Source organism: Aristolochia californica, unplaced genomic scaffold, assembly GCF_029961685.1.
Source record: "Aristolochia californica isolate CCGP_79_NKW_82.1479 unplaced genomic scaffold, dmAriCali1.0.hap1 SCAF_7, whole genome shotgun sequence".
Classification (NCBI taxonomy): Eukaryota; Viridiplantae; Streptophyta; class Magnoliopsida; order Piperales; family Aristolochiaceae; genus Aristolochia; species Aristolochia californica.
In genome coordinates, this window is record NW_027182268.1 from 7,833,625 (window position 1) to 7,963,300 (window position 129,676).

The 129,676-nt window shown below is 38.1% G+C and overlaps 17 protein-coding genes and 1 non-coding gene across 26 annotated transcripts; 8 read left to right on the forward strand and 10 right to left on the reverse strand.

Annotated features, from left to right (window-relative positions):
- Positions 1–6,380: 6,380 nt before the first annotated feature.
- LOC137937686 (uncharacterized) lies at positions 6,381–9,311 on the reverse strand. 2 transcript variants are annotated; one of them, XM_068782805.1, is made up of 8 exons: positions 9,250–9,311; positions 8,003–8,262; positions 7,752–7,889; positions 7,574–7,652; positions 7,193–7,261; positions 7,003–7,075; positions 6,752–6,820; positions 6,381–6,654 (listed from the first exon to the last, which is right to left on the reverse strand). In XM_068782805.1, exons 2-8 carry the CDS (start codon positions 8,174–8,176, stop codon positions 6,603–6,605), a joined length of 654 nt encoding a protein of 217 aa, XP_068638906.1. In that variant the 5' UTR covers positions 8,177–8,262; positions 9,250–9,311; the 3' UTR covers positions 6,381–6,602. The 2 variants fall into 2 exon arrangements, with proteins under 2 accessions (XP_068638906.1, XP_068638905.1); XM_068782804.1 differs by lacking the exon at positions 9,250–9,311 and adding an exon at positions 9,072–9,174.
- Positions 9,312–10,175: 864 nt separating this feature from the next.
- LOC137936444 (glutamyl-tRNA(Gln) amidotransferase subunit A, chloroplastic/mitochondrial) lies at positions 10,176–14,485 on the reverse strand. Its single transcript, XM_068781116.1, has 10 exons — positions 13,830–14,485; positions 12,597–12,908; positions 12,123–12,302; positions 11,868–11,962; positions 11,664–11,739; positions 11,441–11,518; positions 11,165–11,258; positions 11,015–11,064; positions 10,700–10,813; positions 10,176–10,539 (listed from the first exon to the last, which is right to left on the reverse strand). The coding sequence occupies exons 1-10, from the start codon at positions 14,397–14,399 to the stop codon at positions 10,462–10,464; spliced, it is 1,647 nt and encodes a 548-aa protein (XP_068637217.1). The 5' UTR covers positions 14,400–14,485; the 3' UTR covers positions 10,176–10,461.
- Positions 14,486–17,442: 2,957 nt separating this feature from the next.
- Positions 17,443–17,516, reverse strand: TRNAE-UUC (transfer RNA glutamic acid (anticodon UUC)). Its single transcript has one exon. It is a non-coding gene; the product is annotated as a tRNA-Glu (tRNA).
- Positions 17,517–17,606: 90 nt separating this feature from the next.
- Positions 17,607–24,529, forward strand: LOC137936445 (uncharacterized). Its single transcript, XM_068781118.1, has 9 exons — positions 17,607–17,680; positions 18,188–18,310; positions 20,741–20,935; positions 21,214–21,292; positions 21,384–21,529; positions 22,061–22,174; positions 23,275–23,406; positions 23,592–23,705; positions 24,223–24,529. The coding sequence occupies exons 1-9, from the start codon at positions 17,627–17,629 to the stop codon at positions 24,277–24,279; spliced, it is 1,014 nt and encodes a 337-aa protein (XP_068637219.1). The 5' UTR covers positions 17,607–17,626; the 3' UTR covers positions 24,280–24,529.
- A 2,024-nt stretch (positions 24,530–26,553) lies between these two features.
- LOC137937564 (flavonol synthase/flavanone 3-hydroxylase-like) lies at positions 26,554–28,478 on the reverse strand. Its single transcript, XM_068782642.1, has 3 exons — positions 28,100–28,478; positions 27,385–27,706; positions 26,554–27,102 (listed from the first exon to the last, which is right to left on the reverse strand). The coding sequence occupies exons 1-3, from the start codon at positions 28,468–28,470 to the stop codon at positions 26,833–26,835; spliced, it is 963 nt and encodes a 320-aa protein (XP_068638743.1). The 5' UTR covers positions 28,471–28,478; the 3' UTR covers positions 26,554–26,832.
- Positions 28,479–31,340: 2,862 nt separating this feature from the next.
- LOC137936282 (NAP1-related protein 1-like) lies at positions 31,341–37,036 on the reverse strand. The gene is made up of 10 exons (XM_068780866.1): positions 36,763–37,036; positions 35,650–35,772; positions 35,460–35,510; positions 35,228–35,299; positions 34,935–35,048; positions 34,779–34,843; positions 33,913–33,973; positions 33,715–33,771; positions 33,573–33,614; positions 31,341–31,761 (listed from the first exon to the last, which is right to left on the reverse strand). The coding sequence occupies exons 1-10, from the start codon at positions 36,889–36,891 to the stop codon at positions 31,684–31,686; spliced, it is 792 nt and encodes a 263-aa protein (XP_068636967.1). The 5' UTR covers positions 36,892–37,036; the 3' UTR covers positions 31,341–31,683.
- A 764-nt stretch (positions 37,037–37,800) lies between these two features.
- On the forward strand, positions 37,801–40,205 carry LOC137937141 (origin of replication complex subunit 6-like). Its single transcript, XM_068782219.1, has 10 exons — positions 37,801–37,928; positions 38,007–38,053; positions 38,209–38,313; positions 38,430–38,510; positions 38,644–38,755; positions 38,845–38,907; positions 38,991–39,078; positions 39,161–39,252; positions 39,552–39,648; positions 39,734–40,205. Exons 1-10 carry the CDS (start codon positions 37,809–37,811, stop codon positions 39,811–39,813), a joined length of 885 nt encoding a protein of 294 aa, XP_068638320.1. The 5' UTR covers positions 37,801–37,808; the 3' UTR covers positions 39,814–40,205.
- A 978-nt stretch (positions 40,206–41,183) lies between these two features.
- LOC137936602 (sphinganine C4-monooxygenase 2) lies at positions 41,184–43,709 on the forward strand. Its single transcript, XM_068781381.1, has 3 exons — positions 41,184–41,203; positions 41,296–41,563; positions 42,611–43,709. The coding sequence occupies exons 2-3, from the start codon at positions 41,342–41,344 to the stop codon at positions 43,154–43,156; spliced, it is 768 nt and encodes a 255-aa protein (XP_068637482.1). The 5' UTR covers positions 41,184–41,203; positions 41,296–41,341; the 3' UTR covers positions 43,157–43,709.
- A 3,529-nt stretch (positions 43,710–47,238) lies between these two features.
- Positions 47,239–49,002, reverse strand: LOC137937667 (protein PHYTOCHROME KINASE SUBSTRATE 1). Its single transcript, XM_068782777.1, has one exon. It carries the CDS (start codon positions 48,955–48,957, stop codon positions 47,662–47,664), a length of 1,296 nt encoding a protein of 431 aa, XP_068638878.1. The 5' UTR covers positions 48,958–49,002; the 3' UTR covers positions 47,239–47,661.
- A 1,072-nt stretch (positions 49,003–50,074) lies between these two features.
- Positions 50,075–56,662, forward strand: LOC137936029 (ATP-dependent 6-phosphofructokinase 5, chloroplastic-like). Of its 4 annotated transcripts, XM_068780523.1 has the most exons (15): positions 50,075–50,309; positions 50,381–50,447; positions 51,378–51,717; positions 52,009–52,078; positions 52,358–52,431; positions 52,913–53,024; positions 53,120–53,215; positions 53,308–53,409; positions 53,497–53,571; positions 54,074–54,214; positions 54,351–54,467; positions 54,560–54,664; positions 55,540–55,620; positions 55,858–55,986; positions 56,062–56,662. In XM_068780523.1, exons 3-15 carry the CDS (start codon positions 51,410–51,412, stop codon positions 56,227–56,229), a joined length of 1,578 nt encoding a protein of 525 aa, XP_068636624.1. In that variant the 5' UTR covers positions 50,075–50,309; positions 50,381–50,447; positions 51,378–51,409; the 3' UTR covers positions 56,230–56,662. The 4 variants fall into 4 exon arrangements, with proteins under 4 accessions (XP_068636624.1, XP_068636623.1, XP_068636625.1 ...); XM_068780522.1 differs by lacking the exon at positions 50,381–50,447; XM_068780524.1 differs by lacking the exon at positions 50,075–50,309 and having other exon boundaries at positions 50,318–50,388.
- On the reverse strand, positions 56,631–67,108 carry LOC137936028 (DExH-box ATP-dependent RNA helicase DExH18, mitochondrial-like). Its single transcript, XM_068780521.1, has 2 exons — positions 64,410–67,108; positions 56,631–56,988 (listed from the first exon to the last, which is right to left on the reverse strand). Exons 1-2 carry the CDS (start codon positions 66,656–66,658, stop codon positions 56,937–56,939), a joined length of 2,301 nt encoding a protein of 766 aa, XP_068636622.1. The 5' UTR covers positions 66,659–67,108; the 3' UTR covers positions 56,631–56,936.
- Positions 67,109–68,006: 898 nt separating this feature from the next.
- LOC137935945 (probable methyltransferase PMT2) lies at positions 68,007–72,946 on the reverse strand. Its single transcript, XM_068780383.1, has 7 exons — positions 72,657–72,946; positions 70,974–71,639; positions 70,315–70,525; positions 69,902–70,193; positions 69,423–69,812; positions 68,752–68,829; positions 68,007–68,628 (listed from the first exon to the last, which is right to left on the reverse strand). Exons 2-7 carry the CDS (start codon positions 71,616–71,618, stop codon positions 68,397–68,399), a joined length of 1,848 nt encoding a protein of 615 aa, XP_068636484.1. The 5' UTR covers positions 71,619–71,639; positions 72,657–72,946; the 3' UTR covers positions 68,007–68,396.
- Positions 72,947–77,090: 4,144 nt separating this feature from the next.
- Positions 77,091–83,282, forward strand: LOC137936839 (uncharacterized). Of its 2 annotated transcripts, none has more exons than XM_068781748.1 (9): positions 77,091–77,237; positions 78,682–79,146; positions 79,239–79,340; positions 79,483–79,564; positions 79,689–79,708; positions 79,818–79,878; positions 82,536–82,624; positions 82,875–82,982; positions 83,067–83,282. In XM_068781748.1, exons 2-9 carry the CDS (start codon positions 78,727–78,729, stop codon positions 83,127–83,129), a joined length of 945 nt encoding a protein of 314 aa, XP_068637849.1. In that variant the 5' UTR covers positions 77,091–77,237; positions 78,682–78,726; the 3' UTR covers positions 83,130–83,282. The 2 variants fall into 2 exon arrangements, with proteins under 2 accessions (XP_068637849.1, XP_068637850.1); XM_068781749.1 differs by having other exon boundaries at positions 78,720–79,146.
- Positions 83,283–84,186: 904 nt separating this feature from the next.
- On the forward strand, positions 84,187–93,720 carry LOC137937571 (probable hexosyltransferase MUCI70). The gene is made up of 9 exons (XM_068782656.1): positions 84,187–84,549; positions 84,739–84,965; positions 85,342–85,404; positions 85,938–86,293; positions 91,997–92,208; positions 92,584–92,840; positions 92,972–93,150; positions 93,317–93,436; positions 93,526–93,720. Exons 2-8 carry the CDS (start codon positions 84,740–84,742, stop codon positions 93,395–93,397), a joined length of 1,374 nt encoding a protein of 457 aa, XP_068638757.1. The 5' UTR covers positions 84,187–84,549; position 84,739; the 3' UTR covers positions 93,398–93,436; positions 93,526–93,720.
- Positions 93,721–94,675: 955 nt separating this feature from the next.
- Positions 94,676–99,694, forward strand: LOC137937574 (uncharacterized). 2 transcript variants are annotated; one of them, XM_068782658.1, is made up of 10 exons: positions 94,676–94,980; positions 95,445–95,558; positions 96,154–96,236; positions 96,957–97,040; positions 97,715–97,790; positions 97,880–97,952; positions 98,095–98,168; positions 98,808–98,901; positions 99,177–99,255; positions 99,424–99,694. In XM_068782658.1, the coding sequence occupies exons 1-9, from the start codon at positions 94,869–94,871 to the stop codon at positions 99,250–99,252; spliced, it is 786 nt and encodes a 261-aa protein (XP_068638759.1). In that variant the 5' UTR covers positions 94,676–94,868; the 3' UTR covers positions 99,253–99,255; positions 99,424–99,694. The 2 variants fall into 2 exon arrangements, with proteins under 2 accessions (XP_068638759.1, XP_068638760.1); XM_068782659.1 differs by lacking the exons at positions 96,957–97,040; positions 99,424–99,694 and having other exon boundaries at positions 99,177–99,265.
- LOC137937570 (protease Do-like 8, chloroplastic) lies at positions 99,429–104,634 on the forward strand. Of its 3 annotated transcripts, none has more exons than XM_068782655.1 (13): positions 99,429–99,495; positions 101,045–101,169; positions 101,255–101,337; positions 101,431–101,529; positions 101,749–101,815; positions 101,998–102,073; positions 102,206–102,272; positions 102,406–102,623; positions 102,888–102,955; positions 103,061–103,140; positions 103,562–103,648; positions 103,794–103,901; positions 104,333–104,634. In XM_068782655.1, exons 2-13 carry the CDS (start codon positions 101,118–101,120, stop codon positions 104,459–104,461), a joined length of 1,134 nt encoding a protein of 377 aa, XP_068638756.1. In that variant the 5' UTR covers positions 99,429–99,495; positions 101,045–101,117; the 3' UTR covers positions 104,462–104,634. The 3 variants fall into 3 exon arrangements, with proteins under 3 accessions (XP_068638756.1, XP_068638754.1, XP_068638755.1); XM_068782653.1 differs by lacking the exon at positions 99,429–99,495 and adding an exon at positions 100,258–100,530; XM_068782654.1 differs by lacking the exon at positions 99,429–99,495 and adding an exon at positions 100,258–100,530 and having other exon boundaries at positions 103,794–103,935; positions 104,333–104,452.
- On the reverse strand, positions 104,631–114,618 carry LOC137937572 (uncharacterized). The gene is made up of 4 exons (XM_068782657.1): positions 114,422–114,618; positions 113,090–113,737; positions 105,532–105,630; positions 104,631–105,116 (listed from the first exon to the last, which is right to left on the reverse strand). The coding sequence occupies exons 1-4, from the start codon at positions 114,575–114,577 to the stop codon at positions 104,820–104,822; spliced, it is 1,200 nt and encodes a 399-aa protein (XP_068638758.1). The 5' UTR covers positions 114,578–114,618; the 3' UTR covers positions 104,631–104,819.
- A 493-nt stretch (positions 114,619–115,111) lies between these two features.
- On the reverse strand, positions 115,112–115,543 carry LOC137937220 (pectinesterase/pectinesterase inhibitor 3-like). The gene has a single exon (XM_068782309.1). The coding sequence runs from the start codon at positions 115,541–115,543 to the stop codon at positions 115,112–115,114; it is 432 nt and encodes a 143-aa protein (XP_068638410.1).
- Between the last annotated feature and the right edge of the window lie 14,133 nt (positions 115,544–129,676).

The window sequence follows — 129,676 nt, forward strand, 5'->3', positions numbered from 1 at the left end:
GTTTGCATCATTTGGTTTGCATAATACATCCAGGAGGTAATTTCATATATACTTCTTCTTGGAGATCTCCGTGCAAAAATGCATTTTTAACATCAAACTGATATAAGGGTTAGTCAAGATTCACAACCAGAGATAGTAGAATCCGAACAATGTTGATTTTGGCCACTGGTGCAAATGTTTCTATGTAATTGATCCTGTAGGTTTGAGTATATCCTTTGGTGACAAGCCTTGCTTTGAAACTTTCAATGGTGCCATCGGCTTTATATTTGATGGTAAATACCCACCTGCATCCAACTGGTTTCTTTCCTATAGGTAGGTCAACCACTTCCCATGTTGAATTCTTTTGGAGGGACATCATTTCTTCATTCATAGCTTATTTCCACTTAGGATTTTTCAAGACTTCCTGCACACTGGTAGGAATAGATATAGCAAATAATTGATTTAAAAATAAATCATTTGCCTTTGACAATCTATGATAAGACACAAAATTATGCATGAGATACTGAAATTTAGAGGTGAGAAGGGGTTCATAATTGACTCTAGGTTTTCCTCTTGTGGTTCGATGAGGTAGCACTCTTAGTTGAGTTTTGGAACTTACCTGAGGCTTAGACATGGACTCAGAAAGCAATTGATCCACTGGTACACTATGAAGGCGGGAAGATGTCGACTGAGACTCTGGTTGCATCACTTCCATTTGGTCTTGTCTATCTCCATCCTGTGAATCATACTCATTTGTATCATTTTGATGTTCATTGTTGTAATCTGAATACTCACTACTTGTAGTATCCAAGGTGTCCAAATGAAGATTAAGGGTCTTCAATTCAATCTTGTTCTCCCCCTGTATTGAAGACTCGGGAGTAGAATAATACATGTTAACTTTGTAAAATACCACATCAAGAGTGACATACAATTTGCGAAAGGGAGGATGATAATAATGATAACTTTTTTTATGTTGAGCATAACCAACAAAAACACACTTGAGAGCTCGGGGTTCCAATTTATTTCTCAATGGCTTATGGAAGTGAACAAAGGCTACACACCCAAAAACTCTAGGTGGTAGATTCGGTACAGACAGTGAACTTATGGTTTTATGAAGAACACTCAAGGGAGTCTGAAATTGTAACACACTCGAGGGCATTTGGTTGATAAGATAAGTTGCAGTTGTGATGACCCCCCCCCCCCCCCCCCCCCCCCCTGTAACTAGCTGACATATGAGCTTAAAACGAGGAAGCATGAACAACCTCAAGAAGGTGGTGGTTTTTTGACTCTACAACCCCATTTTGCTGAGGAGTGTACGAACAAGTAGTTTGATGAGTAATAACATGATAATCTAGATATTCTTTCAAACTTTGATTTACAAATTCTCTACCATTGTCACTTCGGAGAGTTTGTATTGCAAAATGATACTGAGTGACTATCATTATCTGAAATTGTTTGAACATCGAACTAACTTCACTTTTTGACTTCATTAACCAAATCCAAGTCATATGGGTGTGATCATCAATAAAAGAAACAAACCACCGTTTATCACTAAGAGAGGCTATATTTGTTGGACCCCATACATCAGAGTGGATAATCATAAAGGGTGTTTGACTCCTATTCATGCTTATTTGAAATGGAACACGATGGTTTTTCGCCAATTCACATACATCACACTTAAAATCTGAAACAGATAATTTTGAAAAGAGTTTTGGAAACAATTTCTTTAAATAACCGAAGGATGAGTGACCCAACCGTTTATGCCATAACCAAATTTCAAAATCTGCAGATTTATCCTTCTTGGAGAATATTTGGGCTAACTGATGAGTATTCTCTGGCTTCATATCAAGGTAATAAAGTTTCCCTCTTCTAGTACCATAACCAATTGTCTTTTGAGTCCGAATGTCCTTAAAAATACAAAAGTTAGGCAAAAAAATCACAATACAATGTAGAGTACGAATTATTTGAGTAATTGATAATAAATTATGCTTAAGGGTTGGAACAACTAATACAAAATCAAAACTTAGATTTTCAGTGAGGGTAATGGAACCTTCTCCAATAACGTGAGAGGGAGTACCATTTTTTGTAGATACGATATGTTGTTCAGATGGTTGCATACTTTTAACATGATGATTGTCAAAGGTCATATGATCAGTAGCACCAGAATCAATTATCCATTCATTATTTCTATTAAAAGAGGAAGTATTAAGAACCTTACCAGATGTAGCAATTAAAATTGATGCATCGTCAGTTGTGTGAGAGGTGGAAGGTTCTGCTACTGCAACGGAAGCATGATTATTTGGTTTAGAGTTCCGTTTGTGAGGCGTTTTGGTAGGATCTCACCATTCTGGATACTCGCTAAGTTCATAACATCGTGACTTTGTGTGCCCAGTCTCACCACAGAGAATACAAATGCGCTCTAGTTTTGCTGTTCCAACTTCATAACTACGATTCTAAGATCCTGATGTTCGATTTTGATCATTGGTAGGACCTGTTGGTCGAGTTGTTTTAGGTTTAACTCGACGTGTCACCATTGCAAATGACTCAACACAATCAACTTCACTATTTAAAATGGTTCTGCGAATAGAGTCACGACGTACGTAAGCATAGGCTTCTTTAAGATCCAATATTGGGTCCTTTCTGAGAATTTTGCCACGGATTTGTTCGAATTCTTCAAAATCTTTCATTATAATCCTGTCACGATGATCAAGTTCTTAAAAAAATTCCACAAGATCACCATAGTACATTGACAAAAAGCGACCAGTCCATTTGGTGGAGAAAGCTCTCTGATTCAATGAAAATAATTGCGATTCATCTGACTCATCATAGATAACTTTTGCTAGAGGATTCCATATTTCGCATGTGGTGCGCAGTCGAATATAGCGCTTCATAATATCTGGTGACATAGAGGTTAACAACCACCCCTTGACCTTTTGATTTTCAGCATACCACTTTGCATAGGAGGCATCAGTTTCTTATGGGAGTGGTGTTTTCCCATAATATATTCGAGTTTCTCGTGTCCTGCAATTTGCATCTCCATGATCTGGAACCATACAACGTAGTTTACTTCTGTAAGAATGACGCTGGTTATAAAACCAAAGTTTTCGGATTGAACCTAAATAATCGACGTTGATTCTTTCGACATGATGAAAGAAGATCGACGGTTATTAGAATAAAAATCACCCAAAAATATTAGTCCGGTCCGATGCCTGCCACTGGGTTGACTTGGTTTGGGTCTCTGATTTCAGTCAGGTCCGAGAACTGGCCTAGTCCGTTTTCTGTTCACTGAGTTGACTCGGTTTGGGCCTCTAATTCCGATCCAGTTCTCTTTCTCTCGCTGAGTTAATCGTGGTCCGGTCGGAGACCGGGGTCGCTCGAAAAAAATAAAAAAAAACGTACCCAAGTTTAAGCTGAATTTTTGTTCCTGTACCTTCGTTTTCTTCGTCAAGATGGTGCGGCTCCGTCTTCGCCGGCGACGATGGCGGTTTGCTGGAAGGCTGAGGGGTGGCTAGGCTGCAGTCGTCGGCGATGTCCAAAGATCTGGCGGAGTAGGGACGACGGTTCGTCTTCGTCGGCTCTTCGTCGTCGGCTACATAATGCTTGGTGCTGTCTGATGGAAGGCCGAGCGGTGGCTCGGCTGCCGTTATCGGGGTTGTTCGAAAGTTCCGCCAGAGTGGGATGGCGACGGAGATGAATCAGCGACAACGGGAAGCTACGGGAAAGAGCTCCTGCTCTGTTCTTAGTGTTATTTTTAGTAGGTGGGGTCCAGCCCATGAGTGGGCCCCACCACTAATCTCTTTCGTGTGAAAGAGATAAAGAAAAAGAAACAGAAAGGGTTTTTTTTGCTGTGCGATAGAAACAGAGCGAAAAAGAGAACCAGCGCAAGAGAGAAACAGAGGATTTTTCGCCGTGAGCGAAAAACAGTGCCGTTAGCGAGAAGAAAAAGGGGTTCGACCGAGAGGAGAAAGAGAAGAGAAAGAAGAAGAGAGGAGAAAAGAAAGGAAGGAAAGAAAGAAAGTTTTTCCGAAGCTTCTCCAAAGTCGTTTTTCCTTACATCCTCATTTTGGTGAAATCTCCATATCCGGTGATCTCTAACCTCTATTTATTTGGTTATCTCTCAATTAGTATGAATGAGTTTGAATTAGAAACTTGTTTTCTCTCATGATATTTGTAAACCTCAAGTTTGGGCAAATTTGAGAGAAATTGATATTGTAAGCCCATATTTAATAGTGGAAGATTATTCGGATTTGCCCCGTGGTTTTTTTCCTTCACACTAAAGGGTTTTTCCACGTAAATCTCGTGTTGTGGTTGTATGATTGAGCTTGGTTGTTAGAGCTTCCATTAAGAGCATTTGGTAGTTTGTGAATTTGCTTTGTGGTGCTTCCCATAACAAGTGGTATCAGAGCTTTTTGGTTATTTGGGGTTTTTTTTATCCAATGGAGAGTTCAAATGCAGCTAATAGAATGGTTGGTTTGAATGGAGAAAATTGGATAATATGGAAAGCAAAAATGGAAGACTATTTGTATTGCAAAGACTTGTATGCACCCATTGAAGGGGAAAAACCTGAAAATATTTCAGATAAAGAATGGAAGAAACTTGATAGAAAAGCAGTTGGACATATCCGACAGTGGGTGGATGATAGTATTTTTCACCATGTCTCAAATAAAACTTCAGCCAAATCATTATGGAAAAAATTAGAGGATTTATATGAGAGAAAGATAGCTGGAAATAAAGCTTTCCTCATAAGGAAGCTTGTGAATTTGAAGTACAATGACAATAGTTCTATTGCACAACATCTCAATGAGATAAAGAGCATTGTAAATCAATTGACAGCCATGAAGATGGTTCTTGATGATGAGCTCCAAGCCCTTCTATTATTGAGTTCTCTACCAGATAGTTGGGAAACCTTAGTGGTGTCTTTGAGCAACTTGACTCCGGATGGAATTGTAAGTATGAGTCTTGTCACTAGCAGCTTGTTGAATGAAGAGACAAGAAGAAAATCACTAGGTTATTCCCACTCTCAAGTATTGGTGTTTGAAAAGAGAGGTAGAAGCAAAAGTAGAAAACCTCAAGAGAGAGGAAAATCTAGAGGAAAGTCAAAGTCAAGAAGGGATCTTGAGTGCTACTATTGCCATAAGAAGGGACATATCAAGAGTGAGTGTCGGTTTCTCAAGAAAGCACAAAATGAAGGAAAATATAGTGCCAAAGAAAAAGAGAATGAAAAAGATGAAAACACAATAGTGTTGGATAATGAAGTTGCCATTATGACTTATGATGTAGATTCTCTTTTAGCAAGTGATTTTGAAACAAGTTGTTTGATAGTGGTGCTTCCTTCCATGCTACTCCTCATGCAGAGTATGTTTCTATGTTTCAGTCAGGTGATTATGGAACAGTGAAAATGAGAAACACAGGTTTTTCGAAAGTTAAAGGAAAGGGGAACATAGTCATCAAAACTAACCTCGGGTGCAAGATGATTCTTCGAGATGTAAGGTATGTCCCAGATCTTCGCTTTAACATAATCTCTGCAGGCATATTAGATGAAGAGGGATTTGAGAGTCGTTTTGTTAATGGCAAGTGGAAGCTTTGCAAGGGATCACTTATACTAGCAAAAGGAATCAAGTTATGTACTCTTTACAAAACTGAAGTAGAAGTCATTAATGAAGGCTTGACTGCAACCCTAGAAGCAAACTCATCAAATTTATGGCATAAGAGACTTGGACATATGAGTGAGAAAGGGTTAGAGATTCTAGCAAAGAAGGACCTTTTACCTAAAGGTATGAAAATTTCTCCTTGTGATGATTGTTTATTTGGTAAACAACATAGACTTACCTTTGCTAGAAATGCTCACAAGAAAGATACAAAGATTTTTGATCTTGTCTATTCTGATGTATGCTCCATGGATGTTAAGTCTCTTGGTGGTGCAGAGTATTTTGTTACTTTTATAGATGATGCTTCCAGGAAGGTTTGGGTCTACACTATGAAATTCAAATGGGAAGTTTTTGATATATTTCAAAGGTTTCATGTCATGGTTGAAAGGGAGACAGGTAAACAACTTAAATGCTTACGTAGTGATAATGGAGGTGAATATACTTCTAGAGCATTTAAAGATTATTGTTCAAAACTTGGAATTAGGCATGAGTTGGAATTAGGCGACGAGAAGGAGAAGAACTCCTGCTCTGATACGAAGTCTAAAATAATACTCCACTTCAATCATATTTTCTCATTCGCATCATCGGCTTAAATTTCCGTTTTACATAATACGAAGAATTATGAGTAAGGGATTTCACAATTACCGGATTTATAGAATATTTACAGAATATTTACATAATTTCTTTTTAAGGAAAGAAATCTCATAGTAAATCTTAAAAATTCAGGATCGTTTTGTTTGTAGAACACCAAAGTGAGATAAACAAGAAATTTGTATTGTGTATAGGAAAAACTTACAAAATAATACGTGCACATCCTCTCCTCTGAGCAGAGGTACATATCAATATTAACAACCTCCTCGACAAAGTGAAAAATAAGAAAGGAAACGACCCCAAAGGGCTCATGGATTTGCTTTTCAGATGTCTGAACCCCTTGGTTCTGATATTCTATCCTTTTGATTCCAGGCTGCTATCGTCTTATGGTTGTCTGGATAGACCTGAAGCACTAGGCTTGACTGACCTCAAAACACTGTATAGGACAAAACAGCAAGTCAGAAACCAAAAGCCATACAAATACAAGTGTAGAAATGCCTGGACAATCATATGGATCTGTAAAAAAACAATACCTGGATGATGGCAGAGGTTTTGTTTGAAAGGTTTTTCTCCTCATGGATTGATGTACTTTAACCTCATGGCTGCAGACCAAAAAATCAGGATACAACATGTTAGTTGCTCCAGAACTACTTATATTTAAGTGAATGTTTTTGTTCTCAGAACTGCTTATATTTAAGTGAATGTTTTTGTTTTGGGACAGGAAAACTGGAATTTTAGAGAAAATGTTTAATGAACAAAATATTTGAGTATTCATGTAAACTACCTCTTAAGAAATTCAGTCCTTGCCTTCTTCATCAGGTTGCCCTTTGTGGAGCAACCACCGGTAGGTCCACTACCTGGTGACAAATTTCACAGATACAATACTAAAAGCAGAATTAAACAAGAGACCGAAGCATCAACTATGTGACTTGTAGGTGCAAAGTTACAAGAACCAAAATAGGTAAAAGCATTACCTCCCCAGAAGCCTCTCTTGTTGCTTGGAGGTACCTTGGAACAAATCTGGATCTGCCGACTTTGTTTCTCTACAAGGAAATAATCTCATCAAAATTCCGATGCCAGGTTCAAGAACCCCATTTAATGTTTATGAGGTCAACAAGAGCATGCTCCAATTTTAAAGAAGTAATTCATACAGAACTAAAGGAATCCAATAACTATCCTACAAAATTAGTAGTCATACTTCAAAAACTATTCACAGTGTCATGGGTTGATGAACAAGAAATCATAATGCATGAAAGAGAGTAACACTAATTTTTTTGGCAAAAAAAAGTTATATCTGAGAATTTCAAAACAGGGCATATATTGTTGGGAACTGACTGAGAGGCAAAGTAACTTACTAACTCCCTCTTCCGCATATAATTTTCTCAATCGCTCAACCGATCTCTGCTGCGCTTCATCCCTCTCTTTCAGCTTCGCCTGTAAAGCAAAGATTCATGTATTCAGTGGTTAAAAACATATTCTTTTATTAAATATATAAATATACAAATCAGTAGATCACGTATTAATGAGACATACTTCATATAATTGTCTCCATTTAAAAACAACTTGTTTTTGCTTCATCCTCTTGAGAACAAGGTTCTGGCTTTCCTCACCAAGATGCTGCTGATAAAATTTCTTCCAAAGACTATCAGTCACAAAACTGAGATCTCTGCCCTGCAATATGCAAGGAAAATTGGTATTGCAAGTCACAATTATAAACTCTGCATTTCAATAGCAGATAGAAATGTCAAGGTTTAAAAAGCAGTAGAGAAGATTTTGCAACTTACTTGTGAAGATTTCTCAATCTGCATTAATTGATCAGCTGTACAGTGAGGTAGTATCTCCTTCAGCAGGTGTATATCTGTTTCTCCAACATCTCCCAGATACCTAATATTATCTATTGCTGTCTGAATGCAGAGTTGCAACAAGGAAGGAGCCTTCTTTTCCTCTGCTTGCACCATATTTCTCCCAAGAAGATAAACTAACCTAGTCCCATGTTGAGCTCCAGGGGCTAGAACAAAATGCTAGATAGATGGTTACTAGATAGCTGCATATTAACAAAAAAAAAAAAAAAACACTTCTTTAGTGATGCATTTAAAGATAATATGTGTTCCAAAAAGTAAATTCAGAAGCAAGCTGTCCACACATCTAACTGGAACAGATATGATGCTAAGTTGAGGATTCTGTGCAAATGATGAGGGTTGACAACATTTATATATAACTACTTTGAATTGTCATGTGCTTAAAAGAGAGAAGAAAAATATTTCAGAATCACCAAGCAATCCACTGGAATGAGTATCAGTTAAGGATTAGCACGTCTTTCTACGTATAAAGCCACATCAAAGAAAAACCTCAACTCTTTATGGAGACTAAATTCCCAATGCTTCTAGTTCAAAATTAAACGATTGTGACATCGTCCTAGCATTAATCTCGTTGATTATTTGTTAATTCAGGTGAATTCCCTGAGAATATTCCAAGAAAAACAAAGCAGTATACTCAAAAAAATTATATGGGAGTGCCGAGTGTCCAACGAATCAAATCACGATGAACAAGAACTAGTTGCAGTTCAGCTTTACTAAAGGTATCCATATCTCTTCCCAGTAGGCATACGAAACAAAAGCCTCATCCAAAAAAACGATCCAATCCACAATCAAGTTCACCCAAACTAAAAAATGATATCAAATGATTAAATTTCAGTACAGCTCGATAACGACTCGTCCATAATTCACTTCGATCATAACATTAGCTCCAGATCGTGCCACATCAAACTGAAAACGCAATGGAAATCCGAGAGCGAGGGAAATAGTGAGTGAAACGACAAATACAATCATGCAAAGACAACTGCGAGAAACTTACCGAATTCCTCGCGATTGAAAGAAATAAAACAGAAAACCTTCAAAGGTAGAACAAGATTTATAAATTCCGAGGGCTATCTTGCACCGGAGGGCCTGGGATACTCATTTTCTAAGCGTACGCGTCGGAATCCCAAATTACGTTGGGAGTATCCTAAGCTTCGTAATTATGCAATACTAACCGTTCATCTGGTGGGCCCGAGGTTTCGCGTAAGATGCTCAGGTTTACGGGAGAATAGGCCCCCCTTTAATGTTCTGACGCTCGTTCACGTTTTCATCCGCAGCAGGTCCAATTTGAATTTGCCCTATATTAAAAATTACTGTTACATTATTAATAGTAAAAAAAGTGACAATTTTAACGTTATTTTTATAAGTAAAATTAAAATTTTAAAAATTAAATGGGACAGAATTGAAAATCTAACCTGTTAATTATTACCAAATTATATATATAATTTTAAAAATAAGTCCGGATTGCTTATCAGCTTGATGTAGTCGGAAATGAAATTTCGGTTTTAAAGAATTCATAAAAAAACCTCGATTGATCGAAATTACAAGACAGTATTATCGTGATTGTCAAATTTTACAACAAATGAATGTCAGCAATTATAGCTATGTAATATTTTTAAAATGCCAAATCTATAGTAATAACTTAACAAATAACAGTTATTTATGAATAATCTTGTTATAGAAAATAAGGTAGATAAAATGATGCCAAATCTAGCTAAGGGAGAGAAAGTAAATTCACTTTGGCTCAATTTTCATAAGAACAAGCAAGCATGAATTCACTAGGTAATTCACTTTCCACCCTAACATTCAATTCACACTAACGAACTTTTGTCACTTTCACTAGTGAACCATCAACATTCCCTATGCACCAATAGGACCTCGGTGTTATAGACCTAGACTTGCACCAATGGGCACAATCACGTTCAACCGAACCCCCAACCCCCCACCTGTCACATGTCACTAATCTGCAAGACTTAGAATCAGGTTCAAAACTCAGAGTAGGTTGGATCCAACCCCTTTTAATTGCCAGGAAATAGAAAAATTTTCTCTACATACAACAGCTGAAGTGAGAGGACCCTCACTTTGATCACTGGCCGAGGAAGAAAAAGCAATGTCATTGAATTATGAAGTGTCTGGTGAGGTTTATTCTGAGATCCAAGTCTCAATTTCCTTGATGGACATGGTGTACAGAGAGCCGACGGAAGAAAAGCACATGTGCCTAAAGCCATGGTCTGGATAATAGAATTAAGTTAAAAGTCCTGGTTTCCTCCATGCATGAAAAAGCATTAGATACACCTCAGAACTGAAGTACTGGTGCTCTTATTGTGCAAACAATGAAGCCGGCTCCTTCGCAAAAGGGGGACTCATCACATATCAAACAACCAATCTTATCCTAGCACCGGTGGAAGAAATCTACAGCCGTCAAGAGTCTGCTCAAAGATGTGCCCCACTCGCAGCAATTTCCCCTACAATCAGTGACACCAAAGAATCAAGTATAGCTGCCGATGTTGGATAGATTCGAAATCCATGTATTTATGTTCTTGAGCTCGCTGCAACTTCATCATACAAGAAGCTGATAGAATATATCTAGTATAGTTGTAAAAAGAAACAGAGGAGATTTGGCACCTCATCATGTGCTGCACCGATCATTTGAAGCCCGACAGGAAGACCAGCTGTTCCGCCTTCAACCAATCCACATGGAACAACAAGTGCTGGTAACCCAGCCAAATTAACGTTGACCTGTGCATCAGGCAATTGCTCAGACAAGACCTAAACTTAAATATTATGGATATAGCAAAGATCAACATGAACAAATCGAAAATATTATAAGAGTTAAAGGACAGAACTGGGACACAAGTGGTTTATTTATGACATAACATGTCCCCAGACATGGGAAAACTGAGTTTCATTGAAGACAATCAAGCAGTATAGTAGACTTACAGTCATGATGTCACCAGCATACATAGCTAATGGATCATTCACTTTCTCGCCTATAAACAAAATCAGATAATCCAATATTAAAAAAATATAACATATCTAAAAAGGCAAAATAGGAGGGAGGTGCACTAATAATATACACAACTTATATACCTATTTTATATGCAGCTGATGGTGCCGCCGGAGAAATAAGGATATCATTGTCATCCAGTACTGCCTTGAAACTTTTCTGAATCAATGTTCTCACCTGAAACACTATTACAATCATAAGAGTCTTCTTTTTCAGAGAGCATCATATATGTATTCTTGAATGACAAAAAATTAAAATAAAGTAATGAAAAAAAAACTTTAAAAATACTGCAATGTCTATGAACAGTATCAGACTATCTAAGACAAACTTGTAGACAGATCTTTCCGAACATGTTATACCTGCTGAGCACGTTTATAATATGCATCATAATATCCAGCAGAAAGAGCATATGTTCCCATAAGAATTCTCATTTTGACCTGAAGTCAAGCCATCACAACTCATTATTTCTGGTCTTAGTTAGCCAAGATTTCTGTTGAACAAGTCAAATTTCTCTAGAAAGTAAATCAACCATTATTATATTCCGGAATAATGTGAAAGAAATGCATGCAAACAGTACAGCACCTCAGAGCCAAACCCTTGTCCTCTAGAATCTCCATATAGAGCACTCAGTTCATCAGCTGCAACTTGATTTCCATACCTAAAATTTATGTAGAATCACCCAGGTCATATAAATTTTCAAGGGCATGAAATCAGTGCACCTCAAATGAACCATTATAAAGTGAAAAGATAAGCTGTCAACATGTTCATTAACCTATAAACAATCACCTAACTCCATCATATCTTGATAAATTAGAAGATGATTCCGAGGAGGCCAAAATATAATAAGCTGGCAAGCCAAGAGAAAAAGATGGTAGTGTCACCTGAAGGACACAAAAGAAATATCTTACAACATTAATCACACTGGTTCGGAAACACCCATAAATGTCGATATCAGATACAAGAAAGACAAAAAAAAACAGCAGAAAAGAAGATATTGCGGAGAAAGAGAGAGAGAGAGAGAGGTTGGATAACAAAAAAAACCTCGGTCACAATAGATCCTAACTCCTCCAAGTGTGATATAGCAGCTTGAATTGATGAAACAACCCCAGCATCTACACCGTCTCCAAGAGTTTCACGAATAACCCCCACCCTCAGCCCTTTCAAAGGTTTAGATTCCAAATTTTCTGTAGAAACAAGGTATGAGGCATAATCTGGGACCTCCTAGAAAACATGGAGGAGAGGAAATTATTAGTGGCAAAATCAATGCTCTTTCTTCACAACAAACTGTGAAGAACTAAAAGTGTTTAGTAAAAACTGGCTTGAAATAGCCTTTGGAGAACCATGAAAGATAAAAGTAGTTGAGATTTTAAGTAATTAATTGAGGAACAATAAGCCAAAATAAAATGTCTTGTCTCATTCCAATAGAACAGAGAGGCCATGTCCCATTCTTGCCAAACAACTCTAAATTGTATTCTACTATCATAGAAAGGATATCTGAGGAATAGGCTTTGTTACCTGCTTACTGCTGGTTGCGTCATATCTATCATGACCAGATATCACAGAAAGAAGAATTGCAGCATCAGTGACTGATGAGCCAAAACATCCAATCACATCCAATGATGATGCATATGCCATAAGTCCAAAACGAGAAACACGCCCATAAGTCGGTTTAATACCCACAACACCACAGAAAGATGCTGGCTGCCTGACACTGCCTCCAGTATCACTTCCCAATGAGACAACACACTGTCTTGAGGAAACAGCTGCTGCTGAACCACCTGAGGATCCTCCAGGAACCCTGGATACATCCCAAGGATTTCTAGTTACCTACAAATGAAAGATGAGCACACCAGAGTTAAGCTTGTCCAATTACCAAAAACCAAATTTTCAGGGCATTAGACTAAATCTTTAGTGTTGAACCTTCTTCCTCTGGACTCACCATGTATACAGGTTAAGTTTTTAGTTCAAACCTCTTGTGTGTACAACCAAAAGAATTTGCTTTTTCTAATAGTGGAAACACTCTATAACTGTCAGAGGTATTTTTGAGACTTCACAAAAAGACACAGACAATGGCAGGCGCCTGGTGCTTAACCAAACCCCTAACAAGTTCCCTTTAAAGCACACAGTCATGCGGTGATTCAACTCAAGCTGTACTGATATCAAGCACCACGAACATGCTCAGTTGTTAGAAGTGTAGAGAATAAAGAACGCTAAATGTTGGACAAAATACATCATTAAGCTGGTCCATTGAGCTGTGGCAACGCGTTTCTATAGGGAAACCAGTAAAATAGCCTAAAAAACGAAAAAAAATTATCTAATTAATAATTCAACTACTAGGTCCGTGCAATCGATGAAATAATTTAAAAGTCCAAACACCTGCGAAATATGTCATGAAATAAGAGATAATAGAACTCATTCCATTTATGCATTTCAGCAGCTGTAAAGTTTCAACTACCATAATGTGCTATAATGTTCTACTTCCACGATAAAGACAATTGTGCAATCGAGAAATTGACATAGAAAGTAAAATAAACAGATATATGCAAATTCAACAGAATAAGCAACATGCACAACAAACTGATAACAAAATAATTAGTATTGCAATCAGAAATCCCAAGCCACGACATCATAATCATCCTTCTACTCCCTCAAACCATTTTCGTATGTTTTTTCTGTCAATCAAAGAACGTATATTTCCTTTTTCCTCTTTGAATAGTCAAAGGTTAAAGAGATAAACCAAACGCGAACCTGAAAACCAGATGCCTCCGTTGAACTCCCCATGCCAAACTCGTCCAAATTCGTCTTCCCTACAATTACGGCTCCACTCTCCTTCAATCTCCTCACTGCAGTAGCATCAAACGGCGGCCGATACCCATCAAGAATCTTCGACCCACCAGTCGAAGGCATACCTGCCGTACAAATATTATCCTTAACACCGATAACAACACCAGCCAATTTCCCCAAATTCTCCCCTCTCTCAATTTGCGCGTCGATCTCCGCCGCTTCCCGCAGCGCATTCTCCTCCGAAACATGGAGAAAGCTTCTAATCTGCGGCTCGGTCTGCCGAATTCGGTTCAAATACTCTTCCGTTATCTCGACAGCTTTCTTTTCCCGGGAGAGGAGAGATTTTTGAATAGTTGGGATCAGGGGACAAGGAGCAGAAGAAGAGAGCAAAGATTCGGGCTCGGAGACGAGTTGAGAGGTGAGGGAGAGTCTCGAGTGGTGGAAATGACGGGAGCTGGAGTGGGAAAAATGGTATTTTGGCGGGAAACGGAACTGGGCTAGAAAAACACGAGAACTGTGAATCGATGGCGGCATGATTTCGCTCCGTTTCTGCCTCAGCTATTCCGGCTTTGAGATGAATGCGTCAGTTCATTTATCCACAGAAGCCGATTGCCGCGAAAGTGCTTTTCTTCATGCAGACTCATCTCAGATGCAGTGAGTGACTTCTGTACACATTTGGACGGGTTCGGACGAAATCGAACCCGGTGGAGCCGAAACCTGTGTTCGAGCCTAAGCTCGATTTAAATATTTTAAATTCGAACTCGAGCCAAGCCTAGTCTCAAGCTTAAAATTGTTATTGAACTCGATCCCAATAATTTTAACCGAGTTCGAGCTTTAACATTCATTTAAAACTTTTCAAAACTTATGTGTCTCGAGTTTGAGTTCTAACATACATTTAAAATTTTTTAAAAAATATATGTCAAATAAATTATATATAAAATTATACATATATTTTACATAAAATTGGGCATATATTTTACATAAAATTGGGTAAACCTTTACATAAAATTAGGCATGACCTCTACTTAAAATTGAGCATAAGGGTAGCATCGAATCTAACTGAGTCTGAACCTCTATGTTCAAGTCGAGCTTGATTTAAAGATTTCGAACTCGAGCTCAAGCTCTAGCCAAGTTCGATGTTAACTTACATTTAATACTCTACATAAAATATATGTCAAATAAATTATCTATAAAATTATGCATACATTTTTAAAAAAATAATGATAGGGGAGGTTCGGGATTGAATCTCGATAATAGATTATAACCCACCAATACTAATCTTTTTTTACCCCAAATGTTGTTTAACTTATTTTGTAATTTTTGAATCTGGCCATAAATTTACTATGGCCTCTTTAGTGCTCTGATTGGAAATTTATATTAATACACATTTCCAAAAAAACTTTTAAATAAAATCCTATTACTATTAGAGACTTACTAGAAAATTACAAGAAATATTTTAAAATTTTCTTAGGAAAGTTAAATGGACCTCTTATTGCCACTTCTAGGGAAATAAATAAAAAATAATAATCAATCTAATATATTACTATACTTATCGATAATTTTTTAATCAAATAAAATGTCAAACACAAAATTGCTATGAAAATTGCCTCATGCTAAAAGTATTATAGCATCAACTGTCAAATACTTATTCAAAATTTTTCTATACGATTTTCTAGCCCATCTTGGCAAGAAAATCTTACTTAGAAAATTATATGATTTTTTAATAAAAATTTATAATTAGAAAAATGTTTCCAAAAAACATGAGGCACTAATGGTCCCTATATTTCTATTAAAAATGTTTTTTCAACATTCATTAAAAAAACCACTAATAGTCTTTAGAAATGTATTTCTACTAAAATGTCTTTTCAATTTATTCAAAAGCCACGAGGAAGGGACAAAAAGATTTTTTTTTATTTGTTTATGATCTCGCATGTGTGACTTTCACACGTGCGAAAAATGTCTAGCGCAGGGTTTCATTTGTTTATGGTCTCGCACGTGCGACTTTCACACGTGTGAATCACGCTGGGGTGGGAGAAATTATTTTCTCCCAACTTAGGTATCTCTTTATACTTTGATTTCCACCAAGACGACGCAGAGCGAAGGCGCGGCACCGACGAAGACCTATCATCGGTGATGAAGCAGCTGTGACGAAAACAAAGGAGGCGAAGAAATCGAAGGGAAGGGGATGTAGCGGCCGACGAGGAGTTGTCGACGGCGACAGAGGCGGCTAGAGCGGCTGACAGGAGGGGCTCGGATTGATAATTAATGTTAATTGGATGACCAACTCTAATGTTATTTACTTATACTTAACTGGATTGATAATTAATTCATCTTATTTTGATTGATACATTATTTATTAATGGATATCTATTTAATTCGTTTATTTACCTTTTTTAACTTCTTATTGCTAGTTCATTGCGTTAATTTTATTAGAATTGATAATGACAATATTATGCATGATTAATAGTTATATTGTCGTTTAGCTTATTTTAATTGATAATAATTATTTTACTAAATAATTTCATTTTTATTGTAATTCCATGAAATCCAAAATCCAAGTTAAGTATAATTAGATCAAGGGAGTGTTTATGCCGCCATAGGAAAATTAAAATTTGTTTTACAATTTTGTTCATTTTAAATTTGTCCAATTGGAAAAAATTATCTTTGATTGGTTTGATACCATGTCAAACGCTTAGCCAATACAACCTAAAAAACCGATCTGTTAACCAGCTGAAAGCCAAACTCTAACACCGTCCTCGAAAATTACACAAATATAGAAAAAATTTGGTTAGTAAAATAAATTTTCATAAAATTCTTGCTACACTTTTCGCACTAACACACCCTCAGTAACATATTTATTTCCATTTCTTTATTTGAATCAACCAAAATGAACAAGGGAGTTAAAAGATCAATTTAATTGAATAGAGGAACTAAAATGAAGTAAAAAATAGAAAATAATTTTTTTAATTAACTGAATAAAAATTCCATGTGACAATGATAAAAAAAAGTTATTTAAAAAAATGAAATAGCTTTGAATTCAACAAGGTCCTTGATTTTTCAAACTACATTAAAAAATAAATCACCACGAAATCCAAAATCCAAGTTAATTATAATTAGATTAAGGGTGTGTTTATGCCACTATAGAAAAAAAAAATTAGAGCGATAGGGAACTCATTTTCCCATCTTTTTTACTCAAAAGCAAGAGGAATTGAGAAAAAACTAAGAGAAAAAAAATTCCGTCCTAAAAAATGACATAAATATAGAAATTTTTTGGTTAATAAAATAAATTTTCATAAAATTTTTGCTACACTTTTAGCACCAACACACCCTAAGTGACATATTTATTTCTATTTCTTTATTTGAATCAACCAAAATGAAAAAGGGAGTTCAGAGATCAATTTAATTGAATAGAGGAACTAAAATGAAGCTAAAAATAGAGAAGAAATTTTTTTAATTATCTGAATAAAAATTCCATGTGACACTGAGAAATAGTTATTTTTTTAAAAAATAATTAGCTTTGAATTCAACAAGGTCCTTGATTTTAAAAAAATGACAAATAGTGCAAAAAAAACGTAAGTTCCATTGCCGGGATTTGAACCCGGGTCGCCTGGGTGAAAGCCAGGTATCCTAACCGGACTAGACGACAATGGACCTGTTATTAATCGGTCTTATAGAAATTATCTATAAGACTTATTTGGCATCTCTTTATGTGATTTCTCTTCTATGAAGCGGAAGCCGGAAGCTTTCGAAGTTCGAACACCATGGCGACTGAAGTCGAAGAACTCATCGGATTCTTGTCCTCGCTCTCGCCTCAAGTAAGTCTGCGATTCGTCTGGAATAGGAGAAGAAATTTTCCTAATGGATTGTCGTACTATGCAAATGCACGATTTTGTTACTTGTATCGCACTTCAGTTCTGTACAGATTATCAAGGACACTATTAGTTTATCCGCCGGCCTCTTGATAAAGTTGCTATGTGAACACCAGAAGAACTGATAAAAATTCAGCCCTTCACCTAGAATCCTGTACATGTTACTGTTCCCAAAAAAACCTCATCAGTTTTGGTCTATTTGCTGTTGAAATTCAAGTTTATGTAAAAATAAATAAAATGGAACCTTATCTTGAATGTTTTCTACTGAAAAAGATAAATCATTTGGGCTGGATTTTTCGTGGCCAGTTATTCTGCAAATCAGAAAGGGGAATTTCATACATATACGTGCTGACTTTACTTTTTATGAGGTCGTAGTTAGTTAATTTAGTGCAGCGAGTGCAATTCCTTGAGCGTCATCACTTTCTTCTTGTTTCTTTTGGTTTTGTTCTACAGTTGAGAAAGGGAGCTGTGGACATCGTTCGAGGATTATCTGGTTCGGAGGAGGGTATATCTACTTTTGTTAGTTACTCGGACACTGCTTTGCCTGCACTTTCCAAACTTTTGGGAGAGGAGAAGGTGTTGTATCATGCTTATGTTCCTCGGTTAACTTTCTATTATCCTTTTCAAATTTTAGTCGTAGAAGATCAGGAATGAACTAGTATCGGAGGATAGAGGACATGTATGGTGGCCTTGTCAACTGTTTTAGACTTCTAAGCACTTGGCACGATAAAAAGGTTGGAGTTACACTTTGGTAGGAATTAGACGCCCTAATTCAATACTAACAAGAGCAAAAATAATCGCAGAAGAAGAACTAATCAAGCACAAAAACTCAATATTTATACAAGTTCGCCTCAAGGTAAGACTACGTCCTGTCTTCCGCCGCTGCAATAATTCACTATGATGATGAAGTAGTTTACAAGAGAAATCATACACACTCAAGTGTTTTTCTCTAACCTCTCCATTCCTCTCAACTCATGATCGTCAATAATAACCCTAATAATGGCACCCCTAAATATAAAGAGAAAACTAGGGAAACCGAAATACAAGTGTGAAATCTACAACTTAACAATCTCCCACTTGGAGACTAATCCATCATCAATAGCTCCTCTGCAGCGGCAACAAATTATCAATCCTCAAAGAGAAGTCCAATTGAAGTTGCAGACAACTTCAATTTATCATTCGTAACAGTCTTCGTCAACATATAAGCCGGATTCTAATTCCCTTGAAACTTCTCAAGTGTTAAGACTCCATCCTCCAAAACCGATCTAATGAAGTGATAACACACCTGTATGTGCTTTCTTCTGGCATGATAGACAGGGTTCTTCGCTAAATGAATAACACTCTGACTGTCACAATACAACACATTCTTCCCATGCTTGAGACCTAATTCTTCCAAGAAAGACTGCAACAATACCATCTTTTTGCTAGCTTTGGTCACAACGACATATTCTGCCTCAGTAGTAGAAAGAACAACTATCTTCTGCAACTTAGAGACCCAACTAATTGTTGTACCACCCAATGTATATACATATCCAGTGGTACTCTTCCTACCATCTCCAACTATGTCAGCATCTATATAACCCTATAATCCCAAGTCTGACTTTCTGAAACATAAGGTTGAGTTTGCAGTGCCTCTCAAATACATGAGAATCCAGTTCACTGCTTCCCAATGTTGTTTACCTAGATTACTCATATATCTACTTGCAATTCCTATTGCATGAGTTATGTCTGGTCTAGTGCACACCATGGCATACATGAGACTGCCAATAGCAGGAGCATAAGGTACATTGGCCATGTAAGTTCGCTCCTGCTCTGTAGAAGGTGATTGCTCTTTAGATAACTTAAAGTGACTAGCCAAAGGAGTACTCACTGGTTTGGCATCATTCATGTTGAACCTGCTCAGCACCCTCTTCACATATTTTTTTTGTGACAATTTCAAGACATCGGTATCCCTAGTAATCCTCATCCCAAGGATTTGTTTTGCAGCACTCAAATCCTTCTTTGCAAACTGCTTGGGCAACGCCATTTTCAACTTATCTATTTCCTGTTTGCAAGCACCTGCAATCAACATGTCATCAACATATAGTAGTAGAATTATGTAGGAGTCATCAAGGTTCTTCACATAACAGTAATGATCTGCATGGCACCTCAAGAAACCATTACTACTCATAAAGGTGTCAAACTTCTTATATCACTGTCTTGGAGCCTGTTTAAGACCATACAAGCTCTTTTGAAGTTTGCACACCATTTTTTCCTTTCCCTGTGCTTTGAAACCCTGTGGCTGCATCATGTAAACTTCTTCCTCTAAAGCACTACGAAGAAAAACTGTTTTTACATCCAACTGCTCTAAGTGCAAGTCTTCATTTGCCACTATTCCAAGCACTGTTCTAATAGTAGTCAATTTCACTACTGGAGAGTAAATCTCAGTGTAGTCAATGACTTTTTATTGTTGAAAGCCCATTACAACCAGTCTTGCCTTGTACCGATCCGTGTACTGAATCTGCATAAGGCGTTAATTAGACTCCACAACTTAATACTTCTAGTCTATGTACTGTTTTATAGCCTCATGAGTCTTGATGATTACTGGATTCAGAAAAAAAAAAATCAAGGTTTGCTTCTTCAATAAAAAAAAATAATCAAGATTGTTCTTCTTTGGGTTAAACAACAGTTCTTCTCTGAGTATTTCAAAATATATCTATTTCTTTTTTGTTTATGCTAACAGACATGAGGACATGAGATGGATGTTGGGAAAAAAAATTTGACATGATGCTGAAATAATCTTGTTTTTCTTATTTTTGTCTTAACTGAAAGGAAAAGCATATTAGACTAAACTCAGGAGTAACATGGCTATAAGGAGGAGAAATAAAGTCATTCCCTATGTCCTCCCCCTTTCCCCCTTAAAAACAAAAAAATAAAATAAAAAAAATTGCATAGGAATCTTTGAAGTGTAGGCTTGCTGACTTTGGCAAGTGTGACACCAGCTAAAACACTCACTTAACTTTTCAGGAAATTTCAGAGCCAGCTGCTGAAGCCCTTGTTAATCTGTCACAAAATTCAGAAATGGCAGAAAAGCTTGTTTCTATGGGGATGATTAAAACAGCTATGGAAATGCTTCACAAACAAGGATTTATTAGTCGCTTATTGGTTATGCTCCTTATTAATCTGTCACAGCTGGACGTTGGCAGTGCATCATTGTTGCAGGTATCATGTTGCTGCTCCTTTCTTGTAACATAAAAAAAAAAGAAATTTGTGTTTTTGTCATTCTGTTATGTCATTGAACAGGCCCGCAGCATGAGTCTGTTGCAACCATTTCATGCTAGGCATGTGTGGTTTGAGTCTCTTGATGATGTGGACACATTGTTTATATGCTTTATGTCAAAAATGACTTGTTCAAACAGTTATATTCTTGTTTTGAATAGCATGCTGGAGTAGATATGCTATTTCCCGCCGGACTGTATTTAACATGGTAACATTTTCAGATTGGAGATGAAAAAATGCAAGGATTGTATGTCTCAAAGCTTGTGAGGGCATTCTCAAGATCTTCAACCGAAGCAAAAGGTACTAGGAAGTCTCTTTTGGGATAACTTTACTATTTTCTAGGCCTATCTTATGTGTTGTATTTGTGCTATTTACATCGTTTGTGCATCAGAGGATCCCTTTGAACAAGTTGGTTACATACTTGTAAATATCACAAAAGCGAAAGAAGGAAGGAAACTACTTTTGGATCCCAAGCGAGGTCTTCTCAAACAAGTCATTCCACAATTTGATTCAACAAATCTGTTGCGCAAAAAGGGGGTAGGGATAAGAGTTCTTTTTTAAAACTGTTGCAAAGTTCGAAACGTTGATGAAAGCATTGAGCATCAATCTTATCTTACATCGTGTGCTCCTCTTTTTCTGCTTTTCTGCTGATCTCTGATGATGGATGCAATCAAAGTATTGAACATCTATATTAGCTTACATAATGTGCTATTTTTCTTTATCTGCTTTATCTTTTACTTGTTGATTTATTGTTCTTTTTCCTATTGTACTTCTCCTGCTTCTTCTCCTCCTTTTCCTTCTCCATTTGGAGGAATTTTGGCTTTTAACATCTTTTCCTGGAGAAATGGCACATATGTGATGAGCTGTTTGTGTGGTCTATAGTGAAGAGTTATCATTTTCATTTTGCAATAATTGGGCAACATCGATTTTCATTTTGTGTGCTTTCCATTGCCATTAGAGTTTTTGGTTGGAGTTTTAAAGCAATGAAGGAAATGTCCTGCATATAAAACATTTGATCATAATAATAAAATTTTAAGCACCTCATCCTTTTTAGTTGTTCATGTGTAGGTGTCGGGCACCCTTAAGAACTGCTGTTTTGAAGCAGAGAGCGAGTTGCATAATTTGCTATTGATATCAGAGTTTCTTTGGCCTGCACTATTACTGCCCGTTGCTGGAAAAAGGGTAAATAAAAAAACCCCACTGTTTTGCATTGTGTAATTGGATGTACTGTTGGAAGTAAATAGATTCAAACCATTACTCTAGTTGCTAATTTATGAGCCACTTTTTGTTTTTGGCTTCATTTCCTGTTCCATGTATTAAAAGACAAGGAAGTAAATCTTACTGGAGTGTGATCATGCATCAGAATCAGTGATGAAGTCAAGTTATAGTTTTATCAAAACTAGTTATTTCTTGTTCAGAAGTCGGACTATAAATGCTAGAACAATACAAGGAATATTACAAGTTCCAGTTTGTTTGTGATCTAAGTCCTAACTGTACTCAAACATCTCTTATGAAGAATGATAATAAGGTGTCAACTGGTGTGAAGAAAGATTTGTCACATTTCTTTCTGACTCTCTTCTCCCCCTTTTTTTCCTTATATATTTGTCAGAGTCGGAAATTCTCACCACATATTAGCGAAAGATTGCATTTAACAATCAGTTGACGAGCTCCATCGGTAATGGTTTCTAAATTTACCTGGAGCGGTACTCTCTTTCTCATACTAGAAATCTGGTGGGGACACCAGTATGCCCATCGGGCTCCAGTGGATCCACCACATTATGGTTGAGATTATTTATTTTTATTTTATGTTATCTTTCCTGATTTTACTAGATTTTCTCAGATATTGATCTTATCTGTTTTGAGTTTTAAATTTTAATTTTAGTTATTAATAGGCTGTAACGGCACATTGAATGTAGCTTTGAAGATGGATTAATAAAATTCTCCTGCTATTATCTCTTCTCTTCCTTCCCTTTCTTATTCTTCTCCTTCTCAATTCTTCTTCTTCTTTCTTCCTCTCTTTCTCAAGTCTTATTTTCCTTTCCAATTTCTTCTTCTCTGTTTCTCTGTAGGGAGCTAATTAATCAAGAATCCGACGCCTCAATTTAAAATTCACGTATTCGTCCCGTGTCAAAATCCTGTGGTACCAATGAAAATAATATTGTGTTTCCACTGAATATGTTTCTTTGATTTCTTTCCAAAGTATTTGTTTCTTGTTCAGCTATTTATCTAAATGTTCAGATACTGCCATTTTAATTCTCTCATTCTGGATGATGCAAGTCTAGACTTATAGTATAGAGGACACATCAAAGATGCCACTTGAGCTTGCAAATGCACTTTCCCATGAAAGGGAAGCAGTGGATGATCCAGAAATTCGTGTTCAAGCATTGGAATCTCTTTATTTAATTTGTGTCCAGGTAATACTTTCAGTGAAAAGAATCATTTGAATTTGGAAATGTATCTTGAGAGGAACACAAAGAAGGGTTACAATAGTAAAGTTGAAGGAGAAATACCTCCTGAACCTCGCAGTTGTCACAATAATCTCTTATTTTTTTTGTCTTATTATAACTATTTGTTGCACTTCATGTTCATCTCATTTCAGGAGGCTGGACTAAGCGCTTTCTGGTCTATAAATGGCCCACGAATATTGCAAGTTGGATATGAAGATGAGGAAGATCCAAAGGTCATGGAAACATATGAGCAAATTGGCGCCTTGGTAATTTACTTTTTTTCCCCTTTTTCTGAAAAGTTTAAAACGTGATTAGGTACAGAAAACCTTTCTGTGATTACTTTATTTGACAATTTCTGAGGTTGCATAAAAGTCAGAGCACTAGTCCCTATAACATGATACTTTAAATAAAAAAATTGTATATATCTGCTTAATCTGTGGCTCTCTCCAGTACTTCAGGTCATTACGCATATGTCATGATGCTTTCATACTTGAAATTCTAAATATCTGCTTAATCTTGTTTCTCTCCAGTCAATAAATCGGCAAGTATGTCAATTTTTTAGTGGTTGCCTCCCTGCCCTCCCATTTCATATTTTGCACAAAACTTGTCCGACTTTTTTGATTTGTGCCTTCTTCTCATTGACTCCTAATGCTGCCGGTGCCTAACTACACAAATCTCATCCTTTTCAAAACCTGACATGACTGATTCCAGTCATTGTTGGCTATTTATGTGTCTCTTGATACTAATGTTTTCACTCTTATGTTCTATAATGTATTGCAACAGCTGGTTAGTGCTGGATATGGCAATGAGGATGCATCATCTACTCAGACTTCAAATTAATAACGTCGTTTGCAAATATGCACCAATTATCATCTGGGAAGTTCAGACAAGTTGAGTTGGAACCTTCTGAAGTTGGTTTAATCACACACAATTTTTTTCTGCTGTGTGGTGAATACACTTGCTCAGTCTACTCTGAATTTCAGATTGACTGTTACTATATACAATTTCTGGACTATTTATGAGGATGACATTAAAATGTTGTGAGTCTGTGTTTTCCTCAATATCAAACAGCATGCTCATTAATATTCTACTTGGGAGAGTTCAGAACGATTCATGGAGGTTTAAATATTTCTCAAAAAAAAATGACGTGCTCATTAATATTCTAGTCGGGAGATAACGATGTTATCAACAGACAGTTGCAGAAGGGCAACAATGGATTCTATGCACTTATGCTACTGACTCGTGAAGAATATGCTTTTCTTGCTAGCATAAATCCTTGTTAATTCTTCTGATGAAAGAGCTCTCCCCAGCTTGTGTGTGCAGAAACCTAATCATGGGGGGGTCGAGTCTAAAAGTTGCCAGAATAAAACATTTCCACAACTAAGCAAACTATATTGTATCATCAATTTGTGTTGATTCTGGATATTACACAGATAAATGACCTATTTATTTTGTAGCCATTGATAAGCACCTTTTGGTCTGAAAAAAATTAAAGTTTGTTCCTACTTTTTCTTTCTATCCATCCTAACAAGCAGTCTATTGAGAACTCAATGAGAATCAGTAGCCATGGTATATCTAGCAGGGGTCCAAATTTCTATTTGTTCTCTATTGGCTTCAACTTGAATTTCTCTTTCACCCAGGGACAAAAAACAAAAAAAAAAACTTGAATTCTCTCCGGTAGGTACCAAATGATTGATTGTTTTGAGGTATCTAGCACTGTAAACTGCTTCCACTTACTAGCAAGGACCCAAAATTTTATTTGTTTCTTCACTGCCTTCAACATGAATTTCTCTCTTTCACCCCAACAACAGAAAAAATTAGAAAAAAAGCTTGAATTCTCTCCAGTAGGTACCAAATGATTGATTGTTTTGCTGAATCTACTGTAATCTTTATCAACTTAGAAATAAATTTAGCTTTCTGCTTTGGACCCAGACTATCAATTAGTTCAATTATCTATGCATAAAACAAAAAAAAGGAAAAAGGACAACTTGGGGTGTCCAATAAATTTAGTTATCATGAACTATATCATAGTCTCTCAATATATAAGTATGGGTATATGATTCCCCTCAATTGTGTTCAATCATGTATTAACTTTGTCTGGGTTGATTTTTTTTTATTTATTATGCTACCATTTGATCTTAAAATAAGAGAACAAGTGCAATGCCATCCTCTGTCAAATATATTTATTGGCTAAACAGGTTTTTGTCTGTTAAATAGATTTGTCCTTGTGAAATGGACAAACAGGGAAAATTTCAGACCCTTTTTTTCGTTTTTATTTTTCTGTCTTCTTATGCTGCATTGAATCAGCTTCTTAAACAAGTTTCTTATCCTTTTGATAGACTTCTAGTCACCAAAAATTAAAAGTCTTTTTGACTGGTTTTCTTGCGTTTGTGCCGTCTGTTTGATTTATTTTTCTCATGGTTTCTTATGGGAGCAATAGGAAACTCATTTGCCTATCATTTTTCATATACTTTCTAGTTGGCACAAATATTTTAAGAACACAAGTCTCTAATAGACTTTATCACAGACACACAGCAGATTATAAGGAGAACCTAGGGATGAGAGCAACGGAACTAGAGTCCTAGGGATTTCTACCTACACACTGGCTACAGGCAGCGAAAAACAACGATGACTTACACAATACTATTCTTACAGTCACACTTCGATAGTCCTATCATTTTACCATCATATCACTCCTGCTTCCTACCACATGTCACTATTACATACTCGTTTGTGTCTATTTTCATAGCTATCTAATAGGCCCAACATGACTTCTGCTGCTACTTAGAACTTCTTCGGGGTTTGACCCTATTCCTGCCGACTTACCACTACGTGAGCAATCTGTCAATGCGGTCCTCACGGTCTCCAGAGGGCCCCAAACCGTTCCTATTAACCGTTGCGGCTCCAAGGCTGTTTCAGCAGGGTAGAGCACAACTCTGTTTCGTTTTCTACCTCGGAGCATAGTCAAATAATTCTAAGTTTCTAGCTTCTGTCCTATTTGGCACTATTTCGATACTATTTCTTTTTGATGAGTAAACAGTAAACATGAATAGTAACACAAATAGTAACCATGAATAGTAACTTTAGAACAGTAAAAATAAACACTGTGGAGATCATATATATAGATGCGGAACATGAACAGTGATAACAAATACTGTACGAATCATAATATTACAAATATGCGGAAAATATAAAAACATTGTTCAAACAAGATAAAACAAACTAAATACATATAACACTTGAAATCTGAAAAGAAGAAAGAAGGCAAAAGTCATTCAGGCTAGTATCATTTTCTAGGGCCATATAACACTCTTGAAATCTGAATAGCAGATTCCTCAATCTTCTCCATTGTTATCTATGCATCAAGAGTATTATAAACTTCATAGTTTGTTTCTAAGATAGAATAGCATAATGGCTGATGTGGATGACATCTTCAGGCCTGGAAGGTGGATGGGTCTTATTTCTCATTCTCAGCTGCATGTAGTCCTTGTAGAAGAAGCCTCTGTATTTCGGTGCTTCTCCAATTTCCTTGGTGAATTGGGGGAGAGGCTCAATCCATTTATCTCCATCTGAAGTACAGAAAAAGGCATAAGAGTGGCGGCTTCTTCCTTCCTTCCTCACCACCCTGTGCGTTGCACTCTTGAATCTGTTGTTGCTTAGCACCTTCAAAATGTTTGAACATATTACTTAAGAATTCTGGGTGGATCATTTTTTTTAGACAAATGAAAGGAAAATATCAATGAAGATGGAAAAAAATTACTCAAAGAATTGTGGGTGGAGAACAGATCAGTTGAAATGATTTTTACTGAATCTGGTCTCCTTTCCAAGTCTTAAATCACAAAATTAGGTGGATCCAAAAAAAAAAAAAACTATAACCGGATTGGCTTTGGCATGAGTCTGAATTTGCTTGAGACTTTCATGGTTACTGAAATCGTTTTGTGTTACCTGAACTATGTCGCCAATGTTAACCACAATGGTACCCCTGGTAGGCTTCACTGGGATCCATTTTCCATCCTTTAGCACCTCTAGTCCGCCAACTTCATCTTGGAAAACAAATGTAAAGAAATTCCCGTCTTCATGCTCACTGATTCCATGGTTTTCATGCTCTGTAGCTGGAAAATAACGTAATGCTGCTATGAAATCAGTACTCCGGTTGTTGTTAAATTCCTTTATGAAGCCCTGAGGAAGTCCCATACACTGGTTCAGGATTTCCTCCATGAGAGAGGCTGTTCTGGTCATGTGAGAGGAGAGTTCTTCTAGTGTCTCCCTGATATTTAAGAGACAACAGTGAGTAGAACTAGCGTGACTGAGCTGAAACCAACGTTTGAACGCTCAAAAACCAGAAGAAGAAGGAGAAGGTGTACTTCTACAGGTTGACAGAAGAAAGAACATGAAGAAGAAATATCACGACATTCATGAGAAGAAGAAAGAATATGAAGAATAAACAGAAAAAGTAAGAAATAACAAACTATAAGAAATTAAACCTCTCAGAAGAAATTCTTGAAACAACATTGGTTCGCGAAAGAGGAGAAAGGAAAAATCACGACTCTCAGAAGAAAGATTCTCTGCGAAAAACCCAACTCACCCATCAAATATATTCATCAAACAGCATTGATTCCACAACGACAACTAACATTAATTAAAGAAAAGGTTGTCATACTTGAGTTCAGGCGGGTTCTGAGGATAGACATTGCAGCTGACGAAACTCTGCCCAGGAACGAACAACAGCAAGTATTCGTTCTTGTCCAGTGAATTTTCAGGCTGACGATTGTATCCGGCAGGAAGAGGCGCTTTTGAACCAGCAATCGGCTTGGATTTGAGTTTCTCCTCATCTGGGTACTGAAAATATCTCTTGGAGAGCTCCAGTGCTCGGTCCATGAGGTCGAGAGGGACTCCATGGTCGATTATCTGAAAGAAGCCCAAATCAGAGAGTGCATCAGAAATGATCTTTTTGGCATTCTTCTTCCCTTCTTTGTTCCCTTCCACGAAGAAAGAAGAGAGATTCACGGTAGGAATACAGGACCCTGCCATTTTTGCCAACTTTCAATAAACAGATGCTGCTTTTTGGGTGCAGCTAAGAAAAATATATATATGGAAGCAAACCTCAATCAGTGTTCATACGTATCGAATATCTGCCTGTACATCTCGGATTTTGGGCAATCTAATACAAAATTACAGAGATAGAGAGGGAACGGGTGGCTTGAGCGGAGAACTCGAGTCCAAAAATTTTAACCCAGTTCGACTTCGAGTTAAGTTTGAATTCCAATCTATAATTAAAATTTTGCATAAAATATATCAAATCGAGTCATTATTCAAGGGAAATAATGGTATAGAAATCATTGTTTGAGAATGGAATCTCCTTTCTCTCTTACCAAGAGACTTTTAAAATCATATAACTTTAGAATAATGTCTCTTCCTTCTCCAAAGACACTGCAGTTCTCTTTTCTTCGTCCTATTGTCCTCGTCTCTCCTTCATTCCATTTTAGTTTATTGTCCTATTGTTTGAGCGAAGCAAAGGTCTCTTCCGTTTCTGCCACTACTTCATCCTCGACGGTCATTCGACCAATTGCCAGAGGCAGACGGCCGCGAAAGCGCAAGGAGAGTACTTGAGGAGAGATAAGAAGTGTTCATCACTTCAGGTTCGTTTTGGAGGACTCGTGGAATTTGGAATCAGAGAGAGAAGGGTGAAAGTGAAATCACTGGGTTAGGAGAAAGGTTTTCAAAATTATAGGTATCTCACTGTCATCCACCTATAACTCTTACTAACACGTTTTGCCCAAGAAAGGTCTTCCATATATATCGAAAAGAATCAGATATTTTCTCAGTTTATTCTATTAGGCCGTTAGTCCAAAATGATCTCCCTTTTATTTGAATCACGTCCGATCGGGCAAAAACGGGGAAATTAGGTTTCATACCTATTTTGAGAATCATCCATAGGAATCATATGCGGGACGCGTTTCTCCCTCCCCTTGAAGGAAAAAACTTCCCACATGATGCTTCTTTTCCTGAAATTTTCTCCCGCTCGGCCTTCCTCCTCCGAATTTTTTCCCCCTCTATCTCTTCTCCCTCTCTTTTCCCTCACGACCTCCATCGCAGAGCCGTCATTGCAGAGCCTCTCAGCCTCCCTCTCTGCTCCCTCTCGGCATACCGTCGGAGCACCGCCTCTGTTGTCGTTACATGTTAGCCCGTCGTAGTCTCCCGCCATTATTGGCGTTGCGAGGAAGGCGACGCATCGACTATCGGGGCTTCGTGAAGAAGACGAAGTTGGTTTAATTTTTCTTAAGTTAGGAAAAATTAAACTTGCATCATAAAAATAATAATTCATACTTTTTATTTATTCGATATATTTATTTTATAATTACTGTATTAAATTAGAGATTTAATAGTCATAATTAAAATATTATTAAAATAAATATTTGATAAATTATTTTGGTTTAATTATCCCATTGCTACAATTAATTAAACCAATGGTTTAAATTTTGTGATAATATATTATTAATTAATAATATGTAAAAATATATATTATGTTATTGATGAAATAATATATATGTTTATTTATTTATTATATTTATTTATTTTATTGTATTAAATTAGTGATTTTTAATGTTAAAATATATCTTATGTTATTAAAAAATAATTTATTTCTTTATTATATTCGCTTATGTTATTTTTATTTTTATTTTTTATAATTTATTCTAATCACACGTAATTATTATATTAATTTTTAATAAATTATAATCATTAAGTAATATAATATAGTCTTCCATTAATTAGTTTATTAATATATTTTAATACTACACATTAAATCACTTATAAGTGTAGTAACCATGTTTATTTTGGTTAATTATCTGTTTAAGTATATATTTTATTTAAGTATATTACAAAAAGTTACTCATTTTCTTGTTTATATTATATATTTTTTTATTTTAGGGCACTAACACTGGAATCTATTTTCCAGTGCACTTAACTCGTCTATACTAACCCTCTATGATGCGTTAAAGTTGAATCAATTAATTTAAAATGAATTGAAATCTTCACTTCATTTCAAGTTCATTGTAGACAAAGTTTAAGAATCTAAAAATAAAAAAAATCAAATATTTAACATATATGTGAAGAAGGTGAAATAAGTATATAAATTTTATTTAAATATTTTATTGGTAAAAAATAAATTTAACCATATTTTTATAACAGGTATTTAGCATCAAATACTGTTTTGAACCTTGTAAATTCATACATATTATACTGTTAATATCATGGACTATATTATCTTGTTTTGGGTTAAAATTTACCGACTTTCTCCAATGCACAAAACATACAGCCAGTACACTCACCCGTGTAAAAATACATAAAAACTAGTGATCTAATCTGATTTCATATCAATCAAATCTTGTCTATGGGTTAAAACCATTATTTAGAAGTAAACTAAGTATTGTAAAGGCACCTCCAAAATCCGAGGCATATCGATAAATACTCGCCTATATCCCGGGGCTTGTTATATATGTAAAAACAGTGGTCTAGTCTAAGATGGTATCAACCCAAATTGGCCATTTATAAATCGGGATAGATCCAGATAAAGTAAATTGGCCTAGTAATCCAGACACATTCTTATACTGATCATAATTGAAGTTTCAGTCTGTTTGTTTTCCAGTGTGGTTGGTGACTGCCCAAGTACCTTTATTTGGAGGATATGCAATGGCAATTATGCTTCACAGTGCTCTGTAATCCAACATTGCATGTGTCACATACCCCACCACCTTCCCCTCTTCCGGCGGCTTCTCCCCCGTTCTGATATTTAACAGGGGAGGGATACAGAGAGGAGGGCAGGGAACCCCTCAACGAAAGAAAGGGCAACCACCCCTCTCCACTCCGGTTTTGCAAAACAGTAAAGGGCAAATTTCAGGACAATGGACAATGCAAGATGTATATTTTGGAAAATGTCACTCGAGAGAGGTTCCAATTAACAGGTGAGAGTCCTAAGGATGGGAAGAGTAGACCTAATTACATTCCCGGAAACTGACCAGAAGCACCCTTTTGAGATGCATAAAAGAAACGTCAACAAAAGAAAAAACATACAAGGAGACTGACTCCTTTGCAGCCCAGTTTTAGCCACAAGAAAGCTACAATTTTTTCAACATAAAAACAATTATATAATCCGCTTGTAAACCTGGACCCCTCCTGCAACCATAGAATGATTTGCACAACTGAGCCATGCATCAGGCAGCCAAAGACTAGGACTAGTTACGTCTAGCCATCGTCCTCCTCATCTCCGTCGTCCTCTTCATCTTCATCTTCATCATCTTCAGATTCATCCGCTCCCTTAACCTGAAATGAGACATGACATGAAGCACACTCCTCAGATTCACTTGCATAAAATTGTAACTCTGGAGAACTATTTAATACAGAATTACATCATAGGAACTCTGGTTTCAGCTGAGAGAGCAATGAAACTAACATAAAGATACTTTAGCAATCTGTTCAAAACTTTCAATACAGTACACCTAACAAGATAGAAACCCACTTTTGTTTGTAAATTTTGACCGTCTCATTTAGATAGCTGCAGCAGAGTTCAGTAATCCAAGCTTGTAAGCCACATGGGGGGCATTTCAATTAACCCCTCCCCCCCCCCCCCCCCAAAAATAAAAATAAATAAATATATATATATATATATATATATATATATATATATATATATATATATGTATAGCAGAAAAGAAAGAAAAATATTTAAATCAACATTTTCCACAGCTACATTTTTTCCTGTACGTGACAAGAAAAATTATAAATAGATATATATCAATTCACTCATGAAAAGGAAAAAAAATGTTTTCCCTTTTTCTTGCACACATTCTGTGTAAACTTCCCCCAGTTAAACATAGATCAGGACCAAATAGGAGTGCAATACTACAACTTTGTTCAGAAAATAAGAGCACATAAAAATACCTTTATTTTACCATTTTTATAAAAAGTATTTGAACCAGTGTTATAAATCCTGGACAAGATCGGCCAATTGAACAGGGTTCAACTGGAATTGGTCCCCTGTCTGGGTCACACAAGTAAAAGACCCAGAATTAGGTCAAAACCCGATTGACCAGACCAGAATTGGGTTCACTGATTTTTCAAACATTGGTTCAAACAGTCATAGAAACTAAATAAATAACTAAATGTCTACACACAAGCATACTTATGATAAGCAGGCAATAGCAGCTTTAATAAGGTTGACTAGAACCAAAAATCATGAAACTATAAAATGAAGGCCAACTTCGAAATAAATTAATTAATTAAAAAAAATCATAGTTTAAGACAGTGTATAAAACCGAGACTGACTGACCTGTTAGTTGAACAAGGTTCAACCACACTCAGTCCACTACCTAGGTATGTATATGCAGGGAGAGGGAGAAAACTGGCCAACCCAGCCAATTTTTGCAGTTAAACTGATAAACTGCACAAAGCAGGCCAGGATCATACCAATCTTCCCCCTCCCCCATATCAACAACAAAAACAGGGCTTTTGTGTTTGCAGCCAAACAGGGAGGGGCCCCTGTACTCACTTCCACAGGGCGGCACCACCCCCTTCCCTTTGGTCCAGCAGGCTTCCTTCCCTGTCAACAGAAGAAAGGGGAAACTTTCTCCTCTATCCTCTCGTTTAGAAAACACTAAATATTCATGACATGATATGACATCATCGCAGGTCAAGCGGTGGTGGTAAAGCCTGGATGAAACAGCTTTGACTGGACCAGTTAGCACATGATGCGGAAGATGTGGCAATAGAAGCTGGAGTTATGAATCCGCACTACTGTCGTTGTGTTATGAACATTTAATGTAATCACTGGTCTTTTCTGTTTCAACTCAAAGAAACTATTAAGGAACAGAAGCAGTTTCTTGTTAAAAGTTGCATTGGAAATTAAGTCAGAACAATGGAGGTCAGACAAAGAAGTACAAAATTTGTTTTTATTTAAGGATTAAGCATAAAATTTAAACATAAAAATGTAATATTACGGTGCAAAATAAAAAGCTCAAGACAGTAGGACAAAAAGAGATGCTTAGGAAGTAAATTCTAGGCTTAAACACAGGCAACAGCAAGCAAATAAACAACAGTAAATGACGGAAAAATAACAGGTATTTGACTTGGTTCACCTCTTCATCTTCTTCTACACCAAAATCCTCTTCATCAGCTTCCTGCATATTAGACCACAAAGATTCCATTGGGCCAGATAATGAATGTCAAAAACAGAAAACTACAGCAACAATTTACAGAAGAAACAAAAGAAAAACTCACATTGTTGAAATATTTAAGAGGATTAGGCCACAAATCTTCTTTGATTATCTCTGCCACCTGAAATCAAGTAAAGGGTAAGTTACAGAAAAATAGTTCACCCCCACCAGATTTATGTCATTCTTCTAATTCCCGTGAGTTGGAAAGAGCCAAAACAAAAGCAAGAAATCTAAACCAAAGAGTAGAAGATGAAACAGGTACCTCATCATGAAAACCATCTATAACATCTTTCTGTTGAGTTTCACCAAACCAAGCAAAGAAGCTGCAGCATACAAGAGTAATCTCAAAACACAGTAACCAAATAAGATATGATTGGAGTTGGGAAAAAAATATGACTGATTAAGTCTGAATAAATTAAAATCCCGATTGAAGTAAATACTCCAGAATAATTCACCAGCAATTCATAAAATAGAAAACAACATTTTTGTCGAAATGATAATAACAACAATGAAGTTCAGCCATAAATGCATCAGAGTATAATTATACCTCTTGTTCTAGAGTGTTCTTCATTACTCTTAAATAAGGCTCTAGTTGCTAACCAACTATTAAAAAGTTAAGACTTCTCGGGATGCAAACAAAACAGGAATATGGTAGCCAGACTCAACACCATAACTAAGAGAAAAGATGACATTAGACAACTTAGTATTCCAGCCATTTCGAATCTGACCATATGGAAGGGAAGCTCACATTACCAGCCAACAATGCATGCAAACATATATTTTCATATTGACCATGTTCAAATCCTAGGCCTTCCCAACTCAATTAGCATACCAATTTCTATGTAGTGCAGAGAAGCATGTGGCACAAGCACATACTTCATCTACCCAGCATACACCACAAAGCACATACCTATGATGGAATAGTGTATCCCATCTATAAGGATTTGCTTTTGTTTGTTAGGCCTTATGAATTCAGATCAACTCATAATTTTGCAATAATAATTGACAGTTTTAATATTCTCTTTTTTACTTTGTAGAAGTCATAACAGAAAAAATGCACAGGTAAAGGAGGGAGGGAGGACGAGTGTGTGTGTGTGTGTGAGAAAGAGAGAGAGAGAGAGAAGGGACCTTTCATCAGCATGGGACCGCTTGTTTCCTTTTTTCTCAGGACCAACACCATTTGTAGCATCCTTCTAATAATGCAACACAGAAAATAAATATCAGTTTGAAATGGAAAGCAATGGCTAAACAATTTCATGGATATCAAGAATAGGTTAAACTTACCATGCCCTCCCTCCATTTGATTGTACTACCAGTAATCTTAGTTGTACCTTCGTCAGAGAAGGAAAAAGTCTTTGTAAGCTTTGTATCTTCAAAATATGGACTATTGGAGAAATTCTGTAACACAAGAAACACCTCACTGAGTAATCTAGTAATACAATGATAAACCAATTTACATCTAAAAAAGGTGGAGCTAAGTTTTTTTTTTCTTTTGACTTTTTTTCTTGACCTTCAAAATTGAAAAATACTAATATGAAAATATCTTAAGATAGTGAAGGGAAGGGAAGAACACTCACAAAAGTGATTGAGTATCCTGATTTAATATCTTTAGAATCTTCAACATCAAGAGACTGCAAGTACTTGAAAATCTAGAAAATAACGTATGAACCAGTAGTGAGATTAAACAAACAGATGATTGAATTAATGATGGCAACTTGTTTTTAAAGTCAATATAATGATTCAAACAAATAAAGGAGTATCAAAATAGAATACTATTAGTCTTCATGTATGAACTAAGCAAAGGCCAACCTTTTGGTCTTCCTCATTCAAAAGATCACAGAGGGCAGGATGACTTAAAAACTGCAGAAACAACAGTCCAGAATCCAATTGAATGAATGAGAAGAAAAGATACATGTTGAATCCTTAGATAAAAGAAACTCGTGCATACATGCATCCAAAATACACAAAACAAAAAAAATGTGATGGATGGAGTACAAACAGCAGTTAGCCAAAAATCAGGTATTGATTTAATGATCTCGTTTCTCTTCTGATAGACAGGCCGGCGTATATCATTATACTTCTGTTCCACTTCTAAGACCTTGTCACTTGCTTCTTCATTAACCTATAGGGAACAAAAAAATCAGAACTTAGCATAGAGAAGAAATGTAAGCACTGGTTTTGGCAGATAAGATGGGATAGTAAAAAGAAATCCTAGGTTTGATACAACTTCAGACGAAATGGAGACACACAACTAAATAACTACCAAATGTCCATGAAACTTGAAACACATCATCGTCATTTTGATAAAATTGTATATGAACTCCATACAGAAGTAGGAACGCGTACGACAAAAATAACTACGGAATCCCCATGAAACTTGAGAGACAGCATCCACATTTTGAGCTAAAAGAAAACTGTAGAAGAATTTCATATAGAAGTAGGATATGCATTTGGAGTATGACTGCTGTATGACTTATTTCGAGTTGATGAAAACCAAAGCTGAAGTGCCTTGTCAAATCATTTTCTTTACCACGAATAAGCCTCAGAGGGATTTATTTTCAAAGAATGAGCAATACTAGACAACCATTCTCTGATTAAAAAAAAAAAAAAAAAAACGGTGCCCCCTCTCAGCATGAAGCTACCTAAATCCCGACAAAGAGGCAGACCTCTATAACCTCACTCAATCCAGCTAAAGGGACCTGACGCACTCCACGACCTCACTCAATCCCGTCAAAGCGATCTCTCATTTGCATTATGAAATGCGAAGAGTGCATATAAACATGCTGAATTATTCCCATAACCCCCTCCCCCCAACATCACCTGTCCAATCTCTTCTCCAATCACTTAAGACAACATTCTCTTCCAGTTGGGAAAGACAAACAAATGAACTGGTATCCAGCTTGTTCTTCCTGAACCATAATCGAGAAACCAATCCAATACGAAAGTACCAACACAAAATAAACAAAACAGCAACAACCCGAACCCAAGAAAACTGACCCCCGGCAAGATGAAAAACGTCCAATAACAATCCCACAAACTGTACAACGACCAGCTCCTAAACCGCAACCCCAAACACAGAAAACATACAAGACCCAAATACCAAAACTCTGACCTTTTCGAGCTCGTCTTGAATCTCCTGCAATTTCTCAATACAAAACACTAGTTCCCCATCAATGTGCTCATTCTCTTCCTCCTCTTTCCGTTCTACAACCTTAGATTTCTTTCCCTTGTCCGCTACCATCTCTTAAACCTTCAAAGCCTTGCTTCCGATCCTCCGAACCCTAAACAGTAGCCGAGAAGGAAAAAGCAAATGCGGAAAGTTACTCGAGCACTGCCGAGAAGAGAGAACGAAACAGAGAGAGAGAGTGCGAGAGGGGCTAACCCAAAAAAAGGGCTACTCCGAATGCTCGCGGTCTCATTTCAGAATCTATATTGGATCCCACGGCACCGGATAAACTAGGTGGACCCAATTGTCGGTCCCACTTTAGGATGAAAGGAGATGTTTCACGGCGCACAACCCTAACCCTAAAGGAACCAAATTCGGTTTCTTCACCTTTTTAAGGGCTTCTTTGGAAATTAAATAAAATAATCACATAAAAAAAAAGATAAAATTATAAGTTTTCACTTATCGTGAAATTTGAACTTTCGATATTTTTGTTAAAATACGAGAATAATAAGTTAAGTGGGTGCATAGAGGTCAGTCTCACATGGGTTTGGTCAAATGGGAACTCATGCATATGTGAGACTGACCTCTATGCACCCACTTAACATATGTGAGCTAATGTTGAACTTGAATTTGATCTCATTTTTCTTAAATTTTTACTTAATGTATGCCAAATGGACTGTAATGCTCCATTTAACTTTGGAGTGTAACGTAACGTTACGCCTTCTAATCTTAGTCGTATTGGCACCGAAGTTTCCCCACGATGACTCGGACCATCTGCCGTGATACGGAGTGTGTGATTGGCGCCAAAAATTTCCGGTCTTTTTCCCGGGAAATCTCGTGTACTCTCGTCTGGTACTTGGCTCGTACATGGCGCCTTGTGAAATTCGAAATTGTCTCTCTCCTTCTTCCCGCCAAGAATCCCCTTTTATCTTCTACTTAATCCGCGTCCATTACCTAAACGTTTCTCTTGCATTGCTCCCCAAATTCCCAAAATGGATCTCACTGATATGGCGAGGAAGCTCGGACTGTCTGATTCCAAGCATGTAATTCGCAAAGCCGAGGAGTTGCGTCGCCTCTGCGATGTGCATTTTGATTCCTCCATCATCGGCGTTGTAAGATTCTTTACCTCTGTATCTTTCTACTGGTCTGATGTAAAAATGTTACTCATAGATCTTGGGTGTTGAATTCAGGGGGAAGTGTGTAAAGGGATCATCTGTTTGGAAATTGCGACGAATAGGTAATAAGTTTGCATATTGATTTTTTTTATTAATATTGTTGCGCGAAGAAAGAGGGGAGCGGGGTATTTTTGGAGGAATCCAATACTCAAAAAATCAAATGGCCGTTCTCTTTGCGGTTTTGGTGAATCTGTTGATCGATATCGAATGGGTGCAGGTTCCAGGTTATGTTCGATCGGCAACTTGCGATAAGAATGAGTGGAATGTCGGAGAAGGCGTATAATAGATCATTTAATTCATTACAGAACGGTCTCGGTGTCAAGTGAGGGCTTCTTCCGTATTCGCAATCAGTGATATGTTAATTCTTTGCTCGGCTATCCGAATTTAGTGGGAGTCGTTGATATGAGTGTAATCGCAAGGTGCTTTTGTTTTTGCCAGGACGAAGCTCGATGTTAGGGAGTTGGCAATTCAGTTTGGTTGCGTTAGGTTGATCCCCTTTGTGCAGAAGGGGCTAGCTCTGTGAGTTCTTACTTTCTTTCCCATCACATGGTTTCTTCTTCCTAAACATCGAATTAAGATGTTGTTACCAGTGAAATGCCTTCATGGGTTGAACATTCACTTTTCTAATCACCTGTTATTGTTCTATTTTCAGCTACAAAGATCGGTTCATAACCTCATTGCCTGCATCTCGTCGAGCAAGTGCTGACTTCAGTCGGCCTGTATTTACAGCCGTTGTATTTTACTTGTGTGCTAAAAGACACAAGGTAGTTATTAATCTCGATCATTTCATTTATTGGTCTTATTTCGAGGATTGCATAAATCAATCATTTTTTTTCTGGGTGTTTCTCCACAGCTCAAAGTAGACAAGCTAAAGTTGATTGAGCTCTGTGGGGCATCAGAAACCGAATTTTCTAGCGTAAGATTTGGTATTCACTTGCAGGTAATCCAGCATGTTTAAACTTTTGTGATTCTAACTCGTTTATTGAAATCTAATTGCAGGTTTCGACTTCTATGAAGGACCTATGCTTTGATGTTTTTGGAATTGCAAAGGAAAAGAAGGATCCAAAATCCGTTAAAGGGAACAGAGGTATTATTGATTCTGCTTATATGTGAAATTTGTCCTCTAAAAATTGAACGATTGATTGATTACTTCCTGTTTTGGTTAGCAGAACTATTAGATGCACTGCCTTGTAAAAGGAAACACGAGGATGGAGGTGATGTATCTGATGACTCTTTGGATGATGTTGAAGATGGTCTCGAGGTGGTTTTTCTTCCTGTTTCCAATCATCTCTACCGTATATGCATGCCTTTCTGCGATTTAGAACCCATCACTATATGATCTAATGTCTAAGATATACGAGCACGCATTTAACTATTGTAGATCTGGATTTATCCTTATATTTATTATGAAATGAACCCCTGGAGATTTCTTGGTACCCATTATGAAATTGTGGAAGAACGGATCTATAGAACCACTATTATCAGATAAAAGTTGATCAATATCCCCATTATCTTAATATCATATTGATGTGATCTGATCTATGATGCTTTTTACTTCAGATTCCAAGTTACAAGAGGCACAAGAAGATGGAAAAAGCTACATATGAGAAGTGGAAGTCCACTGTACTTGCATCCAATAAAAACAGCAAACCTGGAGGTATGATTCTCTCTCTCTTTTTTCTGATCTATGACATTTCAGATTATTAAGCTTCATCATCAATCTCTATTTTCTGCCGTGGCAGCTTCCAGTAAGAGGAAGAGGCAAACACAACTCAATTTTGCAGGAAAAGCCCCTGAGACAGTTGCCTTGGAAGCTTCATAGGAGCATGTGAATGTTAATTTCCTGATGCTGGTATCAAATCAATCTCATGAGGGCATGTGGATTCTTTCGCTAAAGATTTTCATACAATGACAAAGACAGAACCATGCCATTACTGCAGAATTCCCAGTGCCACTGAGAGTCCTTAAAAAAAAAAAAAAAAAAAAAATGCAGAGCTCGTTGCATTCCATTACCTGTGGGTGGCACTGTCTACTAGCATTGCAGTTTCTCTGATTTATTTTTCTTTTACAGATTCAAATTTGACCTGCTCATAATATTAATCTGTAGAAAAAATTTTACATCATGAAAGGAAGCACCTCTATTGTTTTCATGGGAGTCAAACTAGTTATCTTCCCTTGCTTCTGTTTGCAGCTTATCCATTCCCTAACGTACTGTCACAATCTTCTGCGCTAAATTTTTTTTTTGTTCAGTCCTTAATCATCAAAGAATATTATATTTAATCAAATTGTGAAAGATATTTCTATCATTTCCTGTGAAATCAGTCTCATAAAACAGGAAACAACTGAAATACAATATCAATATGATAATAAATAATAAAAAGTTAAAATAAAATTGCAACATCATATGGTATTAAGAAAATATTTTAAAATATTTTTCTTAGGATATATATTTTCAAGAAACCTTTAAATAAAATCTTATTAGTGTCTTACATGAAATATTTTAAGAAAAATTAAATGAAAATAAACGTAAATTAATAATCGATCTTATATATTACCATATTTATTTGATAATTTTTAGTTAAATAAAATATCAAATATAAAATTATTATGAAAATTTGCCTATTAAAATATTATAGCATCAATTATCAAATATTTATTTAAAATTTTTCTATACGGTTTTTTGGCCCATATTGGCTGAATAATCTTACTTGGAAAATTATATTATTTTTTTTTGTAAAAAAATTCTAATTTAAAAAATATTTTTAGGAAACATGAGTATTTAGTCTTGGGAAATACATTTCTAAAGTCTTAACCCTATTATTATTATTATTGAATAACAGCTGTGGGCAGACAACTACGTTGACTTTGATTTGACCGGCTAACTCGTTCTCGCGCGCTTGGTTTGTAAAATTATAGTCAAAGTTGGTGACGGTACAAAAAAAGAGAAAAAAAAAAGGCTGGAAGATGCCGAGACGACACACAGCGTTTGGACGAATCGAAGGCAGCCATGGTCCATGCGCGTCTACATCTGGTCTCGTTTTTACCGCTACAATTCAACTATCGACTTTCTCGTCTTTCCTTTGATCCTACTGAACTCGTTTGTCTCCTGGTCGGTTCTTTTGTGGTGGATCGAGCTGTTCATGTCTCTGTGCCTGGTGAAATTCTCCGCTGGTGACGTTGGCCGCCTGCGACTTTACAGCTGGTATAACAAGGTAATTCTTGTTGATTGAGTTATTTACAAACTTGCCTTCTTTTGAGAGGAAAAGAGGTTCATTTCTTAATCTGTGGAACTTTGTCGAAACAGAACTTCAAGACGGGGAGTCTGGTTGTGTCAATCTTTTCGCGGAGAGATGGATCAATATGTATCCGATGAATTATTGGGAACTATTGTTCCTATTTTGGTGTATTGGATATATTCGGCGATGTATATCATGTTGGGTTCCCTTGACAACTATCGGTTGCATTCAAAAATAGACGAAGATATCAAAAACTTAGTTGGGAAGAGAACTGTGGTTAAAGGAGTTCTTCTTCAACAGGTTGTTCAAGCTGTGGTTGCCATCCTCTTGTTTACTGTAAGTGCGTTATGTTTCAAATGATTTTATTTCTCTACCGGCTGCTTTCCTCGATTATGTAATCTTCCTTTCTGGTTCAGTTTAGGTCGTTTGTGTTCTGGTACTTGGAAGTTGTTTAGGTTCTCAATTTGTAGTTTCTGTGCCAGTCTGTATTTTTTATGAACTTGATTTTTTTATGACCTAACTATAAAAAAATCAACTCCAAACAGAACTTGGATTTTTGAAAAGACAAGTCATGCATACGTACAGACAGCATGTATAATTTGATGAATTATTAAGAAACCGATTCAAAGTGAATATAGGAATATGTTTGAAGTCCTCAAGGAGTTCCTAAGACATGAAGGGTGCAAGTTACCTTATGAAACATTTTGATGAATTTTTAAAAAACGAAGAGTGGACTTTGGTTTTGGTTATGAGGGATTGATGGGCAAAGTGAACAAAAAATAGGGTCGTAAACTTGGACGTATGAGCAGCATAGCCACGCAAGTCTAGAGAGTATCCCTAATTTGTTTTATTTTTTTTTCAGTAACACCTTTAAAGGAATAAAAGATCTGTGGAAGGTCATCAAGTAGTGCTATATATCTATGATTTGAAATTTTGGATGCCTATTGAAGACCCTAATCTTCAGTATGTAATTACTACCATCCCGAACATGTGAGACATTATGAAGCAAGGCAGGTTGAAACAAGTTTTGTCATTCTGGAATGTCTATTATTTTGTATTGATATTGAAGAAGTATCATTTCTTGCTCCTTCATGTATTAAACCTAACAAATTTCCATGAAACAAGATATTGAACATACGCGAATTCAGTGTCTGGTCAGATATCTGTACCTGTATATTCTGGGCCCCTGATGCTGGCTTCTGGCTTTGCCGCATCAGTGATCCTTTCATTATCTGACTGTGCCTATAAGAGAAGGGAAATATCATAATTAGTGAGCCTATATTAGAGTGGAATTACATAATGAACTATGGAAAGAAATTGCAGATAAGATTGCCTACTTCATGCAGGTAATTATCACCTTAACCATTTTTGTTTCCTCTGCAGGTAACCGCTAATGATGATGGTAGTGCAGAAATACCACAGCCTTCTATTATGGTTCTAGCTAGGCAATTCTTGATTGGAATGCTAGTTTTGGATACATGGCAATATTTCATGCATCGATACATGCACCACAACAAGTTTTTGTATCGCCATATCCATTCTCAGCATCACCGCCTTGTGGTCCCTTATGCATTTGGAGCGCTGTATAACCATCCATTGGAGGGACTTCTTCTGGACACAGTTGGTGGAGCCCTGGCCTTCCTTCTCTCTGGGATGTCCCCACGAACATCAATATTTTTCTTCTCATTTGCTACAGTTAAGACAGTTGATGATCATTGTGGGTTGTGGCTTCCAGGGAACATATTCCATATATTCTTTAGGAACAACACAGCCTATCACGATGTCCATCACCAACTTTATGGAAATAAGTACAACTTTTCACAGCCATTCTTTGTTATGTGGGACAAGATTCTTGGGACATATATGCCTTATTCACTTGAGAAGAGAGATGGTGGAGGTTTTGAAGTTGCCCCTCTAAAGAAAGATTAGGGTCAATACCTGCTTCTCTAGTTTTTGCCACTAGTGTAGCACAACATGACTAAATATGCATTATTTATGCATGGCAGAACATCTTGGAGATCGTATATAGTTTCATACAGTCCTCTTTTAGTATACATGTTAATGTTTTCAACACAGTGAAAGAACTATAGCAATAGATGTTTAGTAATGTTTGTACACCTGAGAGAAATGAATGTTGTTTGACACAATATCCGTATTATAATTTTCTCTGTATGTTAAAGTCAAATTCTTGTGCACTATTCTAGCTGGGATCATTTCTTTTGAGATTAAGAGTGACATCTATGAAGGTGCTAGCTACGACAGGCATGTAGTTGATATACTTCTGGACTTGTCGATGAAGTTTGTTGTGCAGATGAGATTCAACCTGATCTTTTCTGAAGGAAGTGTATACGTTGTTAATTTATCATTCTTGATGAAAAGGTCCTCTTGCCTCGTGTTTTGCAGATATTTTGGTGCAAAGACGAAATTAAAGAAAAAGAATGACATAGAATTGGATTGAAGTTGAGTGACAAATCAAGAACGACCAAATTTATTGGCTATTACCTGTTGTTGAGCTGTTCAAACATTTCTGACCATGTTAATTTTTATTTGGAAATAAAGCCTTTGAGCTTCCAGTTGGTGGTAATTAGAAATTTTGTTGCGCTTGCTCCGCACCTGAAAGCAGTCTATTCTGTTTCAGATATGCTAACAGTGACAAATAGCTCTTTCTATAGTTACAATCCAAACTTTAGTCTCATTTATGTCTCTTATTTGCAGCCTCTTCTCAAAGATCTCTTGTGTAATCTTAGTGCTTATGAATAGGCCACCAGTTCTACTTCAATTTCTAAAGGTAAAGAAAGAAAATAGATAAATACCAAGGAATCATTAGGGAGATTATTACAGATATGTGTGCAAACAGAAAATGTCACACCTGCCATTAAAATTGTGAAGAGTGCAGTGGTATGTGTGATGTGGCTGCTGAGATTTGGGCTCTTGTTCCAGTGGTATTTGTGATGTGGCTGCTGAGATTTGGGCTCTTGTTCCAGTGGTATTTGTGATGTGGCTGCTGAGATTTGGGCTCTTGTTCCAGCTGCCATTGATGTTTCTGTCCAAATTTTGATTTAAGATCCTGAAAGCAGTTATGACCACACTTCCACCTCAATCTTTTGGGACATCAGATCTTTATTTTTCTCAGTAAATCAACTCTAGATTATTATTTTTTTGAGCTTAATAATATCTGCTTCCCAGTTAAGATGAAACATACAAATGAAAGAAATTGGTCTGTATCAATAAAGGTGTACTGAATCAAACTTTGCACAGATTGCCCAGTTATAAGTTATGAGAGCTGGTCCTGTAAACTCATAACAACCTCACTTAACAAAAGAATCTATGAACTCCCGTAAACTCATTTAATAGAAGAATCTGTGAGCTCCTCCTCTGAAAGGCATCTGGCTATAAATGTAACTTGCAAGTTTGATGCTAGGGAAGTCGCCTTAACACCCTTTGAACGGTGACTGCGCCGGAGATCTTATCCTTCTACCACTTCCGCGTCATAGTAGTTCATTCTTGACCTCAGTGGCCTTTCTGTTTTTTGTTAAGTATCTTCATGAAAAACAAGTTCCTAATGCCAGAGTTGACACCTCCATTATCCCTTTTTGCACTATTTCAACTCTCAAGTAAGTAAATAATTCATGCTTCTGTCTCTATCAGCTTCAGCTCTTATGGAGTTTACTGAGTTCATGTCTTTTAGGGTCTGTTTGGAACCCCATGGAAAAGATAAGAAAAGAAAATAAGAATTTGACCATTATTATTTCCAAAATAGTTAGTGAAAAGGAGATGATCCTTATCTCATTTTCACTAACTATTTTTGGAAGGTCAAATTCTCATTTTCTTTTATTTTCTTTTCTAGGGGTTCCAAACAGACCTTAGTATTTTGTAATAGGATTATCATGCGACTTTAATTGGATATGGACATTCTCATGGGATCTATCTACCTTCTAAAAAATGAGGTTTATATTGCATGGCTCATGGACTGCAGACAGGTTCCATCCCCTGTTTTTTTTTTATCATTTACTTTCATTTAAAAGCTGAAGTGATCAAGCTTTCTTGTACCAATCTGGTTTAAATGAACAATTCCTCTCCACATAATTTTGTTTGAAGTCTCAAGACGTGTGGTAGACAATCATCAACAATCACCAGACTGCTCCTATCATAAAGAAGGGACCCAATTTATTGCCATCGATCTTTCTCACAGAAACTGAATTCCTTCTCAATATGCTTCTGACTAAATAGCTCAACCGTGATTCATCCTTGTCTTTATGGTCCACTCAGCAGACCTTTTCTCCAAGCATAAATGCTCTATCCATTTTTTCCAACTCCGTGATTTTGGAAGTAATGGGTGTGGACCTCTCTGTTTACATTGCATTTATGTCTCATCTAACTTCACTTTGCAGGGTTATCCGTAGATTCAATCAATCACTTGGAGCCCTGTCCATCATCCTTTGGAAGAGTCCTTTCATAGACCAGCTTAAGGCAGCATATTGCCAAGTACATCAGTGGTTTGAAGTAGAGGGAAGAATGCTCTTTTCTCAATTTCAGGTTTGGTCACTTGAATACAGGTAGAAAATGATTAGCTACTGGAATTGATTTCTTCAGTTGTCCCTTGATATGCTTTAGTGATACAGGTGAGAAGTTTCTTTCCAGCCTCCACGGCCTAGGAGGAGAATGATAATGTCTTTGGCCTTTGTGATTTAATCCTCCTAAGTTACGTCTACTCCAGCCTGAGGTATCAATGGCATGAAAGGGAGTGATGGATCATGGATCCACCTTATAGTTGTGAGGTAGTTATGGTATTGATTGTGAGACACCACCACACCATTTCTCTGTGGACACAACATATTGGAGATATGATTGCTGTGAGATGAGCCTGTCGACCCCAAAAACATTCCTCTAGTATTCTAGTGTCACTGCAACTCAGATGAGAATGAAATGGGTTCACTACTTTGTGACATGTGTTCTTCTCTTCATGGCTTTTGTGGACCTAGAAAATGGTAGTTTAATGACGATTCTTTCGACAAAATTCCTAGTTTATGACATGATTTTTTTCTACTCCTCTCGCCCTCTCCCTACTTCATTTGCTTATGTGAGTAATCTAATGATTTACCCATGTAAGTTCCTTATCTTGAACACTTGTTGGGATGTTTACAGAGGAAATTTGGTTGTGCCATATCCTCCCCCTTAACCTTTTTGTATAGATGAAAAAGATACATAAATTATAAGTATGCCCTTTACCCTAAGATTATTACAATAATACCACTCATGCTTATTTATGTCTTTCAATACTAGCGAAAAAGCTCAGACTTCTCAGCCAAGATCCTATCTACAGTGTGAAGAAGATTGTTATGTCCCTGCTCCCTCTCAAATTCAAAATTCGAGTCATTCTGGCAAGACAAGCAATTATGGTACAGGAGAAGGTTACAGCTGTGTTTCCCCACCTGTGCTAGACTAAACGGTGGCATGCAAGTTTTTTTATTGTGAGTCCCCCCTTACCCAGAATTCCTCTATGCTTCCCCTTTCTAAAACAAGGGGCTCCCAGGGATCTATGTTGATCTGCAGGTCAGAAAGTAAACCATTAGAAGGCAATGTATCTGAGCTCTGGAACAATATACATCACATGGGCAGACATGCTTCTCTGTTCAGCTTTTGTCCAGAGCATGACAGTTCACTTCTAGTGTGGAAAGAGAAAAAGGGGTTCTTGTAAATAAGTCTGGGGCCATCATATTATCATATCCAGCTCAAAAGAAGGTATAGTCGACCAACTTTAAGGGAAGACTTGTTAATGGCAGCAAGTTTTTGTATGAATGGAAGTGCTATTGACAAGCAAAATACGGTGCTACAAGTTTTTTTATTAGAAACCTATCACTCAATTTAATGGGATTGTTATAATTTTTAATGGTAGATTTAAACAAATTATGAGAGCCCCTAAGTAAGGTGGCATGTCATGGTGAGAATGCACCTAAAATAGTATCAATTAATTATTTCAAATACTGAGGATACTTGAGATTAGGGCATAAACAAAGGGTTCAGGTTTTATAACTTAAAAAACCATTTAAGAGATAAAAATGAAATTCTCTTTCTAATATCTGCATGAAGGCCACCACCGAGCTCTACAAAAGTCACTATTACACATGAAAACGATCTGTGCTGTGGTCTTGTACGTCAACCGAATGGCTCGCAGAGCACGGGGAGAGTGGGACCTTGAAACCGAGGGCACAGATTACAGCGGTGATCCATAGACCCGACCATGGTCCCCGTTGCCGGATTCCGACCGCAGCCGTCGGCGCGGATCCGGCGTCTTGAGCGCTTCAACTGCGACGTGGGCACAGATTACAGCGGTGATCCATAGACCCGACCATGGTCCCCGTTGCCGGATTCCGACCGCAGCCGTCGGCGCGGATCCGGCGTCTTGAGCGCTTCAACTGCGACGTGGGGACAGATTACAGCGGTGATCCATAGACCCGACCATGGTCCCCGTTGCCGGATTCCGACCGCAGCCGTCGGCGCGGATCCGGCGTCTTGAGCGCTTCAACTGCGACGTTCAACGCCTTGCTGCTCCTGCAACCCAGCAAGGAGCTAGATTGGCGCCTCTGAGCCTCCTTCACCATGGAAACTTTACCCATCTTCGCTGGAACCACCTTCGGGTCACCGTACTCCGACCCGGAGACGGAGTAGCCGACAGCGCTGGCAGTGACGACACTCCACTCGATGCTCGCCTCGGTGGGGGCCATGCAGCTTGACGCCCCGTCGGAGCCCTGCCGGCTGAGAGCCGGCTGTGGGCCGGGAAGGCCCCCGAGCTCGAACAGGTCGGAGCTCGAGTCGCTGCAGAGGTCGTCGTCATTCACGGAGCTTTCCGGAATCCCGTCGGGTCGCTGGCCGGAGTATGGCAACATCATCAGTCTCCGGTGTTCACTGGGCTCCATGTTCTTGCCCAGGAGAGGCGACCCGAACACCTCTAGTGACATCCGTGGCTGCTCGTCGTCGACTATTAGTCTCGAAATGGTGGGATTCCCTGCAACTGTGTTCGTGGCTGGAAACGAAAAGCAGTCCTCTCTCTTACAAGTGGACCCTTTATCAAACCTCACGTACTCCATTTCATCTTCTCGCAGTCGAATGGGCGGGGCCGCGGAAATCCGACCTATCTTGAAGGATTCCTTCATCAGGATGTCGGTGCAATGAGGAGCACCTAGGTCGACGATCTTCCTGCTCGAGTTCTTATCGCCGTCTTTCTCATCAATGTCGACTGATTTCTTGCCTGAGCAATTGCAGCCTAATCCGCCGAAGAACCTCTTCCCGCTGTGCTGTTTTTGCAGATTTTCTCTCCGGAAACCACGCAGTAACGCGCTTTGACTGTTCCAACTCACTTCAGAACAAGTACTGGGGGCACCGGATCTGATCTTCGTGTGGAGGCTCGGCATCTCGATCTTTCCGTCTGGTTTCAGCGTGCCATCGTCGTCGACTCCTCCCTTAAAATATTTCTCAGCGTCGAAGATGCTGATTTCGCCATCGGGAGTATACCTTCTCGATCCCAAGTTTATCTGGTAGGCTGGCTCAGTGGTGACAGGTGCCACAGTGGTTGGCAAGGTCCTGGCGATCTCGCCGAGCTTCAGCACGATCCTCTCCTCGGTGAGATAGGAGGAAAAGGAGGCGTCCCGGAGGTGGTCTCTTTTGTTGTTCAATGAAAAGCTCGGACCGAGTTTTGTGTTGGAGGGTGCTGTAACTGTGACTGTGGCCATGGAAACTATTTTCGAGAGCTAACCAGCTGATTCAGCTCAAGATGGTACTCAAGATAAAGCCAAATCACAAAGAACTACAGAGACTTCGAAACTGAAGAGACCCTAGGGGGAAATCCTAAGATTTGTTTCAGATACTCAACTGCAGCCAAAACTGTCGCAATTAAACAGATACGAACGACTCGAAAAGGTCTGGAGAAAAGAACGAAGAGAGACTAAATCAGAACTAATTTATCCCTGAGAAAGCTTCAGAATCCTTTTAGAAACCTAAGATGTAGAGGGCAAGAACAGCAGAAAATTGAATTCAGTACATCAAGTGACTCCGAAAAAAACAGTTTGAAATGAACCCAGAAAAATCGATTGCCCCCTGAACAGAGACCGTAACGAAGAAGCTTTAGAGACTATTAACAAGCAGAATTTCTATTCGAAGCTGCTTCGGATTTGGATAGAATGTGAATATATCCTCGAAGCGGAAGAATTTCGACCAAGAAAGCTGATAATTACAGAAGAAGACCTCGACTTTGAAATTTCTCAACATAGGAGTGCTCTGAGGCCCGAGCTCCGGCTTGAGCTTCTATAAATAGGCTCTACCAGTTGATGACGTACACTAAAATCGCCGGCCCCACATGCTTTCCTAATTCTTCTAAATTTAATCCAATTCAGGATTAGTTCAAGTTACTAGAATTGTTCCCCCCGGAAGATGGCAATGGGTCTGGTCGGGTCCGAATAGGAGAAATTCAAACCAATGTTACGAACCAAGGGTGAGGATACTTGTTTTACAAAAGGATAAAGGAAGGATAAAAGGGCTGATCCAATAGGAAAAGATATTTGGTACAAAATATGTGAAACACTTTCTCAACGGTCGATCATGATGGATGGTTATCTCAACCATCTAATCATGATTAGACAACTCAAATAACTATTTAGCATGTTTTACATATTACTATACCTAATAATGTTACCATTGTTTGAAACACAATTACGGGATTTCTCTAAAAAAAATTGGAATAAAAAATAAGATATTTTTTTTAATTATGATAAATTTATTAAAAAAAAATCGCATATATCCTAACAAGAAAATTATATTTCTCTTCTGCGTATGACACCCGAATCCCGACGACGGACAAGCCTATGACCTGTCCGATCTTTTCTCTGAATTCACAGCAGGAAAGCGCCAAAGTTCGAATTCTTCTCCCTTTTCCGATTCCCCCGTGGAAACCAATGTAAACGGTCTCCGTTCCGACCTTTCTAATCTGTCCTCGTTAAAATCCAGATAGAGAAATTACGGATTGCAGAAAGCGAGTGCTTACTTTTCTGATGCTCTTGTGACCTGTGAGAAGGATCACGTTAAAAAGGTGCTACTCTGCTTTTCCTTCTTTTAGGTCTAGTCATCTGTGGCGGGTATTCTGCTCACGATCGGTTGCAGATCTTCAGGTGTTCAACAAGGAGAAATCGCTTTGTGGTGATCGTTTTTCATTTTCATCGTTGTGCAGGTTTTGAGACGGATCTGAGTTGATATACTTGTTTAGGCTCTGTTTTTAGTTTTATTTTTTGTTTTTTTATTTATGTTGTTGCACTTCAGCCTTTAGTAGTATGAGAGAGTGATCGATCGTTGTTCTTGAAGTGGTTTTAAACTTCGAATGTGTTAAGAAAGCTTCTGAAATTATTGTTTGGGTTCGTTTCTCTCTCTCTCTCTATCTCTCTTGGTTTATTTCTGTTTTTGAGAAAGTTTGAAGGATCGTACTTCTGGTAGTGGTTTGAAGTTTAAACTTTTTATATGTTAAGAAAGATTCGGAGATTATTGTTGTGTAGTTTGTCTCCGATATGTTGGCCAATCTTTCTGCATTGACGTGGAGCTGCAGTGGAATTGCTTTAAGAGAATCTCGTCCCTGGAGGATTTGAGATTGGCTTAAGCTTCTGGCTTATTGAGATCTACTGTATGATTTTACACTTTTGCGTTTTTATTGATTGATGTGGGAATCTGGGAGGAATCTTTTCTGGGAGAATTCTGTGCTGGAAGGATTTAATTTGTCTTCTTCGTTCTTTAAGTCTAATAATTTTTTTTTTGTCAAGTGGAAGTCAAATGATAGGAGTTGAGAGCTTCGTTTTTCTCCTCTGTTTTAGAGGGGAAGTTATCATGGACGTAAAAGCTGCTACTAGCATTATATGTCTTATTAGTGGTTATCGATAAGCTATGAACAATTTTGCTTTTTCTTTATTATTATTATTATTTTAAAAATAAGATAACACTTTTTACTTTTGCATGAGTTTCTCATCTACTAGTTCGAATTTTCTTAGAGGCATAAAATTTTTCTAGTTAACCTTGAAAAGTTGTTGTTGTTTTAGAATTTCTGTCTTTTATTATTTTGGTTGATGTGTTTTTAATTGTGAGATCCTCCTGATGACTGGTTTGATCAATACAGAGAAAGCTCACTCTCCAGTTAGCGCTTGACAAATGGCTTCAATTTATAATATCAATGGTGCCACTCTCATAAATCCCAGGCAGGGTAGTTTACATTCTGCAGGAGAGGCATGTTCATTAAGTTCCTATTATTCAAGATGCAGAAAAACTGGACGACAAGCAAAAAAAAGATGTTTTTCCAGCACCTCTAAAGCTGTTGTTGCAAAACCAGAACTAGATTTTAGTGACCCCAATTGGAAGCAGCAGTTTCAGGAAGACTTTGCAAACAGGTTCAATCTGCCACATTTGAGGGATCACTTGGACTTAAAACCAATGCCGACCACATTCTCTCACAAAAACAGGTGATCTGATTTTAATATCTTATAAAAAACCTTCCTTTACCCCTTGCATATGTAGCATATATTTTTTGCTTGACACCTGTTCTAATACCGAAAGACATTTTGGACACAAAATAGTCATTAGTAACTTTTAGAGAAGGTTACTTATGCACTATAAAATGAGGTGTTTCATCAAGAAATTATTTCGTTGCCAAGTTTTTCTCTAAGTTTATTTGTTGACCAAATCTCTTACGGTTAATTTCCATCTTTCTCCTTTTGTTGATTAGTAATGATTCTGCTGTTTGGACATGACAGGACTCCTCAGCCGGTGGACTGTACCAGAGCCAATGGCTATGTTAATGATGATGACAGAGCACTTCTAAAGGTACTATATATAGTAACAGGAGGGTGCATCCTAGAGGATTCACATTTAGGTTTGGGTATCTTGCCTCCTCAGCAGTAAATTTGTCCAGATTCCTATTCTTTGTGCCAACTTCAATTGCTAGAGGGCAATATTGTCACTATTATGTGCTAATATTTACTTTTAGCCTTTTGATATAATTGCTACTAACTTGATCATTCAAAAAAATAACATAATAGTGATTATCTGAGTAATACTGTCCTTTTATTCTGAAATATCATGTTTGGTTGTCACTTGTAACAGGTTATTAAATTTGCTTCACCAAATTCTGCTGGAGCTGAATGCATAGATCCTGACTGCAGTTGGGTGGAGCAATGGTATTGATTTTCTTGTGCTGACATGATTTCTTTTCCTTTCTATCTTTTAAGGAAATCAAAGCAAGCTTTAGCTTTTGTCTTCATGGATATGCCCGTTTATTTTAGTGTAAATATTTTCTATCCAAATATGACTAAAGAAAATATCTAGGTTTTTTATGCCCCAATACCTGCAACTCTTCTAGTAGTGCTGTTGATTGCACCAGAAAACTGAGAATAGTAAACAAGTAAAAACTTATATTTGTTACACTAAGATACTCCAGCTGTCCAACCCTTCTTCGAGTTGAATTCTGGTCTACTTGGTGATAGACCAGCTTATTTTCAAGCTTGTGAGAGCATTTGTAGTTGCTGATAATGCTTCCTTTAGAATTCTGTGGACTATCCTGATATTGTTGGATTTTCAACCAGAAGGTCAGTCGTCTTCAACATGAAGCTGTTTCATTCAAGCCTGACACTATATTGTGTCTTTACGTGTCTTAACCAGGGTGCATCGTGCGGGTCCACGTAAACAAATATACTTTGAACCTAATCAAGTAAAAGCTGGAATTGTTACTTGCGGAGGCCTTTGCCCTGGTCTTAATGATGTTATTAGACAGGTTCTTGACCTTCTGGTTCGGGTTCTTTTAAAATATCTCTGTTCTAGGATCGAATACTTATATATTGATCACCTTGGTCAAATTTGCTTATGCAGATCGTCTTTACCCTTGAAATATATGGAGTCAAGAAGATTTTTGGTATTCCATATGGTTTCCGTGGATTTTTTGAAGAAGGCTTGCAAGAAGTACCGGTAAGAGCAATTGATTGTGACTTTTGGTGACGATTTCAACTACTCAATATTTGCATTTTGGCTTGCAATAACAAATTGGTTTTTGTTGTCAGCTTTCAAGGGCAGTGGTTCAGAACATAAATCTTCAGGGTGGAAGTCTCTTGGGTGTTTCTCGTGGGGGGGCCAATGTCAGTGATATTGTAGACAGCATTCAGGTACAAGGGGTATTCTGTCAGTAAGTTTTGGTGCTTGTCATTTCCTTTCTTTACTGTTAATAATCATAAAAATTGCTGGTATTTTAGGCCAGGGGAATCGATATGCTTTTTGTTCTGGGTGGCAATGGAACACATGCAGGAGCGAATGCTATACATGATGAGGTACATATAGCTCCTTTCCCCTTTGTAGGCTTTTCTTGCCTCTCTCAAAGTAATAAAAGTCACCTTTTCAAAAATATAAAATAAAATTTCTATTTTTCCACATTGAAGAAGTAAAAAGATTTTTCAGTAGTTGTCATACTCATATGATGGACTTCGTTGGATTTTTTATTGTGATGAGATAGTTGCTCCCCATCTCTGCATTGAATATCATACTTTATCTCAGTGCTGTTGAACATAACATAAAGTTATGAATGTCACTCCAGTGAGTGGAGCGTGGATGCGCTCGCTCAAAGCTAATTCACCAACTTTACCAACCACATTGTATCAAATACAGTGGATACCATTATTCCAACAGTAGGGCCTTTCTCTTCTAGGAGATTCTCTATTCCCAATTATTGTGGTACTGAAAATCTCGGAAAGGTCACTCTACAGAACCGTACATGAGATTTTCATCTAATACAGCACCTTTTCTCTTTATATCTCATGTTTCCTTCATTGGCAGTGCCGCAAGAGAAGAATGAAAGTTTCTGTTGTTTGTGTCCCCAAAACTATTGACAATGACATACTTCTGATGGATAAGACTTTTGGATTTGATACTGCTGTGGAAGAAGCTCAAAGAGCAATCAATTCCGCATATATTGAGGTAATCAAACACCCTTTCATTGATTAAGAAACTGTTAATATGTAAGTTTAGAAGATACCTTAAAATGAAAAAGTAGAAAAGAAGTGAGTTTAGTTAATATCACTTGACATTTCTGCTTGTTTCATGATCCATGCAGGCAAGAAGCGCCTATCATGGCATTGGACTGGTGAAATTGATGGGAAGAAGTAGTGGTTTTATAGCAATGCATGCGTCACTTTCCAGTGGTCAGACTGATGTGTGTTTGATTCCTGAGGTGTGTACAACATATCTATACTCCTATTCATAGTTTGTATGTTTTTCGTATGTTTTTGTTAGAAATTAACATACATTTATCTCAAAATGAAGGTACCTTTCAAATTGGAAGGATCATATGGCGCCTTGCAGCATCTAGAACATCTGATACAGACAAAGGGATCAGCAGTTGTATGTGTTGCTGAAGGTGCAGGACAAGTAAGTTATTTTGCATGTGTATATTTCATACTTGGGGTCTAATTGTTATTCTAAATTTTCTTCACAATGGACTCCACAACAATCCAATCGAATCTTTTTAGGCTCAAAGAATTAAGAAATGAAATTTATGACCATAAATATAATTTAGGGGAGAGGTTAATACAAAAAGTTGAAGAGAGCGAGGTGTTACAATATCATCTCCCACCCCTCTTTTATCTAGTCATATAGTAACTCTGGACATCATAAACATCTTTGAATCAAGTTAGTGATATTGTGGAATTTCAAGTCAAGTTCCGACATACAGGTTTGTCTGAGTTATTTGCGAATCTTTTGGAGGAGAATGTGCCTGTTTCCTGGTTGCAAGTTACTGAAATGGAGGGGCTGGATATTCTTCATATGATAAAAAATTCGCTAATATCAAAACTCCAATATCCATACACAAGTATCATATTCAGTAAGTCTAGAGCTACACTACATAACGTAGGATAATTCTTGTTTTAACAAATTGGTATTATAGAATTATATTAGCTATTTTAGTTGATTTTTCCATGTAAGCATAAAGGCCAATCTTTTACAACCACTTCCACCATCAATGAAAAGTGAAAAAGCGAACATGCCTTAGTTATAGAGCCATATCAAATGCTGAACTCCTTAATGACAAGCAAATGTTTGCTCTCAAGATAATGAACTCAAGTTTTTCAATTGGGCAAGAAAATTAGGAAAGCGTCGGAGGGATTCTGATATTAATGTCCACAGAAGCAGGCTGTACTATTTGTTTGCAATACAAAATCTTGTTTCCCTTTTTCTTTTCTTTTTTATAAAGGAGAACTACATGTACATGGTAAATCAAGCTTACATTTCATTTTGAAAAACAGGATTTGCTTGAAAAATCAAATGCAACAGATGCATCAGGAAATGCAGTACTTGGAGACATTGGGGTCCATATTCAGCAACAGGTAGTAACCCAAGTTTTAATCATATCATGATTATCTTCATTGGCATATTTGTTTGCAGTGCCTATTGATGGTTCTCTATTAAGAGCTTCTCAAACTCTTTTCACAATCTCTCAAGTCATGATTTCTTTTAACATGGTATAATGTGTTAAAAGAACCACATGACTTCTTACAAGATTTATTTCTTACCTAATTCTCTTGTCATCCATTTTGATATGATTCTATCAAATTTTTTTACAGATCAAGAAACATTTCAAGAGTGCAGGTTTTCCAGCAGACGTCAAATACATTGATCCAACATACATGATAAGAGCATGTCGGGCAAATGCATCTGATGCAATTCTCTGCACTGTTCTTGGCCAGAATGCTGTAAGACTTCATCCCTAGCATTTAATGCTGTAAATGGGAGGGGGCGACAACTTATTATGGCTGCACTCTTTGCAGGTCCATGGTGCTTTTGCAGGATTTAGTGGTATTACAGTGGGCATATGCAATACCCACTATGTTTACCTTCCCATTTCTGAAGTGATTACATCCCCAAGATGCGTAGACCCCAATAGCAGGATGTGGCACAGGTGCCTCACTTCCACCGGTCAACCTGACTTCATCTGAACACTCCATAGAAGTGTTTTTTTTCTGCGAACCGCTCAGGTTTCATACACCGGCCAAGTCGCCAACAATTTGTACCTCCTGCACGAGCTCTTCTGATGGTTTTTTCGGCAAATGATTTTCGAAGATGGCTCGTTAAAGGCTTACGCCATTTCATAGTCACAGATGCACCTGGATTTTTTTCTCAGCATAAAATGTTGAAAATTATTGATCTTCAACAGCCTCATAGAAGTTTTTATGCCTTTTAAAATTAACATGGAAGCAGTTGAGAGCTTCCTGAGTCCAATGAAATCTATACGAAATTGTTGTTATTCTCTCATTATGAGAGCTTGTTGTTATTCTCTCATTATAGCGAAACTCCAAATTCAATTTGATGTGAATCAGGTGATATACGTCTCTTCCCATCTATCCGTCCAACTATTTCTCAGTAATTGATATATGAACTCCAGTATCTGAGGTTACTGTGACTTTTTACTAAATTCTAGTACTACAGACGGGCGTCTCAGAATTCTAAAACGCATTTTCTCAGGCGTTATATGCGTTACATGATATCTCAAACGCCCTGCCATAACATTTATTAATGTTACAATAAGAGATGTCCAAGGAGGGTGTATCGCTATAATCCTTAAAACACCCCTCCCTGGTTTAAACTCCAAATAATGTTAATGGATTACAAATGAAACCGATATATTTGGTGCATACCAGTGTACTTAAGCCAGGACCTTTGCGGAGTCTTGGTAAAAGGATTCAACCTGCCGTTTCCTGTGAAGTAGATCAGAATATATTAAGTGAATAATTTTTTTTTTTTAAGTGTGTGAAATTTTTATTAGCAAAGAAGAGGGAAGGACAAAAACTGGTCCAATACATCAATAGGGACAGTTCACCCGCTTTTCTACAATTACATCTTAGTAAACACTCATAAAGCACTGAAAGGAACAAACACCAAGAACAAAAGTAAAACAATTCAAGTCTGGATTAAACACAACGAGGTCAGAAATCTTAACACCGTCACGAAAAAAGCTTATTAGTTTCAGCATTGGCAGACAGGGGAATCTACTGCCAAGAAATGTGCTGAGAAGAATGGGAAACCAAACCCCTTAGGGGATCTGATTTTTTTGTATGCCAGCTAATGACACTATTGGTGTCCCCTTCAATAATCAAGTCAGACTGACACTGAACTTTCGCAATTCTTAGACCTATTAAGAAGTATCTGAGCTTGAGCAATAAAGGCATCTTGATGTCTCAGAGGGTCAGCATAGGAGAGAACTTTAAATACCCCTGAAACCAGTCAGGACAGGATTACCAAATGAGATACTTTCAAAATTCATATTAATTACATGGGGGCTCAGTGGGACCCATTCTTGACTCACTTGAGTTTTACTGACAGACATGGCAGCAATCTCAGCCCAATTTTCTCTAGTGTAGGATCCATGAAACTCTGCAATTTCTTTCCTTGTAATCACCGAGGAGAGAACATGGTGCGTACATTGTTCTCCACAGATTAGGTGAATGATAGGGACTACATTAGCTATTAGCAAGTGTTAACAGCAAAGATGTCTTGCAAGTACGACAGACAATTAAGATGCACAGATCTAGGTAGCTATAACAACTATGAACCTTTGCCTCACTGGCCACACAGAGGCAATCTTGGGTTCAAATCTCACTTGGGTACAGGGATCACTATTAAAAACAATAGTGATTATGATCTAATTGGGAAATTAAACTTCAGACAAATACAATGTTTTTATACTACCCAATATTGAACAAAAGGTAGACAAGATAAATACTGAGAGAGCTGATTAAACTTCCATTGAGAAACATGAAGAAAATGTTTTCACAGTTCATTTGGAGTGCCTAGGTTCCTTCAGTTTTCTGGGGTCATTTTTCCTATCCTTACTCTGTTACGAGTGTGGTAACAGGAAGTTTGTGAACATGGCAAATACATACAGGAAAATTATTTTTTATTTTTTTAAAAAAGAACTATGCTCACAACTAGAAAATGTTCAACATGAACTGATTGCATCAGCTAGTTTTTATGGCAAAGACAAGACTTTTTACCCCACCTAAGGCAAATTCAGTGATGCTTTTGAACTTGAATGTCTTCCATCTGAATTGGACTTGTTCAAGACTAAATATTTGCAAACCAAAAGCAGATTCACCGATAAGATGAGATATTATGTCCCCATTATATTCTAACTTCAAATGTACCCTACTCTATTGTACTTTAATAAAAGAGGATTATTCTTATGATACTAATCCATCCAAAAATATATATCAGCAGAAAACAAAACATGGAACAAAAAGTGTTTGTGTGTTTATATAAGTCCAAGGTCATATCCCAAAATGACTAGCCAACTTGGGAAACCTTTCTCCCAACTAATAAACTCAAGATCTTTGTACTCACTAATCCATGTGGGATTATTCCTTAATACTCCCCCTCACGTGTAAACCCTCTTTTTGTAGTGTCAAGATAAAATCAAGGGACTGATAGAACAGTCCAAGAATCCCCAAGAGAGAGCGTAGCTCTCTGGTTTCACGGCGAAACAAAGCACACACGAATCAATCCGAAAATTGTTTCCGTTGGGGATTTTCCCCTTTCACTAAGTATTTTTACAAAATGGCCCACGGGCCCAAGACAATACCCCCCCCCCCCTTCCCATTAAACCTAATAAAATAACCATTTGTACATATTCCAAATTATACAACAATGATTAACATAAATTACATATAATATACATTTTAACATATTGTAACATCCCCCCTCAAATTGATGATGGTGAGTCAGCCAGTAACAATTTGCCAACCAAAAAATTATGTCGGGATTGAGACAATGCTTTGGTGAAGACATCGGCCACTTGAAGATCCGAAGAAATGTACGGAAGATATATTACCCGGTGCTCCAAAGTGTCGCGGATGGAGTGACAGTCAACCTCAATATGCTTGGTACGCTCATGAAAAACTGGATTGGTTGCAATCTATATAGCACTTGTATTATCTGCATGAAGCGGTGTAGATGAGGGCTAAGGAAACTGGAGCTCAGCAAGAAGACCACGGAGCCAAATAACTTCCGAACACGCAATAGACATAGCACGATACTCGGCCTCAGTAGATGATTTGGACACTCGATTTTGTTTCTTACATTTCCAAGAAATCAGTACATCGCCTAAAAACATACACCAGCCTGTAGTAGAGCGACGGGTATCAGGGCACCCTGCCCAATCAGCATCACTGTAGGCAACCAGATGTAGCACGGAGCTAGTAGGAAAGAATAAACCACGAGCAAGGGAGCCGCATAGATAGCGGATGATGCGCTGAACGGCCGAAAGATGAAGGTGTCGAGGAGATGCCATAAACTGACTGACCTTATGAACAGCATAGGAAATGTCCGCGCGAGTAATAGTCAAGTATATGAGACTCCCGACTAGTCATCGATAGATAGTCGGATCATCAAGGAGAGTCCCTTCGTCTTTCCGATATTTGACATTGACCTCCATAGGGGTAGCTACCGAAGATGTGTCCTCCAACCCAGCGAGTGTGATAAAATATTGAATATACTTATGTTGGTTTAAGAAAATACCTTTGAGTGTGTAATGGACCTCCAGCCCTAAGAAGTAGGTGAGACGTCCAAGATCTTTCATATGAAAAGTGGCATGCAATACCTTCTGAAGCTTGGTAATCAGTCCAGAGTCAGTGCCAGTAATAATGATGTCATCCACATAAACCAAGAGAATGACCATGCCGGCAACAGACTTATGATAAAAGAGAGAGAAATCATACTGACTCTGGGTAAACCGGTGGAGGATAAGTGTGCTGCGAAATTTTTCAAACCAAGCCCGGGGGGCTTGTTTAAGCCCATACAAAGGACGTTGTAGCTTGCAGACATGATCAAGAGAGGATGTAGACATACCCAAGGGAAGCTTCATATAGACGTCTTCCTGCAGATCACCATGAAGAAGGTGCAATGGCCAAGATTGAGAGGCGGCAATGGCTAAGATAGTACGGACTGTGGTCATCTTGGCAACTCGGGCAAAAGTTTCCTCATAATCAATCCCATATTCCTGCCTGTTCCCCAGGCCACCAGGCGGGCTTTGTACCGATCCAACGATCCATCGGAACGCAGCTTGACAGAGAAGACCCACTTACTTCCAAGAGGCCGAATAGTAGGAAAGCAAGCCACAATGTCCCAGGTGTGATTCTCCTCTAGCACTTGTAGTTTTGTTTGGATGGCTTTTTGCCAATACTCCTATAATATAGCCTGTTTATATCCAGAAGGAATGGAAATAGAAGACAAAGTAGCGACTAGAGATACAAGGGAGGGAAAACCATACCGGTCAGGAGGGTGAGAACTACGTGTGGATCTGCGACGACGGAGGGGAGCAGGAGTAGAGGGAGGATCAGGATCAAACGCTAAGTCAGAAGGAGGAGAGGGCAGCGAGGGAGTGGGTTGAGGCTCATCAAAGCTCGGCAAACTAGACAAAGAGGTAGACGGAAAAGTAACTTGAGAGGAAAATAAATATTGGTTTTCAAAGAAGACCACATTCCAAGAAACACGGACTCGACGCGCCTGAGGATTATAGCAAGCATGGCCCTTTTGAGAACCGGCATACCCAAGAAATGCACACATAACGGATTGAGAGGTAAGTTTATGTCGTTCATGATCAAGTAAATGCACAAAACAAACACAACCGAATATCCGAAGATCTGTGTAGGACGGAGAATAAGCGAATAATATAACAAAGGGAGAGACATGATGCAATACAGGCGAGGGCAGGCGGTTAATTAAATGGACGGAGGTAGAGAGAGCGTCACACCAAAACCTAGGAGGAACAGATGATTCAATGAGAAGGGTGTAGACCATATCAAGAAGGTGACGATTTTTGCGCTCAGCAACACCATTTTGTTGGGGTGTTGAGGGACAAGAACGTTGAGAGATAATGCCTTTGATTTGAAGAAATTCTTGGAATTCTGCCGACATGTACTCGCCTCCAGAGTCAGAGCGGAGAACTGGGTTTCAATGAGTGCAAGAAACCTCTTAAAAACGACAAAAACGTCAAACTTAGCTCGTAGGAAGTAGACCCAGGTAAATCGACTAAAATCATCGATAAAGGTGACAAAGTACTTAATTTGTGCATGTGAGATAACGGGAGCAATTCCCCAAACATCACTATGAATAAAGTCAAAGCAGTGGGAGGCATGCGAGGCATGATGCGGAAATGATAGAGTTTTACTTTTGCCAAGTATACATGATGAACAGTCAAAAGACGTGTCACGAGAAGTACAATCTTGATTGCCTAATAAACCCGATTTAAATAATGTACGAAGTACAACCGAGTTTGGGTGGCCTAGACGTCTATGCCACAACTTAGGGCCAGATCCAACAACATTACAAGCAAAAGAAATTACAGGAGAACGTGGAATAACAGTGGATAGAAAGACTTTAAGTGGAAATAGTCTGCACAATTTAGGCCCATTCGCGATCACCTTCCCCGACGCTTGATCCTGCACAACACAGCCAAAGCAAGAAAACTGAACATTACAGTTTTTATCAACCAATTGACCAACAGACAAAAGGTTTGTCGACAGATCAGGAGACACAAAGACATCAGCTAAAGATGGAGAGAGATCACCAACAGCACTGATAGGCAGAGTGCTGCCATCAGCAATGTTGATGTGCAGATTGCCATCATACGTTCTGACATTCGAAAGAGATACCACATTGTTGGTCATGTGGTTAGAGGCACCAGAATCAAAATACCATGGTTGAATAGAAAAGTTCTGTTTACCTGAGAGACCAAAAGTAGAAAAGGCAGAAATGATCATCTATTGTACCATTTCAGGAGTGAGAGTGGTGGAACTGGCAGGTGCTGGTGGAACAGGAATGATAGGGACCGAAACAGCAGGCGGCAATGTGGCAAAACGAGATGTACCGGTGGATGCATGATAAGTTGTAGGTTTCCTCTGTGGAAGTCGTGTAGGGCAAACGGTGATGTGATGACCCGGCTTCTTACAGTAGCTACAGAACAGAACCGACTTCTTGGGGCAGTCCCGAACAAAGTGACCATAAGCCTTGCAATGGAAGCACTGAACAGAACTGGTGTCCCGACCCTGAGGCCTTCCTTGAGCTACATAAGCTACAGGAGCCGAGAGATCAGCTTGAACGCGAGGTTCCATGCCAGCCTGAGTAGTGAGGCGCTGCTCCCGCCAGAGAAGTTCACTCAAACAGGCATCTAGGGACGGCACTGGATGACGATTCATCATATGTGATCGAGCAATCTCAAACTCGGGACGAAACTTCATCAAGAATTGATCCCGTTTACTGGTGTCATGTACAGCTTGCACAACAGAGAGAGCAGCAGCAGGGACATCCTCGTAAACAATGTCAGTGTAGTCAGCCTATAGATTTTGGAAGCCCGAGAAATATTCTTCAATCGAACGACTGCCTTGGGTGAAATTTGCAAGTTCATACTCAACTTGAAATCGACGAGCCGTGCTGGTTTGACGATAAATCTTGTGGAGGTAATTCCACATATCGGCGACAGTTTTGTAGGGCCTCAAATTTGGGACTAGGTAAGGCTCAAGAGATCCGAGTATCCAAGTCATGACTCTAGCATCCATGATGATCCATTTTGACAATGCGTCAGCATCGCCAGGTGCCAGATCACTCCCATCAATATGACCCCATAAACCTCTTCCCTGAACAAATAACCGGAACTGAAATTCCCAAGTACCGTAGTTCTTGCCCGTGAACCGAATAGGAGCGAAATCGGACTTGTCTGCTAACATGATAAAGTTGAATCGAACAAAATTCCTTATGCACCCCCGCAAGATATAAAATTCCAAATATACCCCCACTTTTCAGAAATTGCAAATAGACCCCTATACTTGCAGAAATCCAAGATTTGTCCCCAGGGTAACAGAAATTCGAATTAGACCCCCAAACTATGAGAAATTCGAAAAACACCCTCGCACCTTCAGAAATTTCAGAATGGCCCCCAAACTTTCAGAAATTGCAAATCGGCCCCCCAAATGTTCTCAAATTGTAAAATGACCATATGCCAAATAATCAGTCGAATCGAACGCGGGAGAAAAAAAATCCGTACCTTTGTTCCTCCTTCCGGCGAGTTTCCCGGCAAGAATCCCCTTCCCGTTGTAGCTTCTCCGGCAACGAAACCACCAATGGAGCTTTTCTGACGACGGAACCACAACTTTTCGGAGCTCGGAGAAGACTTTCCGACAACCCCTTTCGTTTCCCTTTCTGGCGAGAACCCTCGGCCGTTCGTTTTCCCTTCCGGCAAGAACCCCCTTCTTGGCAACGGAACTCCTGGAACTTGTCCGGCAACGGAACCCCCCCCCCCCCCCCGAAAAATGTTTCCAACAACGCCCGAAAAAAAAAAAAACTCGTCGAACAACACAGGTCGTCTGACAAAAAGCGTCGGAAAGGTTTCTCTTCATAGCTCTGATACCATGTCAAGATAAAATCAAGGGACTAACGGAACAGACCAAGAATCCCCAAGAGAGAGCGTAACTCTCTGGTTTCACGGCGAAACGAAGCACACACGAATCAATCCGAAAATTGTTTCCGTTGGGGATTTTCCCCTTTCACTAAGTATTTAACCTTTAGGTTTTCCTGTTACAAAATGGCCCATGGGCCCAAAACAATACCCACCCCCCCACCCCACCCCCCCCAATCCCATTAAGCCTAATCAAATAACCCTATGTACATATCCCAAATTATACAACAATGATGAACATAAATTACATATAATATACATTTTAACATATCGTAACATGTAGCTCTACAAGCGGATAATTTAGGAGTAGGCATTTTAGGTGTAGGCCCTCTTTTGCGGTTCTACAAGTGGATAGTTTAGGTGTAGGCCCTCTTTTGTGACTCTACAAGTAAATAATTTTTAGGTGCAGGCCCACATATGAGTACTTGCTCTGATACCATATTAAATTGGGTCCAAGGCCCTATCCAAAATGACTAGCTAACTTAGGAAACCTCTTTTCCAACTAATAAACTTAAGATCTTTGTACTTACTAATCCATGTGGAACTATTCCTTAACACAAAACATAGAACAAAAAGTGTGTGTGTGTGTGTATAGGTTTGGGGGGTGGCAAATTCATCTCAAGACAGGAGACAAACACCAACAAGTAAACATGAAGAGTACAACCAACTTACTGGAGATAGTCTTGAATAAGTGATTTTGGTCGTTCATAACCATTCTGTTGAGGTTTTGGCTTGCCAGCATTCCTCGATTCAGGTTTCCAACAAGCTTTTGAAAGTGATTGACCAAGCAAGTCTGCAATGTCTGTTGCCATGGTTGTAGCCTTCTCCACGTAAGGAAAAGTCTCCTCCGTGAAGTGATTGGAGAGCCACAAATACATGGATAAGACCTGATGCTTACTCTCAAGATCTAGTAACTCAGTATCATTTCTTGCTGACCCCTTAGGCATTCCCATTGCAATACCAACTGGAAGATTTTGGCTGTAACTTGAAGCAAACTTTAAGAGATGGAACATAGCTTTTGGATCTCTAACATTTACAGGGGCAAAGCAAAAATTAAATCGATCTTGCAGAGATAATCCCTGGACCTTCTCCAACATCTGTGCTACTTTCTTGATGTTGTCATGGCGACACAAGAAATATGAACCATCAAGACGGCAATTCTCACCAAATTTATCCAGCAGTTGGCAAAAGCTAACACCAGAAAGCTGCCCAGCAAACATCTCCACTTGCTCAAAAAAGGGGAAGAGACCAACTTGCTTAACCTCATTGAAGGGTTGTTTCAAACATTCAATGAGATAATCCAAATCGTCCAGATGCAAAGTGGTTGTCAGACCATCAGGGTACCGGCTTCCTCTCCGTCCTGCTCTTCCTGCAATTTGCTTCACCTGGGATGCTGCAACTGGAACCAGTTTATCACCATTATACTTTGAGAGACTACAGAAGACGACCCTCCTGATATTAAGATTCAAACCCATCCCCACTGCATCACTGGCCACCAAAACATCATACTCGTTATCCTGAAGGTTGAACAAATTTGCCTGATGCCGCCTCGTCTCTGGAGGCAACGCACCATAAATCACACAGCAACGGTGTTTGGTAAATTTCTCTATTGCCATTTTCACTTCAAAAATCTCTCTCCGTGAAAAAGCAACTACACAGTCCCCAGATCTTATGTTTTGGAGATCACCTAAGAGAGTTTTTGCTTCAACTACAAGCGGTTTAAACCTCTCATTGTGGTTTTCAATTAACTCATCACCAGTATCAGAACATATTTTTCTGACAATATTTAGCACACTGGGATCCCCACAGAGATGAATCTCATCGGCCTTCAAACCAAGGAGTGCCCTTGTCCATGCGTAACCCCGGTAAGGATCAGCCATCATCTGGATTTCATCTATAACTGCCACATCATATAATTCTTCAGTTGAAACCATCTCAACCGTACAAGCAATGTGCCTTGCAAACGGTACAAACTTTTTCTCCTGCCCAGTATGGAGACTACAATAAATCCCAGCAGCATTTACTTTATCAAAAACTTCCATTGCTAAGAGTCTGAGAGGACTACAATAAATACCTGCTTTGGCTTCCATGAACCTCTGTAATGCATTGTACGTTTTGCCACTGTTGGTGGGTCCACAGTGGTAGATGATTTTCCTTCTCATGGCCCGGGCAAATGGAAACCATGTGTGTGGCTTGGTGAGATCAGCAGAGTTAATCATGGATCTGAAGCGCTTGATCTCATCAGGAAATTCTTCCAGACAGAACTCAACGAACAGTGGGAACAAGAATCGACCAGATGCCTCTGATGGGCCTAATGAAATGAGGTACTTAGCAACATGAGCAGGGCACTTTTTCAAGAAGAAAGATTTGAACTTTTTGGCAGCAGTAGGAAAGAAAGCACCGCTAATGTAAACAGCCAGGGCCTGGTCGGATGCCCAACCACAATTGACAAAAAATAGGAAGATCTCCTTTAAAGATTCCCCATCGGATTTTGTTTGTTTTGCACCCTTCGCGGTAGCACGAAGCTCCTTATACAGTTCAACAGGATCGCGATACCTGATAGCATCAAAATCACTCCCAGAAGAAGCCGAATGTGCATTTTGGTCGACCTCTGCCGATGTGGAATCCGGAGATTCATCGTGACTAGCTATATCATCTTTCGACGATGCTGTAGAGAAAGACTTCTTTCCGATAAGACTGGCATTGACAAAATTGAGATTTGGCAATACAGCTCGTATATGATCAATCCGAGAAGTTCGAAACCTTTCAGAATCAAAATCGGGAGGCTCACAAATTCCACGACCAACCGAATGATCGCATTCTCGATGAGAATACCCGCTTGAAACAAAGAAATTCAACCTAGAGGCAGCTCTACCAGAAGAATAAATGCGAAGCAGATACCTTGCGGGACCTCTCGCCATTAAAAACTTCAACTCCAGGCCATGAATCGGAAAATAAAATTCAAACACAAAACACCATAAAAAATAGCAAAGGAACAATAAAGAACAAGGAATCTTACTCGATTTCGCGAAATCCACCCCGATTAGTAGAAGAAAAATGAGGGAAAAAAAAAAAGGAGAGGAACGACGGAGAGGTAGTGGACCAGTGGTGAAGATTCATCCAGCCAAAACCCTAAACCCTTGGAGACAACCGTAGTCCCCTAGTCGGTTTCCTGTCCATTTTCTCGTAAAACTTTTGCCTACAGAATGGACCTGGGCATCTGAGAGCAGCTTGGCGCGAAGATCTTCAAGGATTTGGGTGATTGCTGCGGCTGTATGGCCCACTTTGATCGTCAGCCTAAGATTTGAATCCCCCATTTTTATTGTTTCTTTTTTTAATCGAGGCTTTTCTCTTGTTCATGCGCCAGGGATTTGAAGCCCAAGCTCTCCCAGAGCTCGCACTTTCTACTATATACTATACAATTGATAATCAAATTAGAGTTCAGAAGACTAATGTATTATTCGAATTTAGACCGATTTTTATTTTCAAAGATAAATTGCAGTTATTTACCTGATTGTTATTTGTTAGCTCATTGCCAAGTGGAGCCAGATTTTACTTTTTATTCCTGGGTGGGTGGGGGGGCTCACTTGGCCATGTTCTACCTCTTAACTCATTAAAAGTGACTTAAACCTGGACGAACCGACCTAGATTTCACCAGGTCGAGCGAATTCCTAAATTTGGTTCATAAGACTTTGTTAATAGTTCTTATTGGCAAATTCAATGTACTCTTATGCATTATATAGATAGTAAATAAAGTAAAATATTTTTTTAAAATTAATGCCTACATAGTTATGTAATATCACAAATTATCTACGTGCCTCTCTACAAGTACACTTGCATAAAAATAAGATTATAACTCTTCTACATACGCAATAGCTTGCATAAACAATATGAACCCTACATAAAAACCTCAAAAAGTGGGTCTCACTTTGTTTTTTAGCTTACATTATTCTCCAAACTTACCTATATGAAGGAATTTTTGGCTTTTCATCAGCGAGACAAGAAGACCTTATGCCAGCTTCTTTAATTTAAAATCCAGGGAGTATTTTTATAATATGCTCAAAAGTATGTCATACCTACATATTCCAGCTTCTTAGTCCCAATACATAGTAAGAACGACAATACCTCATTTTATGTGACACAGTCATCTTTTCTCATTCGCCTGTTTCATGCTACTTTGATCTCATAGTTAAAACTCTGTCATGAAAATTGAGTCCTTGTACTTGTACTTTCCCCTTCCTACCTGTGTGCAAATACAAACAAAAGAAATCATAAAATGGAACAAAATTAAAGCTTCCCTTGATACTAACTGTTGTAGTTCAACGTGTGAATGTCCAATACTGTTACAGATCCAGGAAATCCTCCCTCTCAATTTTGATAGATAACAAAAAGGAAGAAATGATTTTGTGAATCAAACAAACCGGATGATCAAACATCATGCATAATCTACTACCGTCCCAAATAAATTAACTACAGATAGGGTTGCCTAATTTAGTATAAAATCTGATTCTTCATATCTCGAACCCGCCTGCAAAATGGCTCCAGCAGAAACAGTTTACGAGCTTTGCATAAACACATGAAAAGAGATCTCCTCTGCCCTCTCGAGGGGCTCCTCTTTTGGAAGGGTTTGGATTTAACCATCTCTTGAGAAGTTCTCCTTCATTCAGTGGCCGTGCTGTTCCCATCAGTGACCCAGTACTGTTTAACAGCAACCAGTATCTTCTCTGGTACCAAGGGGCCATCGTCATGATCGTTTAATTTGATGTTCCATCTCATTCCACTGGCAATCCTTTTCACCTTAACGATAACATCTACTTCATCACGTATTATGACTGCTCCTTCAGGTCGAAGGATTCGGTCCATCTCCAGAAGGATGTCCTCTAGCTCACACCTGATTCAGTTGCAACCAGTATAAACTTCCAGCTCAAAGTTCTGCTTCATGCATTCCTGCTATTGAGGACTCACAAACGAAAAGTCCTTCTAACTTACTGTGATAAAATGCAGTAACACTTACCTGTTTTGGTATAAACTGAAAAGGCCACTGGCGTGGATGAGGTCATAGGTCCTTGGGTAAGTGGAAAATCCTTCACACCTGAACAAAACAGGAAGAAGAACTGGTCAGATGCAGAGCTGCCAGACGAGAGAGAAACCTGCAAAGCAATTTTCTACCAAAGTAATGCATATAAAAAGGGTTTTGAGCATCAGTGGGTGTCACACCAAGATGTACCAGGTAACATTTGACACATCTTGGATTTTTGAGGGAGGCATGATCTTTGCCGGGTTTTCAGAAAACTGTAAGCACAACAGGTTACAGATTTCTGACAACCCAACAACAGAAAAATTGAACTACCTTATTTGGCAAGACCTACCTAGTAGCAGACTATTATCCATGGAAAGTTCAATTACTTCTTTTGGTGGAAAAGAATCTCTATATTCTTGATAACAGTACACATAAAGACTAATCTATTGATTAGCAAAAATAAGTTTTTTAATTCTCCAAGACTGCAAATTATTAAGTGAAAAAAAAAAACTCTACTAGTCTATCAGTATCTGTAATTCAGGCAACAAAAAAATTAATGAGGATGTAAGGACAAAGTGACAAAAATAAGTATGAACATAACTAGGAATGACAAATCCAGGGAGCTACTTGAAAATAAAGAGACATTTAAGATTCAGAAATCATACCAGTCATGATAAATTCCAATTAACCCTCGCTCGTATATAACACCAAGAGTGCTCTTCTTAGCAATCGTTGGAACTACATTCATTACCCATAATTTTGGAGATTCAAGTGCCGCTGCAAAGCTGCCAAAGCCTGCATTCATATCCATTATATTGCGATATCTCCCTGAGTCGATTAACTTATTGACCTTCTTATATGTTCCAACATGCTTCTCCCACAATCTGTTGTCCTCTTGATAAGACTCGATTGAGACACCAAATATAGAACCACTAGCAATTCTGGGTGGGACAGTCTTAAGTCGGTCAGGGAAAGTTTTCAATTCTCCCCCGGCTACTTCATCTGGGCTGTTAACCTTGGGATATGGAGTAACGCAAGCGGACATCTTCTTGTACCTGTAAAATCCACACAAAAAAACAAGAAAAGATAAGTAACTGATAATAACAGATCAAATGAAAAATACACTTTCAAGTACAGATAATACCAGACATTGTCTGCATCATCAGATTCACAGAAACTAACATCAGAGTCTTTTCTCCCAGAGCAAGAATTGGGATTTACACTCTTTCTCCAGATGGCCATTTCATTCTTTTCATACACCTTTTCCCAGCAAAGGAGTTTAGCAATGTCTTCAATCTTTCTCTGTTCCTTTTGAAGTTCATTCTTGGGGCGCTGCCATGCAGCATAGTTATTTCTCCAGTTAATTGGGGGTCCGGAAAGTATCCAGTACCCCCCAGGTCTCAAAACACGGTCCACTTCCATCATGTACATCCCATCTGAAAAAGATTATCCAATGTGGTGAAAGATGTTCTCAACACTTCCAAATATATGAAAGGAGCTAGAGAAAACTAATGAACACCAACAGTAACCCAGATGATTGTTGAAGTCAATCCTCACCATTAGAACCCCATGGGATTAAACAACGAGAGCAGTGGGCCATATCAAATGCTCTAGAAGGGTAAGGGAGCTGTATGGTTCCAAGCACTCCAATAACAGCAGGCACACCTCTTTCAAGGGCAAACTGCACTTGTGCCTCATGTGAATCTCTGGGTGCAAAGGACATTGCCAGTACATTTCTTTTCAACAGGTAAGCCCCCCAACTTGCCACCTGAAAAATTACATGTTTTCATTTGTCCAGATCATTTTAGAAAACACAATGCATGGAAAGCAAAAGGGTCAAATAAAACACCAGTTTTTATGTCCTAAAATCATTACATCTTGGTCAAGGATAAGAAAAAAACAAACAGATAAACATCATGCAATCAGTTTCCTAGTGCCAACCACAAAAGAGTAAATACAAGGAGATATCCTGACTCCAGTATACAGAGAAACCAGTACATTGCTATGATAACAACAGTTCTTTTTTTTCTCTTGAGAGGAGAGAGGGTAAACTGAAGTTGCTGGTGGTGTTAAAAGCAAAAATCAAGTCCACAGATAGCAAGAAGCCACCAGAAATTTACAAGAACAAGAAAAAAACGAGTAAATGATACTGCAAGAAGAGCTCGCACAAATATGTAACATGGAAAAGATTAATAATAAAAGAATAATCAACATACCCCACAACCAGTATCCAGTGCAGTCCTGACTGTGCCATTAGCTATTGGAACCACGGAAGCAAGTTGATCAATATAAGCATCTGCACCTTGAGGAAACTGCGTCCCGCCACCGGGGAACCTGAACACATTACCTTCATATTGAACCCAGTTCTGAACGGCCTTCTCAACTGTCAAACTCTTATAAGGAACATTTGCATATGGAACATAGTCGCGACTCTTTGGCCAGGGGAATGGTGTAATATAACCTTTGGGTGCGGGAATAAGACAATGCAATTTTTCATTTTCTGGAGGGCAATGTCGCTCTCTATAATTCATATTTTCTCTCGGAAAGGTCATTGCACGCTTTTGCTCTTGGCATGGTGTATAATCAGTGTACCGTGCATTACAAGGCTTGTATTGTTTAACTTTAGTTTCTGACACTTCAATTTTATCAGTTGAAACAGCATGGTGGGTCTCAAAATTCAAATCAGGCATGACAGTGCAGTCAGTCTGCTTTGTGATTTCTAAAGCTATACTGTCTCCCTTTCCAAAACCACTTTTTTGCCATGCACCCAAAATATAAAAGAAGCAACACAAGCCCGCTACAATAACTATAGATACGGAGCTCCTGGTCCTACTGTCTCCTGGGTTCATTTTCCCAGCCATGCTGTGCCCAACGAAAGTTACCTGGATGTGCAAAGAAGAACACGAAGGTTAAAACACCAATCAAAAAATACTAAAACTAGTCAATGCTATAAGCTCCATGTACTAAGGACTGGAAATATAAACTTAATCTGCTCCAAATGAAAAACAGCTAGAGGATTAAGCTTTTGCTGTCTAGACGGACTCAAATATAAGAAAAGGTCCAAGAGTTTGCTGTCTGGCTCATAATTTGCCTTACTCAACCCAATCAGCAGGCCGCACATAATAAACTATTAGGACAACTTGTATTTTAAGAATTTAATTTTCGGAAGGCCACACAGTATCTGACCCTGGGATACATAAACTATGACGATGGCAAGAGATGTGCAAAAATGTGGTTAACGAAAAATAAAAGTTGAAAACTACCAAGCTCTTGCCGCCTGATTTGGAACTCGCTCACTAGAGACAGAATAGCAGTTTCGAGTCTGAGACCGTTCCGACATGGATGTGGAGAGGACGCTCAAAAATGCCCTTTCCAGCAGAGCGAAAGGAAGACTTCAGATCCAGAAAAAATCTTGAGATCTGACTTCGAAAGATATTTACATGACAATGCCTATTTACAGAAATCAATTCTAAAGCGACACAGAAATTCCTAGTCAAAGATAAAGAACCGTATGCAAAAGAGAGTTTGAAGTAACGTGAACAACCATTCCTTTGCACTTAGAGAGTAAACTCGAAAGATTAAGCATATTGGAGTATAACCTGCTCTGTTATGCCATATCGAATTTAACAAAGCATCCTCCAAAAGAAAGAAAACAATGAGAAGAAACGGAGAGTTTAAGCCACGGTAAGATCAGATAAAAACATAAATTTGACAAGACAATGACCATAAAAGAACACAAGATTCAGCTAAAAGTAGCACTTCTCATAAAATATATCAATTATTAACCAGACAAGCAAATACTCACTGGATCCAACTTAATTAACACTTATCCAAAACAGAAACGGATTCCACACTGCGAAACAAAAGAATAAAACCAGACCAGTCTCGATTTCTTACACCAGTTCCGGATCGCAAGACGCTAAAGTCGACCTCTGTTCATCTCGCTTCAGACGACAAGAATCTGAACTCTCCTCCCGGTAACAAACCGCACAGTCACATAGATCGAAAAGGAGCAGCAAGGCGATTCGCCGATCGAGATTGTTTTTTTTTTTTTTTTTCTAAAGAAAAACAGTCCTGAAGCTACTGACAGTCCAGCGAACCGATAGCGCTGAGGGGGAGACAGAAACGAGTGGGAACGATAAGACGATCTGCAAGCCTAAATAAGCTCCAAAAAAGCCGCGCCCCTGAGTCTCTCCGTGGAAAAGAGTAAATGAAAAACTAATCATTCTTATTTCCCGCCGCATCCGCAGAAAAAATCATTTTCTATCGCGGCTATTTCTAACATGAGCCGTGCGCTACTTCACCGGCTGTTCCACGTGGCCATGTAGTCATCTAAAAATACAGTAAATACCGAAAATATAAATTTCCAAATCGTAAGCATTTTTAATCTAATTCTAGTGTAAAAACAGATATCATAACTAATTTTTTATTATTTTATGGCATTACATGAAGCAAGAAAAATAAACATTAGTCAGATAAATATTTTTGTGTCATTTTATTTTTTCACGACAACACAAATGGTCTCTCCATGTGAAATAATAATTACATATTTTTTAATTTAATCATTCTTATGGTTTGTTATTGGTAGTACGAGTCCTAATTATCATATTAGATATCAATAATTAAAAAATAAAAGTGAGAAATTGTAATCACGCGTCTATAATTTTTTTGAAATAAACATATACTTTAGACATAACAATCAAACCGTGTAAAAAAAAACTTATAAAAAATATATCATTTGAACAAAGAAAAATTTTGTTGGTAATATTTATAGAGCAATGTCTCATAAACTTATTTAATATTATAATATAACCTAATATATTAACCATAAAACAACTTATTCAAATACTTTAATTTTTAATATCTATTTAAAACTTTATAAATATGAATTTTATAAGAAAAATGGGGGCATAGACCTACCAAAATTTTAATTTAACCATTAAATTGAATTGAATGCCTTAAAAGGCTATTTTTATTTTAAATTATAATTTTATATTATGCATCCATAATTGATGTACTTATGAAAGTTTTTTATTTTTATCAATTTTTTTATAAAGTGGAAATAATAACATTATTGTAAATATAATTAAGTAAATAATATTATTACAAGCAACCAAAGTCTCATTTTTATAACTTTTTGTTTTTTCTTAATTTTATAAAACAAATATTCCAGAACGTTTCCAAAATCCAGAGAATATAATATGTTTAAAAATCGCAACGAAATTAAACATAAACAAAAACCGAACAACTTTTAACCCAGTTAACTCTCTTGTGCACCCTGCGTAAGATAGCAACTTGTCTTTGCTCCCTTCTCGTCGTTCGGAGACAAAGACGTCCAAATCTAGGCCTTTATTCATCTCCGCTCCGTGCGCTTTACTCATGAAAGCGGTACAGGGACTAATAATCTGAGAGACTAAATCTAATATTCTCCAGCTCGGTGTGCGCATTTATGACGTGGGCGCAAGATAGAAACTAATGAAACTGAAATTAATGTGAAAAGCCGCCGGTTTTTTGTCATTCGAGGGCTCCAATTTGCCCAAATTAGGGCTTTTAGTTCCTTGAGTCGAATCTGAAAAACGTTTATGTCGGCATCCGCTGGGGCCCAATGGTGTCGGTGCGACACGGCACTTGACAGGGCACGACAACTCCGGAGGAGAGAGAAAATGTAAAAAATATTGCTTTGGGACGTGGGAGTCGATTTGGTGGGCGTCAGGGACAGGAGAAATGGTGGTCCGCACGGTTGGTTGGTAGGGGAAAATGGGAGAAACTGCGTTTTTTTTTTTATTATTTTTCATGAATATCTAAATAAGTGAAAAAAAGTATTTTTTTTTATTCGGTTTGATAATTGCATGTTGCATTATTCGTAATTTCATCGATGTTAAACATATAAATGATGAGTAGGTTGAACCTCCATTGATTATTGGTGATGAAAAGGGTATTAGAGAAGGTGCTTCCTTTGATGAAATAGAAGTTCAAACTCTTTATATATTCAATTAGATTGTTCAAGTGAATTTGAGTTGTGCGAGCATGTCATATCTTATTATATTATAAGATATTTTATATTCAATTATTTATAATTGAAATTGGTAGTGAAAGAAAGTGGTTCAACTTTTTAATTTTAAATGAGCTTGGATTTAAATTGTATGAATTTTTTATTTTAATATTTTCATAGTTTTTTACTTCAAATTAAGTTTTAAAAATAAATAGAAACTTTAATTTTATTTTATTTTATTTTTTCATTTTTCAGTATATCCAAATCCATATAACTTGATAAAATTCTTTGAGACCCATGAATATAAAATCGATGCAAATTTTAACATTCAATCTCTCTAATCCCTTTACGATGTAGGGTTTTTGTTGCTTGTCAAAGAAAAAAAATTACTCAATGTTTTTTTTGTCATATTTGATATAGTGGAAGATCCATATCCTGCATTGCTTCCTTTCCCATGCTACGATCCGTTCTCTTTTGTTTACAAATAAATCAACCCATTGTAATTTTGTTACTCTTCTAGTCTCTCCTTTTTTTTTATATATTGTTTTTTTCCTCAAAATTTATTGCTTCAATTCTACTTTATATATTGTGGGGGATAGAAAAATATTTTTGTCATTGCCTTGAGTTTTGGGTGATGTGTTAGTAGGAATAATGCTACATAGACAAAATATTAATATAATCCTTAGTTTTATAAGGTTGAACAATAAGTCTCCTCAATTTTATTCTTTTATAAAACAAACTCATTGTTAACATGGTATTAGAGTAGGATAATTGCTCAGATCTTGGCTCAGTTTTGTCAAAGTCCTAGGCAAGAGTACTTTCCAGGAGGTCACCCATCTTAAAATTACTCTGGCCCAGACTCGCTTAACTACGAAATTCTGAGTCAAATACCTAGCCAATACAACCCGAAAAGACTAACCGTTTAAGGTGTGGAAAACCAAGTACCTAACTCAGACTACAAACTCTAACAAGAGTGGACAGAACCACTCTGACACCCACCCCGCCCATTCTGGAGCCGCTTCTCATGAGATACGAATGCGGGCCGTGGCGTGCTTAGCTCTGATACCATGGAGGTTAGCCATCCTAGAATTACTCTTGCCCAAGCTCGCTTAACTTCGGAGTTCTGAGTCAGATACCTAGCCAATACAACCCGAAAAGACTAGCTGTTTAAGGTGCGGAAAGCCAAGTACGTAACTCAGACCACAAACTCTAACAAGAATGGACGGAACCACTCTGACACCGACCCCGCCCATTCTAGAGCCGCTTCTCACGGGATACGAACGGGCCGTGGCGTGCCTAGCTCTGATACTATGTCAAAGTCCTAGGCAAAAATACTTCCCAGGAGGTCACCCATCCTAGAATTACTTTTGCCCAGGCTCATTTAACTACGAAGTTCTGAGTCAGATACCTAGCCAATACAACCCGAAAAGACTAACTGTTTAAGGTGTGGAAAACCAAGTATCTAACTCAGACCACAAACTCTAACAAAAGTGGACAGAACCACTCTGACAAGTTTATGCCTAATTAAATTTGTACTCAATTGTCTTACTCACTTTTCAAACCTATTATTTATACGTGTAAGCTTGGATGTAAAAGAACAGTCCCACATAAGTAAAATGTTAAGAGAAATCGTTAGTTTACTAGGTTGAATAATAAGCTTCCAAAGTAGCTAGTAATTTTAAAATGAAACCAAGTTCAATCTTATCAGGATGAATTTTTTCCATGTTAAATAAACATTATTACATTTTTTTTAGGTAGAAGGTTAGGGCGTGTTTGGCTGTCGTAAAAAAAGAAAAGAAAAGAAAAGATATAGAAAAATATTAGTTTGACCAATTTAAAATCCATAGAAAAAAGGAAAAATAAAATAAAATAGAAGAGAAAGTTAATTTTTATTGTTTAGCAATAGAGAATCATTGAGAGAAAAGAAAATAAGAAGAAAAATTACTTTATCTATTAGTTGATAATTTTTCTCTTACAAAAAAATGGGATTTAGAGGAAAAAATGAAAAAGAAACTTGAGAGAAAAATTTAATGATATTTTTTTTAAATATTACTAATTTTATTTTATTTTTCATTATTTAAAAAAAATCCAAAATATTTTTGTTGGATGGGTTATCAGTATTGAAATAATTATCGTCACATTTTTTTTTGTTAGATAGATTGTTAGGGCATGTTTGGCAGCTGAAGAAAAGAAAAAGAAGTTAAAGAATAAAGAGAGAATAATTTTTCTAAGGGTTTAGGGTTTAAAAAATAAAAGAGAAAAAAAAAAAACAGTTTCTTATGATGTTTTCTCTAGAAATATTGGTACTTCATCGAAGCAAGGCAAAGAGAGAAGTAAACAAATACCTGTCGGCTCTCCTTACTGTTTTCTCTTAAACCCTGTCCTCGCGAGTCCCGTCGCCGACGAGGGCGAGAAGAGTCTTCCTGATTGCCCCCTGAAACGAAGCCTCTCTGGCCGGACGACCGCTTGTCCCTCCACCAACTTACAGGTATTTCTTTCACTCTCTCCTTTCTCTGTCTCCTTGATACTTCATAATACTCTCGAGTCTCGCTCTGTTTCTCTTTCACACTCGACGCTATCGGTTTCACTCTTCCCTACATTGCCGCGGTGCTTGTCTTCCATATTGAATGCATTCCATGCGTGTTTCTGGTTTAGTTTGAACGATTTACTAGTGAAGTGATGTTTCTGTTACTCATTAAAAGAAAAGAGGTCTAATGAACCTCCTAAACAAAAGACTAGGGCCCGCAGGTTTTACCGATTTCACTACCTATTACTTGTATGTGTGATTGCATACTTTTTTCTCTATTTAGTTATTTTTATTTCTCCTTGATTTATTCACATGTGATTGGATATTGTTTATACCACGTTATTATGTCTTTTAAGGTTTAAGAAGTTTTCACTAGATCCATGTCTAGGATAAGGAAAGACAATGTAGATTCTACCTTCTTTTCATCTTATCTCTCTTAAATCCATTTATATTAATGAAGCAAGTGTTCCGATCATTGCCATGGTTAAGCTGCAACATCATAAACAGAAAAGAAAACGACCAAAGGGAAAACCATAATTCCATGTCACTGTGTTTGTAGGACATCCCTCCTTGTGGGGTGGCCCTTTGTGGTTTTTTTTTTCTCAATTAAATCTGTCCCATGTTCTATCTCTCTGTTCATGAGAATCTTCTCATAATAGTTCTCAACCAGGCTCTGTTGTAGTTAAACTTCAATGCTTAGAAAGTCGTATTGTCTGATTTTTCATGGCCGATATGCATTATTACTTGAAAAGTTACATTCTCTCTTGGTGTTGGAGGAAGAAAATGATTTGTAGTATCAATGAAGGAAAATCCCAAAAGCTTGGGCTGGTAACATTGTTTTTTTCTTGCATTATATTTTTTGAATTAACCAAGAAAGTATTACTTTGCCTGGTCTTTGGTATGAGGACATTATTATGATTCATGTTGTTGATTTTCTTTTCCATTTTCTATATGCATGAAAGCAAGAGAAACCATGTTTCTGAATTATTTTCTCTCATATTTTTTTCTCTATGCTAAACAAGAGGAAAGAAAGCTAATTTCTTTTCATTATTTGAAAATGTGAGTATTTCATAAAGAAACTCAAACAAATACAAGATTCCATTAGGGCTGGCAAATATTCCAGCGGTATAAATAAAAAAATCATACATCGGCCTGCATCTAGAGAAAAAGGGATCTCCATTGACAAGATGACGAAGAGAGACCCCTTTTCAAGCCAAAGAATCTATCATACAATCTCTTTTCTTTTTTCTTTTTCTCTTTATTTTCTTTTCTCTAATTTCTCTCAAATTAAACATGGCTTTATTTTTGGATCTTTGTGAATTGAAATACATTATCACCAAATTAGGTATTCAAATTATTGTGCCGTGAGGAAATTAACAGCATGTCTCTCTTTACTGTAAAATAGTATTGAAGAGAGATTTCATTCTGAGCGATTCTTTCTAGCAAAGCCATGGGCACAGAGGGAACACAGTCTTCTAGGGAAGCTATGAAGAGTCCAATGAAGCGGAAACTGGGGAAGAAGAAGGGTAGCAAGGCAAAGAAGTATAGGAGAAGGGAGGAAGGAGCAGGACCAAAGATAAAGATTAATAGGAAAATGAAAAAAATGTATCAGAAACGAGCGAAAGATTACAACTCCGATGATGAGGCACTGGAGCAAGAAGCTGGACTTGTGTGCTCTGATCAGCTTGATAGTGAGAGTGCAAGTAGTGGAGAGGAAGGGCCTGTTGGTCTGTATGTTGATGAAGAGAAGGGTGACTCAAACGAAGAAGAGGATGAAATTGAAGAGGGAGCAAGGTTTGTGGATGGATGTAGAGCATTTAGGATTGCCTTCATGAAAATTATGAAAACTAAGATCTCCAACAATGCACTAGTGAGTATCTTCTGTTCTCGCATTCTACTTTTCCTAGACTTCATTTGTCCCATGTTCCACTGGTTTTTATTCTTTCACTTCTTACTTTCCAGGGTCCTGTTTTATCGGCACACAAGAAGCTCATAGCAGAGAAGCTTGCTGAAGAAGAATCTGAGCGTAAAGTTAAGGGGGAGGCCAAGAAGGAAAAGCTCTTGGTACTTTCTATCAACACTTTCCACTTGCTTTTTTTGGTCATGATTCCTCTTCATTCTTTGTCTCTCTCTCTCTCTCTCTCTCTTTCTCTCTCTCTATCTCTGTCTCTCTTTCATGATTGAATAAATGTTATTGATCTTCCAGGTCAGAGAGAAGGGGCACGTGAAGCCGGCCAACTATTTGGATATAAAGGATAAGTTTCTCATTGGTGTGGCTACAAAAGGGGGTAATTGGTTTTTCATGTGAATTCCTGTTTTCCCAATTGAATTCTAAGTTCACTCCTATTTTGGTGCAATCCTTATATCGATGACTGTAATTTTACTTTGCATGTCTCTACGTGTGATTTCCAGTGGTCAAATTATTTAATGCCGTAAGTTGATCTTTTGTTACTTTTGACTGTGCTGCTTTTTTTAATTTTCGGTCAAATGTCTATATGAACTAGCTATTTAAAACTTATGGCGTTTGAATACTATTTACAGGTTAGTAAGGCACAAAGTGCTCAAAGGGGATTGAATCCTTCAAGATCCAAAGATGCAAAAGGTGTGGTAACCTCAATATTTGACTATCTTCTTATGTCTGGCTTTAGTCTTGACTTCTTTGTTGATGTAGGAATTGATCATGTGATTAAATGGAAAAAACTAAAAAAATGACTTAGTCACTAATAATTTTAGATGGTTGTTGATGTTTTGGGGGGGGATTGTGCTCTAGGAGGGAGGGAGTTGATGTTGTCGGAGACTTTGATGTTCCTGAAAGTTCAGTCCCAGACAGTGAAGTATCTGACAGTGAATTCTCCTATTAATGATTGTCAAATAGGAGAGGCACGATCTCCTGTTAGTCTGAATAATGGGAAATTTGCGAGGCATTAGTTATGGGCAAGGTTTTACATAGTTAAACTAAGAAAATCTAATGATTCTATAGTTCTTGATATGTTTAAGCTATACAAATTGAGAATTCTATTTATATAAGGACAAATAAAACCTCAATAAACACCAATTTTGATGAAATAAAAAGGTTACTTAATGGAGAATTGTTAAAAGCAACGCAGATTATCTACCTCAGATGACTGTTGCTCCAGATAAGATGAAACCGATATTTTTTTTTTTTTTTTGAATAGATAAAAGGTATCAAGAACTATTTATCTAAAGTTATTTCTTCTTGTTACTTCAAGAGAAACACAAATACCATGTAAAAGATGTAGCTGATGTGCAAACTAACAAACAAACATTTTTAAGGCAAAAGGTAAGAAGGATATTGGGTACTCAAAACTACCACCCCTCAAAAGTACTTCAAGAGATCTTTCCTTTTGAGCTTAAAGATGCATTGAAAAGTTTTCTAAGATCCATTAAGAAATGCATGCTTCTAAAAATGTGATATACTTGTAGAGAATGACAATTATAGCCTAAAAAGGAACTGTCTACCAAAGAAAAACGTGAATATGATGGCTATTCATTCTTCAATTACAGATCAGTGTGCATAGATTGAGTGCCATAAGGGAAGAGCCTTCTCTAAGCGGTGAACAGAAGAGCCCTTATAAGCTCATACTATTTTCTTCTAGTAGATCACTCTATGGTGGTCCTCTACACAAATTGGGTGTCAAAGCCTTAACTGGGCTTTGTGGATGATAGCAAATTTTATCCTTAGGGAATCTTAACATGTGAGACAAGGATGGTACCTAAAGTCATTGGTGGCTTCTTTCTTTCTTTCTTTTTTTTTATTTTTTATTTTTTTATTTTTTTTTGTCAAAGGTTTAAAGATTGGGGGAGACATTGGGGGTAAGGTAGGTGAGAGAAACTGGGTAACTTTGATGAGGGCGGCAGTAAAGTTGAGGAGGTTTCCTTTCCAAGTGAACAAATTTCTTCCGAAGTTTGGATAAACAAGGTTCCACAAGGATTTAAGAGGTCATCTTGGGTAGAGGGGGAGGCAAAACTTGGTATCAGTATAGATGCAATTCTGTATTCGTGAACATTAGCTTTATCTTAAAACTCTATAATCTAGTAATAGATTTAGCAGATTTATTCCATTAATTCAATTCCACATTTACTAATTTTTAAATATTTCACTTTCTCTCCTTTAGTGATGAAAGGATTGAATTTCACGTCATTGGTGCCTCGGGAATAATTTATTGATAAGAACTCCTAGAGCAATAAAATTCAACTTCTTTTGTTTGAAGTCTTTTATGCATCTTGTTTAGAAAAAAAGTGGCTTGTTATAATACAAGAAATCTGTTGTACCATTAAAGTCAAGATTATACTCTTAGTAAAAAAAGTTGAGAATATATCAATCCAATTATTAGACCCTGACTAGACTAGCCAATTGAACTAGGTTTACGCAGACCTGGTCCCTTCGCCAGGTCTGTGAAGTATTTGACTGGGGAACTGATCGTAATCTAATTACTTAATCGGATTTTGCCTGATATCTGGGTGACTTAGTCCAATGCAATGCCCCTCTCCCCACTTTTGTCACCAGCGGGGAAGTGGACCTATCTCTTTGGCTGCTTTGCATGGAGTATGGGTGGGCGAGGAGGCCTCTCCCTTTCCTGCAAACAAAACGGAGGGTGAGTGACAAACCAAAACAGGGAATGGTGGGTCTACACTAGTTCCCAATCTCAGAAAATGGGGAGGGGTGCTCCCTCTCCTTTTTATTTTAGCTTGCATGGAGGGAACTCCACCTTCCTCTTCATGGCTCTGTTGTGCAGAGTTTCTGCATGATGGGGGTGAGGGTGGGGGATCCTCCCCTGCCAGCAGATAGAAGAGCCTATTAGGAAGATCTATGTAGTTGAAATTCTGTTGTGAAATTTCATGCTTCATGGTGATTTCTATTGTAGAAGCCATTTGACTGTTTTACCTTTTTATTTTTTATTTGTATTTTCTCTTTTATTCTCATGTTCCAATTCTCATTACTCTAAAAAAAAAAAGTTGTTGTACATCTTTGGAAACTGTGTAGATGCCAACCTAAGTAGAGCCTGCTCAAAATTCTGCATATGTCTTATATATGGTTACTGCTTGGTTAGTTGTTGGTATGTACATAATTTGGAAGGTTATTAGGTTTGTAGTTAGTTTGTCGTATTGTTTTTATTGCCTTCTTAAAGAGACAGGAGTACTGTTTTTCATTCATCTTCTTTTTTAAATAATATGTGAGGTCTTTCCTTGTACTTAATGAGCTACACGAGTAATGGTTGCCTTTCTTAATCATGGCAGAATTGAGGAAACAAAGAAAGGAAACCTTTCTGTCGGAATTAAGGAAGCCATTAGGTCAAGCAAATTTTTCTTCCACGAATTCTATGAAGGTATGTGCTAGTTTATATAGCATATATTATTGTTCACATGTTTGGAACTTTTTAACTTGCATTCATTAAACTCTGTCTATCGAACTCCACTTCTCAACCGTGTTTAGTCTAAAACCCCCAAGTTGTGTAAAGAAAAGAGAGGTGGAGTTTGTTTTGGTCAGGAAGGAGGCCACAGAGTGTAGTAGTGGAAATTTCGTAGAGAAGATCGTCTCAACTACCCATCTCATTATGTGGGCTTGTGTTTTGGCAGGCTACTAACTCTACAAACACAGAGAACCAGGATCAGCCTGGCTGGGCTCCTCTTCGTGATAGTTATATGCTCACTGATTCGAAGTTAAAGGATTGGGATAAAATGCCTGTAAGTTCCAAATGATCATTGGTGTTGTACCTTATCTTTTACTTTGAGAAGCTGACCTTGTAAATGTTGCCGATGTGCTCTTAGGACCCAGTTGTTGCAGTGCCTGAGGATGGAATGCGTCTGGATAGTTCCTCAGATGAAGATTAAGGACACAATTCCTGAAAATGGTACATGAACTCGTATTTAGAGTTTAAAGAATTAAAAGTTTTGTCTTCTTGTGCGGGCTTTCTGTCTATAATTACCAAGAAGAAAAGCCGTATGATCACATGTTTCAATATTCTCTTGATATTTGTTTCTCAAGTCGTTCTGTTCAGGAGTCACTTGTACTCTAGCCTTCTGTGCTTTTTTTTTTACTGTATTATGAGTGGCAGTATTATCTTTATTTTTATTTAAAATCAAATAGTTTAGATTAAATGTTTTATATTTAATTTATTTAAATATTTAAAAACTTAATGATTTCTAAAACTTTCAATAATGTGTGAGTGGTATATTTTAAATCATGTTGACGACTTTTATGTATAGCAAATAAAAAATTTAAATAATTATATAATTGATTTATGGAATTTCTGTTACTTTATTATTAAATAATATTTTAATGTGGTCATAACAATATTATTTCTGATAAAACAAGCAATGAAACATGAAACAATTACCATGCAATAACATAGTCCTTTTAAAAAAAAGAAAAAAAAAGCCAATACCACATTATGATACATAACAAAAACATATTGTAACACATTAAGTCACGTAGTATCATTTTTACATTGTTAACTTGGGTCGCATACCGTGCACTGTTATTAACCGGAAAAGGATTTTAAAAAAGATTAAAAAATGAGTTTCCTATTATTTTGTTAGGAAATTAGAGAAAATAAGCAAATAAACATTAAAGTAGTTTTTGATTATTTATCTCCCATTTTAACTTATTTATAGTATTAAATAAAATTATTTTATTTCTTATGTACACACAAAAACTAAGGATTTTTTTTCGATAAAAAACCCTTCAAAGGGATTTTTTTTTTCAATAGGAGGAAAATTCGATGAATAATCATTTTTTGGAGAAAAAATACGAGAGAGTACACCCGATGCGGAATTTTGGGTGGGCGAGACGTTTCAGTAACCCGAGACGCCCACGTTCCAAAACGGCGAAACCCCTTTAAATGTGCTACCATGAGTGTCATTTCCCTTCAGCGAGGTCATTGGCTGTGAGCAGTTATGCTGCTCCTACCGAGTACATTCCGGAGACGAAGCCGAGCAATAGACATTTGAAACCGCCAAATTCGAATGTTTGCGACAGGCTTCTAGCTTCGAAATCGCCTCGAACGCGCTTTGATCCTCGTTCTGTATTCGGTGTGCGAATCACTTCTTTGGCGAGCTTTGCCACGAATCGTCGCAACTAAAGGAGCTCGGAGCTGGGATCGAGGCTCGCGCCTGATCTGAACTCCACCGAAAGTGATATTTCGCTTTTCTTGTATCAATTGCATTCAAATCTTCTACGGGAAGTCTCTCTCTTGTGCTTCCGGACTAAATGCAGATCTGAATCCTTTCGGTGACAATCAGACGTGAACAAGTACGAATCTGGATGATTCTAGCATAAATGCGGAAATTTTGACCCTTAATGGCTCCTGAATCATTTCTTGGGCTTCCTTCGGTGAATTTTGTTCAATGTATTTGATATTTGGTTGTTCATATTGAGATACTTGTTATCCAAAGGTGACGGCTGACCGAGAATGAAATTTTCATGATTTGGTTCTCCAAGTATGCCCATGGCTTTCTACAGGCATGGAGGCGAGCTGCTTCTGGAAAAAAAAGACACTTTATGGGGAGCTGGTAGATCTCAGGACCGGAATGACTATGGTTCAAGATTTCGCCGAGGAAAGAGATTTATTCTGGTCATTAGGCGGAAACGTGTGTTTTGGATTTTCATGATTGCCCTGATGTTTTTTATGTATTCATCTACTTTCCACGTGAAATTGCCTTTTCATGGTGAGTCGAAAGAAGTGGTTGCCTTGTTATTTGTGTTCATTTCCCCTCGTCAACTTCATCTGGGTTCAGATCGTAAGAGCACGGAGTCAGTTAGTGTTGTCATGGTAATTCAGTCAAGACAGTTGAAAAGCATGTAAACTTATTGATTTGGCTAATTATTTAGCCATGGTGGATCTGCCAAATTAAGAACTTTTGAGATGATCATCTGGATTATTAAATTTAGTCTGAATAATTTCATTAATCTCTCCATATGTGTACGCAAATCATGAAATCTGTTATGTTTTTTTTTTTTACTTTGACTCTAGTGGCAACTACTCTGATGTGAGAGTAATAATAATTTTTTTTTGAAATGAGTAATAATAATATTTCAAATCAGGTTCAAAGCGTGGAGTGGGGCCAGAGATTCAGAGATCTTCAAAGAACAAGCACCGGAAACGTCGTAAGAGTGGTTTCTTTTGCTCTTTTTCTTTTTGACTTGGTGATTTGTCAATGTTATACATCTGTATTCTGAAGTTGTAGGAATGGTTTAAATCTATGCTGTTGGCCTCTGGTTATAATACTTCGTTGATATTCTTGCATTCTGTATCAGCATTTTTGGTGCCAGACATCCACTAATAGGTAAATATTGATTTGAAGGGCGTCTAGCTTTGGGGGCTTAAATGAACTAATTCATTAAGGAAACCTTCTCGACCTGTTTAACAATCATATGTGCACTTCAAGCTTAGAAGCTGTTCATGCTTCATCATTCTCGTGGTGGCTCTTTGACTGAACTTTAACAATAGTTTTGTCAAACACATCTTAAGGTTTCATTTCCCAAAAACTTGTTGCAAATAATACTGTTCTTTTCAATGAATACTGTTTTTTTTTCAGTTTATTTAAATTGGGAGCTCCATGTGTCTTGCAATTTGAGTTAGAATATTAATCCGATGAATGTTTTACCTACATACTCCGTGTTCTTGCATGATACTTTAGATGTCCCTTGTGAGGTTGACTTGGCAGAGTCAGTTGAAGGTCTCTCCGAGCCAAAAGTGTTCACAAATTTCACTCAGTTTTCCACACAATACATCATTAAGGAGAAGAGATTTTATGGTGATGATTTATTTGAACCAAGATTTGGCGGGCATCAGACACTTGAAGAGAGAGAAAACTCATTCTACGCGCGAGACCAAGCAATTCACTGTGGCTTCGTACAAGGAACAGAGGAATCTCCAAGCACTGGATTTGACTTATCTGAACATGACAAGCATTACATGCATACTTGCCGCATTGTTGTTTCTTCTTGCATTTTTGGGAGCTCTGATTTTTTGAGGAGGCCAACACGAAAAAAAGTATGCATAATATTCCTGCTACATTTGGTTACTATCTTACCTTCATTACTGACAACATTTGATTTTAAATGATTTTAAAAGGTTTACCGGATTCAGAATTGAGCTGCCTAAAATATCTATTTATTTTTGTTCACCTTTGGCCTAATTTTTTTTGAAATTACTATCTTGCAAGGTACTATTATTACTGTAAAATTATGTCCATATAATCTCATGCTTGAGAAAATTGAATGGAACTGTTGTATTAATAGTTTTTGGATTCCATTTTCAAGGCATCCTAGTTTTAGATATATACCTTGTAATCATTTATTTATTTCATGGTTGTTTTTTATTAAAATTGCTAGAACTCACAAACAGCTAAGTCATTTCTATCACCTTAATTATGTTTTTTAGCTCATGTTCCACTGAGGACCTCATTTTTCGGTATTCAGTGAAAGGTCATAAGTTAAAGTCATTTCTAGTAAATAACATTCAAGCTTATTATTTGTATTGCCTTAGAAGTTGCATCTTCAAAGCAAGGTGAAATCATATATTTCTTACTTTTCTGATGCAGTACAGTGGTTTAATCAAAGGATGATCAAGTTGAAAGTCTTCTCCTAAAAATGGGTAGCCTAGGCAAACCATAAAAAGGTTACAATCAAGGTTGATGGGTAAAACTTGGACCAGAAGTAGGGTTTCTGCAGCTGTTAAGGAACATAGTACATAAAGAAAAAAAAACTAGCAAAAAAATTGTACCCAGCATGTAAGTAAATCAGGATCATGTGGAATAATGAAAAGATGCTTCCCCTTTTAAGGCATTTAGATTGGTCAATTTAGATAATTATTTTTTCTGGCTTAGTCTAGGTAATTGTAAGAAGTACAAGGAGTCGAGCTTGCTGCATAAGCCCTATTCTAACAGGATATAATTTCTAAAAGTACAAGAGTTACCAGTTTTAGGCATCAAAGATAAAACTTTTAGCTAGAACGACAAACTATAGTTATGGTTTTCTTGTTGAGATGTTCCACTAAAACAGCTAATTACCACAAATTGAGGCATTCTGTTTTAGAAACTAGAGACTAAAGCAGGAAATTCAACTCTCATTAACTCTAGCCTTGCTTCCTCCTTTCTTTCCTTTTTGTTGGAAGATGGGCCTAAGCCCACACGATCAAGGAAGGCCCACATATCCAAGTGTATTGGAAGATGGGCCCATGCCCATAAGATATGGATCCACTATGATCACACGAGCTGGTGGGACCCATCATGATCACGTGAGAAGTCTTACACAATAAGAAGTCTAACAGAGCCAAAATTATTATGGAAGCAGGTCTCACAGAAGAGTTTCAGTTTAAAAGTGTTTTAGTCATGTTAGTCTTCTATTTATATTGGGTTATTTTATTATGTTAGGACTTATCTTTAACTGTTAGAGTTTGGGTGTATGTTATGGTCTTGGGTTAAGTACTTATGTCTTCCGCTCCTAATAGGCCGGTCTTTTGGGTAGTATTGGTTAGGTGTTTAACATTTGGTATCAGAGCAAGCGCTACGTCCCGATTTCGAGTCCCCATGTGCGCAGGTGGACCGCACGCCCATGGCGGGGCGCCATAAGGGATAGGCTTCTGACCCGGTCCCTGTTGCTGTGTTAAGGCCGTCGTGGTCGTTGGCTCGGGAGGGAGGGGTGTACTGTTATGGTCCTGGGTTAAGTACCTATGTCTTCCACTCCTAATAGGCCGGTCTTTTGGGTAGTATTGGCTAGGTGCTTAACAGTGTTATTGGGACAAAAGTAGTTTAATTGTAATTGGACTCTACTACCTTCTTCTATTATAAATAGAGGTTCGTGTACTCTGATTACAATAAGTCAATGGAGTATTTCTCTTTTCCATAAATTCAACATGGTATCAGAGCAAGTTCTGTGAGTTGACTCGGTCAACCCACAAAGATAATGTGATCCTTTTCTGATATATTATCTCTAGCAGTTTCGGTTTGTATTTATCTTTTTTCAGTCCCTATACCCGTTATTTGCTTTACGTTTTCACCTCTATGCTGCTATTCTATTTCCGGGAGTTTCTAGTTCATGACCGCCGACCGCGACGATCCCTCTCTGTCTCTGAAGTTGCTCTCCCGCTTTGTTTGGCCAACTTGCTCATTGCCATTGCTAACCGTCAGAAGTCATATAGCTTTGCTGACTTACTCTGTTCAGTCGACTTGCTGCACATACAGGCTACAAGCAGTGGTTGACCGTCTGAAAGTTCACCGTCACCGTATTCGAAGACAACTGCAGTTACTCTTCTTGCCGAAGAAGACGACCTTGCTGTGAGACTCTGTCGAGTCCTGTTTCCAGTTTCTGGTTCTACTTGCTGGGAGTGGATTAATCATCCTGGCATTATGGCAAGATTTATTGCCATCTCCACTATTATAACTGTCAGATCTGGCCATCTCTGTTTATCGTTTTTCTTCCGCTGACGAGATTTTATCATCGATCAGAAAGTCTCTTTCGCTGTTATTTCGCTGCTGTTTCTCCAGGATATTACTGTTGTTAATCCGGAAGATATCTCTTCTGCTGGTCTTGCTGTCATCGTGTCGTTGCTGCTGATTTATTGCCGCTTGATTTCCAGAATTTTGATCTTGGTCTTGCTACTGCTTATTTGGTTATGCTAGCATCGCACTGGAAGATGTTGACGCTGTTTTTCTGTTCATCCACAGCTCTGTTGGTGTCGCAAGGGACGACCACCCCAGCCTCCATTGAGTTACTGAGTTGTTGTCCATTATAGCTTCCGCTGCGGGGGAGAAAGAAAGTTTAATCTGCCTCTGTTCGGCGTCGTGGGGAAGAAGAAGACTCTCTTTTATTAAATCCGTCGAGCTTTCGGGAGTATCTTTTCGTTTTTGTTCTTTGGTTTGCCGGGTTGGTTGTCATCTCTGCTTGGAAGGTTCTTCGTTGCTGTTTTTCGGAAGTTGTTGTTCTTCGCTAGGCCTTTCATACCAAGCTGGGCTGAATTATCTCTCCGCCATCTTGTTGCTGTTTCTGGAAGACGACTCTGTTCTCCATTGTGCTCAGCAATCACCAGCACCACTGAGTTTTCGTTTCTAGATGAAGGTTGTTTCCAATGTGTCCATTATAGCTTTGGTGTCAGGGAAGAAGATTTACTGTAGCTGAATTATATTTCCCTAAGTTAGGAAAAATTTGATCCAGCGCCGATTAACCCCAACCTGGACCGGGCCGAGTTAATCCAGCGAACCTGCCGAACCGAGGTTGCTTCTGTTATGCTGAGTCAACTTGGTCCGAGTCAACTCAACCCAGTAAACCTAACTCGGGCCACTTATGTTTTTGCCTCGGTATACGTGTTAAGGTCCCAAGTTTTACACATTTCTTCCACGACTCGGCTATATTGGTCTACTATTTGACTCGGCGAGACTCGGTACTTTTTCTCCGGCTGGATTATTATTTTGAGGTATTCACAACATATTCCTTGGTTAACATAGTATTTGGTGCAAATACTTGCATCGGATTATTTCATGGGTCCTTTTACAAGGATTTTTATTATTTTGGTTCGTGTTATATGGGCCCAAACCCATTTCAGCTGCAGCTATTGTGTCTCTTTGGATGAGACATTATTGTTAAAGAAGTGGTGGCCTCAGCATCCTATCTTCCTCTTTACCCATATTTGACAACGTTACTCCTACCATCCTTTATTTGATTCTCACATACCTCTTTGGGCCAACCTTTTGCGTGTTGCTTCGGTTGAGAGTTTAAGTCCATACATATATACATATGGATGTTTTAAGTCCATTGAGACTTTTTTATATATATACCCGTGGGTCTTTTATCGCCGTCTTGAGAATGACAGGCATTACCCACTTATCACCCATTTCTACCTATGAGAGTCGATGCTCGGGTTGGAACACCGTGATGGAGGAGCTTATTACTACATCTATGTTACCCGTTACCCCCTTAATTGGCACTTATTACTCCTACCACTTGAGAGTTGTTGTCCTGTGGAGGGATACGATGATGGAGGGGTTTTACTATACTTCTGACCACTGCGTATAGCCACTACTTGCGGTGTGCCCTACATCCAGCATGAGTTATGACTGGAGTATGGAGCGATTGCATACGGCTTGGAGTGATTTTACTCTCACTTATGCCAGCCGGGCCTCATGGAAGAGAGCACTGGCGTGAAGGGGCGTGTTGGAAGATATGGATGATTACTATTTTATACGAGAAGATCTTATATATCATTTGCAGCAAGCTGAAAGTTCATGATGTTCTCTCACCCCCAACTTGAGGGGGAGTGTTGGAAGATGGCCCAAACCCGCACGACCAAGGAAGACCCACATATCCAAGTGTGTTAGAAGATGGGCCCAAACCCATAAGATATGGACCCACCATAATCACACGAGCTGGTGGGACCCATCATGATCACGTGAGGAGTCTTACACAATAAGAAGTCTAACAGAGCCAAAATTATTATGAAAACAGGTCTCACAGAAGAGTTTCAGTTTAAAGGTGTTTTAGTCATGTTAGTCTTTTATTTATATTGGGTTATTTAATTATGCTAGGACTTATATTTAAGTGTTAGAGTTTGGGTGTAATTGGGACAAAGGTAGTTTAATTGTAATTGGACTCTACTACCTTCCTCTATTATAAATAGAGGTTTATGTACTCTGATTACAATAAGTTAATGAAGTATTTTTTTTTTCCATAAATTCAAGAGTCAACATGAGTGATCTTGAGATGATCTCATGTTTCTAGATATTGCTGAGCTAATTCTTCAACATCAGGTTGTGTTGCTTCACTCTTCATTCATGCAACCCTTTGTCACTGAAGCTTTTTGCTCAACATATATGGAGATGTCTACCAAAGCCTAGTTGGCTTGTTTCTTGGGTTTATCCTATAATGACCTTCTCCATACTCATTTTTATTTTTATTTTTGTTTTTTTCTAATGACTATGAGAAGAGAGGCTTCTATAAAATGAAGCTCCCAAGAGAGGAAGTACAAGCAAGAGATTACATGAAAAGAAAAGAAGCCCAAATGCATAAAAAAGAAAATACTAAATAGGGAAGGAGGTGCTGACTATGAGGTGTTGTTGAGTGACTCTTTCCCTAGCCAAAGTGTTTACTGAGTTGTTGGTCCACCTTTGAGAATGAAGAAGGCAGCGGTGATGGTGAGGTTGAGGAGGTGATAGAATTATATCTAGAAGGAGACCCATAGATATGAGGCATTGCCTTGTTGTCCAGTTTATCAAAGGCTAGTTCATCTCTATTGACAGATGCAGGGTAGAGATCACAGCTTTCAGGTACCGCCTCTTTGAATACTGATTCACTCCTCATCAACAGGACCCAGGAGAGTGGAAATGGGCTTCTCTGTCATTTCTATAGATAGCATAAGGGAACAGGCAGGGTCAGTGAAGGCCCACAGACCTTCTAGTTACAGATGAATGCTATATGTTCATAGGAAAAGACTTTAAATTCCATACAATTGGCCATCAAATGCCCCAAATGGACAGATGTGTATTGAAGTGTCACTAAAAACACACTGTCCATGTTGGACAGGACTAATCAAGGATATTTTTGGCTGGTTGGTGCTGTCGCATCACACCATCTCCTGAATTTTATATCTTTTCTGGCATTATATTGTTAACTATTTGTTCTGTAAAAAATTGGAGAAAAACATGGTTGTAGTTTACAATATTTAGTTTTCCCCAAGGAAGTCATTGATTCTTTCTTCGTGCAGATTAGTCAATATTCTCAGAGGGATGTTTGTTTTGTTATGTTTGTGGATGAGAGAACAATAGAAACGTTGTCTTCAGAGGGACAAGTTCTTGATGACAGAGGATATATTGGTTTATGGAGAATTGTTGTTGTGAGAAACTTACCATATGCTGACATGCGGAAAACAGGAAAAGTACCAAAATTTTTGTCACACCGACTTTTCCCATCTGCGAGGTAATCTCTCATCTCTGTTGACTTCAGTTTATTGATGCTTTCTAATCTCTCATCTCTGTAGACTTTAGTTTATTGATGCTTTCTAATCAAGAATTTGATTGCCTCAATATGTAAACATTTTCATTTAAGTAAGCAAGCATAGATTACAGGAAAATAGTCCATGGCCATGACCTGCAAAATGATTGTGAGATGTGCTTCAAATGATACAGTAGAAACTTTCTAATTGTTGATCCAGTCTAGCCAGCTCAAAAGACCACCAGCTTATCACTAAAGTTTGAATGGTCCTAGCCCTTCATATGACCTTTTGTTGTAAATTCACTTTTTATTGATTTATTTTTAATTTGTACAAGTGTCTTTTCATTCTCTTTATATCAGGTATTCTATTTGGATTGATAGCAAAATGCGCCTTAATACCGATCCAATGCTGATACTGGAATACTTCTTGTGGCGAAAGGGATCAGAGTACGCCATTTCAAATCATTATGACCGTCACTGTGTCTGGGAGGAGGTGCTACAGAATAAGCATTTAAACAAGTACAATCACTCGGCCATAGATGAACAGTTCCAATTTTATCAATTGGACGGTCTCACAAAATTTAATTTCTCAGACGTGAATTCTCCTCTTCCAAGTTGTACGTTAACATTGCCATCTTTCTTAATGTTCCTTTTCGATTTTGTTTGCTTCTGTTCTCTTGTGCTTTCATACTCTGTTTTTTCCTACATTCTCTTCCTTCTCTGTGAAAGTGGTACTTTTTCTCTGCAGATGTACCAGAAGGTTCTTTTATTTTGAGGGCCCACACACCTATGTCAAATCTGTTTTCTTGTCTTTGGTTCAATGAAGTTGATCGTTTCACTTCAAGAGATCAACTGAGTTTTGCTTATACTTTCTTGAAACTAAGGAGAACAAATCCTGGGAAACCATTCTTTCTCAATATGTTTCAGGTTCGTGTATTCTACCTCAGATTCATGGACATCTTGTTTTTATGAATAAATTTCACAAGTGATTAATTAGAGTGGTTTTAGCTAGAATAAATTTATAATAACAGTTTTGAATCTTGAATCTCGAGGAAATGAGGAGAGGTTTCTGTTCTGTTATGGCCTTGTACAGGATTGTGAACGTAGAGCTCTAGCAAAATTGTTCCACCATAGGATCGAGGTGCCCCCTCGTCCAGCTTCTGCTACTCTCTGATTACCAGAAGATTTCTGACATTTTTTAACAGAGGCATGGGTGGGTCACTATTCTCACTAGTTATATATTTTTATCCTTTGAACAAGCTGGCAAGCTATATTTTGTTGTGAGTATCTCTATATCTGCAGGGCTTTCAGTACTCCCAACTAATAGCTCAAGTGTCCACATTCACAAGATGCGGCAATTGTTCATTGTGCACTCATGAGTTTATCTTCTTTATTTTTCTTTTGTATCATTCTCATTCATTTACTTGTTTACTTCAAGTCCTATTCTCTAGGAATTTAAAGCCATTTTTGGCTACAATTTTGACCTGAAAACTAAAAGTTAGGCCCAATTACCTTCTGTCATTTATTTTTACTATATTCGTTTGACACCGGACTGCGGTTGGTGTGGAATTGAAAAAGCAGATTTAAGTGAAATGAAGTGAGGAAAGGGTACTTGTCACCCCTTTTTTGAAATTGTTGTATAGTAGTGAAACTTTGCATTGATTTTCCGTCTGCTTCTTTTCTATTTAATTGTGACAGCGGAATGAAACATCCATTATCCAGACTGTTGTCTGTTGCCATAGGAGGCTGCAATGAGACCTCTGCCCTTTCTGTTATCTGTTTAATTCTGCCTTTGCCAACATCTGGGTTAGTTCACTGTGAGACTGACGCATCCAACATCTGTTTATTTTCCATATTTCTTCCCCGTTTTTTTGTTGCCCGAAGGATATCCGCTTTAACCTACGTGCTTTGAACCCACGGGACGCCATTAGAAAAGAACACGGATGAAAGCTTCTTGCAGGCTCAGATAGTCTGGGTTAGTTCTCTCAATTCCTTCTCTTTTCTGTCCTCTCCAAGTCTCAAGACATTTCCAGATTTGGTACTTGCACAAAGGAAAAGACTAAGGTTTTCTTAGCCAGGTCTCTGTATGAGATGCATGAATGAACAATCCTGATTCCGTCTTATCACAAATGCCGAGACTGTGCGTACTCAATGAGAACAACTTCGTAACTGAGACTACAAACTTAAATAGAAGCAAAGAATTTTTGTGTTTTAACTTTTTTACGCTTTTTACCACTTGGAGGGAATCTATTATTTTAATCGCACGGAAAATCTTTCACAATCTGTTGTACAGAAGCTGAATGATTTTGCTTAATGGCCCATACGTAGAACAGGCTACATTACTTCCATAGAGTACTGAAATGGGCCGCCCCGCGAAACTGAACCCTTACTAATCAGAAAGACAAGAAGAGCGCCCATTTGTCAGAACATTTCGCCGTTCCCTGAGGCAAAAACATGAAAATATTTTTCCACTAAGCATCGGGGCAACCAGCGGACTGATTTGTCTTCGTTCTCGTTTTTAGTGCGAGATCGACTCTAACAGCCTTCACAATTCTTCTCTAACCCAACAGGGTCTCGGTTACATTTAAGATCGCTGCAAGGCACAGCTTGGTTGCATCTATCCGTCTCTAGTTGCGGCTGCTTTCATGGAGCTCTGCTGTGTGAGATGCACCCCTAAATTCCTAACCAGGCAGTTTGTGCCATACAATTCGAAGCTCCAGAGCTGGACATTACGTTCTGCTATGCCTATTCGATCGGGTAAAGCTCTGAGTAGTCAAAATTATGAAAAATGTTCTCGTCGCGATGTTTTATGGTGTCATCTTTTTAACCTGTCTTTCTGAGAAATGCTTCATATGTTCTGTCGAAACGTATTATTCTGGTTCATGCTAACTCCGCTTCGAGTGAATTGTGTTCTCGTACTGCTGATTTCAACAAGCTATATGAAGTCAGCCGAAAATTTTAAAATCTACGGCAGCGATCTGATGCTCGCTTGACCAGCGGCATCAATGATTTGTTTTGATACTGTTAGTTTCAAGAAACACTACGAGGACAGCGGGAAATTTTGATATCTACCTCAGTGTTCTGATGCTCTCCAGCGGCATCAACGAAGCAGATGCTTGACCTGGTCACTTGCTCAGTTGTTTTTTCTTTCCCGCATTGCGCATACCGCAGTTTTTGAGAGAAGAAAGATTCCTGACGACTTTTTTTTTACTGCTTTGTAGCTGCAACTTTCCGTAGCAGGGCATATGATGCATTGCTGGTGGATGCTGGAGGCACCTTGCTGCAGCTAGCCAAGCCTGTTGAAGAGACATACGCAGCTATTGGCAGAAAATATGGTCAGTGAGCTTGTTTTTATAGAGTTTTGTGAATAATATATTGAGCATTTGAGCTACGAGCGTAAGCTTCGGATACTTTGTAAGTGATATTGCTCCCTTAGTATGCTGAAAAGCTTCAAGTTAATGTAAAGCTTAACGGATACATATATGTGGGATACGGTGTACTTTGCATCTGTAATATGGCAGATACCTCTCTGGCAGAGTATCTGTTCTTTATGTAACTCAAACTTTATCGGTAGCTCTAAATATTCTTATTTATTTTCAGTTTCAGCTCTAGTTTCTTTCTTGCATTCACGGCTTTGATTTGATGCTGTTTTAACTAAAAGGGCTGTTAAAAATATTGTGAAGCAAATATGATTGCTTAGGAGCACATATGAATATTATTTTGCATCAGTACAGTGGAACTAGGTTGCGCATACAGTATCTCAATAGACGAAATTGAGTGTGCTTTGATAATTACTTTGTTTTTGTGTTCCTCTCTCATTTTCTGATTGCTTTGATTGAATGACCATGAGAAAGTGACCTTGACCTGATTCTCTTGTTCATCTCTAGTTCATTTCAACAAATTCTGTTTTTGTTCTCTATTACCATACAGGGCTAAATGTTACTACAAAGGAGATAAAGCAAGGGTTTAAGAAGGCATTTGCAGCACCATGGCCTGAAAAGCTTCGTTACAAGGTTTTGCTGTCTCACCCTTTTTAACTGTTATCCGTCATTTTGCATCCCATTATTTTAGAATACAGGCTGTTGAAGAATCAGAAAATGTGTTGTGATTGTTGGAGAAATTCAGCCTAAAGGTCAGAATATGTAGGTTCTCCCTGAAATGCAATGACTGCACAAGTTGACTGGACATCTAGGAATTGGACATTCTTTAATTCCTGGCAGCAAAAGCAATTGATTTTTGTTAATTTAGTATGTAGTAGTAAGTAGTTAGCTAAGAGTTACATCCTTTGAATGAAATCTAGAACTAGGGCCACTCAGCTGGATTTTTGGAGCATCACATGTTATATTCTGGATTCATAATCTGAAAGAGTGCCAAAGTTGGTCAACCACGAACCCACAGTCAGATGATTTATCCAGGGATTCTGGATTTCCCATTTAAAGACTATTAATTAAGTGGCTAGATTTTTCTCAACCTATTGTGTCTCAACCCTGAACTCAACAATGGTGTGGCACTACTGTTTCTGGGGCTGGTCTTTTTGAACACAACCACATTCTCTTTTCAAATATCTAATCCAAGCTTGCAATACTCGGATCCTTAAAAGTGCCTAAAAGTCTCTGTAAGCTGTAACTTTTCATGAGTTCAACAACTAGCATCATGGAAAAAGTTCTGCATTAACTGAATTCAACTGACTTTGAAGATATATATATATATATATATTTTTTTTTGGCTGACAGGGAGATGGACGTCCGTTTTGGAGACAAATTGTCTCTGAAGCGACTGGTTATTCAAATGATGACTACTTTGAAGAAGTATACAAGGTGGAGCTCCTTTGACACAAAGTGGATAGTTGCATTCCCCAATTTTAGAAAATCTAATTTTCTGACCATTTTTACAAATGAAAACAATGGTGCTACTAAATTATCATAGGAGATTGGCTGATCCTCATGAGGCTTTCCTACTCCTGGAGAATGCGAGTAGTCACTCAACATGCAACAATTGTGCAAGCAATTCAGAGGCTTCCAATGGAAGTCTCTAGTTTGACTGGTAGGATTTGCAAGATATCACCTGTTAGAGGATCCCAGCATTGAGGACAATGATATTCAACATTTGATCAGAGGCTGGGATTTTTCAAATAAGTTAATCAGCTGCCCAGGGTACCAGGGTAGTTTCCATATATTTGTGCCTTTCCCCCCAGAAACTGGGAACTAATTTGACCAAAATGAGCTTTAGAATTTTTATAGCTAAAGTGGATAGCTGGATCATTCACCTTTTCCCCCACTTGTGGTTTGCCCTACATGGAAGGGAATCCTCTGGGATGGGCTAAAAGATTCTGATCCTTACTGCTTCAATTGGATCAACAGCCACCTAACTCAGAAAAGCTACATCAAGAATTTTAAGAGATTAAAGTTATAATTCCAAATATTAACTAAGCCTTCTAATAAAATTTTGTTCTTGCATCTATTACTGATGCTTCTGATGTCACTTTTGTCAGCACTTTGCAAATGGTGAAGCATGGAACCTTCCTAGTGGAGCTTATGAAACTATTTGTCATCTCAAAGATGCTGGAGGTTATATTTATCAAGTATTTTTGTTATTAGTCTTTATCCATATGTTCAGTGTGTTTATGGCAGATTGTGTTAATGGGTTACCAGTGCAGTTAAATTGGCTGTTGTTTCGAACTTTGACTTGCGCTTGAGGAAGCTACTGAAGGACCTGAAAGTTGCAAATCTGTAGGTGCTTTTGTTTATGGAGACTGTATGTATAACTATATTTTTTTATTGAAATGAGTATGTACAACTATATGATTTCAAAAATATCAAAGTTACTTTTATTTTATGATGGATATAATCATTTAGTCCATGTAATGTCTAGATTTGATGCCATTATTGTGTCTGCGGAAGTTGGATATGAAAAGCCTGCAGCTGCAATCTTCAGAACTGCTTTGAGTAAGGATTCATTAACTTAATTCGCTTTTGTTTGTTTTATTTATCTCAATTTGACCTTACTATGATATAACATTCGGTTTTACTGATTCTATTTTTTTTTTTATGATCCCCAGTCTATTCTTAGTTGTTAATATCCAGGAAAAAATGTAATCATGCTTCCCTTGGCTTAATTGACAAGGAAACTTAGTTAAATGAATGCACAAGAGGAAGAAAACATGACTTATATACTTTAAGCTTAAAAGTTTAGTGTTTCTTGCATCTTTTTTCCTTCCCCACTCCACCCACCAGAGTCCAGGCTCAATTGCTATTGTCCATTCTTCTAGTTAGCTTTTCATTACTTTCAAGGTATATTTGTATGTAGCAGTTCCAGCAGAAACTCTAGACAGTGTAAGAATGGAAGAAATTACTCTCTTGAAACTTGAAAGTTAATTTCAATTCTACTAGGAGCCTGAACCAAGTTATCTGAAGATTATGCTGGAGTTATTTCTGGTTATATGAAGCAACTTAGATAAAAATTGGGTGTCCTTCATAACTTTTTGGACTGCTTTATACCAGGGCATGTATGGTACACACATATATCTAGAAATCAGTTACACTTGTGCTAATATTCATGTGTTTTATTATCTATTTTCCTTACAGATCAAATTGGTGTAGCGGCCAATAGAGCAGTTCACGTTGGGGATGATGAGAAGGCTGATAAGATGGGGGCCAATGCCATTGGAATTGATTGCTGGTGAGAACTTTATATGGATATTACATGCGTGTAACCGTCTATCTTCAGTGGCCCTTAAATTCTTCTGCTTGATCAGATTCGAATATCCTCACTATGTTAATTATGATAAGCTCTTTAAGTTACAGCGGTGATTGTGATCCATAAGAAGGATTCTGAGTATTGGATCTGTTAGATGGGTTTTGACAAGGATATAGTGTGTAATTGTACTTGCCTATTTTCTGCTGAGAATAGTCTGGTTTTTGCTAATCGAATATACACTCAAATGCTGTTTGCAGGTTGTGGGGATCTGATATAAAGACGTTTTCTGAGATAGAAAACCGTATTCTTGCACCTGGTCCACCATCAAATTGAAACGTAAGTTTTGAATTCAAATAACGTTTCAGACGCTGTAGGACTTCTTTCTGGTTGTTTTTGAGCAATATATGAGATGCAAAAACCTTGCTCTTCAACAACCTTTCCCAGAACTAGGACGAAAACCTTTTGAGAGCACAGACTGACAAATTTCCTTTTCCTTTGTTCAAGAAAGAGAACAAGGGGGTCCATGGTGTGGTTTACAGAAAGTTGATACATTGCAGGCTTTTCAGAACCCGATAGGTATCAACATTATGCTCATACTGCTTCGGAAAATCATTATGTTTTACCTATTATGTAGGAGGTTATCACATAAGCCTGAAGACTCTTATATGTAACCAAAATATGTTTATTCGTTGAACCATCTTTCAGAATACCGTGTGCGAGTTAAGGGTAAAAGACCGTCTAAAAAGTCTAAAACCAGTAACTGATGTTTCCTGTTATCGAGCCGTTAATGCACTTTAATTTGTTCTTGTTCTAGAATTTCATTGAAAATAAAGGTCAGGGTTCAGGGCCTCCTTCAGATAATGCGTGTTATTTCGAAGTATTATATAATCATGAATCATCCCGTCGTTATAAAAGAATTCTAGAAAATAGTCAAATGCTCATTCTATTTTATTTCTATTTGATAATTTTCCCAGATATTAATACCACCACATGGTTTAGAACAGAACTCTATAACCAGAAATTTTTGTTGACTCGCATACTGGATGTGAAAAATGTCATTTGATGTCAAGTAAACTTACGTGCCAATGTGAAAATAGATTTTACAGGTGTGCAGCATGAAATGCTCAATCCACGACCGGGGTTAAATTTCCGACTGATAAAACCATGTAACGTATGGACAAACAGCAGTCACAGTGATGAAGACAACTCTTTCAATTAAAAAGTAAAACCGTTTTCTACTTAATCCCGTTCGTCTAATCAATCCGGGCCTTGTGCTCTCGTGGTGTTTATTCTTGGTGTGCCCGTCTGGATTCTGGATAAAATTCATAGAAATATCAGCCCCAGCGGCCACTCACTGTCACCGGCGAAAGCGTGGAGCTCTCCCTGCTAGACTTTTTCTCTGGGATATATCTCCTAAGAATTCTGTTTGATTTCTCCGCAAATGCTGGCTTCAGCTTGCAGCTCACCTGTGCAGTGCAACCGTAGTGAAACTCCTAGGCGTGTTGGTCGGAGAGAGGTTTTTCGGGATGGTGTTTCTTCATTCTACTGTCGTAAAGAAGAAGAAGCGAATAATGAAGACGATGCATTTTCTCTCTCAGTTTCCATCCAGAGGTTATTTTTTTTTTCTTTGGAAGCGAATATGCGAAAGTGTTGGAAACTCCAATGGACTTAAGAACACTTTTTTTTTTCCCCATGATTTCTTGTTTTTGTTATTTTTATGCTCCTCTATCTCTGTCTGAGTCAATTCGTGCAGTTGTCTTAGTAAACACTGACTGGTGTAGACACCCATTTTTGGTTAGAGTGGTTCGCATTACAGCCAAGTATTTCATATACCTACTTGCCACTATATTCAGTTTTTAAGTGTGATGGAGAAACAGAAAAAATGATGTCTTTCTAATTTTAGGATTTCTTGAATCTACTATTGAATTATACGAACCAGGTAATTTGTGTTTGTAATTCATTTTCTTTTCTTTGTAAAAAGCTGCTAAAGTGAATTCCTAGAAAAAAACAGAACGGCCGAGATTATTTGGTTTTCTGAATCATTGTTGGGGATGACCAGAGAGGTATTTTTTATGCATTACCAATTGGCCAATATGAACATAGCTATATCTGTTTATAATTCTAGGCTCCAAGATGGCAGTGTCAACTATCTGGGGAGAACACTGCGCCAAAGCTTTGTTCCTTTGACCACACGTCGGATGTTTGCAACTACACTCATCTCTTTAAGTTGTTTTCCATCAAGGTACTCAGGTTTGAACTGTACAGCTCTGTTTTTATTTGAAAAGAATTATTCTTCCAATATTCGTGGATGATTCTATTGTTGTTTCATTTGCAGCTCTTGCTTTGGGTGATCCATCAGTCACAGTTGAAGAAGTCACTCCTCCTGTTTTTCCTTCTGGGACACTCTTTCCTTCTGAGGTGAGCCTTTTTATATTTGCAATGCTTCTCTTATGTCTTTTTGGAATGATTACATTGTTTGGTGGTGAAATTTGTTTCATGCTTACCTGGCAGGAAAGAATTGTCAAACTTTTTGAGAAGAACACTTACTCAGTTGTTAATATATTTGATGTGACTCTGCGCCCTCAACTTAATGTGACAGGTGTTGTTGAGGTATTTCTGTTCTACCTATTCTTTCCACAGTTCTTGTCACTTCTACTTCATTTTTGGATGTTCCCTTTAATACTTTATTTTGGGATGTGTATTTTTCATATACATCTTACACATTTAAATTATATATCCTGTACACTTGGACACTTTATTGCATGAGTATGCTAGTTTTAGCTGTTATTTTTGGTTCCTTAATACTAATGGTGCAAGTGACTGATACAGGTTCCTGAAGGAAATGGCTCTGGAGTTGTATGGGATGAGCAGGGGCATATAGTGACAAATTATCATGGTAAATTTTTGAAGCCACTAATATTTGCTGTGTAGCCTTATTAAGGCCAGTGAACTGCATGAAAAACATTAGTTTGAGCACAACATGCATTCATAGTTTATGAGGGGAAGTTGGGTTATCTACTCTTTGAATGATAATTGTGGCAGAATAAACTAACTGGTTTTTGTCTCTGTTTTGTCCAGTGATTGGTAATGCTCTTTCAAGGAATCCAAGCCATGGACAGGTTGTTGCAAGAGTAAATATTCTTGCTTCTGAAGGGTAAATTCATCTGCATGGACTATTAATCAAGAAGTTCAATCTGATGGATCACATTTTTCTTACGTTAATGAGTGCCTGATCTACGTTATGTGATATTGCATCATCTAATTGCATTCAGTTTGCATCTTAAAGGTTACAGAAGAACTTTGAAGGTAAGTTAATTGGTGCAGATCGTGCCAAGGACCTAGCTGTTTTAAAGGTGTGTGCGTGTCTTAGTTATTTGTTGTCTTTCAGAGGTGCTTCTTGGTCCTTATTAGTATCCACTGTATGTGTTTCTAAAAAGCAGTTTCTGCAAAACCACTTATATTTGTATATTCTTTCCTGCTGTGCAGATTGAAGCCCCCAAAGATCTTTTTAGGCCAATCAAGGTGGGCTCCTCATCCTCTTTAAGAGTTGGACAGAAGTGTCTGGCAATAGGCAATCCATTTGGTTTTGACCACACTCTGACTGTGGGAGTTATCAGTGGACTTAATCGAGATATTTCTAGTCGAGCAGGAATCACAATTGCAGGTGGTGTTCAAACAGATGCAGCCATCAATCCAGGAAACAGGTGACTTCTCTAACTGTTGATAGTTGAATATCTGTTTTTTTTGTTTTTGGTTTCCATGTGAGTGATGGATTTTAACGGAGAAAGAAACAGAAATAAGAAAAAAAGGAATTAGAGAAATACTTATTCTACTATTTATGATTTCTAAAGCTCAACTTTGAATTGCTTTTGTTTCGCGTTGTCTGGTCATTTTTATAGTCTTTGAAGATTTCATCAAGATGGTGTTCCTAATGTTTCTAATTACTAAGTATGATGTTTTCTCATCAGCGGTGGCCCACTACTGGATTCAAAGGGAAGTTTAATTGGCATTAACACAGCTATATTTACTCAGACAGGTATTCTGGTGCTTTTAGAACTAACTTTGAGGAATAATGCTCCCATAGTTTGTGCCCTTGCTTGCAAATGCATGCTGCTGATGATTTCTAGTAATTATATGGTAGGAACATCGGCTGGGGTAGGGTTTGCGATCCCATCTGCTACAGTGCTCAAGATTGTACCTCAGTTGATCCAATTTGGAAAAGTAAGCCAATTGCATATTTCATTTGATTCTCTTTGCTCACCTCTTTTTCAGAGTTTAAAACTACTATATTTCATTTGATTCTCTTTATTCATCTCCTTTCAAAGTTCGAAACTACATTTGAGTTCCCAACAAATTCCCTCTATGAGTTGGACAAATTCAAAGGTTCTGAATTTTCTGTGGCGAGCTGTCCCGTGTTTGAAATTGAAGATCTAATTGATAGTGTTTCATTTATGACTATGACAATTTTAGGATTTTCTGCTGCTTTTGACCTTTTCTTTCAAAAAAATAAAATAATTTAAACTGAAGTTATATGTTAAAATTAAACAAAATGGGTATGATGACTCAAAAAATCAAGGCACCTGTAGATACAGGAACTAGTTAAGAAAGATTGAAGTTTTAAAACTACATCCATTCTTGTCAGGTTGTTTCTGCCGGTTTAAATGTGGGGATAGCTCCAGACCTAGTTGCAAACCAACTGAATGTACGAAAGGGTGCACTTGTTTTGCAGGTATTTATCATTTGTCATCACTCTAAGATTATCTGGTTTATACAGGGTTTCACTTGGTCTTTTAACTAAGTATTTTCTGATAAATTTTGCATCATATGATTTTTTGCTATTATTATTCAGCTTAATTGCGCAATTTTTTTTGTAGGTTCCCGTAAACAGTTCAGCTGCCAAGGCGGGGATACTTCCCACAACTAGAGGCTTTGCTGGAAATATAATCCTAGGGGACATCATTACTGCAATCGATGAAAAACCAGTAATTATCCTTCACCTATGTAGCTCTTTCCAAGGTACCGTGACACAGATTTGGGACCTAACTTTGCCCATTGAATTCTGACTCAGGTCGGTTTTCCCAACTCCAAGGGTCTGTTGGGAACTTTTAGAAAAGAAAATGAGAATTTGACTATTATTATTCCAAAAAATCTTTTATTTTCTTTTCCATAGAGTTCCAAACATACCCCAAAGGCTGGAGTAAGAGCGAATAATAGAGACTTGCAGGAAATAGAAAATATGAGTTAGACCTCCTCCTTACCTGACCTTTCCCCTCTCATATCTATGGTTGCCCTAAGGCAGCCACTATACCTTGGTTCTTTCCATGTTCACTTTTTATTATTTAACACAAAATTTTACTATTTATAACTCCAATGGAGTTGATGTTTTACAAAATGAGTTCGTTCTATTGAACAGGTGAGGAACAAAGCAGAGTTGTCCAAAATTTTGGACGATTATAATGTTGGTGATAAAGTTCTACTGAAGATTCAGAGAGGCACCGAGAGCCTCGAGCTGCCAATAGTTTTAGAGGAGAATCAGTCATAAGCGAGTTCGTTTAATGTATTGCTTGGTAGCTCTCTGCGGCAAAGCCACTCTCGCTGTCTCTAGTCTTGTTACTGAACATTTGTTTGTTTATTCTGCTCTGATTATGTAGTGAAGACCCACTATGTATGGCAATTATTTTGATTATCGATTGAGGTCCTCTCTTGACAAGTAAACCCCACTATGGAATCATTACTCAGTAGGAGTCTACTCCGATTGATGATTTGAAGAAGCTTTGAACATATTGGTTACAAATGCCCACTGAAAATACTCACAACTCATTCAACATGTTATTGCAGAAACATAATTTTTTGTTCCTTGACTGTAGAGGTGTCCATCTCCTTTCATGTGGGTGTTGGTACTATTGGCCTTTCCACAAATTGTTATCAGAATCAGTGCCTTGCTTGCCACCAGTTATTAATTGTTCTAGTCCAGTTCCATCATGCTGGACTCTCCCACTTACCTCCAACCATAAACCTGTTGGTGTTCTCATGTTCTCTTTTCCTCTAGCAGGATTCCTAGGCTGTCCAGGGTCAACAAAAATGGGTTGAATTGTGATTGTTGGATTTGGTTTCACTCGGTTGGCTTCTCTTTCATCAGCAGGTCTTAATATTCTGTGGTCGGATTCCGGATTTTGATCATCACCATCCATCAACACCTAAGAAAAGGCATGTAGCAAATTAAGACTTTTTAGTAGAACACTTTGATCAAGATACAATAATGGGTGGCATTACTTATTAAGTATGTCCAGAGAACAGTCACTTAGGAGAGAGAAACATGCTATATAAATGATACTTAGATGTATTCATCTTAAAAAACCATCCAAGTGCCCAACCTAGTCATTCAATCAAGTGAATCCCACAAAATAAATGTGAATCTAAAGGGCCGGCTTTTTTTGGAGAGCGAAGATGAATTTAATCAAAGATTTAGTCTTGTTTTTGGTAAGAAAGATTAGTCAGTTGATGCAGTTGGAAGATGACTCAAGCAACATATTACGCAGCTCATGAGGACATCAGCATTGTTGAAAAAGATTCACCATCCATTAAAACAAAAGAGGGTTTTGAAGAAACGACCTTGCGTCCAACTAAGTCAAATGTCATAATCACTTTCTTTCTACGGGCACGGTCGGCTTCTTCAAGCTCTTCCTTCTTCTGCTTTAAGAGTTCCTTTTCCTGATACATAAATCATAAAATGTCAAACAGATGAAAAAAAATATCTTAATCATGATCACCATTGCAGTCAATGGCAAAAAGAACTTAAAGAAGCATCATTTGCAACCTGAGAGGATCCAAAATAAGAGTTTATTTTTCTCTAAGCAACCGGTACTATATAACTAAACAGATAAGCAAGAGACTAACATTCAAATTCAAGGTATATAAAACATTATTTATTTCTGATTGAGGAGAACAAATGTCATAACAAAAAGTAAATACACAAAAAGTCCTCCCAGATTAGCAGACTCTGCTCCATATTTGGCTTTAGCCAAAATCAACATATCTAGTCCAGTTCCAAGGGTATACTAGCAACTATGCCACATAAGAATTTCCTTTTCACTAGATAACTAGATAAACAGAATTCGAGTAGTATTTCACAAAATTACTTTACATTGAGGACCAGATCACAACCCTTAATCATGTGAACCAAGTCATTGTTAAGTTGTGGAACCTAATTATCGCCCTACGCTGAGCTGGTACACGGATTGACCTTCGTGGTAAGGTTATCGTGGGGGTTGGAAGGGGGACGGAGCCACCGCCAGATCCACGATATATTGACTACTGTTTCATTAAGGGCAGTTTGGAATTTTCACTCCTGTAAATCGGTTGCCTTATTTTCTCTTTATAATTGTGGGGGGGGGGGGGGGGGGGGGAGGCGAGGGGCTCTGCTCACCTTGAGGCGAACCTGTATAAATCTTGTTTTTTTTCGGGCTTGCCTCCTCTCATTAGTTTGGAATTAGGGCGTCTAATTCCTAACAAGTGGTTTAAGAGTTTTGGCTTGTGATTGAGAGCAATGGCAGGCAGAGAAGGATCGGTACTTGGAATCAACAAGTTCAATGATATGGATTTTGCGTTCTGGAGGATGCATATCAAAGATTATCTGTACAGTATAAAGTTGCATGCACCACTTCTGGATATGAAACTAGAAGGTATGAAAGATGATGAGTGAAATCTCCTTGATAGACAGGTATTAGTAGTAGTCCGGTTAACACTGTCGAAGAATGTTGCTCACAACGTGGCGTCGGAGAAAACCACATCGGGGATGATGAAGATTCTGTCCGACATGTATGAAAAACATTCTGCAAATAATAAGGTACATCTCATGAAAAAACTCTTCAATTTAAAGATGACAGAAAATACATTAGTGGAATCTCATTTGAATAAGTTTAACACAATTGTTAATCAATTGACCTCCGTTCAAATTAAATTTGAAGATGAGGTTCGTGCTTTAATTCTTTTGATGTCTTTGCCAAATTGCTGGGAGCCTATGAGGGTTGCGGTCAGCAATTCCGTAGACAACGGGAAGTTGATTTTTAATGATGTTCGGGATACCATTCTTGCGGAGGAAGTTCGTAGAAAGGACTCCAGAGAATCGTCGACATCTAATTCTGCCCTAAGTGTCGATACTAGGAGCATGAATTTTGAGAGGAATTCCAACAAAGGCAATGGTAGAGGGAAGTCAAGGATAGGTAGAAGCAAGTCCAAATTCAAAAGGAATGTGGAATGTTAGAATTGTGGCAAGTCTGGTTACATAAAGAAGAATTGCAGAGCACCGACAAAGGATAAAAAAAAAAGATGCTACAAATGCGGTGACTGAAGAGGTACAAGATGTTTTACTCTTGTCAGTTGATAGCCCTATTGACTCTTGGGTGTTAGATTCAGGAACTTCTTTTCATACTACTGCACACCGCGAAATCATGGAGAACTATGTTGCTGGAGATCATGGGAAGGTGTATCTTGCTGATGGAGAACCTTTGGATATTGTCGGTATTGGTAATGTCAGTTTGAGAATGTCCAACAGGTTAGTGTGGAAAATTCACAAGGTGAGATATGTACCAAAATTGATGTGTAATTTGATCGCAGTAGGGCAGCTTGATGATGAAGGTCATAATGTGACTTTTAATGGTGTTGCCTGGAAAATCACAAAGGGAGTCATGGTTGTTGCACGAGGAGTTAAAACTGGAACTCTGTACATCTAGTTGTAGAGACACGGTTACAGTTGTTGATACTGTTACTAATTCTGATTTGTGGCATTATAGGCTCGGTCACATGAATGAGAAGGGAATGAAAGTGCTTCAATCCAAAGGGAAGCTACCGGGTTGAAAACTGTAAACAATAGTTGTGAAGGCTGTATTTTCGGCAAACAAAAAAGGGTTAGCTTTTCTAAGGCTGGAAAGGAGCAAAAGACAGCAAAATTGAAGTTGGTTCACACAGATGTGTGGGGGCCTTCAACTGTTACTTCCCTTGGTGGTTCTAACTACTATGTGATATTTATTGATGATGCAATCAGAAAGGTATGGGTTTATTTCCTGAAAAAAAAATCTGACGTTTTTGATACATTCAAGAGATGGAGAACAATGGTTGAGAATGAGACAAATTTGAAAGTGCAGTGTCTACAATCAGATAATGGGGGAGAATACATAGATGATGATTTCAAGTGGTACTGTGCTCATAATAGAATCAAGATGAAGAAGACCATTCCTAGAAAACCTCAACAGAATGGAATGGCAGAGAGGATGAATAGGACTTTGAACGAGCGTGCTAGGAGCATGAGATTGCATGTGGGATTGCCAAAGATGTTCTGGTCTGAGGCTATTAGCATCGCTGCCTATTTGATCAACAAAGGTCCCTCAACACCATTGGATTGCAACATACCAGAAGAGGTCTGGAGCGGCAAAGAGGTAAACCTTTTTTTCTTGAAAGTTTTTGGTTGTGTTTTATATATTCATATTGATTCTGCTATAAGAAATAAACTTGATGTTAAATCTAAGATATGTTTCTTTATTGGCTATGGTGGTACCAAGTTTGGTTATCGATTTTGGGATGACCAAAGTCGTAAGGTTATCAGGAGCAAGGACGTGATCTTCAATGAAGGTGCCCTATATAAAGACAGGTTGAGAACAGAGTTTGAGAACACAAGTGATGAAGCCAAGAAGTCTAAAGTGATTCAGTTGAGAGATCTTCTAGTTATTGAGATGAAGAATATTGCTTAGGAAGACCAGGAAAACATACCCCCAGAAGTAAATCAGAACATTCCTGTGACTGAACTCAGGAGATCTGCTAGAACTAGCAGACTACACAGAGGTACTCCCCTGCACTGAATTATATGTTGTTGACTGGTAAAGGTGAACCAGAGAATTATGAGGAAGTTGTGCAAGTTGATAAATCAACCAAGTGGGAGTTGGCCATGAAGGATGAGATGGATTCACTGTTATCCAATCAGACATGGCAGTTGACCGAACTACCAAAAGAGAAGGTTTTGCAGAATAAATGGGTGTACCGAATAAAAGACGAACATGATAGCAGCAATTGGTACAAGACAAGATTGGTAGTAAAGGGCTTTCAACAAAAAGAAAGCATTGACTACACTGAGATTTTCTCTCTAGTAGTAAACTTGACTACTATTAGATCAATGCTTGGACTAGTGGCAAATGAAGACTTGCACTTAGAGCAGTTGAATGGAAAGACAACCTTTCTTCATGGTGATTTGTATGGTCTTAAACAAGCTCCAAGACAATGGTATAAGAAGTTTGGCACCTTTATGAGTAGTAATGGTTTCTTGAGGTGCCAGGCAGATCATTGTTGTTATATAAAGAAGCTTGATGATTCCTACATCATTCTATTGCTATATGTTGATGACATGTTCATCCCAGAAGGGGTCTTTCTAACACAGAGGTTTTAGAAGCCAGCCGCTTGATGGATTCTTTAAACTCGGTAAAAATTAGACCTTCAGAGGTCGACAAGCTCATTTGGTGGCCTGACAAAAGATGTACTTTCTCTGTATCATCTGCATTCGGATACATTAATGGCTGGTATTCATTTCAAAGGGAGCATGAGGTCTACTTTGTATGGAGTTTTGTGCACCTCCTCAGATAAAAAATTTTATGTGGAGCGCCTGTCAAAGCAAGATTCTCTCGACAGACGTGCTTAGAAGAAGAAGACACCCCTCAATCGACCCTCTATGCCCTTTTTGCAACACTGAAGATGAAACCACAAGCCACATTCTGCTACAATGCATATCTTCTCATGGAAGGTGTGGACTTTTATTCTTAGTATATTGGGGTTACAATTCTGTATGACGGCTGATCTGATCTCTTTCAGCAAGTCGCTCATTGGTACTCCCCTTCCTAGTCTCGGAAAAGCGATGCTCTCCGCTTGTGCTAGTTTCATTCTGTGGGGGCTTTGGAATGAACGCAACCAAAGGCAGTTCAATGCAAAAAATGAATCAACGGTACTGTCGAGGACCGAGTGGTGGGACAAATCTCTTCTTGGCTTTGGACTAAGAAGTCTTTCTCCTCCTTTGTGGGTACCCCTATCCATGAAAACTAAAGAAACTTGGCTATGATGCACACTGGGACAAAGGTCCAAGTCAAGCAGGAATGGACCCTTCCTAAACCCGGTTACCTTAAGTTAAACTTTGATGGCTCTTCACTTGGTAATCCCGTGATTCTTGACCTCGGAGGTGTTATTTCAGATCCTTTTGGTAATCAGCATTTCTCATATGTCCGTCCTTTAGGCATCTCCGATTCTACGTCAACTAAGCTACATGGCCTCCTCAATGGGCTTCGTGTTTTCAGAGACAAGTGCAGCGGTCCCCTTCCCATTGAAGGGGACTCGAAAGTGGTCATTGGTTGGTGTGAGTGTGCATCCTCTCCCACGTTGTGCCATTGGAACATCTTTCGGGAGATTCTAGAAATTACCTCAATTTTATCTTATATTTGGTCTCACATTCCGAGATCCCCAAATTCAACAGCAGATATGTTTACCAAACAGGGAGCTACCCTACAATCGCTTGTTGTTAGGGATTTGATCCCTCCTCTTTTGTAATTTTTCTCTTGTTAATATAAATACATCTTTATCGAAAAAATAAAAATAGAAAAAAAAAACTTCTCAAAAAAAAAAATGTTGATGACATGTTGATAGCAAGTACTTGCAAACAAGAAATAGAAAAGTTGAAATGGGAGTTATCCAAGAAGTTTGCAATGAAGGATTTGGGTGCTGCAAAACAAATCTTACTAGGGACATTGATGTCTTGAACTGTCACAAGAAGAATATGTGAAGAAAGTGCGGAGCAAATTCAACATGAATGATGCAAAACCAATGAGTACTCCTTTGGCTAGTCACTTTAGGCTATCTAAGGAGTAGTCACCTTCTACAGAGCAGGAGCGAGCCTATATGACCAAGTATTTAAGAGACACTGTAGACTCAGCCTTATGTTTCAGAAAGTCAGACTTAGGATTACAGGGTTATGTAGATGCTGACATGGCAGGAGACATTGATGGCATGAAGAGTACCACTGGATATGTATACACATTGGGTGGTACAACAATTAGCTGGGTCTCTAAGTTGCAGAAGATAGTTGCTCTTTCCACTACTGAAGCAGAATATGTTGTTGTACCTGAAGCCAGCAAAGAGATGGTATGGTTGCAGTCTTTCTGGGAAGAATGTGTTGTATTGTGACAGTAAGAGTGCTATTCATATAGCAAAGAATCATATTTATCATGCTAGAACAAAGCACATACAGGTGCGTTATCACTTCATCAGATCGACTCTAGAGGATGGAGTCTTAGCACTTGAGAATATTCAAAGAAGTCAGAATCTGGCTGATATATTGACAAAGACTGTTATGATTGAGAAACTGAAGTTGTGTGCAGCTTCAGTTGGACTTCTCTCTGAGGATTGAGAAGTTGTTGTCATTGCAAAGGAGATATTGATGATGGATTAGTCCCCAAGTGGGAGATTGTTAAGTTGTGGAGCCTAATTAACGTCCTACATTGAGTCGGTACGCGGATAGACCTTTGCGGTAAGGTCGCCGTGGGGGTTGGAAGGGGGGCAGAGCCACTATATACTGACTACTGTTTCATTAAGGGCAGTTTGGAAATTTTACTCTTGTAAAACAATTGCCCTAATTTTCTCTTTACAAGTGGGGGGGGGGGGGGGGGGTTATCAATCATCCGAGGAGCATCAATTGCAGCCGAGAGAGGTTAGAGAAAAACAACACATGTAAGTGTGTGTGAATAAGACCACTGCAGTTGTCTTTTTGCTCTTTCAAGGACACCTTCATTCGAGATAACTGGAGCAATCTGGCAAGGATGCACATTGGGACCAAGGTTCAAGTAATGAAGGAGTGGACTCCTCGGAGGTTGGTTACTTAAAATTGAATTTTGATGGTTCTTCTCTTGGCAATCTAGGGATCGCTGGTTTTGGGGGAGTGATTTCGGATTTGTCTAGAAATCAGTGCTTCTCTTATGTTGGTCCATTAGGCATCTTCGATTCTACATCGGCAGAGTTATATGGTCTTCTTAATGGGCTCCGTGTGTTTAGAGACAACTGCAATGGTCCTATTCACATTGAAGGGGACTCCAAGGTAGTGATTGGTTGGTGCTAGAGTGATTCCTTTCCGCCATGGAGGCATTGGGACATATTTCAGGAGATTTTAGATATTGTATCATCATTTTCTTGTATTTGGTATCACATTCCGAGATCTGCAAATTCGGCAGCAGATGTGCTTGCCAAGCAGAGAGCTTCCCTGCAATCTCTTGTTGTACGGGATGTGCTCCCTCTTCCTTTGTAAAATTTCTCTTGTTAATATAAATACATCTTTATCAAAAAAATAAAAAATCTCTCTTGTAAACTATTTCATCTTTATAGTGGATTACTGCAGCGGCGGAAAACAGGACGTAGTCTCACCTTGAGGCGAACCTGTATAAATTTTTTTTGTTTTCGTACTTCTTTTTTCCTTCTTCTACGTTTATTATTATTGCTCTCATTAGTTAGGAATTAGGGCGTCTAATTCCTAACGGTCATCACATCCAAAACCAAGGAATGCTTCACAAATTTTAGATAGATTTTTGCATTTGATGTCACACTGGTCCAATTCATGATGAGTTGGAACCAAATAAGCTGCATGTTCCACAACTGGTCCACTTTTTACAACATTACCTCAGAGGTATACTATAGAACAAAAATATCATAAGTTCAAGTTGCCTTTTTTCTAGTTGACAAACAACCACCACTTTATTGGATGCAGGGGGAAAGCAGAAGTCATCAGAAAATGATTTTAAAACTAAAGGACAAGAGAATGCTCCTCACGTATTGAAATTCTTTCACATACCGAACATAGTGTTCCTAGTAGAAGATTAAGTAGCCAACCAGCTTGGTAGGAGACTTCATAAATCAGTTTGTACTCGTGCACAATCAATGGCAATCCTAAGAATAACTCACAATTTTTTTTTGCCTGATAAACTTACAAATTAGACAAATCTGTCAACTTTAACTCTTTCCTCAGCCACTTATGTCTTCCAGAAACTAGATATATATAGTTGACCAGCAACTGCAAGCCTCAATGAAACACAGATGAACACCTAAAAGCAAGATCAAGGAAGTACAGCATCTATATTATATGATAAACCCATACCTCAGGTGATAGCCAGCTATTCCCCTCAAGCTCATAATAGTCACTCTGGTCATCAATCACAGTTGTTCGAGCAGCAGAGTTCCGGTCATAATCAACAAGCCTCTTTGTAAAAGCTTCAGCCACCACCTCAGCATCAGACAGAGGAACTAAGGTGTCCTCCAGACCAGCATAAGTGCTCCCTTCTCCTAAAACAAGGGCCCCACAAAAACTGCATGGTCCCTCCCCTTCCTGTTCACAGACAATCTTTCCACAAGACATACAATTGCTCACAAGGTTGTGCCTGCGAGCCTGGCATGAGCATGGCTTCCCCTGCTGGAAGACAATTGACCCCTTTGCTGCCTCAGCTAGGGAAACAACTTTGCCAGATTTCTTCTTTTTAGAAATGCCTGAGTTTCCTTTTGCAGCATTTTTTATATCTGTTGCCTCCGACTGATTTTTCATGATCCGAGAAGGAGGTATGGGTTCCTGTTTAGGCAACTTTGCCTGTTTTCTTGTTCCACTAGTGGAACCATTGTCTGCAGCTGGTTTCATGTATGCCTGAAATTTGGACACCTCCTTGTTCTTCACATCGCTGCCGGGACCAGCATAGCCTCTTCTCTGTAAATATTCATTGATGATACTCTGACCGGCTTCTTGGCCTATAATATTCTGCACAAATAAAAAATACTGTGAGATTTTATTTTAAAGGGGAGATCGGTCATATCAGACACCCAAGAAACCTTTAACAGCTATAACAGATAAAATACTAATTTGGAAGTAGAAGCTTGTCGCTTGTAGGCTGCAAATCTTATGTGACAGATTGGTGGTAGGCCCTTAAACGCTCTTAGCAGAAAGATGACTTCATACTACAACCAGTTCTACTTTGTAAGGATAAGCAAACATCAATCCTTCCCATAAAATGTAAGCAAAAGGATGACCTGAAACAATGACATGCTACACACAAGGATGAAACTCCAAATGAAAGAATGAGACTAGTGCTCCCCACTAGTACGGATTTGAAAACTGATTAAGCCAAGCAACAAACAACCATGCTCCGTAGGTCGGAGGTTCTACACCAGATCAGACACAACACCAACAAATGTCTCACTTGTCAAGTTGATCCTCTCTCAATTTTTTTTTTTTAATATTAAAGAGCGAAAATCAATCACCAAATAACATTAAGAACATTTACTTGCTTGACCAAAACCAGATAGAGATTCCAAACCAAGCGAAACTAATTCCAGCCATTTACACATCATGCGATCAAGATACCCAGAAATAAAACCAGATACCCGTATCAAATTTCCCAACTATGCGTGTCTGAATAACTACAGCGGATAAAAGAGAGATTACATTAAGATATTCCTCTGCGTCTTCCGGTGACGCCATTTCGCAGTAGGAAACGAGGCCGGAGATGACCTCCGGATCTAATACCAAGCCCGTCTCGACTTTCCGGTAGAGATCGAGCAGCGCCCTCTCCAGCCATGCTCCAGACTCTCCAGACTTCATCTCTAAGCTTAATTTGTCTCTTCGATTCTTCCACCTTCTCGTTTGTGCTTTCCTCCTCAAATTTTGGACGCGAGTACCGTATAAAAAATGATGGACAAGACAGAAAACTAGATCCAAATGTGGCCCATTTATTAGTGGGCCTAAATGGGCTTGCAGACTATTTACCATTTTTTGCCCATTACTGATGGTTGAGTTCTTATGTAATGTCTGTTCGATCACTGTTTCTCTATAAAGTAATTTTCCACGACTCAATGTGAAATTCAGGAAGAAGTTTCCTTCCAAAACCAGAATCATAACAAGGAAATTTTCCCAAATGGCTGCCGGTAATATTATCAAGCACACAAATTCATAATCATTAATCAATCAAATCCAAATATTTACATTCAATAAGACTCTAAAGCAAATAAATTCACCTAAATATTTACATCAAAGACTGCTAAAAGTCTCTTAATTAATTATCTAAGAATTGCTTGACATCTTGACACTGCTAAAAGCCTCTTATTTAATCTAATTTTCTAAAAACTGCTTCACGCCTTAGTTTTCAAGGCCAGGAGTGAACGGAACACCCAGAGATGGCAGCCACTGAGCTCCATCAATGAAAGCGGCGACTGTATACTTCTCAACTTCAGCTCCCGCCGTTACCACATTATAATCTGGCCATACCACCCTGCGACTGGTACCTGCTCCTGGACCCTGATTCCCAAACTCACGATATGTCACTGTTTGATCATATTCAGGATGTCCAATCCATTCTTCCCACCCTGCCGGATCAACCAGCTTGTCTATGGAGTACTGCATGACTACAGTCGTGGAGAACTGCTTCCAGGGTCTTCCCAGGTACGTCTTCACGTCGCCGAGATCCTCATCCGCAGCGATGATGCAATGGTGGAGAGCTGTACAGGTTTTTGAGGCCTGGTCAGACTTTCCTTGAGCAGTGATTTTGTTTGAATGGTTTCCTCCCGGCATGCGGACCCTTATGTTGCAGTCCTGAAACACATCAGTGGCCTCGCCAAAGATGAAATCTATGGTGCCGTAGATGTTGCATTGTTTATAGAATTTGATGGTTGAGCTTGGAGTAGACAGTAAAACAGAAAGAACCGAAAATAATAACAGAGATTGAAAGAATGAATTTTTCGATGATCTTATTTTTCTTCGTTAGGAAGCTATTTATAATACATTATAAGTCGATTTTAGGATCAATTTAGATCCTAAAATCAAGGAATAAAATCAAGAATACAATCACGGGATCGGAGGAAACAATCACGCTATACAGTTTCCTCCGATCACGCTATACAGCTATACATTTCAACAATCCCCCTCAAGTTGGTGCATAGATATCAGTCAAGCCCAACTTGTCAAATTATACCATGAAATGTTTTCCCTGATATTGCCTTCGTGAGCATATCAGCCATCTGACTCGCAGATTGAATAAAGGGGAATTGTATAATCTTTGCATTGAGGTTCTCTTTGATGAAATGACGATCAACTTCAACATGTTTAGTGGGATCATGTTAAACTGAATTTTGTGCAATTACGATAGTTGTCTTGTTATCACAGTGAAGATTCATAGGTTTGTCGTATTCAATCCCTGAGTCTCTCAGTATATTCCGTATCCATAACAACTCGCATACACCATGAGCCATACCTCGAAAATCAGCTTCAACACTTGATCTTGATACTACCTTCTGTTTTTTGTTTTTCCAAGTGACAAGATTCCCTTCCACAAAAGTAAAGTAACCCGGCGTGGATCTTCTGGTTATCTGATCACCTGCCCAATCAGAATTTGTATACCCTTCAATACTAGAGATACCATTTTTTGAGAATAACAGACCTTTTCCTGGAGCACTCTTTAAGTATCTCAAGATTCGATAGACTGCTTCCATATGTTCTTCACTTGGTGCAAGCATGAACTAGCTCACAACGCTTACTGCATATGCTACATCGGGCCTTGTGTGGGATAGGTAGATTAATCTTCCAACTAATCGCTGATAACGCCCTTTGTCTGCTGGAATTTGATCTGGAAGAATTCCGAGTTTATGATGCATTTCCATAGGCATCTCTATTGGTTTACAGTCAAGCATTCCGGTTTCGACTAGAAGATCCAACACATATTTTCGCTGTGAAAGGAAGACTCCATGTTTCGATCTTGCAACTTCAATCCCCAAAAAATATTTAAGTTGTCCGAGATTCTTCATTTCAAATTTAGTAGCTAAATACTCCTGTAAAGCTTGCATTTCACCTGGGTCATCTCCTGTCACGACCATATCATCAACATATACAATTAATGTTATTACATTTCCTTCTTTGTGTTTTATAAACAAAGTATGATCTGAGTTACTTTTTTTTTAACAAAACTCCTTCATTGTAGCCGAGAATCTCCCAAACCATGCTCTAGGTGACTGTTTCAGCCCATACAATGACTTCTTCAATTTACAAACTTTACCTTGAGACAAAGAACCATTTTTTACACTTGGTGGTAGTTCCATGTAGACTTCTTCTTCTAAGTTTCCATTGAGGAAGACATTTTTAACGTCAAATTGTTGCAGAGGCCAGTCTCGATTTGCTGCTATAGATATAAAAATACGAATTGTATTGATCTTAGCTACTGGTGCAAAAATATCCTGATAGTCTATCCCATACCTTTGCGTATATCCTTTTGCAACTAGCCGAACTTTATATCTGTCAATGCTTCCATCCGGTTTGAGTTTCAATGTGAACACCCATCGACATCCAATTATTTTTACTCCTTTAGGTTGGGGAAGAAGTTCCCAAGTGGCATTTTTTTGTAGAGCCTCCATCTCTTCGTTCATCGCTTTTTTCCATTTTGGATCTGCTAATGCATCCTGCACATTACTAGGAATAGAAACCCTAGATAATTGATCAACAGTAAATGTATATGATTTAGTCAACCCATGGGAGGACACATAGTTATTGATTGAGAATTTGGTCTTGGCTTCAAGATCAGGTTCATACTGTTTTTTTGGAACTCCCCTATTCAATCTTTGTGGATATCTAGAGGTTATGTTTTCTGTAGGAAGACATGTTTCATTAGACTCATCAAACATAGGATTCGTATTTACCTGAGGAGGAACATTCCGGGTTGATTCTTCAGTTGTTGGTGCAGACGGGGGCAACTCTGGGGGTTCTTCAGGTGAAATTACTGAATCACAGTCTTGTTGCACATCATGACACTTAAAAAATTCATTCACCGCTTCTAACTCAATAAATTTGGCACCTCTTTCAGCACCTCCGTTAGTTTCATGTGGAACATTCTCTTCATTTGAACTCTCCCCCGAAGAGATGTCCAAGAAACTCCCCCTGAATAATAAGGGACTGATTCATGGAAGGAGACATCTAAAGTCACATGGAGCTTGTTGGTGTGTGGATCATAACACCGATATCCTTTTTGAAAGTAAGAGTAGCTAACAAATACACATCGCTTGGCACATGGATCAAGTTTATTTCGCAAGATCTTTGGGATATGAACATAAGCGGTACACCTAAAAATTCGGGGTTCAAGATTCGGAAGATGGGGAATTGAAATGAGGGATTGTAGCTTGTGTAGAGGAGTTTGAAAATCAAGTACTCTAGAAGGTGTTCGATTGATGAGGTAGGCAGCAGATGTGATAGCTTCGCCCCAATAAAATCGAGGCATGTTCATGCCAAAGAGAGAGGCACGCACTACTTCCAAAAGTTGTCTATTTTTTCTTTCTGCCAATCCATTCTGTTGGGGAGTATAGGTGCAAGAAGTCTGTTGACGAATTCCATGAGTGGTCAGAAAATTTTATAGAAGAGCATTAACAAACTCAGTACCATTGTCAGATTGCAAAACATGAATCTGCTTTTGGTATTGAGTATGTATCATTGTATGGAATTTCTGAAATGCTAGACACACATCACTTTTTTGGATAAGTAGAGATACCCAAGTCATTCTAGTGCATTCATCAATAAATGTCACAAAGTAACGAGCTCTAGAAATAGAGGGAATCTTGGCTGGACCCCACACATCAGAATGAATAACCGCAAAAGGTTCGAAACTTTTATTCAAACTCGGAAAATAAGCAATACGGTGGCTTTTAGCCAATTCACATGTGTCACAATGAAAATGCACATCAGTCAAACCTGAAAAAAGTTGAGGTCACAATTTCTTAAGATAACCAAAGGAAAGGTGGCCTAATCGTCGGTGCCATAACCATACAGTTGTTTGAGCATTATCTTCACTGCTAGCTTGATTTGTCTGACTGATTTTCGATCCCCCGTTCTCTGTCAACTCCAAATAGTAGAGTTTGCCCCGTCTAACACCATAACCAAGAATCTTCCGGGTTAGAATGTCCTGAAAGACACAAAATGAGGGCCAAAAAGTTACAGTACAAGCAAGAGTGGAAGTAATTTGGCTAACAGACAACAAGTTATATTCAAGAGAGGGAACCACAAGGACAATATCTAATGTCAGATTATTGGATAATATAATAGATCCTTCCCCAGTAATAGGAGATGTACTACCATTGGCTATTGAAATAACAAATTGTGGAGAAGGTAGGATGGATTGCAACTGACTGGGATCCCTTGTCATGTGATCGGATGCACCTGTATCAATAATCCAAGGTCTATTCTTAGAATGTACAGAAAATACCAATGCATTAGAGAAAATACCTGGATGGGCAACATTTGCAGTAGGTAGCTCCTGATTATCTTCCATGGATGTCACCATAGCTTTCCCAACAATCTTGTTACGGGGATTTTTCGAAAAATCCCACCACTCCGGATAGCCAATAATCTCATAACACCGGTGTTGTGAATATCCTTTTTTTCCACAGTGAATACATACACGATTGTTACCTTTGTCAGAGGATTGAGGGTTCTGACTGCTTGATGATCCTTGTCGGTTTTGGTTGACCAACATCGCCGAGTTCTCGGAGACTGGGCGATAGCTCCCCATTGTCTGTCTCTGTTGATATTCGCGTCTGACATATGCATATGTACTCTCCAAATCAAGTTTGGGGTCTTTTCGCAAAATTTCTCCACGAACTTGATCAAACTCGGAGTCAAGCCCACTGAGAAAAATATGAACCCGAATCCTAGCCATTGCAGAGTGCAACTGGATTAGCCCTTCGACTGTTCTTTCTTGAGATATAGTTCTATGATCAATCTCCTGGAAAATAGCAACCAGTTCATTGTAGTATGTGGATAACGATCTACCATTTTGTTTGGTAGAAAAAGATCTCTGGTTCAGCTCAAATATACAAATTTCATCGGATCCATCATAGAATATTTTTGATACTGCTTCCCATATCTCCTTGGCAGTGGAGAGGCGAATAAATCGCTGCATGAGCAATGGACTCATGGAGTCAATAAGCCAACTTTTGACTCTTTGATTTTCAGTAATCCATGCTCCAAGATTGGCATCACCAGATGTTGGTTTTTTTGTTTCGCCGGTGAGATATCCAGCTTTGTTGCGTGCGCCAATTCGCATCTCCATGAGTTGGGACCATAATGAATAATTGGTCTCATCGAGGATAATTCCAATTGGAAACGCAGAATTATCTTGGTGGACTATAATCTGTGGTGATGGGATAAGTTCAGTGGATGCGCCTGTAGTGGTGGCCATCGATCTGAATTTTTTTTTTCTAATCCGGTCCGGTTCGGTACGATCTGGGCGGATTCAATTCTGGTCCGCTCCAGTGCTGGTCCGATCCGGTTCGGGTTTAAACCGGTTCGGTCCGATTCGATTGACCCGCCGGTCTGGGTCAGCTGGAAAAATAAAGGAACAGTAGTTCCTAAGTTTTAAAAAAAAATACCTTCGTCTTCGGCAACGGCAGCGGAGGGTTTGCTTTAGTTGGAACAGGGTGGTGGTGCCGTCATCGGCACTCGTTGGCGATCGTCGGCACTCGTCGGCGACGTGATTTCGACTACAGGACCGTCGTAAGAGAACTCTGTTCTCTTTCGGCAATTCGGAACCTTCATCTTCGGCAACGGCAGCGGAGCGTCGGCTTTAGTCGGAACAGGGTGGTGGTGCCGTCGTCGGCGGTTGTCTTCGGTCTTCAGTGATTGTCGTCGGGCATCGACGACGTTCTTTTGGCATCGGGACAGCCGGAATATGGAGTTGCAGAAAAAACAGAGTTCTGCAACCCCGACGGAATTTTTTTCTTCTTCCTCCGGCTTCCCCCTTCGGCGATTACGGGAGCACTTAGCTAAGAATTTCTGCGACGAAAAAGAAAGGATAATTCTCCTGCTCTGATACCATGTAAAACAGAGAGAATTGAAAATAATAACAGAGATTAAAAGAATGAATTTTTCGATGATCTTATTCTTCTCCGTTAGGAGGCTATTTATAATACATTACAAGTCGATTTTAGGATCAATTTAGATACTAAAATTAAGGAATAAAATCAAGAATACAATCATGGGATCGGAGGAAACAATCACGCTATACAGTTTCCTCCGATCACGTTATACAGCTATACATTTCAACATAGACGGTGTCCTGGAACCCACGGAATTCGCAGTGGAAGAATGTTGATCGATCCGAAGCGCACATCATGGCTACCACCGGCTCATCGTAGGAGGTTGTGTTCTCGAATGTAATATCAATAGCTAAGAGCACATCTCCTTGCACCAGTGCACATTCAGACGAGAGCATTCAAAACTGTTGAGATATTGAACTTGGGCCGGTCCTTGTATAAGGTCCTGTTATGCCTCTCACTAAAAGGTCAATCTTTTAGTGAGATTTGATCGAGATATTGTGATCTTTCGGGGACGACGCAGGGAGAAAATTCCATTCTTTCTCCCAGAAAACCTTACCATCGCCGATGAAACTAGAATGCATGTCGTCGCTGAAACCAGGACTGCCGTCGTCGAAGACGAAGACGACCAGGTACGAGGAAAAATATTTTCGCTTAACTTAGGTGTGATTTTTATTATTCTGCCGACCCTGACCCGAACCTGAACCGGACCATAATCGAACCGAACCCAAAGCGGTCCAAAATCGGATAAAAAACGGGCGGACCCGAACTGAACCGGACTGGAAAAAAAAAATATTTGTAGCAAGTTGGGCGTTCATGTTATTCATTAACTCCCAGCTTGAGGGGGAGTGTTGGAAAACAGGATCCAAGACCACAAAACCAAAGACGCTAAGTCGTCACCGAAGACGCTATGTCATCCCCGAAGACACTTTGTCATCACCGAAGATGCTTTGTCGTCACCACATTACCGAAGACGCTATGTCGTCATTACCAAATACGCTCTGTCGTGACCCATCACTGAAGATGCTCTGTCATCACCCGTCATCGAAGACTGTCTCGAATTAATCTTTGGTTTGCCGTGAGAGCACGGCTCAGGAGTGCTCTCGACGAAGAAGACGATGAGACCAGATTTAACTCGGATCAGACTTGATCGAACCGAACCAAACTGAACATCCGAATCGGATCATATAAATAGACTTCCACTGATCACACCCGATGGAGCGCTCAAGAAGAGCGGATATATGGTATATTTTTGTCTTAGACCAAGTGTAGTATGCAGCAAGAATTTATACAACTCACTTGGCAAGTTGGGCATCCGATATCTGTACGCACCAACTTAAGGGGGAGTGTTGGCGTGAGCTTTCTGAGCTTCTTTTCAGAAGAGGAAATCTTCCGTAGAATCAAAACGAAAAAGTTTATTATGGCGTGATTGTAGGAAACGAATTGTTTCCTTGATCCTGTGATTTTATTATTTGATTTTAGGATATAAATTGATCCTAAAATCAGCATGTAATACATTATAAATTGCCTCTAAACAGAGAAGAATGATAAGTCAAAAAAATATTGAAAGTGTCTTTGTCTCGGTTTCACTTATATGTCTCAATTTAACAAAAACGAAAAAAAAAAAAACGTATAAATTATTCAGTACGTCGAAGCTCGAAATAGGAAAAAGAAGTCCTACCGAGAAGATGAAGATTTACCTAGTGAACCAGTACCCATCCCAGCTCCTGTGAATGTCAGATTCCGTTTGAGAGATCCGATGACGACGTTCTCCTGAAACCTGCCAGATTTGATGTAAATCACATAACGGACACTTTCATTAAGCTCTGTTGCATGGTCCACAGCTTGTTGAACAGTGGAATACGTTCCACTCCCATCTTGAGCCACCACTTTGTCTGCCGTCACCTTTATGGAAACCCAGTTCCATGATGAATTCCTCCCAAGTCCTCCTTACGAGCATCTCCATGAAGAAACATTTCCATGACGATCAATTCCTGCATGCAGTTCAGAACTTCAAAAGATTAGTGAAATGTGTACAAATCCAGAGCATTTAGAAAACAGCAGGAAGAGATCAAGCCAAAGCAGAGCTTCGAGTACATACTTACCTTCGAGGCGAAAACCTAACAAACTCTTTTCTTCTGCTGAATTTGTTGTTGTGAATTAGAGAAGGCATAGTTATATAGACGAAGATGTCACTCGAAATTCTGTTTATGGATAAGAACAGAGAACTTACAATGGTAACTATCTACGTATGTTTTTAAGATAAATTTGCCGGGAACTGATCTTTTGACGTTGTTCTTTAATGGGGAAGCAGAGATAAACTTGCGTTTTCGTCGATCAGTTTTGGTTAATGGTTACCCTGTTTTCTTTCTTGAAAAAACAAGTCTGGTCTGCTTGTTTGATAGTACGAAGAATTTATTTTTATTTGGAATGGTTTGGGCAGTAAGATTCTGGACTTGCCGTTTACAGGCAATCAGAGGGATAAAATCGGATTTATGCTCCATTGAGGGAGCTTTTCGTCATTTCCTTCGATGCGTAATCTTCTGCGAAAGCACGATCCCACCCCTGGTCGGTAATCTCTCGATTAAATCTAACGGGTTCCTAGCAAAATCATTAGGGAGGGGGTTAGTTCACTTTTGAATTACCTAATCATTTAACTTAAAGTGAAAGTGAAAATTAATTATTTTTTTGTGTTAGTGTGCACAATAGAAAGTATAGTGGAAAGTATATCAGAAATTTATTAATAAAATGTTCCAATAAATTTAACTTTTATAAGGTAGTTTTTATATAACTTTTCTATTAATAAGTTAAGATAGATTTTAATTTGTTTTAATATATAAAAATAAAATACCTAAAAAAAATTAATTTTATAATATCCAAATGCAATTGTTACTTTTTAATATCTAAATTCTCACTTTTAAAATATTAATTAAATATAATATTAAAAATATAAATTTATGTAAATAAAAATGAGGGTATTTTATGGTACAAAATTAAATTTATAGATTTATTTTTATAAAATAGTTTTATTTAAATAAACCAAAATATATTTTAACTTGTTTTAATTAATAAATAAAATTTAAAATAAATATTATTTATTTATTTAAATATATTAAAATAAAATGGTTAAATGAATCCTTACTTTTATAATATCTAAATGTTAATCAAATTGTTACTTTTACAATGTCTAAATTCTCACTCTTATAATAGTCTTTGAATATAATATTAAAAATTAGGAATTTATATAAATAAAAAAGGTATTTCATTATATAAATCTATTTTAATATATTTACGTTTTATTTTAGATAGTTTTATTTGATTAAACTAAAAAAATTAACTTTTTTTAATAATAAATAATTTTAAAAATAATTTTATCATGTTTTAAATTAATAAATACATTTAAAAGATAAATTTTAATTATTTATTTAATTAAATATATAAAAATATTAAACAAATACTTACTTTATAATATCCAAATACTTGATCAAATTGTTACTTTTTTAGTATCTCAATTCTCATTCTTAAATTAGAAATCAAATATAATATTCAAATCATGAATTTCTAAAATAAAAAAAGAAGGTATTTGATTATATAAAATTACTCTGATAGATTTAATTTTTATGAGATAATTTAATTTAAATATTATGTTAATAAAATAAGATAAATTAATTTGTATTTTTTTATACAAAAATACTTAGTTTTATAATATCCAAATACTTAATCAAATTGTTACTTTTTTAATATCTAAGTTCTCGTTCTTAAATTAGAAATCAAATGTAATATTAAAATCATGAATTTATATAAATAAAAGAGGGTATTTTATTATATAAAATTACTCTGATAGATTTACTTTTTATAAGAAAAATTATTTAACTATTCTATTAATAAACTATGATAAATTTTAATTTGTTTAAATAAATAAATAAAATTAATTTTTAAATTTTAATTAATATAATAAAATACTTAAACAAATGCTTAATTTAATTATATCAAAAAACAAGAGTCAGATAGCATAATGATTAGAACAAGAGTGAGAGAGGAGTGAAAGTGAATTCTCTTGCCTTAGGGAGTGATTTCACTCGTGTTTCCTTTATGAGTGAAAGTGAATTATAGAGGTAATTCATTTTCACTCACCATTTATGGTGTATATTAACAACTTTGGAGTTATTTTTACTAGTGAAAATACTTTCAGTTTCACTTTTAGAATGCACTAGCAGGGCCTCAAGACTTCTGAATGATTGTCAAAGAATAAATGGTGGGGCCATTTGATGAGGAGCATTGTTGTAAATTTTGTTTTGTTAATAAATCCTATTTGAAATCGAATTGGAGAGGGATTTTATGAAACAGGAGAGCCGACTCCAATTCCAAGTCGTAACGTTCTAAGATTGATTCAAATTCGACTCAACCCAACCGAAATCAAACCTTGTCCTTGTCGTCGGAGATGGAGACACACACCAGAGAGAGACACCTTGAGAAGAGACCTTCGAGAGAGATCACCAAAGAGGATATCTGTTTGTATTTACAGAAGATAAAAAGCTCTTAAAGTCGCAAAAACAAGTATTAAAACGGATGAGAAAATTAGAAAGAGATGTTGCTCGAAGGAGACGAAATTTCGACCAAAGCTGAGAAAAAAAGGGCAGCTAGAGAGATTGGCAGAGATGGAAAAGTAGAAGAGGAGGGAGGAACGGTCAATCGAAAAGGTTAGGCATGAAGACTGAATTGATCTTGAACACAAGCGTGTGACAGTATTAAAAGAACAACAAAGGCCTCTGGCCGCAAAGAAGCCTCCATCTTAGGACAATTTGGAGATGAAAGTTATCGAAATAATGGAAACCATGGAAGAAGGAGATGGAGTATTGCCTCTTCCTATTCGATGCAGGGCCACCTTACGAGGACATAGCATTCCGGAACGTGAACGACGAGAGGGAACCCAGTGAAGGTCATCCACTAAAGAAGATCTGTTGAAGATCTGAACATAACGGGTCTTACGATCCGAGAATAACTAGTCATATGATCCGATAATAACAGATCTATAATTTTAATTTCAAATGGGATTCGTTCCCTTATATGTAAATGTAATCTGAACGTATTTCTTAATCAGAAATAAAGAAATTAACATGGTATCAGAGCAACGATCATGAGATCGCTCTTTCTATTTTTTTTCCCATCTGTCTCGTTACCGCTTCCGATTCCGGTGACGTTTCCATCGAGGTCCAAGCTCTCATTCGATGGACGGAGATAAACCTACGCCGATTGTCAAGAGACGCAACTGGAGCTCTTTTCTTCTCCACCAAAGGTCTCTCCCAGATCTGGCCATTGCACCGTCCTGTCCACCATGCCTTCCGGCCTTCCTCTGCCGAACAGACGACGCTTGCAAACCACGCTCCGACGTCTGGCACCATCCTACCACTGCGCCTTCCAACAACCGTTTTATTCTCTCGCGCTCTGTCTGAAGAGAAAAAGTGAGAAGACAAAATCTTTATAGTACCACCTAGGTGCTTATGCGCTGAATTAAATCAACGCTTTTCCTAAGGTCCGAGCCAAGCCAAAATCAATTGAGCCGAAACACTGAGCCGAGCCAAAATCAATTGAGCCGTAACACTAAGCAACCGAAACATTGAGCCGCGCCAAAATCATTTCAGCTGAAACACTGAGCTGAGCCAAGCCGAGCCAAATCAATTGAGCCGAAAGACTGAGCCGAGCCACACCAGTTTTTTGCCGAGTCAACTCAGACCTAAGGAGTCTAGCTCAAAGTCCCAAACCGAAGCCCGAACAGCAGTCTGCGCACACAAGCTTCCAACAAGGATATCGCTAGTATGACATCCAACTTTGTTGTTGCTAATCCGAATCACTGAGGATAATTACAACACATGGCATCATTTCATGACTATGACCTTCACAGTTAAAAACAAATTTGGTTTTATTGATGGATCTATCCAGCTTCTAGGCAACAATACCGACAATGAATTATAACAGTGGATTTGTTGTAATAACTTGGTTATTGAGTTCAATCTCCAGAGATATTGCAGCAAACGTATTCTATTGTGATGGAGCACAAACAGTTTGGAATGAATTGTGTGACTGTTTTTCTCAGGTAAACAACGTTCAATTACGTCACATTGAGAATAAAATACATGATTGCGAACAAAATAATATGTTTGTTAGCTCATATTTCACAAAACTAAAAGAACTGTGGGATGAGAGAGATTCTCTTTGTCTTATCTCACACTGTCGTTGTGGCTCTATGAAAGAGGAACTATCTTATCCAGAAACACAGAAAGTCATCAAGTTTCTCATGGGATTAAGTGAATCATTTACTATCGTACATGGACAAATATTGACCATGGATCATTTGCCTAAGATTGGCAAGGTTTATTCCCTAGTACTAAGACATGGACGACATAAAGATGTATCTAATAAACAGAGCATCATTCAACCTAAGGCAGCAACTTTTGTTATCAGAAATTCATACAAGAAAGGTGGCTCCTCTACCTGCACAAAATGTCACAAAGACAGCCACCGTGCTAGAAATTGTCTGGCACATTTGAAATGCACTTATTGCGGTTTGAAGGGTCACATCGTTAATTCCCGTCGAAGACTCAAATTTACAGAATCCACTAAGCCCACAGAGAAGAACATATCCAACTCTTTTATTTTTACTCAGGAACAATGCCAACAAATATTATAAATGCTCAGTCATAACAAGTCATCAATGTCAAATCATGTTGGGTAACTCCTCTGCTTATGATGAACTTTCAGGTAAAGCACTTTACTTCTCCTCTCCCAATAAGCAAGCCACGTGGATCCCAGATAGTGGAGTCACTAATCATATTATTTGCTGTCATACATTGCTTACGTCTTGGCGAGCTATTACGAACAGTGGAATTACCTGATGGTTCTCATGCTAATGTTACACATGTTGGTCAATTCGTTTTCTCTTATAGTTTGGTTCTTCACAATGTTTTATGTGTCCCAATTTTCTAATTAAACCTCATTTCCATCAACAAGCTTCTTCATCATTCTCTTTTCATCACCGTGTTCCTTACCCATTTTTGTGTCATACAGGACTTACGCTCGGGGAAGTTGATTGAGACAGGAACTGAACGACAGGGTCTCTACTACCTTAATCGTCCACAACCATCATCATGTTATTTCGTACATTCTCCATATGGTATTTGGCATCAACGTCTCGAGCATCCATCACCTCAAGTATCTGTCTCATTTCCGTTTTTAAATAAAAATTCTTGTAGTTCAAACAATTGTCTGGTTTGCCCCTTGGTTAAACAAACTAGATTTTCATTTCCTTTGAGCACAATCTCTAGCACATCATCTTTTGAAAAATTGCATGTTGATATCTGGGGGGGACCATATTACATCGATTTTTGGGGCCTGATATTTCCTTACTATAGTTGATGACTTTACTAGATGCACATGGATTTATTTGATGCATCACAAATCTGAAACTCAAACTCACCTAACTAATTTTATTAGTATGGTAGAAACCCATTTTGCTTCCAATGTAAAAGTTGTGCGTAGTGATAATGACCCTGAATTCACTATTGCCACTTACTAATTGTCAAAGGCATTATCCACCAAACCAGTTGTGTTCACACCCCGCAACAAAACGGGGTAGCCGAAAGCAAACATCAACACTTGTTAAACATGGCCCGAGCCTTACTTTTTCAAGCCCATCTTCCTAAACGATTTTGGGGGATGCTATTTTAACAGTTGCTTATCTCATAAATCATACACCTACCCCAGTCTTGCAAGGTAAAACACCTTTTGAGCAGTTATTTTATATTATCTCCACTTACTCTCATTTACGAGTTTTTGGATGTTTATGTTTTGCCTCTTCTCAAGCCCACAAACTATCCAAATTTGATGCCATCAGTTGCATTTTTCTTGGGTACCCTTATGGACAAAAGGGATTTAGGGTTTATGATCTCCAACTCAATAAAGTATTTATCACCCGAGATGTTACTTTCTTTAAAAAGGAATTCCGTCTTAAACATCTTTCCGCTGTAAATAAGAGTCTCATGTTTCCTCCTCCTATAATGTTTGCTATTTATGATGATCCTCTACAAGACATACTTTTTCTTAACCCTCTATCAGACACACCTACTCAGTCACCAAGTCCTGACATTCCCAATGTTGATCATACTTCTTCCTCCCCAAATACCTTCTCCTACTACCATACCACCTCCTACTCGTCACCCCTCTACCAGGTCGATTAAGTGACCCAGTTTCCTTCAAAATTTTCATGTGGAAGCGATCCTACCATTACGACAGGAACAATCTTCTGTCTCCAACGTGGTCACCACATCAGTACACCTTATGACCTCACTCATGTTCTTTCTTATGCCCGGTTATCCCCATCTCATAAAGTTTTTACCACTTCATTAACCATTACAAAAGAACCCACTAGTTTCTTACAGGCCATGAAGGATCCTAAATGGTGTAAGCAATGCATGATGAAATTCAAACCCTTTAGGCTAACCACACATGGACACTCATCTCTCTTCCACATGGCAAGAAACCCATTGGATGTAAATGGGTATACAAAGTCAAACTTAAATCTGATGGCACCGTTGAGCGTTACAAAGCTCACCTAGTCACCAAATGATACAACCAGATTGAAGGACTTGACTATCAAGAGACGTTCGCCCTAGTTACCAAACTGGTTGCAATACGTGTCCTACTGAGTATTTCTACTATTCAAGGATGACATCTTCACCAACTCAATGTCAACAATGCGTTCTTACATGGTGATCTTGATGAAGATGTTTACATGTCACTACCCCCTGGTTTTGGACAAAAGGGGGAGACTCGAGTGTATTCTATTATCCTCTACAAGTAC

What these genes read in the sequence shown, in the direction of transcription:
- LOC137937686 (XM_068782805.1), bottom strand. Translation starts at nt 8,176, where the DNA reads ATGGTGCAAGCAGAGGAAAAGAAGGCTCCTTCCTTGTTGCAACTCTGC. An exon ending in AATGGAGACAATTATATGAA is followed by an intron (nt 7,653 to 7,751) that starts GTATGTCTCATT and finishes TTTGCTTTACAG; the next exon opens with GCGAAGCTGAAAGAGAGGGA. An exon ending in CAAGAGAGGCTTCTGGGGAG is followed by an intron (nt 7,076 to 7,192) that starts GTAATGCTTTTA and finishes ATTTGTCACCAG; the next exon opens with GTAGTGGACCTACCGGTGGT.
- LOC137936444 (XM_068781116.1), bottom strand. Translation starts at nt 14,399, where the DNA reads ATGCCGCCATCGATTCACAGTTCTCGTGTTTTTCTAGCCCAGTTCCGT. An exon ending in TAGGATCTATTGTGACCGAG is followed by an intron (nt 11,963 to 12,122) that starts GTTTTTTTTGTT and finishes TGTGTCCTTCAG; the next exon opens with GTGACACTACCATCTTTTTC. An exon ending in TCAAGATATGATGGAGTTAG is followed by an intron (nt 11,740 to 11,867) that starts GTGATTGTTTAT and finishes CATAAATTTTAG; the next exon opens with GTATGGAAATCAAGTTGCAG.
- LOC137936445 (XM_068781118.1), top strand. Translation starts at nt 17,627, where the DNA reads ATGGCGACTGAAGTCGAAGAACTCATCGGATTCTTGTCCTCGCTCTCG. An exon ending in ATCTTCAACCGAAGCAAAAG is followed by an intron (nt 21,293 to 21,383) that starts GTACTAGGAAGT and finishes TTTGTGCATCAG; the next exon opens with AGGATCCCTTTGAACAAGTT. An exon ending in TTTATTTAATTTGTGTCCAG is followed by an intron (nt 23,407 to 23,591) that starts GTAATACTTTCA and finishes ATCTCATTTCAG; the next exon opens with GAGGCTGGACTAAGCGCTTT.
- LOC137937564 (XM_068782642.1), bottom strand. Translation starts at nt 28,470, where the DNA reads ATGGCAGGGTCCTGTATTCCTACCGTGAATCTCTCTTCTTTCTTCGTG. An exon ending in CAGAACCCGCCTGAACTCAA is followed by an intron (nt 27,707 to 28,099) that starts GTATGACAACCT and finishes CTTAAATATCAG; the next exon opens with GGAGACACTAGAAGAACTCT. An exon ending in ACATTGGCGACATAGTTCAG is followed by an intron (nt 27,103 to 27,384) that starts GTAACACAAAAC and finishes AACATTTTGAAG; the next exon opens with GTGCTAAGCAACAACAGATT.
- LOC137936282 (XM_068780866.1), bottom strand. Translation starts at nt 36,891, where the DNA reads ATGGTAGCGGACAAGGGAAAGAAATCTAAGGTTGTAGAACGGAAAGAG. An exon ending in TGAATGAGGAAGACCAAAAG is followed by an intron (nt 35,300 to 35,459) that starts GTTGGCCTTTGC and finishes GTTATTTTCTAG; the next exon opens with ATTTTCAAGTACTTGCAGTC. An exon ending in TAGATGGTTTTCATGATGAG is followed by an intron (nt 33,772 to 33,912) that starts GTACCTGTTTCA and finishes ACTTGATTTCAG; the next exon opens with GTGGCAGAGATAATCAAAGA.
- LOC137937141 (XM_068782219.1), top strand. Translation starts at nt 37,809, where the DNA reads ATGGATCTCACTGATATGGCGAGGAAGCTCGGACTGTCTGATTCCAAG. An exon ending in TTGGAAATTGCGACGAATAG is followed by an intron (nt 38,054 to 38,208) that starts GTAATAAGTTTG and finishes GAATGGGTGCAG; the next exon opens with GTTCCAGGTTATGTTCGATC. An exon ending in GTGCAGAAGGGGCTAGCTCT is followed by an intron (nt 38,511 to 38,643) that starts GTGAGTTCTTAC and finishes TTCTATTTTCAG; the next exon opens with CTACAAAGATCGGTTCATAA.
- LOC137936602 (XM_068781381.1), top strand. Translation starts at nt 41,342, where the DNA reads ATGGATCAATATGTATCCGATGAATTATTGGGAACTATTGTTCCTATT. An exon ending in TTGCCATCCTCTTGTTTACT is followed by an intron (nt 41,564 to 42,610) that starts GTAAGTGCGTTA and finishes TTTCCTCTGCAG; the next exon opens with GTAACCGCTAATGATGATGG.
- LOC137937667 (XM_068782777.1), bottom strand. Translation starts at nt 48,957, where the DNA reads ATGGCCACAGTCACAGTTACAGCACCCTCCAACACAAAACTCGGTCCG.
- LOC137936029 (XM_068780523.1), top strand. Translation starts at nt 51,410, where the DNA reads ATGGCTTCAATTTATAATATCAATGGTGCCACTCTCATAAATCCCAGG. An exon ending in AAGGCTTGCAAGAAGTACCG is followed by an intron (nt 53,216 to 53,307) that starts GTAAGAGCAATT and finishes TTTTGTTGTCAG; the next exon opens with CTTTCAAGGGCAGTGGTTCA. An exon ending in GGGTCCATATTCAGCAACAG is followed by an intron (nt 55,621 to 55,857) that starts GTAGTAACCCAA and finishes ATTTTTTTACAG; the next exon opens with ATCAAGAAACATTTCAAGAG.
- LOC137936028 (XM_068780521.1), bottom strand. Translation starts at nt 66,658, where the DNA reads ATGGCGAGAGGTCCCGCAAGGTATCTGCTTCGCATTTATTCTTCTGGT. An exon ending in CTTATTCAAGACTATCTCCA is followed by an intron (nt 56,989 to 64,409) that starts GTAAGTTGGTTG and finishes TCTACTTCACAG; the next exon opens with GAAACGGCAGGTTGAATCCT.
- LOC137935945 (XM_068780383.1), bottom strand. Translation starts at nt 71,618, where the DNA reads ATGGCTGGGAAAATGAACCCAGGAGACAGTAGGACCAGGAGCTCCGTA. An exon ending in CACTGGATACTGGTTGTGGG is followed by an intron (nt 70,526 to 70,973) that starts GTATGTTGATTA and finishes GTAATTTTTCAG; the next exon opens with GTGGCAAGTTGGGGGGCTTA. An exon ending in GATGATGCAGACAATGTCTG is followed by an intron (nt 69,813 to 69,901) that starts GTATTATCTGTA and finishes TGGATTTTACAG; the next exon opens with GTACAAGAAGATGTCCGCTT.
- LOC137936839 (XM_068781748.1), top strand. Translation starts at nt 78,727, where the DNA reads ATGGGCACAGAGGGAACACAGTCTTCTAGGGAAGCTATGAAGAGTCCA. An exon ending in CTTCCACGAATTCTATGAAG is followed by an intron (nt 82,625 to 82,874) that starts GTATGTGCTAGT and finishes GTGTTTTGGCAG; the next exon opens with GCTACTAACTCTACAAACAC. An exon ending in AGGATTGGGATAAAATGCCT is followed by an intron (nt 82,983 to 83,066) that starts GTAAGTTCCAAA and finishes ATGTGCTCTTAG; the next exon opens with GACCCAGTTGTTGCAGTGCC.
- LOC137937571 (XM_068782656.1), top strand. Translation starts at nt 84,740, where the DNA reads ATGCCCATGGCTTTCTACAGGCATGGAGGCGAGCTGCTTCTGGAAAAA. An exon ending in GAACAAGCACCGGAAACGTC is followed by an intron (nt 85,405 to 85,937) that starts GTAAGAGTGGTT and finishes ATGATACTTTAG; the next exon opens with ATGTCCCTTGTGAGGTTGAC. An exon ending in GAATTCTCCTCTTCCAAGTT is followed by an intron (nt 92,841 to 92,971) that starts GTACGTTAACAT and finishes TTTTCTCTGCAG; the next exon opens with ATGTACCAGAAGGTTCTTTT.
- LOC137937574 (XM_068782658.1), top strand. Translation starts at nt 94,869, where the DNA reads ATGGAGCTCTGCTGTGTGAGATGCACCCCTAAATTCCTAACCAGGCAG. An exon ending in CTGAAAAGCTTCGTTACAAG is followed by an intron (nt 96,237 to 96,956) that starts GTTTTGCTGTCT and finishes TTTGGCTGACAG; the next exon opens with GGAGATGGACGTCCGTTTTG. An exon ending in TCATCTCAAAGATGCTGGAG is followed by an intron (nt 97,791 to 97,879) that starts GTTATATTTATC and finishes TTACCAGTGCAG; the next exon opens with TTAAATTGGCTGTTGTTTCG.
- LOC137937570 (XM_068782653.1), top strand. Translation starts at nt 100,361, where the DNA reads ATGCTGGCTTCAGCTTGCAGCTCACCTGTGCAGTGCAACCGTAGTGAA. An exon ending in ATGTGACAGGTGTTGTTGAG is followed by an intron (nt 101,530 to 101,748) that starts GTATTTCTGTTC and finishes TGACTGATACAG; the next exon opens with GTTCCTGAAGGAAATGGCTC. An exon ending in AGTTGATCCAATTTGGAAAA is followed by an intron (nt 103,141 to 103,561) that starts GTAAGCCAATTG and finishes CATTCTTGTCAG; the next exon opens with GTTGTTTCTGCCGGTTTAAA.
- LOC137937572 (XM_068782657.1), bottom strand. Translation starts at nt 114,577, where the DNA reads ATGAAGTCTGGAGAGTCTGGAGCATGGCTGGAGAGGGCGCTGCTCGAT. An exon ending in ATAGCTGGCTATCACCTGAG is followed by an intron (nt 105,631 to 113,089) that starts GTATGGGTTTAT and finishes TTTATGTATCAG; the next exon opens with GAAAAGGAACTCTTAAAGCA. An exon ending in TTGACTTAGTTGGACGCAAG is followed by an intron (nt 105,117 to 105,531) that starts GTCGTTTCTTCA and finishes GCCTTTTCTTAG; the next exon opens with GTGTTGATGGATGGTGATGA.
- LOC137937220 (XM_068782309.1), bottom strand. Translation starts at nt 115,543, where the DNA reads ATGCCGGGAGGAAACCATTCAAACAAAATCACTGCTCAAGGAAAGTCT.